Genomic DNA, 144179 nt, shown 5'->3' with positions numbered 1-144179 from the left:
CAGATGCTTCACTTCAGGGTTAATGTATTACTTTGACCTTCTTATTGACGATGAAACACAGAAATTGCATCTTAATTAAATACAAAAGGCACAATGCCGACTTAACTACAAGAAGACTGGCTCTTCTTACTGTCTATGTTTTGAACCATTCCTGTGACACTAGTTATCGATTCCGATGCTTTACTTCAGGTTTACTGTATCCCTCTGACCTTATTGACGATGTAACACCGACATTGCATCGGAATTAAATACAAAAGGCACAATGCCGACTTATGTACAAGAAAACTGACCCTTCTTACTGTCTATGTTTTGAACCATTCATGTGACACTACTTACAGATTCCGATGCTTCACCTTAGGTTAACTGTATCCCTCAGACCTTCTTATTGACGATGAAACACAGAAATTGCATCGGAATTAAATACAAAAGGCACAATGCCGACTTAAGTACAAGAAAACTGACTCTTCTTACTGTCTATGTTTTGAACCATTCCTGTGACAATAGTTATAGATTCCGATGCTTCACTTCAGGTTTACTGTATCCCTCTGAGCTTCTTATTGACGATGATACACTGAAATAGCATCGGAATTATATACATATGGCACAATGCCCACTTAAGTACAAGAAAACTGACTCTTCTTACTGTCTATATTTTGAACCATTCCTGTGACACTAGTTATAGATTCCGATGCTTAACTTCAGGTTTACTGTATCCCTTTGACCGTCGTACTGACGATGAAACACAGAAATAGCATCGGAATTAAATACTAAAGGCACAGTGCCGACTCAAGTACAAGAAGACTGGCTCTTCTTACTGTCTATGTTTTGAACCTTCTCTGTGTGACCGGTTTTAGATTCCGATGGATCACTTCAGGTTTACTGTATCCCATGGACCTTCTTATTGACGACGAAACACAGAAATTGCATCGGAATTAAATAGAAAAGGCACAATGCCTACTTAAGTACAAGAAAACAGACTCTTCTTAATATCTATGTTTTGAACCACTCCTGTGACACTAGTTATAGATTCCGATTCTTCACTTCAGGTTTGCTGTTTCCCTCTGACCTTCTTATTGACGATGAAACACATAAATTGCATCGGAATTAAATACAAAAGGCACAATGCCGAACTAAGTACAAGAAAACTGACTCTTCTTAGTGTTTATGTTTTGAACCATTCCTGTGTCACTAGTTATAGATTCCGATGCTTCACTTCTGGTGAACTGTATCCATGTGACCTTCTTATTGACGACGAAACACAGAAATTGCATCGGAATTAAATAGAAAAGGCACTATGCCGACTTAAGTACAAGAAAACAGACTCTTCTTAGTATCTATGTTTTGAACCATTCCTGTGACACTAGTTATAGATTCCGATGCTTCACTTCAGGTTTACTGTATCCCTCTGACCTTCTTATTGACGATGATACACTGAAATAGCATCGGAATTATATATAAAAGGCACAATGCTCACTTAAGTACAAGAAGACTGACTCCTCTTACTGTCTATGTTTTGAACCATTCCTGTGACACTAGTTATAGATTCCGATGCTTCACTTCAGGTTTACTGTATCCCTCTGACCGTCGTACTGACGATGAAACACAGAAATTGCATCGGAATTAAATACAAAAGGCACAATGCCAGCTTAAGAACAAGAAACCTGACCCTTCTTACTGTCTATGTTTTGAACCATTCCTGTGACAATAGTTATAGTTTCCGATGCTTCACTTCAGGTTTACTGTATCCCTCTGAGCTTCTTATTGACGATGATACACTGACATAGCATCGGAATTATATACATATGGCACAATGCCCACTTAAGTACAAGAAAACTGACTCTTCTTACTGTCTAAATTTTGAACCATTCCTGTGACACTAGTTATAGATTCCGATGCTTAACTTCAGGTTTACTGTATCCCTTTGACCGTCGTACTGACGATGAAACACAGAAATAGCATCGGAATTAAATACTAAAGGCACAGTGCCGACTCAAGTACAAGAAGACTGGCTCTTCTTACTGTCTATGTTTTGAACCTTCCCTGTGTGACCGGTTTTAGATTCCGATGCTTCACTTCAGGTTTACTGTATCCCATGGACCTTCTTATTGACGACGAAACACAGAAATTGCATCGGAATTAAATAGAAAAGGCACAATGCCTACTTAAGTACAAGAAAACAGACTCTTCTTAATATCTATGTTTTGAACCACTCCTGTGACACTAGTTATAGATTCCGATTCTTCACTTCAGGTTTGCTGTTTCCCTCTGACCTTCTTATTGAAGATGAAACACATAAATTGCATCGGAATTAAATGCAAAAGGCACAATCCCGTCCTAAGTACAAGAAAACAGACTCTTCTTACTGTTTATGTTTTGAACCATTCCTGTGTCACTAGTTATAGATTCCGATGCTTCACTTCTGGTTAACTGTATCCATGTGACCTTCTTATTGACGACGAAACACAGAAATTGCATCGGAATTAAATAGAAAAGGCACTATGCCGACTTAAGTACAAGAAAACAGACTCTTCTTAATATCTATGTTTTGAACCATTCCTGTGACACTAGTTATAGATTCCGATGCTTCACTTCATGTTTACTGTATCCCTCTGACCTTCTTATTGACGATGATACACTGAAATAGCATCGGAATTATATATAAAAGGCACAATGCCCACTTAAGTACAAGAAGACTGACTCCTCTTACTGTCTATGTTTTGAACCATTCCTGTGACACTAGTTATAGATTCTGATGCTTCACTTCAGGTTTTCTGAATCCCTCTGACGTTCTTATTGTCGATGAAACACAGAAATAGCATCGGAATTAAATACAAAAGGCACAATGCTGCCTTAAGTACAAGAAGACTGGCTCTTCTTACTGTCTATGTTTTGAACCATTTCTGTGACACTCGTTATAGTTTCCGATGCTTCACTTCAGGTTTACTGTATCCCTCTGACCTTCTTATAGACGAAGAAACACAGAAATTGCATCGGAATTATATACAAAAGGCACAATGCCGACTTAAGTACAAGAAGACTGACTCTTCTTACTGTCTATGCTTTGAACCATTCCTGTGACACTAGTTATAGATCCCGATGCTTCACTTTAGGTTTACTGTATCCCTCTGATCTTCTTATTGACGATGAAACACAGAAATGGCTTCTTAATTATTTACAAAAGGCACAATGCCGACTTAAGTACAAGAAGACTGACTCTTCTTACTGTCTATGTTTGAACCATTCCTGTGACACTAGTAATAGATTCCGATGCTTCACTTCAGGGTTAATGTATTACTTTGACCTTCTTATTGACGATGAAACACAGAAATTGCATCTTAATTAAATACAAAAGGCACAATGCCGACTTAACTACAAGAAGACTGGCTCTTCTTACTGTCTATGTTTGAACCATTCCTGTGACACTAGTTATCGATTCCGATGCTTTACTTCAGGTTTACTGTATCCCTCTGACCTTATTGACGATGTAACACCGACATTGCATCGGAATTAAATACAAAAGGCACAATGCCGACTTATGTACAAGAAAACTGACCCTTCTTACTGTCTATGTTTTGAACCATTCATGTGACACTACTTACAGATTCCGATGCTTCACCTTAGGTTAACTGTATCCCTCAGACCTTCTTATTGACGATGAAACACAGAAATTGCATTGGAATTAAATACAAAAGGCACAATGCCGACTTAAGTACAAGAAAACTGACTCTTCTTACTGTCTATGTTTTGAACTATTCCTGTGACACTAGTTATAGATTCCGATGCTTCACTTCAGGGTTAATGTATTACTTTGACCTTCTTATTGGCTATGAAACACAGAAATTGCATCTTAATTAAATACAAAAGGCACAATGCCGACTTATCTACAAGAAGACTGGCTCTTCTTACTGTCTATGATTTGAACCATTCCTGTGACACTATTTATCGATTCCGATGCTTCACTTCAGGTTTACTGTGTCCCTCTGACCTTATTGACGATGAAACACCGACATTGCATCGGAATTAAATACAAAAGGCACAATGCCAGCTTAAGAACAAGAAACCTGACCCTTCTTACTGTCTATGTTTTGAACCATTCCTGTGACAATAGTTATAGATTCCGATGCTTCACTTCAGGTTTACTGTATCCCTCTCAGCTTCTTATTGACGATGATACACTGACATAGCATCGGAATTATATACATATGGCACAATGCCCACTTAAGTACAAGAAAACTGACTCTTCTTACTGTCTATATTTTGAACCATTCCTGTGACACTAGTTATAGATTCCGATGCTTAACTTCAGGTTTACTGTATCCCTTTGACCGTCGTACTGACGATGAAACACAGAAATAGCATCGGAATTAAATACTAAAGGCACAGTGCCGACTCAAGTACAAGAAGACTGGCTCTTCTTACTGTCTATGTTTTGAACCTTCCCTGTGTGACCGGTTTTAGATTCCGATGCTTCACTTCAGGTTTACTGTATCCCATGGACCTTCTTATTGACGACGAAACACAGAAATTGCATCGGAATTAAATAGAAAAGGCAGAATGCCTACTTAAGTACAAGAAAACAGACTCTTCTTAATATCTATGTTTTGAACCACTCCTGTGACACTAGTTATAGATTCCGATTCTTCACTTCAGGTTTGCTGTTTCCCTCTGACCTTCTTATTGACGATGAAACACATAAATTGCATCGGAATTAAATGCAAAAGGCACAATCCCGTCCTAAGTACAAGAAAACAGACTCTTCTTAATGTTTATGTTTTGAACCATTCTTGTGTCACTAGTTATAGATTCCGATGCTTCACTTCTGGTTAACTGTATCCATGTGACCTTCTTATTGACGACGAAACACAGAAATTGCATCGGAATTAAATAGAAAAGGCACTATGCCGACTTAAGTACAAGAAAACAGACTCTTCTTAATATCTATGTTTTGAACCATTCCCGTGACACTAGTTATAGATTCCGATGCTTCACTTCATGTTTACTGTATCCCTCTGACCTTCTTATTGACGATGATACACTGAAATAGCATCGGAATTATATATAAAAGGCACAATGCCCACTTAAGTACAAGAAGACTGACTCCTCTTACTGTCTATGTTTTGAACCATTCCTGTGACACTAGTTATAGATTCTGATGCTTCACTTCAGGTTTTCTGAATCCCTCTGACGTTCTTATTGTCGATGAAACACAGAAATAGCATCGGAATTAAATACAAAAGGCACAATGCTGCCTTAAGTACAAGAAGACTGGCTCTTCTTACTGTCTATGTTTTGAACCATTTCTGTGACACTCGTTATAGTTTCCGATGCTTCACTACAGGTTTACTGTATCCCTCTGACCTTCTTATAGACGAAGAAACACAGAAATTGCATCGGAATTATATACAAAAGGCACAATGCCGACTTAAGTACAAGAAGACTGACTCTTCTTACTGTCTATGTTTTGAACCATTCCTGTGACACTAGTTATAGATTCCGATGCTTCACTTTAGGTTTACTGTATCCCTCTGAGCTTCTTATTGACGATGAAACACAGAAATGGCTTCGGAATTATTTACAAAAGGCACAATGCCGACTTAAGTACAAGAAGACTGACTCTTCTTACTGTCTATGTTTGAACCATTCCTGTGACACTAGTAATAGATTCAGATGCTTCACTTCAGGGTTAATGTATTACTTTGACCTTCTTATTGACGATGAAACACAGAAATTGCATCTTAATTAAATACAAAAGGCACAATGCCGACTTAACTACAAGAAGACTGGCTCTTCTTACTGTCTATGTTTTGAACCATTCCTGTGACACTAGTTATCGATTCCGATGCTTTACTTCAGGTTTACTGTATCCCTCTGACCTTATTGACGATGTAACACCGACATTGCATCGGAATTAAATACAAAAGGCACAATGCCGACTTATGTACAAGAAAACTGACCCTTCTTACTGTCTATGTTTTGAACCATTCATGTGACACTACTTACAGATTCCGATGCTTCACCTTAGGTTAACTGTATCCCTCAGACCTTCTTATTGACGATGAAACACAGAAATTGCATCGGAATTAAATACAAAAGGCACAATGCCGACTTAAGTACAAGAAAACTGACTCTTCTTACTGTCTATGTTTTGAACCATTCCTGTGACAATAGTTATAGATTCCGATGCTTCACTTCAGGTTTACTGTATCCCTCTGAGCTTCTTATTGACGATGATACACTGAAATAGCATCGGAATTATATACATATGGCACAATGCCCACTTAAGTACAAGAAAACTGACTCTTCTTACTGTCTATATTTTGAACCATTCCTGTGACACTAGTTATAGATTCCGATGCTTAACTTCAGGTTTACTGTATCCCTTTGACCGTCGTACTGACGATGAAACACAGAAATAGCATCGGAATTAAATACTAAAGGCACAGTGCCGACTCAAGTACAAGAAGACTGGCTCTTCTTACTGTCTATGTTTTGAACCTTCTCTGTGTGACCGGTTTTAGATTCCGATGGATCACTTCAGGTTTACTGTATCCCATGGACCTTCTTATTGACGACGAAACACAGAAATTGCATCGGAATTAAGTAGAAAAGGCACAATGCCTATTTAAGTACAAGAAAACAGACTCTTCTTAATATCTATGTTTTGAACCACTCCTGTGACACTAGTTATAGATTCCGATTCTTCACTTCAGGTTTGCTGTTTCCCTCTGACCTTCTTATTGACGATGAAACACATAAATTGCATCGGAATTAAATACAAAAGGCACAATGCCGAACTAAGTACAAGAAAACTGACTCTTCTTAGTGTTTATGTTTTGAACCATTCCTGTGTCACTAGTTATAGATTCCGATGCTTCACTTCTGGTGAACTGTATCCATGTGACCTTCTTATTGACGACGAAACACAGAAATTGCATCGGAATTAAATAGAAAAGGCACTATGCCGACTTAAGTACAAGAAAACAGACTCTTCTTAGTATCTATGTTTTGAACCATTCCTGTGACACTAGTTATAGATTCCGATGCTTCACTTCAGGTTTACTGTATCCCTCTGACCTTCTTATTGACGATGATACACTGAAATAGCATCGGAATTATATATAAAAGGCACAATGCTCACTTAAGTACAAGAAGACTGACTCCTCTTACTGTCTATGTTTTGAACCATTCCTGTGACACTAGTTATAGATTCCGATGCTTCACTTCAGGTTTACTGTATCCCTCTGACCGTCGTACTGACGATGAAACACAGAAATTGCATCGGAATTAAATACAAAAGGCACAATGCCAGCTTAAGAACAAGAAACCTGACCCTTCTTACTGTCTATGTTTTGAACCATTCCTGTGACAATAGTTATAGATTCCGATGCTTCACTTCAGGTTTACTGTATCCCTCTGAGCTTCTTATTGACGATGATACACTGACATAGCATCGGAATTATATACATATGGCACAATGCCCACTTAAGTACAAGAAAACTGACTCTTCTTACTGTCTAAATTTTGAACCATTCCTGTGACACTAGTTATAGATTCCGATGCTTAACTTCAGGTTTACTGTATCCCTTTGACCGTCGTACTGACGATGAAACACAGAAATAGCATCGGAATTAAATACTAAAGGCACAGTGCCGACTCAAGTACAAGAAGACTGGCTCTTCTTACTGTCTATGTTTTGAACCTTCCCTGTGTGACCGGTTTTAGATTCCGATGCTTCACTTCAGGTTTACTGTATCCCATGGACCTTCTTATTGACGACGAAACACAGAAATTGCATCGGAATTAAATAGAAAAGGCACAATGCCTACTTAAGTACAAGAAAACAGACTCTTCTTAATATCTATGTTTTGAACCACTCCTGTGACACTAGTTATAGATTCCGATTCTTCACTTCAGGTTTGCTGTTTCCCTCTGACCTTCTTATTGAAGATGAAACACATAAATTGCATCGGAATTAAATGCAAAAGGCACAATCCCGTCCTAAGTACAAGAAAACAGACTCTTCTTACTGTTTATGTTTTGAACCATTCCTGTGTCACTAGTTATAGATTCCGATGCTTCACTTCTGGTTAACTGTATCCATGTGACCTTCTTATTGACGACGAAACACAGAAATTGCATCGGAATTAAATAGAAAAGGCACTATGCCGACTTAAGTACAAGAAAACAGACTCTTCTTAATATCTATGTTTTGAACCATTCCTGTGACACTAGTTATAGATTCCGATGCTTCACTTCATGTTTACTGTATCCCTCTGACCTTCTTATTGACGATGATACACTGAAATAGCATCGGAATTATATATAAAAGGCACAATGCCCACTTAAGTACAAGAAGACTGACTCCTCTTACTGTCTATGTTTTGAACCATTCCTGTGACACTAGTTATAGATTCTGATGCTTCACTTCAGGTTTTCTGAATCCCTCTGACGTTCTTATTGTCGATGGAACACAGAAATAGCATCGGAATTAAATACAAAAGGCACAATGCTGCCTTAAGTACAAGAAGACTGGCTCTTCTTACTGTCTATGTTTTGAACCATTTCTGTGACACTCGTTATAGTTTCCGATGCTTCACTTCAGGTTTACTGTATCCCTCTGACCTTCTTATAGACGAAGAAACACAGAAATTGCATCGGAATTATATACAAAAGGCACAATGCCGACTTAAGTACAAGAAGACTGACTCTTCTTACTGTCTATGCTTTGAACCATTCCTGTGACACTAGTTATAGATCCCGATGCTTCACTTTAGGTTTACTGTATCCCTCTGAGCTTCTTATTGACGATGAAACACAGAAATGGCTTCTTAATTATTTACAAAAGGCATAATGCCGACTTAAGTACAAGAAGACTGACTCTTCTTACTGTCTATGTTTGAACCATTCCTGTGACACTAGTAATAGATTCCGATGCTTCACTTCAGGGTTAATGTATTACTTTGACCTTCTTATTGACGATGAAACACAGAAATTGCATCTTAATTAAATACAAAAGGCACAATGCCGACTTAACTACAAGAAGACTGGCTCTTCTTACTGTCTATGTTTGAACCATTCCTGTGACACTAGTTATCGATTCCGATGCTTTACTTCAGGTTTACTGTATCCCTCTGACCTTATTGACGATGTAACACCGACATTGCATCGGAATTAAATACAAAAGGCACAATGCCGACTTATGTACAAGAAAACTGACCCTTCTTACTGTCTATGTTTTGAACCATTCATGTGACACTACTTACAGATTCCGATGCTTCACCTTAGGTTAACTGTATCCCTCAGACCTTCTTATTGACGATGAAACACAGAAATTGCATTGGAATTAAATACAAAAGTCACAATGCCGACTTAAGTACAAGAAAACTGACTCTTCTTACTGTCTATGTTTTGAACTATTCCTGTGACACTAGTTATAGATTCCGATGCTTCACTTCAGGGTTAATGTATTACTTTGACCTTCTTATTGGCTATGAAACACAGAAATTGCATCTTAATTAAATACAAAAGGCACAATGCCGACTTATCTACAAGAAGACTGGCTCTTCTTACTGTCTATGATTTGAACCATTCCTGTGACACTATTTATCGATTCCGATGCTTCACTTCAGGTTTACTGTGTCCCTCTGACCTTATTGACGATGAAACACCGACATTGCATCGGAATTAAATACAAAAGGCACAATGCCAGCTTAAGTACAAGAAACCTGACCCTTCTTACTGTCTATGTTTTGAACCATTCCTGTGACAATAGTTATAGATTCCGATGCTTCACTTCAGGTTTACTGTATCCCTCTGAGCTTCTTATTGACGATGATACACTGAAATAGCATCGGAATTTTATACATATGGCACAATGCCCACTTAAGTACAAGAAAACTGACTCTTCTTACTGTCTATATTTTGAACCATTCCTGTGACACTAGTTATAGATTCCGATGCTTAACTTCAGGTTTACTGTATCCCTTTGACCGTCGTACTGACGATGAAACACAGAAATAGCATCGGAATTAAATACTAAAGGCACAGTGCCGACTCAAGTACAAGAAGACTGGCTCTTCTTACTGTCTATGTTTTGAACCTTCCCTGTGTGACCGGTTTTAGATTCCGAAGGATCACTTCAGGTTTACTGTATCCCATGGACCTTCTTATTGACGACGAAACTCAGAAATTGCATCGGAATTAAATAGAAAAGGCACAATGCCTACTTAAGTACAAGAAAACAGACTCTTCTTAATATCTATGTTTTAAACCACTCCTGTGACACTAGTTATAGATTCCGATTCTTCACTTCAGGTTTGCTGTTTCCCTCTGACCTTCTTATTGACGATGAAACACATAAATTGCATCGGAATTAAATACAAAAGGCACAATGCCGAACTAAGTACAAGAAAACTGACTCTTCTTACTGTTTATGTTTTGAACCATTCCTGTGTCACTAGTTATAGATTCCGATGCTTCACTTCTGGTTAACTGTATCCATGTGACCTTCTTATTGACGACGAAACACAGAAATTGCATCGGAATTAAATAGAAAAGGCACTATGCCGACTTAAGTACAAGAAAACAGACTCTTCTTAATATCTATGTTTTGAACCATTCCTGTGACACTAGTTATAGATTCCGATGCTTCACTTCATGTTTACTGTATCCCTCTGACCTTCTTATTGACGATGATACACTGAAATAGCATCGGAATTATATATAAAAGGCACAATGCCCACTTAAGTACAAGAAGACTGACTCCTCTTACTGTCTATGTTTTGAACCATTCCTGTGACACTAGTTATAGATTCTGATGCTTCACTTCAGGTTTTCTGAATCCCTCTGACGTTCTTATTGTCGATGGAACACAGAAATAGCATCGGAATTAAATACAAAAGGCACAATGCTGCCTTAAGTACAAGAAGACTGGCTCTTCTTACTGTCTATGTTTTGAACCATTTCTGTGACACTCGTTATAGTTTCCGATGCTTCACTTCAGGTTTACTGTATCCCTCTGACCTTCTTATAGACGAAGAAACACAGAAATTGCATCGGAATTATATACAAAAGGCACAATGCCGACTTAAGTACAAGAAGACTGACTCTTCTTACTGTCTATGCTTTGAACCATTCCTGTGACACTAGTTATAGATCCCGATGCTTCACTTTAGGTTTACTGTATCCCTCTGAGCTTCTTATTGACGATGAAACACAGAAATGGCTTCTTAATTATTTACAAAAGGCATAATGCCGACTTAAGTACAAGAAGACTGACTCTTCTTACTGTCTATGTTTGAACCATTCCTGTGACACTAGTAATAGATTCCGATGCTTCACTTCAGGGTTAATGTATTACTTTGACCTTCTTATTGACGATGAAACACAGAAATTGCATCTTAATTAAATACAAAAGGCACAATGCCGACTTAACTACAAGAAGACTGGCTCTTCTTACTGTCTATGTTTGAACCATTCCTGTGACACTAGTTATCGATTCCGATGCTTTACTTCAGGTTTACTGTATCCCTCTGACCTTATTGACGATGTAACACCGACATTGCATCGGAATTAAATACAAAAGGCACAATGCCGACTTATGTACAAGAAAACTGACCCTTCTTACTGTCTATGTTTTGAACCATTCATGTGACACTACTTACAGATTCCGATGCTTCACCTTAGGTTAACTGTATCCCTCAGACCTTCTTATTGACGATGAAACACAGAAATTGCATTGGAATTAAATACAAAAGTCACAATGCCGACTTAAGTACAAGAAAACTGACTCTTCTTACTGTCTATGTTTTGAACTATTCCTGTGACACTAGTTATAGATTCCGATGCTTCACTTCAGGGTTAATGTATTACTTTGACCTTCTTATTGGCTATGAAACACAGAAATTGCATCTTAATTAAATACAAAAGGCACAATGCCGACTTATCTACAAGAAGACTGGCTCTTCTTACTGTCTATGATTTGAACCATTCCTGTGACACTATTTATCGATTCCGATGCTTCACTTCAGGTTTACTGTGTCCCTCTGACCTTATTGACGATGAAACACCGACATTGCATCGGAATTAAATACAAAAGGCACAATGCCAGCTTAAGTACAAGAAACCTGACCCTTCTTACTGTCTATGTTTTGAACCATTCCTGTGACAATAGTTATAGATTCCGATGCTTCACTTCAGGTTTACTGTATCCCTCTGAGCTTCTTATTGACGATGATACACTGAAATAGCATCGGAATTTTATACATATGGCACAATGCCCACTTAAGTACAAGAAAACTGACTCTTCTTACTGTCTATATTTTGAACCATTCCTGTGACACTAGTTATAGATTCCGATGCTTAACTTCAGGTTTACTGTATCCCTTTGACCGTCGTACTGACGATGAAACACAGAAATAGCATCGGAATTAAATACTAAAGGCACAGTGCCGACTCAAGTACAAGAAGACTGGCTCTTCTTACTGTCTATGTTTTGAACCTTCCCTGTGTGACCGGTTTTAGATTCCGAAGGATCACTTCAGGTTTACTGTATCCCATGGACCTTCTTATTGACGACGAAACTCAGAAATTGCATCGGAATTAAATAGAAAAGGCACAATGCCTACTTAAGTACAAGAAAACAGACTCTTCTTAATATCTATGTTTTAAACCACTCCTGTGACACTAGTTATAGATTCCGATTCTTCACTTCAGGTTTGCTGTTTCCCTCTGACCTTCTTATTGACGATGAAACACATAAATTGCATCGGAATTAAATACAAAAGGCACAATGCCGAACTAAGTACAAGAAAACTGACTCTTCTTACTGTTTATGTTTTGAACCATTCCTGTGTCACTAGTTATAGATTCCGATGCTTCACTTCTGGTGAACTGTATCCATGTGACCTTCTTATTGACGACGAAACACAGAAATTGCATCGGAATTAAATAGAAAAGGCACTATGCCGACTTAAGTACAAGAAAACAGACTCTTCTTAGTATCTATGTTTTGAACCATTCCTGTGACACTAGTTATAGATTCCGATGCTTCACTTCAGGTTTACTGTATCCCTCTGACCTTCTTATTGACGATGATACACTGAAATAGCATCGGAATTATATATAAAAGGCACAATGCTCACTTAAGTACAAGAAGACTGACTCCTCTTACTGTCTATGTTTTGAACCATTCCTGTGACACTAGTTATAGATTCCGATGCTTCACTTCAGGTTTACTGTATCCCTCTGACCGTCGTACTGACGATGAAACACAGAAATTGCATCGGAATTAAATACAAAAGGCACAATGCCGACTTAAGTAATAGAAAAACTGTTTCTTCTTACTGTCTATGATTTGAACCATTCCTGTGACACTAGTTATAGATTCCGATGCTTCACTTCAGGTTTACTGTATCGCTCTGACCTTCTTATTGACGATGAAACACGTAAATTGCATCGGAATTAGATACAAAAGGCACAATGCCGACTTAAGTACAAGAAGACCGACTCTTCTTACTGTCTATGTTTTCAACCATTCCTGTGACACTAGTTATAGATTCTGATGCTTCACTTCAGGTTTTCTGAATCCCTCTGACGTTCTTATTGTCGATGAAACACAGAAATAGCATCGGAATTAAATACAAAATGCACAATGCTGCCTTAAGTACAAGAAGACTGGCTCTTCTTACTGTCTATGTTTTGAACCATTCCTGTGACACTAGTTATCGATTCCGATGCTTTACTTCAGGTTTACTGTATCCCTCTGACCTTATTGACGATGTAACACCGACATTGCATCGGAATTAAATACAAAAGGCACAATGCCGACTTATGTACAAGAAAACTGACCCTTCTTACTGTCTATGTTTTGAACCATTCATGTGACACTACTTACAGATTCCGATGCTTCACCTTAGGTTAACTGTATCCCTCAGACCCTCTTATTGACGATGAAACACAGAAATTGCATCGGAATTAAATACAAAAGGCACAATGCCGACTTAAGTACAAGAAAACTGACTCTTCTTACTGTCTTTGTTTTGAACTATTCCTGTGACACTAGTTATAGATTCCGATGGTTCACTTCAGGGTTAATGTATTACTTTGACCTTCTTATTGACTATGAAACACAGAAATTGCATCTTAATTAAATACAAAAGGCACAATGCCGACTTATCTACAAGAAGACTGGCTCTTCTTACTGTCTATGATTTGAACCATTCCTGTGACACTATTTATCGATTCCGATGCTTCACTTCAGGTTTACTGTGTCCCTCTGACCTTATTGACGTTGAAACACCGACATTGCATCGGAATTAAATACAAAAGGCACAATGCCAGCTTAAGTACAAGAAACCTGACCCTTCTTACTGTCTATGTTTTGAACCATTCCTGTGACAATAGTTATAGATTCCGATGCTTCACTTCAGGTTTACTGTATCCCTCTGAGCTTCTTATTGACGATGATACACTGAAATAGCATCGGAATTATATACATATGGCACAATGCCCACTTAAGTACAAGAAAACTGACTCTTCTTACTGTCTATATTTTGAACCATTCCTGTGACACTAGTTATAGATTCCGATGCTTAACTTCAGGTTTACTGTATCCCTTTGACCGTCGTACTGACGATGAAACACAGAAATAGCATCGGAATTAAATACTAAAGGCACAGTGCCGACTCAAGTACAAGAAGACTGGCTCTTCTTACTGTCTATGTTTTGAACCTTCCCTGTGTGACCGGTTTTAGATTCCGATGGATCACTTCAGGTTTACTGTATCCCATGGACCTTCTTATTGACGACGAAACACAGAAATTGCATCGGAATAAAATAGAAAAGGCACAATGCCTACTTAAGTACAAGAAAACAGACTCTTCTTAATATCTATGTTTTGAACCACTCCTGTGACACTAGTTATAGATTCCGATTCTTCACTTCAGGTTTGCTGTTTCCCTCTGACCTTCTTATTGACGATGAAACACATAAATTGCATCGGAATTAAATACAAAAGGCACAATGCCGAACTAAGTACAAGAAAACTGACTCTTCTTACTGTTTATGTTTTGAACCATTCCTGTGTCACTAGTTATAGATTCCGATGCTTCACTTCTGGTGAACTGTATCCATGTGACCTTCTTATTGACGACGAAAACAGAAATTGCATCGGAATTAAATAGAAAAGGCACTATGCCGACTTAAGTACAAGAAAACAGACTCTTCTTAGTATCTATGTTTTGAACCATTCCTGTGACACTAGTTATAGATTCCGATGCTTCACTTCAGGTTTACTGTATCCCTCTGACTTTCTTATTGACGATGATACACTGAAATAGCATCGGAATTATATATAAAAGGCACAATGCTCACTTAAGTACAAGAAGACTGACTCCTCTTACTGTCTATGTTTTGAACCATTCCTGTGACACTAGTTATAGATTCCGATGCTTCACTTCAGGTTTACTGTATCCCTCTGACCGTCGTACTGACGATGAAACACAGAAATTGCATCGGAATTAAATACAAAAGGCACAGTGCCGACTCAAGTACAAGAAGACTGGCTTTCCTTACTGTCTATGTTTTGAATCTTTCCTGTGGGACCGGTTTTAGATTCCGATGCTTCACTTCAGGTTTACTGTATCCCTTGGACATTCTTATTGACGACGAAACACAGTAATTGGATCGGAATTAAATAGAAAAGGCACAATGCCTACTTAAGTACAAGAAAACAGACTCTTCTTAATATCTATGTTTTGAACCACTCCTGTGACACTAGTTATAGATTCCGATTCTTCACTTCAGGTTTGCTGTATCCCTCTGTCCTTCTTATTGACGATGAAACACATAAATTGCATCGGAATTAAATGCAAAAGGCACAATGCCGACCTAAGTACAAGAAAACTGACCCTTCTTACTGTTTATATTTTGAACCATTCCTGTGTCACTAGTTATAGATTCCGATGCTTCACTTCTGGTTAACTGTATCCATGTGACCTTCTTATTGACGATGAAACACAGAAATTGCATCGGAATTAAATACAAAAGGCACAATGCGACTTAAGTACAAGAAAAACTGTTTCTTCTTACTGTCTATGATTTGAACCATTCCTGTGACACTAGTTATAGATTCCGATGCTTCACTTCAGGTTTACTGTATCCCTCTGACCTCCTTATTGACGATAAAACACGTAAATTGCATCGGAATTAAATACAAAAGGCAGAATGCCGACTTAAGTACAAGAAGACCGACTCTTCTTACTGTCTATGTTTTTAACCATTCCTGTGACACTAGTCATAGATTCTGATGCTTCACTTCAGGTTTTCTGAATCCCTCTGACGTTCGTATTGTCGATAAAACACAGAAATAGCATCGGAATTAAATACAAAAGGCACAATGCTGCCTTAAGTACAAGAAGACTGGCTCTTCTTACTGTCTATGTTTTGAACCATTTCTGTGACACTCGTTATAGTTTCCGATGCTTCACTACAGTTTTACTGTATCCCTCTGACCTTCTTATAGAAGAAGAAACACAGAAATTGCATCGGAATTATATACAAAAGGCACAATGCCGACTTAAGTACAAGAAGACTGACTCTTCTTACTGTCTATGTTTTGAACCATTCCTGTGACACTATTTATAGATTCCGATGCTTCACTTTAGGTTTACTGTATCCCTCTGAGATTCTTATTGACGATGAAACACAGAAATGGCTTCGGAATTATTTACAAAAGGCACAATGCCGACTTAAGTACAAGAAGACTGACTCTTCTTACTGTCTATGTTTGAACCATTCCTGTGACACTAGTAATAGATTCCGATGCTTCACTTCAGGGTTAATGTATTACTTTGACCTTCTTATTGACGATGAAACACAGAAATTGCATCTTAATTAAATACAAAAGGCACAATGCCGACTTAACTACAAGAAGACTGGCTCTTCTTACTGTCTATGTTTTGAACCGTTCCTGTGACACTAGTTATCGATTCCGATGCTTTACTTCAGGTTTACTGTATCCCTCTGACCTTATTGGCGATGTAACACCGACATTGCATCGGAATTAAATACAAAAGGCACAATGCCGACTTAAGTACAAGAAAACTGACCCTTCTTACTGTCTATGTTTTGAACCATTCATGTGACACTACTTACAGATTCCGATGCTTCACCTTAGGTTAACTGTATCCCTCAGACCTTCTTATTGACTATGAAACACAGAAATTGCATCGGAATTAAATACAAAAGGCACAATGCCGACTTAAGTACAAGAAAACTGACTCTTCTTACTGTCTGTTTTGAACTATTCCTGTGACACTAGTTATAGATTCCAATGATTCACTTCAGAGTTAATGTATAACTTTGACCTTCTTATTGTCGATGAAACACAGAAATTGCATCTTAATTAAATACAAAAGGCACAATGCCGACATAACTACAAGAAGACTGGCTCTTCTTACTGTCTATGTTTTGAACCATTCCTGTGACACTAGTTATCGATTCCGATGCTTCACTTCAGGTTTACTGTATCCCTCTGACCTTATTGACGATGAAACACCGACATTGCATCGGAATTAAATACAAAAGGCACAATGCCGACTTAAGTACAAGAAAACTGTCCCTTCTTACTGTCTATGTTTGAACCATTCCTGTAACACTAGTTATAGATTCCGATGCTTCACTACAGGTTTACTGTATCACTCTGAGCTTCTTATTGACGATGAAACACAGATATTGCATCGGAATTATATACAAAAGGCACAATGCCGACTTAAGTACAAGAAGACTGACTCTTCTTACTGTCTATGATTTGAACCATTCCTGTGACACTAGTTATAGATTCCGAGGCTTAACTTCAGGTTTACTGTATCCCTCTGACCGTCGCACTGACGATGAAACACAGAAATAGCATCGGAATTAAATACAAAAGGCACAGTGCCGACTCAAGTACAAGAAGACTGGCTCTTCTTACTGTCTATGTTTTGAACCTTCCCTGTGTAACCGGTTTTAGATTCCGATGCTTCACTTCAGGTTTACTGTATCCCTTGGACCTTCTTATTGACGACGAAACACAGAAATTGCCTCGGAATTAAATAGAAAAAGCACAATGCCGACTTAAGTACAAGAAAACAGACTCTTCTTAATATCTATGTTTTGAACCATTCCTGTGACACTAGTTATAGATTCCGATGCTTCACTTCAGGTTTACTGTATCTCTCTGACCTACTTATTGACGATGATACACTGAAATAGCATCGGAATTATATACAAAAGGCACAATGCCGACTTAAGTACAAGATGACTGACTCTTCTTACTGTCTATGTTTTGAACCATTTCTGTGACACTAGTTATAGATTCCGATGCTTCACTTCAGGTTTACTGTATCCCTCTCACCGTCGTACTGACGATGAAACACAGAAATTGCATCGGAATTAAATACAAAAGGCACAGTGCCGACTCAAGTACAAGAAGACTTTCTCTCCTTACTGTCTATGTTTTGAATCTTTCCTGTGGGACCGGTTTTAGATTCCGATGCTTCACTTCAGGTTTACTGTATCCCTTGGACCTTCTTATTGACGACGAAACACAGAAATTGCATCGGAATTAAATAGAAAAAGCACAATGCCGACTTAAGTACAAGAAAACTGTCTCTTCTTAATATCTATGTTTTGAACCACTCCTGTGACACTAGTTATAGATTCCGATTCTTCACTTCAGGTTTGCTGTATCCCTCTGACCTGCTTAATGACGATGAAACACATAAATTGCATCGGAATTAAATGCAAAAGGCACAACGCCGACCTAAGTACAAGAAAACTGACTCTTCTTACTGTTTATGTTTTGAACCATTCCTGTGTCACTAGTTATAGATTCCGATGCTTCACTTCTGGTTAACTGCATCCATGTGACCTTCTTATTGACGATGAAACACAGAAATTGCATCGGAATTAAATACAAAAGGCACAATGCCGACTTAAGTACAAGAAAAATTGTTTCTTCTTACTGTCTATGATTTGAACCATTCCTGTGACACTAGTTATAGATTCCGATGCTTCACTTCAGGTTTACTGTATCCCTCTGACCTTCGTATTGACGATGAAACACGTAAATTGCATCGGAATTAAATACAAAAGGCACAATGCCGACTTAAGTACAAGAAGAATGACTCTTCTTACTGTCTATGTTTTGAACCATTCCTGTGACACTAGTTATAGAGTCCGCTGCTTCACTTCAGGTTTTCTGAATCCCTCTGACGTTCTTATTGTCGATGAAACACAGAAATAGCATCGGAATTAAATACAAAAGGCACAATGCTGACTTAAGTACATGAAGACTGGCTCTTCTTGCTGTCTATGTTTTGAACCATTTCTGTGACACTCGTTATAGTTTCCGATGCTTCACTACAGGTTTACTGTATCCCTCTGACCTTCTTATAGACGAAGAAACACAGAAATTGCATCGGAATTATATACAAAAGTCACAATGCCGACTTAAGTACAAGAAGACTGACTCTTCTTACTGTCTATGTTTTGAACCATTCCTGTGACACTAGTTATAGATTCCGATGCTTCACTTCAGGTTTACTGTATCCATCTGACCTTCATATTGACGATGATACCCAGAAATTGCATCGGAATTAAATACAAAATGTACAATGCCGACTTAAGTACAAGAAGACTGACGCTTCCTACTCTCTATGCTTTGAACCATTCCTGTGTCACTAGTTATAGATTCCGATGCTTCACTTCAGGTTTACTGTATCCCTCTGACCTTCTTATTGACGATGAAACACAGAAATAGAATCCGAATTAAATACAAAAGGCGCAATGCCGACTCAGGTACGAGAAGACTGGCTCTTCTTATGTCTATGATTTGAACCATTCCTGCGACACTAGTTATAGATTCCGATGCTTCACTTCAGGTTTACTATATCCCTCTGACCTTCGTATTGACGATGAAACACAGAAATTGCATCGGAAATTAAATACAAAAGGCACAATGCCGACTTAAGTTCAAAGAGACTGGCTCTTCTTATGTCTATGATTTGAACCATTCCTGCGACACTAGTTATAGATTCCGATGCTTCACTTCAGGTTTACTATATCCCTCTGACCTTCGTATTGACGATGAAACACAGAAATTGCATCGGAATTAAATACAAAAGGCACAATGCGACTTAAGTACAAGAAAAACTGTTTCTTCTTACTGTCTATGATTTGAACCATTCCTGTGACACTAGTTATAGATTCCGATGCTTCACTTCAGGTTTACTGTATCCCTCTGACCTCCTTATTGACGATAAAACACGTAAATTGCATCGGAATTAAATACAAAAGGCAGAATGCCGACTTAAGTACAAGAAGACCGACTCTTCTTACTGTCTATGTTTTTAACCATTCCTGTGACACTAGTCATAGATTCTGATGCTTCACTTCAGGTTTTCTGAATCCCTCTGACGTTCGTATTGTCGATAAAACACAGAAATAGCATCGGAATTAAATACAAAAGGCACAATGCTGCCTTAAGTACAAGAAGACTGGCTCTTCTTACTGTCTATGTTTTGAACCATTTCTGTGACACTCGTTATAGTTTCCGATGCTTCACTACAGTTTTACTGTATCCCTCTGACCTTCTTATAGAAGAAGAAACACAGAAATTGCATCGGAATTATATACAAAAGGCACAATGCCGACTTAAGTACAAGAAGACTGACTCTTCTTACTGTCTATGTTTTGAACCATTCCTGTGACACTATTTATAGATTCCGATGCTTCACTTTAGGTTTACTGTATCCCTCTGAGATTCTTATTGACGATGAAACACAGAAATGGCTTCGGAATTATTTACAAAAGGCACAATGCCGACTTAAGTACAAGAAGACTGACTCTTCTTACTGTCTATGTTTGAACCATTCCTGTGACACTAGTAATAGATTCCGATGCTTCACTTCAGGGTTAATGTATTACTTTGACCTTCTTATTGACGATGAAACACAGAAATTGCATCTTAATTAAATACAAAAGGCACAATGCCGACTTAACTACAAGAAGACTGGCTCTTCTTACTGTCTATGTTTTGAACCGTTCCTGTGACACTAGTTATCGATTCCGATGCTTTACTTCAGGTTTACTGTATCCCTCTGACCTTATTGGCGATGTAACACCGACATTGCATCGGAATTAAATACAAAAGGCACAATGCCGACTTAAGTACAAGAAAACTGACCCTTCTTACTGTCTATGTTTTGAACCATTCATGTGACACTACTTACAGATTCCGATGCTTCACCTTAGGTTAACTGTATCCCTCAGACCTTCTTATTGACTATGAAACACAGAAATTGCATCGGAATTAAATACAAAAGGCACAATGCCGACTTAAGTACAAGAAAACTGACTCTTCTTACTGTCTGTTTTGAACTATTCCTGTGACACTAGTTATAGATTCCAATGATTCACTTCAGAGTTAATGTATAACTTTGACCTTCTTATTGTCGATGAAACACAGAAATTGCATCTTAATTAAATACAAAAGGCACAATGCCGACATAACTACAAGAAGACTGGCTCTTCTTACTGTCTATGTTTTGAACCATTCCTGTGACACTAGTTATCGATTCCGATGCTTCACTTCAGGTTTACTGTATCCCTCTGACCTTATTGACGATGAAACACCGACATTGCATCGGAATTAAATACAAAAGGCACAATGCCGACTTAAGTACAAGAAAACTGTCCCTTCTTACTGTCTATGTTTGAACCATTCCTGTAACACTAGTTATAGATTCCGATGCTTCACTACAGGTTTACTGTATCACTCTGAGCTTCTTATTGACGATGAAACACAGATATTGCATCGGAATTATATACAAAAGGCACAATGCCGACTTAAGTACAAGAAGACTGACTCTTCTTACTGTCTATGATTTGAACCATTCCTGTGACACTAGTTATAGATTCCGAGGCTTAACTTCAGGTTTACTGTATCCCTCTGACCGTCGCACTGACGATGAAACACAGAAATAGCATCGGAATTAAATACAAAAGGCACAGTGCCGACTCAAGTACAAGAAGACTGGCTCTTCTTACTGTCTATGTTTTGAACCTTCCCTGTGTAACCGGTTTTAGATTCCGATGCTTCACTTCAGGTTTACTGTATCCCTTGGACCTTCTTATTGACGACGAAACACAGAAATTGCCTCGGAATTAAATAGAAAAAGCACAATGCCGACTTAAGTACAAGAAAACAGACTCTTCTTAATATCTATGTTTTGAACCATTCCTGTGACACTAGTTATAGATTCCGATGCTTCACTTCAGGTTTACTGTATCTCTCTGACCTACTTATTGACGATGATACACTGAAATAGCATCGGAATTATATACAAAAGGCACAATGCCGACTTAAGTACAAGATGACTGACTCTTCTTACTGTCTATGTTTTGAACCATTTCTGTGACACTAGTTATAGATTCCGATGCTTCACTTCAGGTTTACTGTATCCCTCTCACCGTCGTACTGACGATGAAACACAGAAATTGCATCGGAATTAAATACAAAAGGCACAGTGCCGACTCAAGTACAAGAAGACTTTCTCTCCTTACTGTCTATGTTTTGAATCTTTCCTGTGGGACCGGTTTTAGATTCCGATGCTTCACTTCAGGTTTACTGTATCCCTTGGACCTTCTTATTGACGACGAAACACAGAAATTGCATCGGAATTAAATAGAAAAAGCACAATGCCGACTTAAGTACAAGAAAACTGTCTCTTCTTAATATCTATGTTTTGAACCACTCCTGTGACACTAGTTATAGATTCCGATTCTTCACTTCAGGTTTGCTGTATCCCTCTGACCTGCTTAATGACGATGAAACACATAAATTGCATCGGAATTAAATGCAAAAGGCACAACGCCGACCTAAGTACAAGAAAACTGACTCTTCTTACTGTTTATGTTTTGAACCATTCCTGTGTCACTAGTTATAGATTCCGATGCTTCACTTCTGGTTAACTGCATCCATGTGACCTTCTTATTGACGATGAAACACAGAAATTGCATCGGAATTAAATACAAAAGGCACAATGCCGACTTAAGTACAAGAAAAATTGTTTCTTCTTACTGTCTATGATTTGAACCATTCCTGTGACACTAGTTATAGATTCCGATGCTTCACTTCAGGTTTACTGTATCCCTCTGACCTTCGTATTGACGATGAAACACGTAAATTGCATCGGAATTAAATACAAAAGGCACAATGCCGACTTAAGTACAAGAAGAATGACTCTTCTTACTGTCTATGTTTTGAACCATTCCTGTGACACTAGTTATAGAGTCCGCTGCTTCACTTCAGGTTTTCTGAATCCCTCTGACGTTCTTATTGTCGATGAAACACAGAAATAGCATCGGAATTAAATACAAAAGGCACAATGCTGACTTAAGTACATGAAGACTGGCTCTTCTTGCTGTCTATGTTTTGAACCATTTCTGTGACACTCGTTATAGTTTCCGATGCTTCACTACAGGTTTACTGTATCCCTCTGACCTTCTTATAGACGAAGAAACACAGAAATTGCATCGGAATTATATACAAAAGTCACAATGCCGACTTAAGTACAAGAAGACTGACTCTTCTTACTGTCTATGTTTTGAACCATTCCTGTGACACTAGTTATAGATTCCGATGCTTCACTTCAGGTTTACTGTATCCATCTGACCTTCATATTGACGATGATACCCAGAAATTGCATCGGAATTAAATACAAAATGTACAATGCCGACTTAAGTACAAGAAGACTGACGCTTCCTACTCTCTATGCTTTGAACCATTCCTGTGTCACTAGTTATAGATTCCGATGCTTCACTTCAGGTTTACTGTATCCCTCTGACCTTCTTATTGACGATGAAACACAGAAATAGAATCCGAATTAAATACAAAAGGCGCAATGCCGACTCAGGTACGAGAAGACTGGCTCTTCTTATGTCTATGATTTGAACCATTCCTGCGACACTAGTTATAGATTCCGATGCTTCACTTCAGGTTTACTATATCCCTCTGACCTTCGTATTGACGATGAAACACAGAAATTGCATCGGAAATTAAATACAAAAGGCACAATGCCGACTTAAGTTCAAAGAGACTGACTCCTCTTACTGTCTATGTTTTGAACCATTCCTGTGACACTAGTTATAGATTCCGATGCTTCACTTCAGGTTTACTGTATCCCTCTGGCCTTCTTATTGATGATGAAGCACAGAAATTGCATCGGAATTAAATACAAAAGGCACAATACCGACTTAAGTACAAGAAAACTGACTCTTCTTACTGTCTATGCTTTGAACCATTCCTGTGGCACTAGTTATAGATTCCGATGCTTCACTTCGGGTTTACTGTATCCCTGTGAGCTTCTTATTGACGATAAAACACAGAAATTGCATCGGAATTATATACAAAAGGCACAATGCCGACTTAAGTCCTAGAGGACTTACTCTTCTTACTGTCTATGTTTTGAACCATTCCTGTGACACTAGTTATAGATTCCAATACTTCACTTTAGGTTTACAGTATCCGGCTGACCTTCTTATTGACGATGAAACACAGAAATTGCATCGGAATTATATACAAAAGGCACAATGCCGACTTAAGTACAAGAAGTCTGACTCTTCTTACTGACTATGTTTTGAACCATTCCTATGACACTAGTTATAGATTCCGATGCTTCACTTAAGGTTTACTGTACCCCTCCGACCTTCTTATTGACGATGAAACACAGAAATTGCATCATAATTAAATACAAAAGGCACAATGCCGACATCAGTACAAGAACACTGATTCTTCATACCGTCGATGGTTTGACCATTCCTGTGACACTAGTTATAGATTCCGATGCTTCACTTCAGGTTTTCTGTATCCCTCTGACCTTCTTATTGACGATCAAACACAGAAAATTCATCGGAATTGAAAACAAAAGGCACAATGCCGACTCAAGTACAAGATGACTGGCTCTTCTTACTGTCAATATTTGGAACCATTCCTGTGACACTAGTTATAGATTCCGATGCTTCACTTCAGGTTTACTGTACCCAGCTGACTTTCTTATTGACGATGAAGCACATAAATTGCATCGGAATTAAATACAAGAGGCACATTGCCGACTTAAGTACAAGAAGACTGACTCTACTTACTGTTTATGTTTTGAACCATTCCTGTGACACTAGTTATAGATTCCGATGCTTCACTTCAGGTTTACTGTATCCAGCTGACCTTCTTATTGACGATGAAACACAGAAATTGCATCAGAATTAAATACAAAAGGCAAATGCCGACTCAAGTACAAGAAGACTGGCTCTTCCTACTGTCTATGTTTTGAACCATTTCTGTGACACTAGTTATAGATTCCGATGCTTCACTTCAGGCTTACTGTATCCCTCTGACCTTCTTATTGACGATGAAACACAGAAATTGCATCGGAATTAATACAAAAGGCACAATGCCGACATAAGTACTAGAAGCCTGACTCTTCCAACTGTCTATGTTTTGAACCCTTCCTGTGACACTAGTTATAGATTCCGATGCTTCACTTCAGGTTTACTGTATCCCGCTGACCTTCTTATTGACGATGAAACACAGAAATTGCATCGGAATTACATACAAATGGCACAATGCCGAATTAAGTGCAAGAAGACTGACTCTTCCTACTGTCTATGATTTGAACCATTCCTGTGACACTAGTGATAGATTCTGATGCTTCACTTCAGGTTTCCTGTATCCCTCTGACCTTCTTATTGACGATGAAACACAATAATTGCATCCGAATTAAATACAAACGGCTCAATGCCGACTCAAGTACAAGAAGACTGGCTCTTCTTACTGTCTATGTTTTGAATCATTCCTGCGACACTAGTTATAGATTCCAATGCTTCACTTCAGGTTTACTGTATCCCTCTGACCTTCTTATTGACGAAGAAACACAGAAATTGCAACGGAATTAAATACAAAAGGCACAATACCGACTTAAGTACAAGAAAACTGACTCTTCTTACTGTCTATGCTTTGAACCATTCCTGTGACACTAGTTATAGATTCCGATGCTTCACTTCGGGTTTACTGTATCCCTGTGAGCTTCGTATTGACGATAAAACTTAGAAATTGCATCGGAATTATATACAAAAGGCACAATGCCGACTTAAGTCCAAGAGGACTTACTCTTCTTACTGTCCATGTTTTGAACCATTCCTGTGACACTAGTTATAGATTCCGATGCTTCACTTCAGGTTTTCTGTATCCCTCTGACCTTCTTATTGACGATCAAACACAGAAAATTCATCGGAATTAAATACAAAAGGCACAATGCCGACTCAAGTACAAGATGACTGGCTCTTCTTACTGTCTTTATTTGGAACCATTCCTGTGACACTAGTTATAGATTCCGATGCTTCACTTCAGGTTTACTGTATCCAGCTGACTTTCTTATTGACGATGAAGCACATAAATTGCATCGGAATTAAATACAAGAGGCACATTGCCGACTTAAGTACAAGAAGACTGACTCTACTTACTGTTTATGTTTTGAACCATTCCTGTGACACTAGTTATAGATTCCGATGCTTCACTTAAGGTTTACTGTATCCAGCTGACCTTCTTATTGTAGATGAAACACAGAAATTGCATCAGAATTAAATACAAAAGGCAAATGCCGACTCAAGTACAAGAAGACTGGCTCTTCTTACTTTCTATGATTTGAACCATTCCTGCGACACTAGTTATACATTCCGATGCTTCACTTCAGGTTTACTGTATCCCTCTGACCTTCTTATTGACGAAGAAACACAGAAATTGCATCGGAATTAAATACAAAAGGCAAATGCCGACTCAAGTACAAGAAGACTGGCTCTTCTTACTGTCTATGTTTTGAACCATTTCTGTGACACTAGTTATAGATTCCGATGCTTCACTTCAGGCTTACTGTATCCCTCTGACCTTCTTATTGACGATGAAACACAGAAATTGCATCGGAATTAATACAAAAGGCACAATGCCGACATAAGTACTAGAAGACTGACTCTTCCTACTGTCTATGTTTTGAACCATTCCTGTGACACTAGTTATAGATTCCGATGCTTCACTTCAGGTTTACTGTATCCCGCTGACCTTCTTATTGACGATGAAACACAGAAATTGCATCGGAATTACATACAAATGGCACAATGCCGAATTAAGTGAAGAGAAGACTGACTCTTCCTACTGTCTATGATTTGAACCATTCCTGTGACACTAGTTATAGATTCTGATGCTTCACTTCAGGTTTCCTGTATCCCTCTGTCCTACTTATTGACGATGAAACACAATAATTGCATCCGAATTAAATACAAACGGCTCAATGCCGACTCAAGTACAAGAAGGCTGCCTCTTCTTACTGTCTATGTTTCGAATCATTCCTGCGACACTAGTTATAGATTCCAATGCTTCACTTCAGGTTTACTGTATCCCTCTGACCTTCTTATTGACGAAGAAACACAGAAATTGCATCGGAATTAAATACAAAAGGCACAATGCCGACTCAAGTACAAGAAGTCTGGCTCTTCTTACTGTCTATATTTTGAACCATTCCTGCGACACTACTTATAGATTCCGATGCTTCACTTCGGGTTTCTGTATCCCTCTGGCCTTCTTATTGACGATGAAACACAGAAATTGCAACGGAATTAAATACAAAAGGCACAATACCGACTTAAGTACAAGAAAACTGACTCGTCTTACTGTCTATGCTTTGAACCATTCCTGTGACACTAGTTATAGATTCCGATACTTCACTTAAGGTTTACTGTACCCCTCCGACCTTCTTATTGACGATGAAACACAGAAATAGAATCCGAATTAAATACAAAAGGCGCAATGCCGACTCGGGTACAAGAAGACTGGCTCTTCTTACTGTCTATGTTTTGAACCACTCCTGCGACACTAGTTATACATTCCGATGCTTCACTTCAGGTTTACTGTATCCCTCTGACCTTCTTATTGACGATGAAACACTGAAATTGCAACTGAATTAAATACCAAAGGGACAATGCCGACTTAAGTACAAGAAGACTGACTCTTCCTACTCTCTATGTTTTGAACCATTCCTGCGACACTAGTTATAGATTAAGATGCTTCACATCAGGTATACTGTATCCCTCTGACCTTCTTATTGACGACGAAACACAGAAACTGCATCGGAATTAAATACAAAAGGCAAATGCCGACTCAAGTACAAGAAGACTGGCTCTTCTTACTGTCTATGTTTTGAACCATTCCTGCGACACTAGTTATACATTCCGATGCTTCACTTCAGGTTTACTGCATCCCTCTGACCTTCTTATTGACGAAGAAACACAGAAATTGCATCGGAATTAAATACAAAAGGCAAATGCCGACTCAAGTACAAGAAGACTGGCTCTTCTTACTGTCTATGTTTTGAACCATTTCTGTGACACTAGTTATAGATTCCGATGCTTCACTTCAGGCTTACTGTATCCCTCTGACCTTCTTATTGACGATGAAACACAGAAATTGCATCGGAATTAATACAAAAGGCACAATGCCGACATAAGTACAAGAAGACTGACTCTTCTTACTGTCTATGTTTTGAACCATTCCTTTGACACTAGTTATAGATTCCGATGCTACACTTCAGTCTTACTGAATCCCTCTGACCTTCTCATTGACGATGAAACACAGGAATAAAATCGGAATCAAATACAATAGGCACAATGCCGACTCAAGTACAAGGAGACTGCCTCTTCTTACTGTCTATGTTTTGAACCATTCCTGTGACACTAGTTATAGATTCCGATGCTTGACTTCAGGTTTATTGTATCACTCTGACCTTCTTATTGACGGCGAAACACAGAAATTGCATCGGAAATTAAATACAAAAGGCACAATGCCGACTTAAGTACAAAGAGACTGACTCCTCTTACTGTCTATGTTTTGAACCATTCCTGTGACACTAGTTATAGATTCCGATGCTTCACTTCAGGTTTACTGTATCCAGCTGACCTTCTTATTGACGATGAAACACAGAAATTGCATCAGAATTAAATACATAAGGCACAATGCCGACTTAAGCAAAAGAAAACTGACTGTTCTTACTGTCTATGTTTTGAACCATTCATGTGACACTAGTTATAGATTCCGATGCTTCACTTCAGGTTTACTGTATCCATCTGACCTCCATATTGACGGTGAAACAATGAAATTGCATCGGAATTAAATACAAAAGGCACAATGCCGACTTAAGTACAAGCAAACTGACTCTTCCTACTCTCTATGTTTTGAACCATTCCTGTGACACTAGTTATAGATTCCGATGCTTCACTTTAGGTATACTGTATCCCTCTGACCTTCTTATTGACGATGAAACACAGAAGTAGAATCCGAATTAAATACAAAAGGCGCAATGCCGATTCAGGTACAAGAAGACTGGCTCTTCTTACTGTCTATGTTTTGAACCATTCCTGCGACACTAGTTATACATTCCGATCCTTCACTTCAGGCTTACTGTATCCCTCTGACCTTCTTACTGACGATGAAACACTGAAATTGCAACGGAATTAAATACAAAAGGCACAATGCCGGCTTAAGTACAAGGGGACTGACTCTTCCTACTCTCAATGTTTTGAACCATTCCTGCGACACTAGTTATAGATTAAGATGCTTCACATCAGGTATACTGTATCCCTCTGACCTTCTTATTGACGAAGAAACACAGAAACTGCATCGGAATTAAATACAAAAGGCAAATGCCGACTCAAGTACAAGAAGACTGGCTCTTCTTACTGTCTATGTTTTGAACCATTCCTGCGACACTAGTTATACATTCCAATGCTTCACTTCAGGTTTACTGTATCCCTCTGACCTTCTTATTGACGATGAAACACAGAAATTGCATCGGAATTAAATACAAAAGGCAAATGCCGACTCAAGTACAAGATGACTGGCTCTTCTTACTGTCTATGATTTGAACCATTTCTGTGACACTAGTTATAGATTCCGATGCTTCACTTCAGGCTTACTGTATCCCTCTGACCTTCTTATTGACGATGAAACACAGAAATTGCCTCGGAATTATTACAAAAGGCACAATGCCGACATAAGTACAAGAAGACTGACTCTTCTTACTGTCTATGTTTTGAACCATTCCTGTGACACTAGTTATAGATTCCGATGCTTCACTTCAGGTTTACTGTATCCCGCTGACCTTCTTATTGACGATGAAACACAGAAATTGCATCGGAATTACATACAAATGGCACAATGCCGAATTAAGTGCACGAAGACTGATTCTTCCTACTGTCTATGATTTGAACCATTCCTGTGACACTAGTTATAGATTCTGATGCTTCACTTCAGGTTTCCTGTATCCCTCTGTCCTTCTTATTGACGATGAAACACAATAATTGCATCCGAATTAAATACAAACGGCTCAATGCCGACTCATGTACAAGAAGACTGGCTCTTCTTACTGTCTATGTTTTGAATCATTCCTGCGACACTAGTTATGGATTCCAATGCTTCACTTCAGGTTTACTGTATCCCTCTGACCCTCTTATTGACGAAGAAACACAGAAATTGCATCGGAATTAAATACAAAAGGCACAATGCCGACTCAAGTACAAGAAGACTGGCTGTTCTTACTGTCTATGTTTTGAACCATTCCTGCGACACTAGTTATAGATTCCGATGCTTCACTTCAGGTTTGCTGTATCCCTCTGACCTCCTTACTGACGAAGAAACACAGAAATTGCATCAGAAGTAAATACAAAAGGCAAATGCCGACTCAAGTTCAAGAAGACTGGCTCTTCTTACTGTCTATGTTTTGAACCATTTCTGTGACACTATTTATAGATTCCGATGCTTCACTTCAGGTTTACTGTATCCCGCTGACCTTCTAATTGACGATGAAACACAGAAATTGCATCGGAATTAATACAAAAGGCGCAATGCCGACATAAGTACAAGAAGACTGACTCTTCTTACTGTCTATGTTTTGAACCATTCCTGTGACACTAGTTATAGATTCCGATGCTTCACTTCAGTTTTACTGAATTCCTCTGACCCTCTTATTGACGATGAAACACAGGAATAACATCGGAATTAAATACAAAAGGCACAATGCCGACTCAAGTACAAGGAGACTGGCTCTTCTTACTGTCTGTGTTTTGAACCATTCCTGTGACACTAGTTATAGATTCCGATGCTTGACTTCAGGTATACTGTATCCCTCTGACCTTCTTATTGACGAAGAAACACAGAAATTGCATCGGAAATTAAATACAAAAGGCACAATGCCGACTTAAGTACAAAGAGACTGACTCCTCTTACTGTCTATGTTTTGAACCATTCCTGTGACACTAGTTATAGATTCAGATGCTGCACTTCAGGTTTACTGTATCCCTCTGACCTTCTTAATGACGATGAAACACAGAAATGGCATCGGAATTAAATACAAAAGGCACAATGGCAACTTAAGTACAAGACAACTGACTCTTCTTACTGTTTATGTTATGAACCATTCCTGTGACACTAGTTATAAATTCCGATGCTTCACTTCGGGATTACTGTATCCCCATGAGCTTCTGATTGACGATAAAACACAGAAATTGCATCGGAATTATATACAAAAGGCACAATGCCGATTTAAGTACAAGAAGTCTGACTCTTCTTACTGACTATGTTTTGTACCATTCCTGTGACACTAGTTATAGATTCCGATACTTCACTTAAGGTTTACTGTATCCCTCTGACTTTCTTATTGACGATGAAAAACAGAAATTATATCTTAATTAAATACAAATGGCACAATGCCGACTTAAGTACAAGACCACTGACTCTTCTTACTGTCGATGGTTTGACCATTCCTGTGACACTAGTTATAGATTCCGATGCTTCACTTCAGGTTTACTGTATCCCTCTGACCTTTTTATTGACGATCAAACACAGAAAATTCATCGGAATTAAATACAAATGGCACAATGCCGGCTCAAGTACAAGATGACTGGCTCTTCTTACTGTCTATATTTTGAACCATTCCTGTGACACTAGTTATAGATTCCGGTGCTTCACTTCAGGTTTACTGTATCCAGCTGACTTTCTTATCGACGATGAAGCACATAAATTGCATCGGAATTAATACAAACGGCACAATGCCGACATAAGTACAAGAAGATTGACTCTTCTTACTGTCTATGTATTGAACCATTCCTGTGACTGTGGTTCCGATGCTTCACTTCAGGTTTACTGAATCCCTCTGATCTTCTTATTGACGATGAAACACAGAAATAACTTTGGACTTAAATACAAAGGGCACAATGCCGACTCAAGTACAAGAAGACTGGCTCTTCTTACTGTCTATGTTTTGAACCATTCCTGTGACACTAGTTATAGATTCCGATGCTTTACTTCAGGTTTACTGTATCCAGCAGACCTTCTTATTGACGATCAAACACAGAAATTGCATCAGAATTAAATACATAAGGCACAATGCCGACTTAAGTAAAAGAAAACTGACTTTTCTTACTGTCTATGTTATGAACCATTCCTGTGACACTAGTTATAGATTCCGATGCTTCACTTCAATTTTACTGTATCCAGCTGACTTTCTTATTGACGATGAAGCACATAAATTGCAACGGAATTAAATACAAAAGGCACAATGGCGATTTAAGTACAAGACAACTGACTCTTCTTACTGTCTATGTTATGAACCATTCCTGTGACACTAGTTATAGATTCCGTTGCTTCACTTCGGGTTTACTGTATCCCTATGAGCTTCTGATAGACGATAAAACACAGAAATTGCATCGGAATTATATACAAAAGGCACAATGCCGATTTGAGTACAAGAAGTCTGACTCTTCTTACTGACTATGTTTTGTACCATTCCTGTGAACCTAGTTATAGATTCCGATGCTTCACTTCAGGTTTACTGTATCCAGCTGACTTTCTTATTGACGATGAAGCACATAAATTGCATCGGAATTAAATATAAAAGGCACAATGCCGACTTAAGTACAAGAAGACTGACTCTACTTACTGTTTATGTTTTGAATCATTCCTGTGACACTAGTTATAGATTCCGATGCTTTACTTCAGGTTTACTGTATCCAGCAGACCTTCTTATTGACGATCAAACACAGAAATTGCATCAGAATTAAATACATAAGGCACAATGCCGACTTAAGTAAAAGAAAACTGACTTTTCTTACTGTCTATGATTTGATCCATTCCTGTGACACTAGTTATAGATTCCGATGCTTCACTTCAGGTTTACTGTATCCCTCTGACCTTCTTATTGACAATGAAACACAGAAATTGCATCGGAATTAAATACAAAAGGCACAATGCCGACATAAGTACAAGAAAACTGACTCTTCTTACTGTCTATGTTATGAACCATTCCTGTGACACTAGTTATGGATTCCGATGGTTCACTTCAGGTTTACTGTATCCCTCTGAGCTTCTTATTGACGATAAAACACAGAAATTGCATCGGAATTATATACCAAAGGCACTATGCCGACTCAAGTACAAGAAGACTGGCTCTTCTTACTGTCTATATTTTGATCCATTCCTGTGACCCTAGTTATAGATTCCGATGCTTCACTTCAGGTTTACTGTATCCAGCTGACTTTCTTATTGACGATGAAGCACATAAATTGCATCGGAATTAAATATAAAAGGCACAATGCCGACATAAGTACAAGAGGACTTACTCTTCTTACTGTCTATGTTTTGAACCATTCCTGTGACACTAGTTATAGATTCCGATGCTTCACTTCAGGTCTACTGTATCCCTTTGACCTTCTTATTGACGATGAAACACAGAAATTGCATCTTAACTAAATACAAAAGGCACAATGCCGACTCAAGTACAAGAAGACTGGCTCTTCTTACTGTCTATATTTTGAACCATTCCTGTGACACTAGTTATAGATTCCGATGCTTCACTTCAGGTTTACTGTGTCCAGCTGACCTTCTTATTGACGATGAAACACAGAAATTGCATCATATTTAAATTCAATAGGCACAATGCCGACTTTAGTACAAGATGACTGACTCTTCTTACTGTCTATGTATTGAACCATTCCTGGGACACTAGTTATAGATTCCTATGATTAACGTCAGGTTTACTGTATCCCTCTGACCTTCTTATTGCCGATGAAACACTTAAATTGCATCGGAATTAAGACAAAAGGCACAATGCCGACATAAGTACAAGAAGATTGACTCTTCTTACTGTCTATGTATTGAAACATTCCTGTGACACTAGTTATAGGTTCCGATGCTTCACTTGAGGTTTAGTGAATCCCTCTGATCTTCTTATTGACGATGAAACACAGAAATAACATCGGACTTAAATATAAAGGGCACAATGCCGACTCAAGTACAAGAAGACTGGCTCTTCTTACTGTCTATGATTTGAACCATTCCTGTGACCCTAGTTATAGATTCCGATTCTTCACTTCAGGTTTGCTGTATCCCTCTGACCTTCTTATTGACGAAGAAACACAGATATTGCATCGGAATTAAATACAAAAGGCAATATGCCGACTTAAGTACAAGAAGACTGACCCTTCTTACTGTCTATATTTTGAACCATTCCTGTGACACTAGTTATAGATTCCGATGCTTCACTTCAGGTTTACTGTATCCCTTTGACCTTCTTATTGACGATGAAGCACAGAAATTGCATCTTAATTAAATACAAAAGGCACAATGCCGTCACCAGTACAACAATAGTGACTCTTCTTACTGTCTATGATTTGAACCATTCCTGTGACACTAGTTATAGATTCGAATGCTTCACTTCGTGTTTACTGTATCCGGCTGACCTTCTTATTGACGATGAAACACAGAAATTGCATCGGAAGTATATATAAAATGCAGAATGCCGACTTAAGTAGTTGAAGACTGACTCTACTTACTGACTAAGATTTGAACCATTCCTATGACACTAGTTATAGATTCCGATACTTTACTCCTGGTTTACTGTATCCCTCTGACCTTCTTATTGGCGTGAAACACAGAAATTGCATCTTAATTAAATACAAAAGGCACAATGCCGACTTAAGTACAAGAAGACTGACTCTTCTTACTGTCTATGTATTGAACCACTCCTGTGACACTAGTTATAGATTCCGATGCTTCACTTCAGGTTTACTGTATCCCTCTGACCTTCTTATTGACGATGAAACACAGAAATAGAATCCGAATTAAATACAAAAGGCGCAATGCCGACTCAGGTACAAGAAGACTGGCTCTTCTTATGTCTATGATTTGAACCATTCCTGCGACACTAGTTATAGATTCCGATGCTTCACTTCAGGTTTACTATATCCCTCTGACCTTCGTATTGACGATGAAACACAGAAATTGCATCGGAAATTAAATACAAAAGGCACAATGCCGACTTAAGTACAAAGAGACTGACTCCTCTTACTGTCTATGTTTTGAACCATTCCTGTGACACTAGTTATAGATTCCGATGCTTCACTTCAGGTTTACTGTATCCCTCTGGCCTTCTTATTGATGATGAAGCACAGAAATTGCATCGGAATTAAATACAAAAGGCACAATACCGACTTAAGTACAAGAAAACTGACTCTTCTTACTGTCTATGCTTTGAACCATTCCTGTGGCACTAGTTATAGATTCCGATGCTTCACTTCGGGTTTACTGTATCCCTGTGAGCTTCTTATTGACGATAAAACACAGAAATTGCATCGGAATTATATACAAAAGGCACAATGCCGACTTAAGTCCTAGAGGACTTACTCTTCTTACTGTCTATGTTTTGAACCATTCCTGTGACACTAGTTATAGATTCCAATACTTCACTTTAGGTTTACAGTATCCGGCTGACCTTGTTATTGACGATGAAACACAGAAATTGCATCGGAATTATATACAAAAGGCACAATGCCGACTTAAGTACAAGAAGTCTGACTCTTCTTACTGACTATGTTTTGAACCATTCCTATGACACTAGTTATAGATTCCGATGCTTCACTTAAGGTTTACTGTACCCCTCCGACCTTCTTATTGACGATGAAACACAGAAATTGCATCATAATTAAATACAAAAGGCACAATGCCGACATCAGTACAAGAACACTGATTCTTCATACCGTCGATGGTTTGACCATTCCTGTGACACTAGTTATAGATTCCGATGCTTCACTTCAGGTTTTCTGTATCCCTCTGACCTTCTTATTGACGATCAAACACAGAAAATTCATCGGAATTAAAAACAAAAGGCACAATGCCGACTCAAGTACAAGATGACTGGCTCTTCTTACTGTCAATATTTGGAACCATTCCTGTGACACTAGTTATAGATTCCGATGCTTCACTTCAGGTTTACTGTACCCAGCTGACTTTCTTATTGACGATGAAGCACATAAATTGCATCGGAATTAAATACAAGAGGCACATTGCCGACTTAAGTACAAGAAGACTGACTCTACTTACTGTTTATGTTTTGAACCATTCCTGTGACACTAGTTATAGATTCCGATGCTTCACTTCAGGTTTACTGTATCCAGCTGACCTTCTTATTGACGATGAAACACAGAAATTGCATCAGAATTAAATACAAAAGGCAAATGCCGACTCAAGTACAAGAAGACTGGCTCTTCCTACTGTCTATGTTTTGAACCATTTCTGTGACACTAGTTATAGATTCCGATGCTTCACTTCAGGCTTACTGTATCCCTCTGACCTTCTTATTGACGATGAAACACAGAAATTGCATCGGAATTAATACAAAAGGCACAATGCCGACATAAGTACTAGAAGCCTGACTCTTCCAACTGTCTATGTTTTGAACCCTTCCTGTGACACTAGTTATAGATTCCGATGCTTCACTTCAGGTTTACTGTATCCCGCTGACCTTCTTATTGACGATGAAACACAGAAATTGCATCGGAATTACATACAAATGGCACAATGCCGAATTAAGTGCAAGAAGACTGACTCTTCCTACTGTCTATGATTTGAACCATTCCTGTGACACTAGTTATAGATTCTGATGCTTCACTTCAGGTTTCCTGTATCCCTCTGTCCTTCTTATTGACGATGAAACACAATAATTGCATCCGAATTAAATACAAACGGCTCAATGCCGACTCAAGTACAAGAAGACTGGCTCTTCTTACTGTCTATGTTTTGAATCATTCCTGCGACACTAGTTATAGATTCCAATGCTTCACTTCAGGTTTACTGTATCCCTCTGACCTTCTTATTGACGAAGAAACACAGAAATTGCATCGGAATTAAATACAAAAGGCACAATGCCGACTCAAGTACAAGAAGTCTGGCTCTTCTTACTGTCTATGTTTTGAACCATTCCTGCGACACTACTTATAGATTCCGATGCTTCACTTCGGGTTTACTGTATCCCTGTGAGCTTCGTATTGACGATAAAACTTAGAAATTGCATCGGAATTATATACAAAAGGCACAATGCCGACTTAAGTCCAAGAGGACTTACTCTTCTTACTGTCCATGTTTTGAACCATTCCTGTGACACTAGTTATAGATTCCAATGCTTCACTTCAGGTTTACTGTATCCCTCTGACCTTCTTATTGACGAAGAAACACAGAAATTGCATCGGAATTATATACAAAAGGCACAATGCCGACTTAAGTACAAGAAGTCTGACTCTTCTTACTGACTATGATTTGAACCATTCCTATGACACTAGTTATAGATTCCGATACTTCACTTAAGGTTTACTGTACCCCTCCGACCTTCTTATTGACGATGAAACACAGAAATTGCATCTTAATTAAATACAAAATTCACAATGCCGACATCAGTACAAGACCACTGACTCTTCTTACTGTCGATGGTTTGACCATTCCTGTGACACTAGTTATAGATTCCGATGCTTCACTTCAGGTTTTCTGTATCCCTCTGACCTTCTTATTGACGATCAAACACAGAAAATTCATCGGAATTAAATACAAAAGGCACAATGCCGACTCAAGTACAAGATGACTGGCTCTTCTTACTGTCTTTATTTGGAACCATTCCTGTGACACTAGTTATAGATTCCGATGCTTCACTTCAGGTTTACTGTATCCAGCTGACTTTCTTATTGACGATGAAGCACATAAATTGCATCGGAATTAAATACAAGAGGCACATTGCCGACTTAAGTACAAGAAGACTGACTCTACTTACTGTTTATGTTTTGAACCATTCCTGTGACACTAGTTATAGATTCCGATGCTTCACTTAAGGTTTACTGTATCCAGCTGACCTTCTTATTGTAGATGAAACACAGAAATTGCATCAGAATTAAATACAAAAGGCAAATGCCGACTCAAGTACAAGAAGACTGGCTCTTCTTACTTTCTATGATTTGAACCATTCCTGCGACACTAGTTATACATTCCGATGCTTCACTTCAGGTTTACTGTATCCCTCTGACCTTCTTATTGACGAAGAAACACAGAAATTGCATCGGAATTAAATACAAAAGGCAAATGCCGACTCAAGTACAAGAAGACTGGCTCTTCTTACTGTCTATGTTTTGAACCATTTCTGTGACACTAGTTATAGATTCCGATGCTTCACTTCAGGCTTACTGTATCCCTCTGACCTTCTTATTGACGATGAAACACAGAAATTGCATCGGAATTAATACAAAAGGCACAATGCCGACATAAGTACTAGAAGACTGACTCTTCCTACTGTCTATGTTTTGAACCATTCCTGTGACACTAGTTATAGATTCGGATGCTTCACTTCAGGTTTACTGTATCCCGCTGACCTTCTTATTGACGATGAAACACAGAAATTGCATCGGAATTACATACAAATGGCACAATGCCGAATTAAGTGAAGAGAAGACTGACTCTTCCTACTGTCTATGATTTGAACCATTCCTGTGACACTAGTTATAGATTCTGATGCTTCACTTCAGGTTTCCTGTATCCCTCTGTCCTACTTATTGACGATGAAACACAATAATTGCATCCGAATTAAATACAAACGGCTCAATGCCGACTCAAGTACAAGAAGGCTGCCTCTTCTTACTGTCTATGTTTTGAATCATTCCTGCGACACTAGTTATAGATTCCAATGCTTCACTTCAGGTTTACTGTATCCCTCTGACCTTCTTATTGACGAAGAAACACAGAAATTGCATCGGAATTAAATACAAAAGGCACAATGCCGACTCAAGTACAAGAAGTCTGGCTCTTCTTACTGTCTATATTTTGAACCATTCCTGCGACACTACTTATAGATTCCGATGCTTCACTTCGGGTTTCTGTATCCCTCTGGCCTTCTTATTGACGATGAAACACAGAAATTGCAACGGAATTAAATACAAAAGGCACAATACCGACTTAAGTACAAGAAAACTGACTCTTCTTACTGTCTATGCTTTGAACCATTCCTGTGACACTAGTTATAGATTCCGATACTTCACTTAAGGTTTACTGTACCCCTCCGACCTTCTTATTGACGATGAAACACAGAAATAGAATCCGAATTAAATACAAAAGGCGCAATGCCGACTCAGGTACAAGAAGACTGGCTCTTCTTACTGTCTATGTTTTGAACCACTCCTGCGACACTAGTTATACATTCCGATGCTTCACTTCAGGTTTACTGTATCCCTCTGACCTTCTTATTGACGATGAAACACTGAAATTGCAACTGAATTAAATACCAAAGGGACAATGCCGACTTAAGTACAAGAAGACTGACTCTTCCTACTCTCTATGTTTTGAACCATTCCTGCGACACTAGTTATAGATTAAGATGCTTCACATCAGGTATACTGTATCCCTCTGACCTTCTTATTGACGACGAAACACAGAAACTGCATCGGAATTAAATACAAAAGGCAAATGCCGACTCAAGTACAAGAAGACTGGCTCTTCTTACTGTCTATGTTTTGAACCATTCTTGCGACACTAGTTATACATTCCGATGCTTCACTTCAGGTTTACTGCATCCCTCTGACCTTCTTATTGACGAAGAAACACAGAAATTGCATCGGAATTAAATACAAAAGGCAAATGCCGACTCAAGTACAAGAAGACTGGCTCTTCTTACTGTCTATGTTTTGAACCATTCCTTTGACACTAGTTATAGATTCCGATGCTACACTTCAGTCTTACTGAATCCCTCTGACCTTCTTATTGACGATGAAACACAGGAATAACATCGGAATCAAATACAATAGGCACAATGCCGACTCAAGTACAAGGAGACTGCCTCTTCTTACTGTCTATGTTTTGAACCATTCCTGTGACACTAGTTATAGATTCCGATGCTTGACTTCAGGTTTATTGTATCCCTCTGACCTTCTTATTGACGGCGAAACACAGAAATTGCATCGGAAATTAAATACAAAAGGCACAATGCCGACTTAAGTACAAAGAGACTGACTCCTCTTACTGTCTATGTTTTGAACCATTCCTGTGACACTAGTTATAGATTCCGATGCTTCACTTCAGGTTTACTGTATCCAGCTGACCTTCTTATTGACGATGAAACACAGAAATTGCATCAGAATTAAATACATAAGGCACAATGCCGACTTAAGCAAAAGAAAACTGACTGTTCTTACTGTCTATGTTTTGAACCATTCATGTGACACTAGTTATAGATTCCGATGCTTCACTTCAGGTTTACTGTATCCATCTGACCTCCATATTGACGGTGAAACACTGAAATTGCATCGGAATTAAATACAAAAGGCACAATGCCGACTTAAGTACAAGCAAACTGACTCTTCCTACTCTCTATGTTTTGAACCATTCCTGTGACACTAGTTATAGATTCCGATGCTTCACTTTAGGTATACTGTATCCCTCTGACCTTCTTATTGACGATGAAACACAGAAGTAGAATCCGAATTAAATACAAAAGGCGCAATGCCGATTCAGGTACAAGAAGACTGGCTCTTCTTACTGTCTATGTTTTGAACCATTCCTGCGACACTAGTTATACATTCCGATCCTTCACTTCAGGATTACTGTATCCCTCTGACCTTCTTAATGACGATGAAACACAGAAATGGCATCGGAATTAAATACAAAAGGCACAATGGCGACTTAAGTACAAGACAACTGACTCTTCTTACTGTTTATGTTATGAACCATTCCTGTGACACTAGTTATAAATTCCGATGCTTCACTTCGGGATTACTGTATCCCCATGAGCTTCTGATTGACGATAAAACACAGAAATTGCATCGGAATTATATACAAAAGGCACAATGCCGATTTAAGTACAAGAAGTCTGACTCTTCTTACTGACTATGTTTTGTACCATTCCTGTGACACTAGTTATAGATTCCGATACTTCACTTAAGGTTTACTGTATCCCTCTGACTTTCTTATTGACGATGAAAAACAGAAATTATATCTTAATTAAATACAAATGGCACAATGCCGACTTAAGTACAAGACCACTGACTCTTCTTACTGTCGATGGTTTGACCATTCCTGTGACACTAGTTATAGATTCCGATGCTTCACTTCAGATTTACTGTATCCCTCTGACCTTTTTATTGACGATCAAACACAGAAAATTCATCGGAATTAAATACAAATGGCACAATGCCGGCTCAAGTACAAGATGACTGGCTCTTCTTACTGTCTATATTTTGAACCATTCCTGTGACACTAGTTATAGATTCCGGTGCTTCACTTCAGGTTTACTGTATCCAGCTGACTTTCTTATCGACGATGAAGCACATAAATTGCATCGGAATTAATACAAACGGCACAATGCCGACATAAGTACAAGAAGATTGACTCTTCTTACTGTCTATGTATTGAACCATTCCTGTGACTGTGGTTCCGATGCTTCACTTCAGGTTTACTGAATCCCTCTGATCTTCTTATTGACGATGAAACACAGAAATAACTTTGGACTTAAATACAAAGGGCACAATGCCGACTCAAGTACAAGAAGACTGGCTCTTCTTACTGTCTATGTTTTGAACCATTCCTATGACACTAGTTATAGATTCCGATGCTTTACTTCAGGTTTACTGTATCCAGCAGACCTTCTTATTGACGATCAAACACAGAAATTGCATCAGAATTAAATACATAAGGCACAATGCCGACTTAAGTAAAAGAAAACTGACTTTTCTTACTGTCTATGTTATGAACCATTCCTGTGACACTAGTTATAGATTCCGATGCTTCACTTCAATTTTACTGTATCCAGCTGACTTTCTTATTGACGATGAAGCACATAAATTGCAACGGAATTAAATACAAAAGGCACAATGGCGATTTAAGTACAAGACAACTGACTCTTCTTACTGTCTATGTTATGAACCATTCCTGTGACACTAGTTATAGATTCCGTTGCTTCACTTCGGGTTTACTGTATCCCTATGAGCTTCTGATAGACGATAAAACACAGAAATTGCATCGGAATTATATACAAAAGGCACAATGCCGATTTGAGTACAAGAAGTCTGACTCTTCTTACTGACTATGTTTTGTACCATTCCTGTGAACCTAGTTATAGATTCCGATGCTTCACTTCAGGTTTACTGTATCCAGCTGACTTTCTTATTGACGATGAAGCACATAAATTGCATCGGAATTAAATATAAAAGGCACAATGCCGACTTAAGTACAAGAAGACTGACTGTACTTACTGTTTATGTTTTGAATCATTCCTGTGACACTAGTTATAGATTCCGATGCTTTACTTCAGGTTTACTGTATCCAGCAGACCTTCTTATTGACGATCAAACACAGAAATTGCATCAGAATTAAATACATAAGGCACAATGCCGACTTAAGTAAAAGAAAACTGACTTTTCTTACTGTCTATGATTTGATCCATTCCTGTGACACTAGTTATAGATTCCGATGCTTCACTTCAGGTTTACTGTATCCCTCTGACCTTCTTATTGACAATGAAACACAGAAATTGCATCGGAATTAAATACAAAAGGCACAATGCCGACATAAGTACAAGAAAACTGACTCTTCTTACTGTCTATGTTATGAACCATTCCTGTGACACTAGTTATGGATTCCGATGGTTCACTTCAGGTTTACTGTATCCCTCTGAGCTTCTTATTGACGATAAAACACAGAAATTGCATCGGAATTATATACCAAAGGCACTATGCCGACTCAAGTACAAGAAGACTGGCTCTTCTTACTGTCTATATTTTGATCCATTCCTGTGACCCTAGTTATAGATTCCGATGCTTCACTTCAGGTTTACTGTATCCAGCTGACTTTCTTATTGACGATGAAGCACATAAATTGCATCGGAATTAAATATAAAAGGCACAATGCCGACATAAGTACAAGAGGACTTACTCTTCTTACTGTCTATGTTTTGAACCATTCCTGTGACACTAGTTATAGATTCCGATGCTTCACTTCAGGTCTACTGTATCCCTTTGACCTTCTTATTGACGATGAAACACAGAAATTGCATCTTAACTAAATACAAAAGGCACAATGCCGACTCAAGTACAAGAAGACTGGCTCTTCTTACTGTCTATATTTTGAACCATTCCTGTGACACTAGTTATAGATTCCGATGCTTCACTTCAGGTTTACTGTGTCCAGCTGACCTTCTTATTGACGATGAAACACAGAAATTGCATCATATTTAAATTCAATAGGCACAATGCCGACTTTAGTACAAGATGACTGACTCTTCTTACTGTCTATGTATTGAACCATTCCTGGGACACTAGTTATAGATTCCTATGATTAACGTCAGGTTTACTGTATCCCTCTGACCTTCTTATTGACGATGAAACACTTAAATTGCATCGGAATTAAGACAAAAGGCACAATGCCGACATAAGTACAAGAAGATTGACTCTTCTTACTGTCTATGTATTGAAACATTCCTGTGACACTAGTTATAGGTTCCGATGCTTCACTTGAGGTTTAGTGAATCCCTCTGATCTTCTTATTGACGATGAAACACAGAAATAACATCGGACTTAAATATAAAGGGCACAATGCCGACTCAAGTACAAGAAGACTGGCTCTTCTTACTGTCTATGATTTGAACCATTCCTGTGACCCTAGTTATAGATTCCGATTCTTCACTTCAGGTTTGCTGTATCCCTCTGACCTTCTTATTGACGAAGAAACACAGATATTGCATCGGAATTAAATACAAAAGGCAATATGCCGACTTAAGTACAAGAAGACTGACCCTTCTTACTGTCTATATTTTGAACCATTCCTGTGACACTAGTTATAGATTCCGATGCTTCACTTCAGGTTTACTGTATCCCTTTGACCTTCTTATTGACGATGAAGCACAGAAATTGCATCTTAATTAAATACAAAAGGCACAATGCCGTCACCAGTACAACAATAGTGACTCTTCTTACTGTCTATGATTTGAACCATTCCTGTGACACTAGTTATAGATTCGAATGGTTCACTTCGTGTTTACTGTATCCGGCTGACCTTCTTATTGACGATGAAACACAGAAATTGCATCGGAAGTATATATAAAATGCAGAATGCCGACTTAAGTAGTTGAAGACTGACTCTACTTACTGACTAAGATTTGAACCATTCCTATGACACTAGTTATAGATTCCGATACTTTACTCCTGGTTTACTGTATCCCTCTGACCTTCTTATTGGCGTGAAACACAGAAATTGCATCTTAATTAAATACAAAAGGCACAATGCCGACTTAAGTACAAGAAGACTGACTCTTCTTACTGTCTATGTATTGAACCACTCCTGTGACACTAGTTATAGATTCCGATGCTTCACTTCAGGTTTACTGTATCCCTCTGACCTCTTATTGTCGATGAACCACAGAAATTGCATCGGAATTAAATACAAAAGGCACAATACCGACTTAAGTTCAAGAAAACTGACTCTTCTTACTGTCTATGTTTTGAACCATTCCTGTGACGCTAGTTAAAGATTACGATGCTTCAGTTCCGGTACAAGAAGACTGGCTCTTCTTACTGTCTATGTTTTGAACCATTCCTGTGACACTAGTTATAGATTCCGATGCTTCACATCAGGTTTACTGTATCCCTTTGACCTTCTTATTGACGATGAAGCACAGAAATTGCATCTTAATTAAATACAAAAGGCCCAATGTCGACTTAAGTACGAGAAGATTGACTCTTCTTACTGTCTATGTATTGAACCATTCCTGTGACTGTGGTTCCGATGCTTCACTTCAGGTTTACTGAATCCCTCTGATCTTCTTATTGACGATGAAACACAGAAATAACTTTGGACTTAAATACAAAGGGCACAATGCCGACTCAAGTACAAGAAGACTGGCTCTTCTTACTGTCTATGTTTTTAACCATTCCTGTGACCCTAGTTATAGATTCCGATGCTTCACTTCAGGTTTACTGTATCCGGCTGACCTTCGTATTGACGATGAAACACAGAAATTGCATCGGAAGTATATACAAAATGCACAATGCCGACTTAAGTACAAGAAGACTGACTCTACTTACTGACTATGATTTGAACCATTCCTATGACACTAGTTATAGATTCCGATACTTCACTCCTGGTTTACTGTATCCCTCTGACCTTCTTATTGGCAATGAAACACAGAAATTGCATCAGAATTAAATACAAAAGGCTCAATGCCGACTTAAGTACAAGAGGACTTACTCTTCGTACTTTCTATGTTTTGAACCATTCCTGTCACAACTAGTTATAGATTCCGATGGTTTACTTCGGGTTTACTGTATCCCTCTGAGCTTCTTATTGACGATGAAACACAGAAATTGCATCGGAATTATATACAAAAGGCACAATGCCGACTTAAGTACAAGAAGAGTGACTCTTCTTACGGTCTATGTTTTGAACCATTCCTGTGACACTGGTTATAGATTCCGATGCTTCACTTCAGGTTTACTGTATTACTTTCTTATTCTTATTGACGATGAAACACAGATATTGCATCTTAATTAAATACAAAAGGCACAATGCCGACTTAAGTACAAGAAGACTGACTCTTCTTACTGTCTGTGTTTTGAACCATTCCTGTGACACTAGTTATAGATTCCGATGCTTCACTTTAGGTTTACTGTATCCCTCTGACCTTCTTATTGACGATGAAACACAGAACTTGCATCGGAATTAAGTTCAAAATTCACAATGCCGACTTAAGTTCAAGAAAACTGACTCTTCTTACTATCTATGCTTTGAACCATTCCTGTGACACTAGTTATAGATTCCGATGCTTCACTTCAGGTTTACTGTATCCCTCTGACCTTCTTATTGACGATGAAACACAGAAATTGCTTCGGAATTAAATACAAAACGCACAATGTCCCTTAAGTACAAGAAAACTGACCCTTCTTACTCTCTACGTATTGAACCATTCCTGTGACACTAGTTACAGATTCCGATGCTTCACTTCAGGTTTACTGAATCCCTCTGACCTTCTTATTGACGATGAAACACAGAAATTGCATCGGAATTAAATACAAAAGGCACAATGCCGACTCAAGTAAAAGAAGACTGGCTCTTCTTACTCTCTATGTTTTGAACCATTCCTGTGACACTAGTTATAGATTCCGATGCTTCACTTAAGGTTTACTGTATCCCTCTGACCTTCTTATTGACGAAGAAACACAGATGTTGCATCGGAATTAAATACAAAAGGCACAATGCCGACTTAAGTACAAGAAGACTGACCCTTCTTACTGTCTATGTTATGAACCATTCCTGTGACACTAGTTATAGATTCCGATGCTTCACTTCAGGTTTACTGTATCCCTCTGACCTTCTTATTGACGATGAAACACAGAAATTGCATCGGAATTAAATACAAAAAGCACAATGCCGACTTAAGAACAACAAAACTGACTCTTCTTACTGTCTATGTTTTGAACCATTCCTGTGACACTAGTTATAGATTCCGATGCTTCACTTTAGGTTTACAGTATCCGGCTGACCTTTTTATTGACGATGAAACAGAGAAATTGCATCGGAATTTTATACAAAAGGCACAATGCCGACTTAAGTACAAGAAGACTGACTCTTTATACTGACTATGTTTTGAACCATTCCTATGACACTAGTTATAGATTCTGATTCTTCACTTCAGGTTTACTGTATCCCTCTGACCTTTTTATTGTCGATGAAACACAGAAATTGCATTTTAATTAAATACAAAAGGCACAATGCCAACTTCAGTACAAGAACACTTACACTTCTTACTGTCGGTGGTTTGAACCATTCCTGTGACACTAGTTATAGATTCCGATGCTTCACTTCAGGTTTACTGTATCCCTCTGACCTTGTTACTCACGATCAAAGACAGAAAATTCATCGGAATTAAATACGAAAGGCACAATGCCGACTCAAGTACAAGATGACTGGCTCTTCTTACTGTCTATATTTTGAACCATTCCTGTGACACTAGTTATAGATTCCGATGCTTCACTTCAATTTTACTGTATCCAGCTGACTTTCTTATTGACGATGAAGCACATAAATTGCAACGGAATTAAATACAAAAGGCACAATGCCGACTTAAGTACAAGAAAACTGACTCTTCTTACTGTCTACGTTTTGAACCATTCCTGTGACACTAGTTATAGATTCCGATGCTTCACTTCAGGTTTACTGTATCCCTCTGAGCTTCTTATTGACGATGAAACACAGAAATTGCATCGGAATTATATACAAAAGGCACAATGCCGACTTAAGTACAAGAGGACTTACTCTTCTTACTGTCTATGATTTGAACCATTCCTGTGACACTAGTTATAGATTCCGGTGCTTCACTTCAGGTTTACTGTATCCCTTTGACCTTCTTATTGACGATGAAACACAGAAATTGCATCTTAAATAAATACAAAAGGCACAATGCCGACTTAAGTAAAAGAAAACTGACCCCTCTTACTGTCTATGTTTTGAACCATTCATGTGACACTAGTTATAGATTCCGATGGTTCACTTCAGGTTTACTGTATCCCTCTGACATTCTTATTGACGATAAAACACAGATATTGCTTCGGAATTAAATACAAAAGGCACAATGCCGACTTAAGTACAAGAAGACTGACTCTACCTACTCTCTATGTTTTGATCCATTACTGTGACACTAGTTATAGATTCCGATGCTTCCCTTCAGGTTTACTGTATCTCTCTGACCTTCTTATTGACGATGAAACACAGAAATTGAATCCGAATTAAATACAAAAGGCACAATGCCGACTCAGGTACAAGAAGACTGGCTCTTCTTACTGTCTATGTTTTGAACCATTCCTGCGACACTAGTTATAGATTCCGATGCTTCACATCAGGTATACTGTATTCCTCTGACCTTCGTATTGACGAAGAAACACAGAAATTGCATCGGAATTGAATACAAACGGCAAATGCCGACTCAAGTACAAGAGGAGTGACTCTTCTTACTGTCTATGTTTTGAATCATTCCTGTGACACTAGTTATAGATTCCGATGCTTCACTTCAGGTTTACTGTATTACTTTGACCTTCTTATTGACAATGAAACACAGAAATTGCATCTTAATTAAATACAAAAGGCACAATGCCGCCTTAAGTACAATAAAACTGACTCTTCTTACTGTCTATGTTTTGAACCATTCCTGTGACACTAGTTATAGATTCCGATGCTTCACTTCAGGTTTACTGTATCCCTCTGACCTTCTTATTGACGATGAAGCACAGAAATTGCATCGGAATTAAATACAAAAAGCCCAATGCCGACTTAAGTACAAGAAAACTGACTCTTCTTACTGTCTATGATTTGAACCATTCCTGTGACACTAGTTATAGATTCCGATGCTTCACTTCAGGTTTACTGTATCCCTCTGAGCTTCTTATTGACGATAAAACACAGAAATTGCATCGGAATTATATACAAAAGGCACAATGCCGACTTAAGTACAAGACGACTTACTCTTCTTACTGTCTACGATTTGAACCATTCCTGTGACACTAGTTATAGATTCCGATGCTTCACTTCAGGTTTTCTGTATCCCTTTGACCTTCTTATTGACGATGAAACACAGAAATTGCATCTTAATTAAATACAAAAGGCACAATGCCGACTCAAGTACAAGAAGACTGGCTCTTCTTACTGTCTATATTTTGAACCATTCCTGTGACACTAGTTACAGATTCCGATGCTTCACTTCAGGTTTACTGTGTCCAGCTGACCTTCTCATTGAAGGTGAAACACAGTAATTGCATCTTAATTAAATACAAAAGGCACAATGCCGACTCAGGTACAAGAAGACTGGCTCTTCTTACTGTCTATGTTTTGAACCATTCCTGCGACACTAGTTATAGATTCCGATGCTTCACATCAGGTATACTGTATTCCTCTGACCTTCTTATTGACGAAGAAACACAGAAATTGCATCGGAATTAAATACAAAAAGCCCAATGCCGACTTAAGTACAAGAAACTTGACTCTTCTTACTGTCTATTTTGTGAACCATTCCTGTCACACTAGTTATAGATTCCGATGCTTCACTTCAGGTTTACTGTATCCCTCTGAGCTTCTTATTGAGGATAAAACACAGAAATTGCATCGGAATTATATACAAAAGGCACAATGCCGACTTAAGTACAAGAGGACTTACTCTTCCTACTGTCTATGATTTGAACCATTCCTGTGACACTAGTTATAGATTCCGATGCTTCACTTCAGGTTTTCTGTATCCCTTTGACCTTCTTATTGACGATGAAACACAGAAATTGCATCTTAATTAAATACAAAAGGCACAATGCCGACTCGAGTACAAGAAGGCTGGCTCTTCTTACTGGCTATATTTTGAACCATTCCTGTGACACTAGTTATAGATTCCGATGCTTCACTTCAGGTTTACTGTATCCCTCTGACCTTCTTATTGACGATGAAGCACAGAAATTGCATCGGAATTAAATACAAAATGCCCAATGCCGACTTAAGAACAAGAAAACTGACTCTTCTTACTGTCTATGTTTTGAACCATTCCTGTGACACTAGTTATAGATTCCGATGCTTCACTTCAGGTTTACTGTATCCCTCTGAGCTTCTTATTGACGATAAAACACAGATATTGCATCGGAATTATATACAAAAGGCACAGTGCTGACTGAAGTACAAGAGGACTTACTCTTCTTACTGTCTATGATTTGAACCATTCCTGTGACACTAGTTATAGATTCCGATGCTTCACTTCAGGTTTACTGTATCGCTTTGACCTTCTTATTGACGATGAAACACAGAAATTGCATCTTAATTAAATACAAAAGGCACAATGCCGACTCAAGTACAAGAAGACTGGCTCTTCTTACTGTCTATATTTTGAACCATTCCTGTGACACTAGTTATAGATTCCGATGCTTCACTTCAGGTTTACTGTGTCCAGCTGACCTTCTTATTGAAGATGAAACACAGAAATTGCATCTTAATTAAATACAAAAGGCACAATGCCGACTTAAGTACAAGAAGACTGACTCTTCTTACTGTCTATGTTTTGAACCATTCCTGGGACACTAGTTATAGATTCCGATGCTTCACTTCAGGTGTACTGTATCCCTCTGACCTCCTTATTGACGAAGAAACACAGATATTGCATCGGAATTAAATACAAAAGGCACAATGCCGACTTCAGTACAAGAACACTGAGTCGTCTTACTGTCTATGGTTTGAACCATTCCTGTGACACTAGTTATAGATTCCGATGCTTCACTTCAGGTTTACTGTATCCAGCTTACTTATTATAGACGATGAAGCACATAAATTTCATCGGAATTAAATACAAAAGGCACAATGCCGACTTAAGTACAAGAAGACTGACTCTACTTCCTTTTTATGTTTTGAACCATTCCTCTGACACTAGTTATAGATTCCGATGCTTCACTTCAGGTTTACTGTATCCAGCTGACCTTCTTATTGACGATGAAACATAGAAATTGTAGCGGAATTAAATACATAAGCGCAATGCCGACTTAAGTAAAAGAAAACTGACTCTTCTTACTGTCTATGTTTTGAACAATTCCTGTGACACTAGTTATAGATTCCGATGCTTCACTTCAGGTTTACTGTATCCCTCTGATCTTCTTATTGACGATGAATCACAGAAATTGCATCGGAATTAAATATAAAAGGCACAATGCCGACTTAAGTACAAGAAGACTGACTCTTGCTACTGTCTATGTTTTGAACCATTCCTGTGACACTAGTTATAGATTCCGATGATTCACTTCAGGTTTACTGTATGCCTCTGACCTTCTTATTGACGATGAAACACAGAAATTGAATCCAAATTAAATACAAAAGGCACAATGCCGACTTAGGTACAAGAAGACTGGCTCTTCTTACTGTCTATGTTTTGAACGATTCCTGCGACACTAGTTATAGATTCCGATGCTTCACATCAGGTATACTGTATCCCTCTGACCTTCTTATTGACGAAGAAACACAGAAATTGCATCGGAATTAAATACAAAAGGCAAATGCCGACTCAAGTACAAGAAGACTGGTTCTTCTTACTGTCTATGTTTTGAACCGTTTCTGTGACACTAGTTATAGATTCCGATGCTTCACTTCAGGTTTACTGTATCCCTCTTACCTTCCTGTTGACGATGAATGACAGAAATTGAATCGGAATTAAATAAAAATGCAAAATGCCGACTTAAGTACAAGAAGACTGACTTTTCTTACTGTCTGTGTTTTGAACCATTCGTCTGACGCTAGTTATAGATTCCGGTGCTTCAATCCAGGTTTACTGTATCCCGCTGACCTTCGTATTGACGATGAAACACAGAAATTGCATCGGAAATTAAATACAAAAGGCACAATGCCGACTTAAGTACAAAAAGACTGACTCTTCTTACTGTCTATGTTTTGAACCATTCCTGTGACACTAGTTATAGATTCCGATGCTTTACTTCAGGTTTACTGTATCACTCTGACCTTCTTATTGACGATGAAACACAGAAATTGCATCGGAATTATATACAAAGGGCTCAATGCCCACTTAAGTACAAGAGGACTTACTCTTCTTACTGCCTATGTTTTGAACTATTCCTGTGACACTAGTTATAGATTTCGATGCTTCACTTCAGGTTTAGTGTATCCCTTTTATCTTCGTATTGACGATGAAACACAGAAATTGTATCTTAATTAAATACAAAAGGCACAATGCCGACTCCAGTACAAGAAGAGTGACTCTTCTTACTGTCTATGATTTGAACCATTCCTGTGACACTAGTTATAGATTCCGATGCTTCACTTCAGGTTTACTGTATTCCTCTGACTTTCTTATTGACGATCAAACACAGAAATTTCATCAGAATTAAATACAAAAGGCACAATGGCGACTCAAATACAAGAAGACGGGCTCTTCTTACTGCCTATGTTTTGAACCATTCCTGTGACACTAGTTATAGATTCCAATGCTTCACTTCAGGTTTACTGTATCCGGCTGACCTTCTTATTGACGATGAAACACAGAAATTGCATCGGAAGTATATACAAAATGCACAATTCCGACTTAAGTACAAGAACACTGACTCTTCCTACTGACTATGTTTTGAACCATTCCTATGACACTAGTTATAGATTCCGATACTTCACTTCAGGTTTACTGTATCCCTCTGACCTTATTTTTGACGATGAAACACAGAAATTGAATCTTAATTAAATACGAAAGGCACAATGCCAACTTCAGTACAAGAACACTGAGTCGTCTTACTGTCTATGGTTTGAACCATTCCTGTGACACTAGTTATAGATTCCGATGCTTCACTTCAGGTTTACTGTATCCCTCTGACCTTCATATTGACGATCAATCACAGAAAATTCATCGGAATTAAATACAAAAGGCACAAGGCCGACTCAAGTAGAAGAAGACTGACTCTTCTTACTGTCTATATTTTGAACCATTCCTGTGACAATAGTTATAGATTCCGATGCTTCACTTCAGGTTAACTGTATCCAGCTGACTTTATTATTGACAATGAAGCACATAAATTGCATCGGAATTAAATACAAAAGGCACAATGCCGACTTAAGTACAAGAAGGCTGACTCTACTTACTGTTTATGTTTTGAACCATTCCTGTGACACTAGTTATAGATTCCGATGCTTCACTCCAGGTTTACTGTACCCAGCTGACCTTCTTGTTGACGATGAAACACAGAAAGTGCATCGGAATTAAACTCAAATGGCACAATGCCGACTTAATTACAAGAAAACGGACTCTTCTTACTGTCTATGTTTTGAACCATTCCTGTGACACTAGTTATAGATTCCGATGCTTCACTTCAGGTTTACTGTATCCCTCTGACCTTCTTATTGACGATGAAACACAGAAATTACATCGGAATTAAGTACAAAATGCACAATGCCGACTTAAGTTCAAGAACACTGACTCTTCTTACTGTCTATGTATTGAACCATTCCTGTGACACTAGTTATAGATTCCAATGCATCACTTCAGGTTTACTGAATCCCACTGACCTTCTTATTGACGATGAAACACAGATATAACATCGGAATGAAATACAAAAGGCACAATGCCGACTCAAGTACAAGAAGACTGGCTCTTCTTACTGTCTATGTTTTGAACCATTTCTGTGACACTAGTTATAGATTCCGATGCTTCACTTTAGGTTTACTGTATCCCTCTGTCCTTCTTATTGACGAAGAAACACAGATATTGCATCGGAATTAAATGCAAAAGGCAATATGCCGACTTAAGTACAAGAAGTCTGACCCTTCTTACTGTCTATGTTTTGATCCATTCCTGTGACACCTGTTATAGATTCCGATGCTTCACTTCAGGTTTACTGTATCCCTCTGACCTTCTTATTGACCATGAAACACAGAAATTGCATCGGAATGAAATACAAAGGGCACAATGCCGACTCAAGTACAAGAAGACTGGCTCTTCTTACTGTCCATGTTTTGAACCATTCCTGTGACACTAGTTATAGATTCCAATGCTTCACTTCAGGTTTACTGAATCCCTCTGACCTACTTATTGACGATGAAACACAGAAGTAACATCGGAATTAAATACAAAGGGCACAATGCCGACTCAAGTACAAGAAGACTGGCTCTTCTTAATGTCTATGTCTTGAACCATTCCTGTGACACTAGTTATAGATTCTGATTCTTCACATCAAGTTTACTGTATCCCTCTGACCTTCTTATTGACGAAGAAACACAGATATTGCATCGGAATTAAATACAAAAGGCAATATGCCGACTTAAGTACAAGAAGACTGACCCTTATTACTGTCTATGTTTTGAACCATTCCTGTGACACTAGTTATAGATTCCTATGATTCACTTCAGGTTTACTGTATCCCTCTGACCTTCTTATTGACGACGAAACACAGAAATTGCATCGGAATTATATACAAAAGGCTCAATGCCCACTTAAGTACAAGAAGACTGACTCTTCTTACTGTCTAAGTTTTGAACCATTCCTGTGACACTAGTTATTAATTCCGATGCTTCACTTCAGGTTTAGTGTATCCCTTTGACCTTCGTATTGACGATGAAACACAGAAATTGCATCTTAATTAAATACAAAAGGCACAATGCCGACTCCAGTACAAGAAGAGTGACTCTTCTTACTGTCTATGATTTGAATCATTCCTGTGACACTAGTTATAGATTCCGATGCTTCACTTCAGGTTTTCTGTATCCCTCCGACCTTCTTATTGACGACCAAAAACAGAAATTTCATCAGAATTAAATACAAAAGGCACAATGGCGACTCAAGTACAAGAAGACGGGCTCTTCTTACAGCCTATGTTTAGAACCATTCCTGTGACACTAGTTATAGATTTCAATGCTTCACTTCAGGTTTACTGTATCCGGCTGACCTTCTTATTGACGATGAAACAAAGAAATTGCATCGGAAGTATACACAAAATGCACAATTCCGACCTAAGTACAAGAAGACTGATTCTTCTTACTGACTATGTTTTGAACCATTCCTAAGACACTAGTTATAGATTCCGACACTTCACTTCAGGTTTACTGTATCCCTCTGACCTTATTATTGACGATGGAACACAGAAATTGTATCTTAATTAAATACGAAAGGCACAATGCCAACTTCAGTACAAGAACACTGAGTCGTCTTACTGTCTATGGTTTGAACCATTCCTGTGACACTAGTTATAGATTCCGATGCTTCACTTCAGGTTTACTGTATCCCTCTGACCTTCTTATTGACGATCAATCACAGAAAATTCATCGGAATTAAATACAAAAGGCACAAGGCCGACTCAAGTACAAAAAGACTGACTCTTCTTACTGTCTATATTTTGAACCATTCCTGTGACACTAGTTATAGATTGCGATGCTTCACTTCAGGTTTACTGTATCCAGCTGACTTTCTTATTGGCAATGAAGCACATAAATTGCATCGGAATTAAATACAAAAGGCACAATGCCGACTTAAGTACAAGAAGACTGACTCTACTTACTGTTTATGTTTTGAACCATTCCTGTGACACTAGTTATAGATTCCGATGCTTCACTCCAGGTTTACTGTATCCAGCTGACCTTCTTATTGACAATGAAACACAGAAATTGTATCGGAATTAAATACATAAGGCACAATGCCGACTTAAGTAAAAAAAACTGACCCTTCTTACTATCTAAGTTTTGAACCATTCCTGTGACACTAGTTATAGATTCCGATGCTTCACTTCAGGTTTACTGTATCCCTCTGAACTTCTTATTGACGATGAATCACAGAAATTGCATCGGAATTAAATATAAAAGGAACAATGCCGACTTAAGTACAGGAAGACTGACTCTTCCTACTGTCTATGCCTTGAACCATTCCTGTGACACTAGTTATAGATTCCGATGCTTCACTTCAGGTTTACTGTATCCCTCTGACCTTCTTATTGACGATGAAACTCAGAAATTGCATCGGAAGTAAATACAAAAGACAAATGCCGACTCAAGTACAAGAAGACTGGCTCTTCTTACTGTCTATGTTTTGAACCATTTCTGTGACACTAGTTACAGATTCCGATGCTTCACTTCAGGTTTACTGTATCCCTCTGGCTTCCTATTTACGATGAAACACCGAAATTGCATCGGAATTAAATACAAAATGTAAAATGCCGACTTAAGTACAAGATGGCTGACCCTTCTTACTGTCTATGTTTTGAACCATTCCTGTGACACTAGTTATAGATTCCGATGCTTCACTTCGGGTTTACTGTATCCCTCTGACCTTCTTATTGACCATGAAACACAGAAATTGCATCGGAATTATATACAAAAGGCACAATGCCGACTTAAGTACAAGAAGAGTGACTCTTCTTACTGTCTATGTTTTGTACCATTCCTGTGACACTAGTTGTAGATTCCGATGCTTCCCTTCAGGTTTACTGCATCCCTCTGTCCTTCTTGTTGACGATGAAACACAGAAAGTGCATCGGAATTAAACTCAAATGGCACAATGCCGACTTAATTACAAGAAAACGGACTCTTCTTACTGTCTATGTTTTGAACCATTCCTGTGACACTAGTTATAGATTCCGATGCTTCACTTCAGGTTTACTGTATCCCTCTGACCTTTTTATTGACGATGAAACACAGAAATTACATCGGAATTAAATACAAAATGCACAATGCCGACTTAAGTTCAAGAAAACTGACTCTTCTTACTGTCTATGTATTGAACCATTCCTGTGACACTAGTTATAGATTCCAATGCTTCACTTCAGGTTTACTGAATCCTACTGACCTTCTTATTGACGATGAAACACAGATATAACATCGGAATGAAATACAAAAGGCACAATGCCGACTCAAGTACAAGAAGACTGGCTCTTCTTACTGTCTATGTTTTGAACCATTTCTGTGACACTAGTTATAGATTCCGATGCTTCACTGTAGGTTTACTGTATCCCTCTGACCTTCTTATTGACGAAGAAACACAGATATTGCATCGGAATTAAATACAAAAGGCAATATGCCGACTTAAGTACAAGAAGACTGACCCTTCTTAAGGTCTATGTTTTGATCCATTCCTGTGACACCTGTTATAGATTCCGATGCTTCACTTCAGGTTTACTGTATCCCTCTGACCTTCTTATTGACGATGAAACACAGAAATTGCATCGGAATTAAATACAAAGGGCACAATGCCGACTCAAGTACAAGAAGACAGGCTCTTCTTACTGTCTATGTTTCGAACCATTCCTGTGACACTAGTTATAGATTCCGATGCTTCACTTCAGGTTTACTGAATCCCTCTGACCTACTTATTGATGATGAAACACAGAAGTAACATCGGAATTAAATACAAAGGGCACAATGCCGACTCAAGTACAAGAAGACTTGCTCTTCTTAATGTCTATGTCTTGAACCATTCCTGTGACACTAGTTATAGATTCCGATTCTTCACTTCAAGTTTACTGTATCCCTCTGACCTTCTTATTGACGAAGAAACACAGATATTGCATCGGAATTAAATACAAAAGGCAATATGCCGACTTAAGTACAAGAAGACTGATCCTTCTTACTGTCTATGTTTTGAACCATTCCTGTGACACTAGTTATAGATTCCTATGATTCACTTCAGGTTTACTGTATCCCTCTGACCTTCTTATTGACGACGAAACACAGAAATTTCATCAGAATTAAAGACAAAAGGCACAATGGCGACTCAAGTACAAGAAGACGGGCTCTTCTTACAGCCTATGTTTTGAACCATTCCTGTGACACTAGTTATAGATTCCGATACTTCACTTCAGGTTTACTGTATCCCTCTGACCTTATTATAGACGATGAAACACAGAAATTGCATCTTAATTAAATACGAAAGGCACAATGCCGACTTCAGTACAAGAACACTGAGTCGTCTTACTGTCAATGGTTTGAACCATTCCTGTGACACTAGTTATAGATTTCGATGCTTCACTTCAGGTTTACTGTATCCCTCTGACCTTCTTATTGACGATGAAACACAGTAATTGCATCTTAATTAAATACGAAAGGCACAATGCCGACTTCAGTACAAGAACACTGAGTCGTCTTACTGTCAATGGTTTGAACCATTCCTGTGACACTAGTTATAGATTCCAATGCTTCACTTCAGGTTTACTGTATCCGGCTGACCTTCTTATTGACGATGAAACAAAGAAATTGCATCGGAAGTATACACAAAATGCACAATTCCGACTTAAGTACAAGAAGACTGACTCTTCTTACTGACTATGTTTTGAACCATTCCTAAGACACTAGTTATAGATTCCGATACTTCACTTCAGGTTTACTGTATCCCTCTGACCTTATTATTGACGATGAAACACAGAAATTGCATCTTAATTAAATACGAAAGGCACAATGCCGACTTCAGTACAAGAACACTGAGTCGTCTTACTGTCAATGGTTTGAACCATTCCTGTGACACTAGTTATAGATTTCGATGCTTCACTTCAGGTTTACTGTATCCCTCTGACCTTCTTATCGACGATCAAACACAGAAAATTCATCGGAATTAAATAGAAAAGGCACAATGCCGACTCAAGTACAAGAAGACTGACTCTTCTTACTGTCTATATTTTGAACCATTCCTGTGACACTAGTTATAGATTCCGATGCTTCACTTCAGGTTTACTGTATCCCTCTGACCTTCTCATTGACGATGAAACACAGAAATTACATCGGAATTAAATACAAAATGCACAATGCCGACTTAAGTTCAAGTAAACTGACTCTTCTTACTGTCTATGTATTGAACCAATACTGTGACACTAGTTATACATTCCAATGCTGCACTTCAATTTTACTGAATCCCACTGACCTTCTTATTGACGATGAAACACAGATATAACATCGGAACGAAATACAACAGGCACAATGCCAACTCAAGTACAAGAAGACTGGCTCTTCTTACTGTCTATGTTTTGAAACATTCCTGTGACACTAGTTATAGATTCCGATGCTTCACTTCAGGTTTACTGTATCCCTCTGACTTTCTTATTGACGATCAAACACAGAAATTTCATCAGAATTAAATACAAAGGGCACAATGCCGACTCAAGTACAAGAAGAGTGGCTCTTCATACTGTCTATGTTTTGAACCATTCCTGTGACACTAGTTACAGATTCTGATGCTTCACTTCAGGTTTAGTGTATCCCTTTGACCTTCGTATTGACGATGAAACACAGAAATTGTATCTTAATTAAATACAAAATACACAATGCCGACTCCAGTACAAGAAGAGCGACTCTTCTTACTGTCTATGATTTGAACCATTCCTGTGACACTAGTTATAGATTCCGATGCTTCACTTCAGGTTTACTGTATCCCTCTGACTTTCTTATTGACGATCAAACACAGAAATTTCATCAGAATTAAATACAAAAGGCACAATGGCGACTCAAGTACAAGAAGACGGGCTCTTCTTACTGCCTATGTTTTGAACCATTCATGTGACACTAGTTATAGATTCCAATGCTTCACTTCAGGTTTACTGTATCCGGCTGACCTTCTTATTGACGATGAAACACAGAAATTACATCGGAAGTATATACAAAATGCACAATTCCGACTTAAGTACAAGAAGACTGACTCTTCTTACTGACTATGTTTTGAACCATTCCTATGACATTAGTTATAGATTCCGATAATTCACTTCAGGTTTACTGTATCCCTCTGACCTTATTATTGACGATGAAACACAGAAATTGCATCTTAAATAAATACGAAAGGCACAATGCCGACTTCAGTACAAGAACACTGAGTCGTCTTACTGTCTATGGTTTGAACCATTCCTGTGACACTAGTTATAGATTTCGATGCTTCACTTCAGGTATACTGTATCCCTCTGACCTTCTTATTGACGATCAAACACAGAAAATTCATCGGAATTAAATAGAAAAGGCACAATGCCGACTCAAGTACAAGAAGACTGACTCTTCTTACTGTCTATATTTTGAACCATTCCTGTGACACTAGTTATAGATTCCGATGCTTCACTTCAGGTTTACTGTGTCCCTCTGACCTTCTTATTGACGATGAAACACAGAAATTACATCGGAATTAAATACAAAATGCACAATGCCGACTTAAGTTCAAGTAAACTGACTCTTCTTACTGTCTATGTATTGAACCAATACTGTGACACTAGTTATACATTCCAATGCTACACTTCAGGTTTACTGAATCCCACTGACCTTCTTATTGACGATCAAACACAGATATAACATCGGAATGAAATACAAAACGCACAATGCCAACTCAAGTACAAGAAGACTGGCTCTTCTTACTGTCTATGTTTTGAACCATTCCTGTGACACTAGCTATAGATTCCGATGCTTCACTTTAGGTTTACTGTATCCCTCTGACCTTCTTATTGACGAAGAAACACAGAAATTGCATCGGAATTAAATACAAAGGGCACAATGCCGACTCAAGTACAAGAAGACTGGCTCTTCTTACTGTCTATGTTTTGAACCATTCCTGTGACACTAGTTATAGATTCCGATGCTTCACTTCAGGTTTACTGAATCCCTCTGACCTACTTATTGACGATGAAACACAGAAGTAACATCGGAATTAAATACAAAGGGCACAATGCCGAGTCAAGTACAAGAAGACTGGCTCATCTTACTGTCTATGTTTTGAACCGTTCCTGTGAAACTAGTTATAGATTCCGATTCTTCACTTCAAGTTTACTGTATCCCTCTGACCTTCTTATTGACGAAGAAACACAGATATTGCATCGGAATTAAATACAAAAGGCAATATGCCGACTTAAGTACAAGAAGACTGACCCTTCTTACTGTCAATGTTTTGAACCATTCCTGTGACACTAGTTATAGATTCCTATGATTCACTTCAGGTTTACTGTATCCCTCTGACCTTCTTATTGACGATGAAACACAGAAATTGCATCGGAATTAATACAAAAGGCACAATGCCGACGTAAGTACAAGAAGACTGACTCTTCTTACTGTCTAAGTTTGAACCATTCCTGTGACACTAGTTATAAATTCCGATGCTTCACTTCAGGTTTACTGAATCCCTCTGACCTACTTATTGACGATGAAACACAGAAATAACATCGGAATTAAATACAAAAGGCAGAATGCCGACTCCAGTACAAGAAGAGTGACTCTTCTTACTGTCTATGATTTGAACCATTCCTGTGACACTAGTTATAGATTCCAATGCTTCACTTCAGGCTTACTGTATCCGGCTGACCTTCTTATTGACGATGAAACACAGAAATTGCATCGGAAGTATATACAAAATGCACAATTCCAACTTAAGTACAAGAAGACTGACTCTTCTTACTGACTATGTTTTGAACCATTCCTATGACACTAGTTATAGATTCCGATACTTCACTTCAGGTTTACTGTATCCCTCTGACCTTATTATTGACGATGAAACACAGAAATTGTATCTTAATTAAATACGAAAGGCACAATGCCAACTTCAGTACAAGAACACTGAGTCGTGTTACTGTCTATGGTTTGAACCATTCCTGTGACACTAGTTATAGATTCCGATGCTTCACTTCAGGTTTACTGTATTCCTCTGACCTTCTTATTGACGATCAATCACAGAAAATTCATCGGAATTAAATACAAAAGGCACAAGGCCGACTCAATTACAAGAAGACTGACTCTTCTTACTGTCTATATTTTGAACCATCCCTGTGACACTAGTTATAGATTCCGATGCTTCACTTCAGGTTTACTGTATCCAGCTGACTTTCTTATTGACAATGAAGCACATAAATTGCATTGGAATTAAATACAAAAGGCACAATGCCGACATAAGTACAAGAAGTCTGACTCTACTTACTGTTTATGTTTTGAACCAGTCCTGTGACACTAGTTATAGATTCCGATGCTTCACTCCAGGTTTACTGTATCCAGCTGACCTTCTTATTGACGATGAAACACAGAAATTGTATCGGAATTAAATACATAAATCACAATGCCGACTTAAGTAAAAAAAACTGACTCTTCTTACTATCTAAGGTTTGAACCATTCCTGTGACACTAGTTATAGATTCCGATGCTTCACTTCATGTTTACTGTATCCCTCTGAACTTCTTATTGACGATGAATCACAGAAATTGCATCGGAATTAAATATAATAGGCACAATGCCGACTTAAGTACAGGAAGACTGACTCTTCCTACTGTCTATACTTTGAACCATTCCTGTGACACTAGTTATAGATTCCGATGCTTCACTTCAGGTTTACTGTATCCCTCTGACCTTCTTATTGACGATGAAACTCAGAAATTGCATCGGAATTAAACTCAAATGGCACAATGCCGACTTAATTACAAGAAAACGGACTCTTCTTACTGTCTATGTTTTGAACCATTCCTGTGACACTAGTTATAGATTCCGATGCTTCACTTCAGGTTTACTGTATCCCTCTGACCTTCTTATTGACGATGAAACACAGAAATTACATCGGAATTAAATACAAAATGCACAATGCCGACTTAAGTTCAAGAAAACTGACTCTTCTTACTGTCTATGTATTGAACCATTCCTGTGACACTAGTTTTAGATTCCAATGCGTCACTTCAGGTTCACTGAATCCCCCTGACCTTCTTATTGACGATGAAACACAGATATAACATCGGAATGAAATACAAAAGGCACAATGCCGACTCATGTACAAGAAGACTGGCTCTTCTTACTGTCCATGTTTTGAACCATTTCTGTGACACTAGTTATAAATTCCGATGCTTCACTTTAGGTTTACTGTATCCCTCTGACCTTCTTATTGACGAAGAAACACAGATATTGCATCGGAATTAAATACAAAAGGCAATATGCCGACTTAAGTACAAGAAGACTGACCCTTCTTACTGTCTATGTTTTGAACCATTCCTGTGACACTAGTTATAGATTCCTATGATTCACTACAGGTTTACTGTATCCTTCTGACCTTATTATTGACGATGAAGTACAGAAATTGCATCTTAATTAAATACGAAAGGCACAATGCCGACTTCAGTACGAGAACACTGAGTCGTCTTACTGTCTATGGTTTGAACCATTCCTGTGACACTAGTTATAGATTTCGATGCTTCACTTCAGGTTTACTGTATCCCTCTGACCTTCTTATTGACGATCAAACACAGAAAATTCATCGGAATTAAACTGAAAAGGCACAATGCCGACTCAAGTACCAGAAGACTGACTCTTCTTACTGTCTATATTTTGAACCATTCCTGTGACACTAGTCATAGATTCCGATGCTTCACTTCAGGTTTACTGTATCCCTCTGACCTTCTTATTGACGATGAAACACAGAAATTACATCGGAATTAAATACAAAATGCACAATGCCGACTTAAGTACAAGTAAACTGACTCTTCTTACTGTCTATGTATTGAACCAATACTGTGACACTAGTTATACATTCCAATGCTACACTTCAGGTTTACTGAATCCCACTGACCTTCTTATTGACGATGAAACACAGATATAACATCGGAATGAAATACAATAGGCACAATGCCAACTCAAGTACAAGAAGACTGGCTCTTCTTACTGTCTATGTTTTGAACCATTCCTGTGACACTAGTTATAGATTCCGATGCTTCACTTTAGGTTTACTGTATCCCTCTGACCATCTTATTGACGAAGAAACACAGATATTGCATCGCAATTAAATGCAAAAGGCAAAATGCCGACTTAAGTACAAGAAGAATGACCCTTCTTACTGTCTATGTTTTGATCAATTCCTGTGACACCTGTTATAGATTCCGATGCTTCACTTCAGGTTTACCGTATCCCTCTGACCTTCTTATTGACCATGAAACACAGAAATTGCATCGGAATTAAATACAAAGGGCACAATGCCGACTCAAGTACAAGAAGACTGGCTCTTCTTACTGTCTATGTTTTGAACCATTCCTGTGACAATAGTTTTAGATTCCGATGCTTCACTTCAGGTTTACTGAATCCCTCTGACCTACTTATTGACGATGAAACACAGAAGTAACATCGGAATTAAATACAAAGGGCACAATGCCGAGTCAAGTACAAGAAGACTGGCTCTTCTTACTGTCTATGTTCTGAACCGTTCCTGTGAAACTAGTTATAGATTCCGATTCTTCACTTCAAGTTTACTGTATCCCTCTGACCTTCTTATTGACGAAGAAACACAGATATTGCATCGGAATTAGATACAAAAGGCAATATGCCGACTTAAGTACAAGAAGCCTGACCCTTCTTACTGTCTATGATTTGAACCATTCCTGTGACACTAGTTATAGATTCCTATGATTCACTTCAGGTTTACTGTATCCCTCTGACCTTCTTATTGACGATGAAACACAGAAATTGCATGGGAATTAATACAAAAGGCACAATGCCGACATAAGTACAAGAAGAGTGGCTCTTCATACTGTCTATGATTTGAACCATTCCTGTGACACTAGTTACAGATTCTGATGCTTCACTTCAGGTTTACTGCATCACTCTGACTTCTTATTGACGTAAAAACACAGAAATTGCATCGGAATTATATACAAAAGGCTCAATGCCCACTTAAGTACAAGAGGACTTACTCTTCTTACTGTCTAAGTTTGAACCATTCCTGTGACACTAGTTATAAATTCCGATGCTTCACTTCAGGTTTACTGAATCCCTCTGACCTACTTATTGACGATGAAACACAGAAATAACATCGGAATTAAATACAAAGGGCACAATGCCGACTCAAGTACAAGAAGAGTGGCTCTTCATACTGTCTATGTTTTGAACCATTCCTGTGACACTAGTTACAGATTCTGATGCTTCACTTCAGGTTTACTGCATCACTCTGACTTCTTATTGACGATAAAACACAGAAATTGCATCGGAATTATATACAAAAGGCTCAATGCCCACTTAAGTACAAGAGGACTTACTCTTCTTACTGTCTATGTTTTGAACCATTCCTGTGACACTAGTTATAGATTCCGATGCTTCACTTCAGGTTTAGTGTATCCCTTTGACCTTCGTATTGACGATGAAACACAGAAATTGCATCGGAATTAATACAAAAGGCACAATGCCGACGTAAGTACAAGAAGACTGACTCTTCTTACTGTCTAAGTTTGAACCATTCCTGTGACACTAGTTATAAATTCCGATGCTTCACTTCAGGTTTACTGAATCCCTCTGACCTACTTATTGACGATGAAACACAGAAATAACATCGGAATTAAATACAAAAGGCACAATGGCGACTCAAGTACAAGAAGACGGGCTCTTCTTACTGCCTATGTTTTGAACCATTCCTGTGACACTAGTTATAGATTCCAATGCTTCACTTCAGGTTTACTGTATCCGGCTGACCTTCTTATTGTCGATGAAACACAGAAATTGCATCGGAAGTATACACAAAATGCACAATTCCGACTTAAGTACAAGAAGACTGACTCTTCTTACTGACTATGTTTTGAACCATTCCTTTGACACTAGTTATAGATTCCGATACTTCACTTCAGGTTTACTGTAGCCCTCTGACCTAATTATTGACGATGAATCACAGAAATTGCATCTCAATTAAATACGAAAGTCACAATGCCGACTACAGTACAAGAACACTGAGTCGTCTTACTGTCTATGGTTTGAACCATTCCTGTGACAGTAGTTATAGATTCCGATGCTTCACTTCAGGTTTACTGTATCCCTCTGACCTTCTTATTGACGATCAAACACAGAAAATTCATCGGAATTAAATAGAAAAGGCACAATGCCGACTCAAGTACAAGAAGACTGACTCTACTTACTGTTTAGGTTTTGAACCATTCCTGTGACACTAGTTATAGATTCCGATGCTTCACTTCAGGTTTACTGTATCCAGCTGCCTTCTTATTGACGATGAAACACAGAAATTGTATCGGATTTAAATACATAAGGCACAATGCCGACTTAAGTAAAAGGAAACAGACTCTTCTTACTGTCTATGTTTTGAACCATTCCTGTGACACTAGTTATAGATTCCGATGCTTCACTTCAGGTTTACTGTATCCATCTGACCTTCTTAATGACGATGAATCACAGAAATTGCATCGGAATTAAATATAAAAGGCACAATGCCGACTTAAGTACAGGAAGACTGACTCTTCCTACTGTCTATGATTTGAACCATTCCTGTGACACTAGTTATAGATTCCGATGCTTCACTTCAGGTTTACTGTATCACTCTGACCTTCTTATTGACGATGAAACACAGAAATTGCATCGGAATTAAATACAAAAGGCAAATGCCGACGCAAGTACAAGAAGACTGGCTCTTCTTACTGTCTATCTTTTGAACCATTTCTGTGACACTAGTTATAGATTCCGATGCTTCACTTCAGGTTTACTGCATCCCTCTGACCTTCTTATTGACGATGAAACACAGAAAGTGCGTCGGAATTAAACTCAAAAGGCACAATGCCGACTTAATTACAAGAAAACGGACTATTCTGACTGTCTATGTTTTGAACCATTCCTGTGACACTAGTTATAGATTCCGATGCTTCACTTCAGGTTTACTGTATCCCTCTGACCTTCTTATTTACGATGAAACACAGAAATTGCAACGGAATTAAATACAAAATGCACAATGCCGACTTAAGTTCAAGAAAACTGACTCTTCTTACTGTCTATGTATTGAACCATTCCTGTGACACTAGTTATAGATTCCGATGCTTCACTTCAGGTTTACTGAATCCCTCTGACCTTCTTATTGACGATGAAGCACAGATATAATATCGGAATGAAATACAAAAGGCACAATGCCGACTCAAGTACAAGAAGACTGGCTCTTCTTACTGTCTATGTTTTGAACCATTCCTGTGACACTAGTTATAGATTCCGATGCTTCACTTCAGGTTTACTGAATTCCTCTGACCTACGTATGGACGATGAAACACAGAAATAACATCGGAATTAAATACAAAGGGCACAATGCCGACTCAAGTACAAGAAGACTGGCTCTTCTTACTCTCTATGTTTTGAACCATTCCTGTGACACTAGTTATAGTTTACGATGCTTCGCTTCAGGTTTACTGTATGTTTCTGACCTTCTTATTGACGTAGAAACACAGATATTGCATTGGAATTAAATACAAAAGGCAATATGCCGACTTAAGTACAAGAAGACTGACCTTTCTTACTGTCTATGTTTTGAACCATTCCTGTGACACTAGTTATGGATTCCGATGCTTCACTTCAGGTTTACTGTATCCCTCTGACCTTCTTATTGACGATGAAACACAGAAATAACATCGGAATTAAATACAAAAGGCACAATGCCGACTTAAGTACAAGAAAACTGACTGTTCTTACTCTCTATGTTATGAACCATTCCTGCGACACTAGTTATAGATTCCGATGCTTCACTTCAGGTTTACTGTATCCCTCTGACTTCTTATTTGACGATAAAACACAGAAATTGCATCGGAATTATATACAAAAGGCTCAATGCCCACTTAAGTACAAGAGGACTTACTCTTCTTACTTTCTATGTTTTGAACCATTCTTGTGAAACTAGTTATAAATTCCGATTCTTCACTTCAGGTTTACTGTATCCCTTTGACCTTCTTATTGACGATGAAACACAGAAATTGCATCTTAATTAAATACAAAAGGCACAATGCCGACTCCAGTACAAGACGAGTGACTCTTCATACTGTCTATGATTTGAACCATTCCGGTGACACTAGTTATAGATTCCGATGCTTCACTTCAGGTTTACTGTATCCCTCTGACCTTCGTATTGACGACGAAACACAGAAATTGCATCGGAAATCAAATACAAAAGGCACAATGCCGACTTAAGTACTAAAAGAATGACTCTTCTTACTGTCTATGTTTTGAACCATTCCTGTGACACTAGTTAGAGATTCCGATGCTTTACTTCAGGTTTACGTATCCTTTTGAGCTTCTTATTGACGATTAAACACAGAAATTGCATTGGAATTAAATACAAAAGGCACAATGCCGACTTAAGTACAAGAAAACTGATTCTTCTTACTGTCAATGTTTTGAACCTTTCCTGTGACACTAGTTATAGATTCATATGATTCACTTCAGGTTTACTGTATCACTCTGACCTTCTTATTGACGTCGAAACACGTAAATTGCATCGAAATTAATACAAAAGGCACAATGCCGACATAAGTACAAGAAGACTGACTCTTCTTACTGTCTACGGTTTTGAACCATTCCTGTGACGCTAGTTACAGATTCCGATGCTTCACTTCAGGTTTACTGAATCCCTCTGACCTACTTATTGACGATGAAACACAGAAATAACATCGGAATTAAATACAAAGGGCACAATGCCGACTCAAGTACAAGAAGACTGGCTCTTCTTACTGTCTATGTTTTGAACCATTCCTGTGACACTAGTTATAGTTTCCGATGCTTCGCTTCAGGTTTACTGTATGTTTCTGACCTTCTTATTGACGTAGAAACACAGATATTGCATTGGAATTAAATACAAAAGGCAATATGCCGACTTAAGTACAAGAAGACTGACCCTTCTTACTGTCTATGTTTTGAACCATTCCTGTGACACTAGTTATGGATTCCGATGCTTCACTTCAGGTTTACTGTATCCCTCTGACCTTCTTATTGACGATGAAACACAGAAATACCATCGGAATTAAATACAAAAGGCAGAATGCCGACTTAAGTACAAGAAAACTGACTGTTCTTACTCTCTATGTTATGAACCATTCCTGCGACACCAGTTATAGATTCCGATGCTTCACTTCAGGTTTACTGTATCCTTCTGACTTCTTATTTGACGATAAAACACAGAAATTGCATCGGAATTATATACAAAAGGCTCAATGCCCACTTAAGTACAAGTGGACTTACTCTTCTTACTTTCTATATTTTGAACCATTCCTGTGACACTAGTTATAGATTCCGATGCTTCACTTCAGGTTTACTGTATCCAGCTGACTTTCTTATTGACGATGAAGCACATAAATTGCATCGGAATTTAATACAAAAGGCACAATGTCGACTTAAGTACAGGAAGACCGACTCTGCTTGCTGTTTATGTTTGAACCATTCCTGTGACACTAGTTATAGATTCCGATGCTTCACTTCAGGTTTACTGTATCCAGCTGACCTTCTTATTGACGATGAAACACAGAAATTGTATCGGAATTAAATACATAAGGCACAATGCCGACATAAGTAAAAGAAAACTGACTCTTCTTACTGTCTATGTTTTGAACCATTCCTGTGACACTAGTTATAGATTCCGATGCTTCACCTCGGGTTTACTGTAACCCTCTGAGTTTCTTATTGACGATGAAACACAGAAATTGCATCGGAATTATATACAAAAGGCACAGTGCCGACTTAAGTACAAGAAGAGTGACTCTTCTTACTGTCTATGTTTTGAACCATTCCTGTGACACTAGTTATAGATTCCGATGCTTCACTTCAGTTTTGCTGCATCCCTGTGACCTTCTTATTGACGATGAAATACAGAAAGTGCATCGGAATTAAACTCAAAAGGCACAATGCCGAATTAATTACAAGAAAACTGTCTCTTCTTACTGTCTATGTTTTGAACCATTCCTGTGACACTAATTATAGATTCCGATGCTTCACTTCAGGTTTACTGAATCCCTCTGACCTTCTTATTGACGATGAAACACAGATATAACATCGGAATGAAATACAAAAGGCACAATGCCGACTCAAGTACAAGAAGACTGGCTCGTCTTATTGTCTATATTTTGAACCATTTCTGTGACACTAGTTATAGATTCCGATGCTTCACTTCAGGTTTACTGTATCACTCTGACCTTCTTATTGACGAAGAAACACAGATATTGGATCGGAATTAAATACAAAAGGCAATAAGCCGACTTAAGTACAAGAAAACTGACCCTTCTTACTGTCTATGTTTTGAACCATTCCTGTGACACTAGTTATAGATTCCGATGCTTCACCTCGGGTTTACTGTAACCCTCTGAGTTTCTTATTGACGATGAAACACAGAAATTGTATCGGAATTAAATACATAAGGCACAATGCCGACATAAGTAAAAGAAAACTGACTCTTCTTACTGTCTATGTTTTGAACCATTCCTGTGACACTAGTTATAGATTCCGATGCTTCACCTCGGGTTTACTGTAACCCTCTGAGTTTCTTATTGACGATGAAACACAGAAATTGCATCGGAATTATATACAAAAGGCACAGTGCCGACTTAAGTACAAGAAGACTGACCCTTCTTACTGTCTATCTTTTGATCCATTCCTGTGACACATGTTATAGATTCCGATGCTTCACTTCAGGTTTACTGTATCCCTCTGACCTTCTTATTGACGATGAAACACAGAAATTGCATCGTAATTAAATACAATAGTCACAATGCCGTCTTAAGTACAAGAGATCTCATTCTTCTTACTGTCTATGGTTTGAACCATTCCTGTGACACTAGTTATAAATTGCTATGCATCACTACAGGTTTACTGTATCCCTCTGACCTTCTTATTGACGATGAAACACGTAAATTGCATCGGAATTAAATACAAAAGGCACAATGCCGACCCAAGTACAAGAAGACTGGCTCTTCTTACTGTCTATGTTTTGAACCATTTCTGTGACACTAGTTATAGATTCCGATGCTTCACTTCAGGTTTACTGTATTCCTCTGACCTACTTATTGTTGATGAAACACAGAAATTGCATCGGAATTAAATACAAAAGGCACAATGCCGACTTAAGTACAAGAAAACTGACTCTTCTTAATGTCTATGTTTTGAACCAATCCTCTGACACTAGTTATAGATTCCTATACTTCACTTCAGGTTTACTGTATCCCTCCGAGCTTCTTATTGACGATGAAACACAGTAATTACATCGGAAGTATATACAAAAGGCACATTGCCGACTTAAGTGCAAGAAGACTGACTCTTCTTACTGTCTATATTTTGAACAATTGATGTGACACTAGTTATAGATTCCGATGCTTCACCTCAGGTTTACTGTATCCCTCTGACATTTTTATTGACGATGAAGCACAGAAATTGCAACGGAATTAAATACAAAAGGCACAATGCCGACTTATGTACAAGAAAACGGACTCTTCTTACTGTATATGTTTGAACCGTTCATTTGACACTAGTTATAGATTCCGATGCTTCACTTCAGTTTTACTGTATCCCTCTGACCTTCTTATTGACGATGAAACACAGAAATTGCATCGGAATTATATACAAAAGGCACAATGCCACTTAAGTACAAGAAAACTGACTCTTCTTACTGTCTATGTTTGAACCATTCATGTGACACTAGTTATAGATTCCGATGCTTCACTTCAGGTTTACTGTATGCCTCTGACCTTCTTATTGACGATGAATCACAGAAATTGCATCGGAATTAAATACAAAAGGCACAATGCCGACTTAAGTACAAGATAACTGACTCTTCTTACTGTCAATGTTTTGAACTATTCTTGTGACACTAGTTATAGATTCCGAAGTTTCACTTCAGGTTTACTGTATCCCTCTGACCTTCTTATTGACGATAAAACACTGAAATTGCATCGGAATTATATACAAAAGGCTCAATGCCCACTTAAGTACAAGAGGACTTACTCTTCTTACTGTCTATGCTTTGAACCATTCCTGTGACACTAGTTATAGATTCCGATGCTTCACTTCAGGTTTACTGTATCCCTCTGACCTTCTTATTGACGATGAAACACAGAAATTGCATCTTAATTAAATACAAAAGGCACAATGCCGACTCCAGTACAAGAAGAGTGCCTCTTCTTACTGTCTATGATTTGAACCATTCCTGTGACACTAGTTATAGATTCCGATGCTTCACTTCAGGTTTACTGTATGCCTCTGACCTTCTTATTGACGATGAATCACAGAAATTGCAACGGAATTAAATACAAAAGGCACAATGTCGACTCAAGTACAAGAAGACGGGCTCTTCTTACTGCCTATGTTTTGAACCATTCCTGTGACACTAGTTATAGATTCCTACGCATCACTTCAGGTTTACTATATCCCTCTGACCTTCTTATTGACGGTGAAACACGTAAATTGCATCGGAATTAAAGACAAAAGGCACAATGCCGACTCAAGTACAAGAAGACTGGCTCTTCTTACTGTCTATGTTTTGAACCATTTCAGTGACACTAGTTATAGATTCCGATGCTTCACTTCAGGTTTACTGTATCACTCTGACCTTCTTATTGACGAAGAAACACAGATATTGGATCGGAATTAAATACAAAAGGCAATAAGCCGACTTAAGTACAAGAAGACTGACCCTTCTTACTGTCTATGTTTTGATCCATTCCTGTGACACATGTTATAGATTCCGATGCTTCACTTCACGTTTACTGTATTCCTCTGACCTTCTTATTGACGATGAAACACAGAAATTGCAGCGGAATTAAATACAAAAGTCACAATGCCGACTTAAGTACAAGAGATCTCATTCTTCTTACTGTCTATGTTTTGAACCATTCCTGTGACACTAGTTACTAATTCCTATGCATCACTTCAGGTTTACTGTATCCCTCTGACATTCTTATTGACCATGAAACACGTAAATTGCATCGGAATTAAATACAAAAGGCACAATGCCGACTCAAGTACAAGAAATCTGACTCTTCTTACTGCCTATGATTTGAACCATTCCTGTGACACTAGTTATAGATTCCTATACTTCACTTCGGGGTTACTATATCCCTCCGAGCTTCTTATTGACGATGAAACACAGTAATTACATCGGAAGTATATACAAAAGGCACATTGCCGACTTAAGTGCAAGAAGACTGACTCTTCTTACTGTATATATTTTGAACAATTGATGTGACACTAGTTACAGATTCCGATGCTTAACCTCAGGTTTACTGTATCCCTCTGACATTTTTATTGACGATGAAACACAGAAATTGCATCGGAATTAAATACAAAAGGCACAATGCAGACTTAAGTACCAGAAAACTCACTCTTCTTACTGTCTATGTTTTGAACCATTCCTGTGACACTAGTTATAGATTACGATGCTTCACTTCAGGTTTACTGTATCCCTCTGACCTTCTTATTGACGATGAAACACAGAAATTGCATCAGAATTAAATACAAAACGCACAATGTCGACTTAAGTACAAGAAAACTGACTCTTCTTACTCTCTATGTTTTGAACCATTCATGTGACACTAATTATAGATTCCGATGCTTCACTTCAGGATTACTGTATCCCTCTGACCTTATATTTGACGATGAAACACAGAAATTGCAGCGGAATTAAATACAAAAGGCACAATGCCGACTTATGTACAAGAAAACTGACTCATCTTACTGTCTATGTTTGAACCATTCATGTGACACTAGTTATAGATTCCGATGCTTCACTTCAGTTTTACTGTATCCCTCTGACCTTCTTATTGACGATGAAACACAGAAATTGCATCGGAATTATATACAAAAGGCACAATGCCGACTTAAGTACAAGAAAACTGACTCTTCTTACTGTCTATGTTTGAACCATTCCTGTGACACTAGTTATAGATTCCGATGCTTCACTTCAGGTTTACTGTATCCCTCTGACCTTCTTATTGACGATGAAACACGTAAATGGCATCGGAATTAAATACAAAAGGCACAATGCCGACTCAAGTACAAGAAGACTGGCTCCTCTTACTGTCTATGTTTTGAATCATTTCAGTGACACTAGTTATAGATTCCGATGCTTCACTTCAGGTTTACTGTATCACTCTGACCTTCTTATTGACGAAGAAACACAGATATTGGATCGGAATTAAATACAAAAGGCAATATGCCGACTTAAGTACAAGAAGACTGACCCTTCTTACTGTCTATGTTTTGATCCATTCCTGTGACACATGTTATAGATTCCGATGCTTCATTTTCAGGTTTACTGTATTCTTATGAAATTCTTATTGACGATGAAACACAGAAATTGCATTGGAATTAAATACAAAAGTCACAATGCCGACTTAAGTACAAGAGATCTCATTCTACTTACTGTCTATGTTTTGAACCATTCCTGTGACACTAGTTATAAATTCCTATGCATCACTTCAGGTTTACTGTATCCCTCTGACCTTCTTATTGACGATGAAACACGTAAATTGCATCGGAATTAAATACAAAAGGCACATCGCCGACTCAAGTACAAGAAATCTGACTCTTCTCACTGTCTATGTTTTGAACCATTCCTGTGACACTAGTTATAGATTCCTATACTTCACTTCAGGTTTACTATATCCCTCCGAGCTTCTTATTGACGATGAAACACAGTAATTACATCGGAAGTATATACAAAATGCACATTGCCGACTTAACTGCAAGAAAACTGACTCATCTTACTGTCTATGTTTGAACCATTCATGTGACACTAGTTATAGATTCCGATGCTTCACTTCAGTTTTACTGTATCCCTCTGACCTTCTTATTGACGATGAAACACAGAAATTGCATCGGAATTATATACAAAAGGCACAATGCCGACTTAAGTACAAGAAAACTGACTCTTCTTACTGTCTATGTTTGAACCATTCCTGTGACACTAGTTATAGATTCCGATGCTTCACTTCAGGTTTACTGTATCCCTCTGACCTTCTTATTGACGATGAAACACGTAAATGGCATCGGAATTAAATACAAAAGGCACAATGCCGACTCAAGTACAAGAAGACTGGCTCCTCTTACTGTCTATGTTTTGAATCATTTCAGTGACACTAGTTACAGATTCCGATGCTTCACCTCAGGTTTACTCTATCCCTCTGACCATCTTATTGACGATGAAACACAGAAATTCCATCGGAGTTAAATCCAAAAGGCACAATGCCGACTGAAGTATAAGAAAGCTGACTCTTCTTACTGTCTATGCTTTGATCCGCTCCTGTGCCACTAGTTATAGATTCTGATGCTTCACTTCAGGTTTCCTGTATCCCTCCGACGTTCTTATTGACGATGAAACATAGAAATTGCATCGGAATTAAATAGAAAAGTAACAATGCCGACTTAAGTAAAAGAAAACTGACTCTTCTTACTGTCTATGTTTTGAACTATTCGTGTGACACTAGTTATAGATTCCGATGCTTCACTTCAGGGTTACTGTATCCCACTGACCTTCTTATTGACGATGAAACACAGAAATTGCATCGGAACTAAATACAAAAGGCACAATGCCGACTTAAGTACAAGAAAACTGACTCTTCTTACTGTCTATGTTTGAACCATTCAGGTGACACTAGTTATAGATTCCGATGCTTCACTTCAGGTTTACGGTATCCCTCTGACCTTCTTATTGACGATGAAACACAGAAATTGCATCGGAGTTAAATCCAAAAGGCACAATGCCGACTTAAGTAAATGAAAACTGACTCTTCTTACATTCTATGCTTTGATCCGCTCCTGTAACACTAGTTATAGATTCCGATGCTTCACTTCAGGTTTACTGTATGCTTCTGACCTTCTTATTGACGATGAATCACAGAAATTGCATCGGAATTAAATACAAAAGGCACAATGCCGACTTACGTACAAGATAACTGACTCTTCTTACTGTCTATGTTTTGAACTATTCCTGTGACACTAGTTATAGATTCCGAAGTTTCACTTCAGGTTTACTGTATCCCTCTGGCCTTCTTATTGACGATAAAACACAGAAATTGCATCGGAATTATATACAAAAGGCTCAATGCCCACTTAAGTACAAGAGGACTTACTCTTCTTACTGTCTATGCTTTGAACCATTCCTGTGACACTAGTTATAGATTCCGATGCTTCACTTCAGGTTTACTGTATCCCTTTGACCTTCTTATTGACGATGAAACACAGAAATTGCATCTTAATTAAATACAAAAGGCACAATGCCGACTCCAGTACAAGAAGAGTGACTCTTCTTACTGTCTATGATTTGAACCATTCCTGTGACACTAGTTATAGATTCCGATGCTTCACTTCAGGGTTACTGTATCCCTCTTACCTTCTTATTGACGATCAAACACAGAAATTTCATCAGAATTAAATACAAAAGGCACAATTGCGACTCAAGTACAAGAAGACGGGTTCTTCTTACTGCCTATGTTTTGAACCATTCCTGTGACACTAGTTATAGATTCCAATGCTTCACTTCAGGTTTACTGTATCCGGCTTACCTTCTTATTGACGATGAAACACAGAAATTACATCGGAAGTATATACAAAATGCACAATGCGGACTTAAGTACAAGAAGACTGACTCTTCTTACTGACTATGTTTTGAACCATTCCTATGACACTAGATATAGATTCCGATACTTCACTTCAGGTTTACTGTATCCCTCTGACCTTATTATTGACGATGAAACACAGAAATTGCATCTTAATTAAATACAATGGGCACAATGCCGACTTAAGTACAAGAGTACTGAGTCGTCTTACTGTCTATGGTTTGAACCATTCCTGTGACACTAGTTATAGATTCCGATGCTTCACTTCAGGTTAACTGTATCCCTCTGACCTTCTTATTGACGATCAAACACAGAAAATTCATCGGAATTAAATACAAAAGGCACAATGCCGACTCAAGTACAAGAAGACTGACTCTTCTTACTGTCTATATTTTGAACCATTTCTGTGACACTAGTTATAGATTCCGATGCTTCACTACGGGTTTACTGTATCCAGCTGACTTTCTTATTGACGATGAAGCACATAAATTGCATCGGAATTAAATACAAAAGGCACAATGCCGACTTAAGTACAAGAAGACTGACTCTACTTACAGTTTATGTTTGAACCATTCCTGTGACACTAGTTATAGATTCCTATGCATCACTTCAGGTTTACTGTATCCCTCTGACCTTCTTATTGACGGTGAAACACGTAAATTGCATCGGAATTAAATACAAAAGGCACAATGCCGACTCAAGTACAAGAAGACTGGCTCTTCTTACTGTCTATGTTTTGAACCATTTCAGTGACACTAGTTATAGATTCCGATGCTTCACTTCAGGTTTACTGTATCACTCTGACCTTCTTATTGACGAAGAAACACAGATATTGGATCGGAATTAAATACAAAAGGCAATATGCCGACTTAAGTACAAGAAGACTGACCCTTCTTACTGTCTATGTTTTGATCCATTCCTGTGACACATGTTATAGATTCCGATGCTTCACTTCAGCTTTACTGTATTCCTCTGACCTTCTTATTGACGATGAAACACAGAAATTGCATCGGAATTAAATACAAATGGCACAATGCCGACTCAAGTACAAGAAATCTGACTCTTCTTACTGTCTATGATTTGATCCGCTCCTGTGCCACTAGTTATAGATTCTGATGCTTCACTTCAGGTTTACTGTATCCCTCTGACGTTCGTATTGACGATGAAACATAGAAATTGCATCGGAATTAAATAGAAAAGTAACAATGCCGACTTAAGTACAAGAAAACTGACTCTTCTTACTGTCTATGTTTTGAACTCTTCCTGTGACACTAGTTATAGATTCCGATGCTTCACTTCAGGTTTAGTGTATCCCTCTGACCTTCTTATTGACGATGAAACACAGAAATTGCAACGGAACTAAATACAAAAGGCACAATGCCGACTTAAGTACAAGAAAACTGACTCTTCTTACTGTCTATGTTTGAACCATTCATGTGACACTTGTTATAGATTCCGATGCTTCACTTCCGGTTTACGGTATCCCTCTGACCTTCTTATTGACGATGAAACACAGAAATTGCATCGGAGTTAAATCCAAAAGGCACAATGTCGACTTAAGTACAAGAAAACTGACTCTTCTTACTGTCTATTCTTTGATCCGCTCCTGTGACACTAGTTATAGATTCCGATGCTTCACTTCAGGTTTACTGTATCCCTCTGACCTTCTTATTGACGATGACACATAGAAATTGCATCGGAATTAAATAGAAAAGGAACAATGCCGACTTAAGTACAAGAAAACTGACTCTTCTAACTGTCTATGTTTTCAACTATTCCTGTGACACTAGTTATAGATTCCGATGCTTCACTTCAGGTTTACTGTATGCCTCTGACCTTCTTATTGACGATGAATCACAGAAATTGCATCGGAATTAAATACAAGAGGCACAATGCCGACTTAAGTACAAGATAATTGACTCTTCTTACTGTCTATGTTTTGAACTATTCCTGTGACACTAGTTAAGGATTCCGAAGTTTCTCTTCAGGTTTACTATATCCCTCTGACCTTCTTATTGACGATAAAACACAGAAATTGCATCGGAATTATATACAAAAGGGTCAATGCCCACTTAAGTACAAGAGGACTTTCTCTTCTTACTTTCTATGCTTTGAACCATTCCTGTGACACTAGTTATAGATTCCGATGCTTCACTTCAGGTTTACTGTATCCCTTTGACCTTCTTATTGACGATGAAACACAGAAATTGCATCTTAATTAAATACAAAAGGCAGAATGCCGACTCCAGTACAAGAAGAGTGACTCTTCTTACTGTCTATGTTTTGAACCATTCCTGTGACACTAGTTATAGATTCCGATGCTTCACTCCAGGGTTACTGTATCCCTCTTACCTTCTTATTGACGATCAAACACAGAAATTTCATCAGAATTAAGTACAAAAGGCACAATGGTGACTCAAGTACAAGAAGACGGGCTCTTCTTACTGCCCATGTTTGAACCATTCCTGTGACACTAGTTATAGATTCCAATGCTTCACTTCAGGTTTACTGTATCCGGCTGACCTTCTTATTGACGATGAAACACAGAAATTACATCGGAAGCATATACAAAATGCACAATGCGGACTTAAGTACAAGAAGACTGACTCTTCTTACTGACTATGTTTTGAACCATTCCTATGACACTAGATATAGATTCCGATACTTCACTTCAGGTTTACTGTATCCCTCTGACCTTATTATTGACGATGAAACACAGAAATTGCATCTTAATTAAATACAAAAGGCACACTGCCGACTTAAGTACAAGAGCACTGAGTCGTCTTATTGTCTATGGTTTGAACCATTCCTGTGACACTAGTTACAGATTCCGATGCTTCACTTCAGGTTAACTGTATCCCTCTGACCTTCTTATTGACGATCAAACACAGAAAATTCATCGGAATTAAATACAAAAGGCACAATGCCGACTCAAGTACAAGAAGACTGACTCTTCTTACTGTCCATATTTTGAACCATTTCTGTGACACTAGTTATAGATTCAGATTCTTCACTACAGGTTTACTGTATCCAGCTGACTTTCTTATTGACGATGAAGCACATAAATTGCATCGGAATTAAATACAAAAGGCACAATGCCGACTTAAGTACAAGAAGACTGACTCTACTTACTGTTTATGTTTGAACCATTCCTGTGACACTAGTTATATATTCCTATGCATCACTTCAGGTTTACTGTATCCCTCTGACCTTCTTATTGACGGTGAAACACGTAAATTGCATCGGAATTAAATACAAAAGGCACAATGCCGACTCAAGTACAAGAAGACTGGCTCTTCTTACTGTCTATGTTTTGAACCATTTCAGTGACACTAGTTATAGATTCCGATGCTTCACCTCAGGTTTACTGTATCACTCTGACCTTCTTATTGACGAAGAAACACAGATATTGGATCGGAATTAAATACAAAAGGCAATATGCCGACTTAAGTACAAGAAGACTGACCCTTCATACTGTCTATGTTTTGATCCATTCCTGTGACACATGTTATAGATTCCGATGCTTCACTTCAGGTTTACTGTATTCCTCTGACCTTCTTATTGACGATGAAACACAGAAATTGCATCGGAATTAAATACAAATGGCACAATGCCGACTCAAGTACAAGAAATCTGACTCTTCTTACTGTCCATATTTTGAACCATTCCTGTGACACTAGTTATAGATTCCTATACTTCACTTCAGGTTTACTATATCCCTCCGAGCTTCTTGTTGACGATGAAACACAGTAATGACAGCGGAAGTATATACAAAAGGCACATTGCCGACTTAAGTGCAAGAAGACTGACTCTTCTTACAGTCTATATTTTGAACAATTGATGTGACACTAGTTACTGATTCCGATGCTTCACCTCAGGTTTACTGTATCCCTCTGACATTTTTATTGACGTTGAAACACAGAAATTGCATCGGAATTAAATACAAAAGGCACAATGCAGACTTAAGTACAAGAAAACTGACTCTTCTTACTGTCTATGCTTTGATCCGCTCCTGTGCCACTAGTTATAGATTCTGATGCTTCACTTCAGGTTTACTGTATCGCTCTGACGTTCTTATTGACGATGAAACATAGAAATTGCATCGGAATTAAATAGAAAAGTAACAATGCCAACTTAAGTACAAGAAACTGACTCTTCTTACTGTCTAAGTTTTGAACTACTCCTGTGACACTAGTTATAGATTCCGGTGCTTCACTTCAGGTTTAGTGTATCCCTCTGACCTTCTTATTGACGATGAAACACAGAAATTGCAACGGAACTAAATACAAAAGGCACAATGCCGACTTAAGTACAAGAAAACTGACTCTTCTTACTGTCTATGTTTGAACCATTCATGTGACACTAGTTATAGATTCCGATGCTTCACTTCCGGTTTACGGTATCCCTCTGACCTTCTTATTGACGATGAAACACAGAAATTGCATCGGAGTTAAATCCAAAAGGCACAATGTCGACTTAAGTACAAGAAAACTGACTCTTCTTACTGTCTATGCTTTGATCCGCTCCTGTGACACTAGTTATAGATTCCGATGCTTCACTTCAGGTTTACTGTATCCCTCTGACCTTCTTATTGACGATGAAACATAGAAATTGCATCGGAATTAAATAGAAAAGGAACAATGCCGACTTAAGTACAAGAAAACTGACTCTTCTAACTGTCTATTTTTCAACTATTCCTGTGACACTAGTTATAGATTCCGATGCTTCACTTCAGGTTTACTGTATGCCTCTGACCTTCTTATTGACGATGAATCACAGAAATTGCATCGGAATTAAATACAAAAGGCACAATGCCGACTTAAGTACAAGATAACTGACTCTTCTTACTGTCTATGTTTTGAACTATTCCAATGACACTAGTTAAGGATTCCGAAGTTTCACTTCAGGTTTACTGTATCCCTCTGACCTTCTTATTGACGATAAAACACAGAAACTGCACCGGAATTATATACAAAAGGCTCAATGCCCACTTAAGTACAAGAGGACTTTCTCTTCTTACTTTCTATGCTTTGAACCATTCCTGTGACACTAGTTATAGATTCCGATGCTTCACTTCAGGTTTACTGTATCCCTTTGACCTTCTTATTGACGATGAAACACAGCAATTGCATCTTAATTAAATACAAAAGGCACAATGGCGACTCAAGTACAAGAAGACGGGCTCTTCTTACTGCCCATGCTTTGAACCATTCCTGTGACACTAGTTGTAGATTCCAATGCTTTACTTCAGGTTTACCGTATCCGGCTGACATTCTTATTGACAATGAAACACAGAAATTACATCGGAAGTATATACAAAATGCACAATGCGGACTTAAGTACAAGAAGACTGTCTCTTCTTACAGACTATGCTTTGAACCATTCCTATGACACTAGATATAGATTCAGATACTTCACTTTAGGTTTACTGTATCCCTCTGACCTTATTATTGACGATGAAACACAGAAATGTCATCTTAATTATATACAAAAGGCTCAATGCCCACTTAAGTACAAGAGGACTTTCTCTTCTTACTTTCTATGCTTTGAACCATTCCTGTGACACTAGTTATAGATTCCGATGCTTCACTTCAGGTTTACTGTATCCCTTTGACCTTCTTATTGACGATGAAACACAGAAATTGCATCTTAATTAAATACAAAAGGCACAATGGCGACTCAAGTACAAGAAGACGGGCTCTTCTTACTGCCCATGTTTTGAACCATTCCTGTGACACTAGTTATGGATTCCAATGCTTTACTTCAGGTTTACCGTATCCGGCTGACATTCTTATTGACGATGAAACACAGAAATTACATCGGAAGTATATACAAAATGCACAATGCGGACTTAAGTACAAGAAGACTGACTCTTCTTACAGACTATGCTTTGAACCATTCCTATGACACTAGATATAGATTCAGATACTTCACTTTAGGTTTACTGTATCCCTCTGACCTTATTATTGACGATGAAACACAGAAATTGCATCTTAATTAAATACAAAAGGCACAATGCCGACTTAAGTACAAGAACACTGAGTCGTCTTACTGTCTATGGTTTGAACCATTCCTCTGACACTAGTTATAGATTCCGATGCTTCACTTCAGGTTTACTGTATCCCTCTGACCTTCTTATTGACGATCAAACACTGAAAATTCATCGGAATTAAATACAAAAGGCACAATGCCGACTCAAGTACAAGAAGACTGACACTTCTTACTGTCTATATTTTGAACCATTTCTGTGACACTAGTTATAGATTCCGATGCTTCACTACAGGTTTACTGTATCCAGCTGACTTTCTTATTGACGATGAAGCACATAAATTGCATCGGAATTAAATACAAAAGGCACAATGCCGACTTAAGTACAAGAAGACTGACTCTACTTACTGTTTATGATTGAACCATTCCTGTGACACTAGTTATAGATTCCTATGCATCACTTCAGGTTTACTGTATCCCTCTGACCTTCTTCTTGACGGTGAAACACGTAAATTGCATCGGAATCAAATACAAAAGGCACAATGCCTACTCAAGTACAAGAAGACTGGCTCTTCTTACTGTCTATGTTTTGAACCATTTCAGTGACACTAGTTATAGATTCCGATGCTTCACTTCAGGTTTACTGTATCACTCTGACCTTCTTATTGACGAAGAAACACAGATATTGGATCGGAATTAAATACAAAAGGCAATATGCCGACTTAAGTACAAGAAGACTGACCCTTCTTACTGTCTATGCTTTGATCCATTCCTGTGACACATGTTATAGATTCCGATGCTTCACTTCAGGTTTATTGTATTCCTCTGACCTTCTTATTGACGATGAAACACAGAAATTGCATCGGAATTAAATACAAAAGTCACAATGCCGACTTAAGTACAAGAGATCTCATTCTACTTACTGTCTATGTTTTGAACCATTCCTGTGACACTAGTTATAGATTCCGATGCTTCACTTCAGGTTTACTGTATCCCTCTAACCTTCTTATTGACGATGAAACACAGACATTGCAGCGGAATTGAATACGAAAGGCACAATGCCGACTTAAGTAGAAGAAAACTGACTCTTCTTACTGTCTATGTTTGAACCATTCATGTGACACTAGTTATAGATTCCGATGCTTCACTTCAGGTTTACTGTACCCAGCTGACCTTCTTATTGACGATGAAACACAGAAATTGTATCGGAATTAAATACATAAGGCACAATGCCGACTAAAGTAAAAGAAAACTGACTCTTCTTACTATCTATGTTTGAACCATTCATGTGACACTAGTTATAGATTCCGATGCTTCACTTCAGGTTTACTGTATCCCTCTGACCTTCTTATTGACGATGAAACATAGAAATTGCATCGGAATTAAATAGAAAAGGAACAATGCCGACATAAGTACAAGAAAACTGACTCTTCTTACTGTCTATGTTTTGAACTATTCCTGTGACACTAGTTATAGATTCCGATGCTTCACTTCAGGTTTACTGTATGCATCTGACCTTCTTATTGACGATGAATCACGGAAATTGCATCGGAATTAAATACAAAAGGCACAATGCCGACTTAAGTACAAGATAACTGACTCTTCTTACTGTCTGAGTTTTGAACTATTCCTGTGACACTAGTTATAGATTCCGATGTTTCACTTCAGGTTTACTGTATCCCTCTGACCTTCTTATTGACGATAAAACACAGAAATTGCATCGGAATTATATACAAAAGGCTCAATGCCCACTTAAGTACAAGAGGACTTACTCTTCATACTGTCTATGCTTTGAACAATTCCTGTGACACTAGTTATAGATTCCGATGCTTCACTTCAGGTTTACTGTATCCGGCTGACCTTCTTATTGACGATGAAACACAGAAATTACATCGGAAGTATATACAAAATGCACAATGCGGACTTAAGTACAAGAAGACTGACTCTACTTACTGTTTACGTTTTAACCATTCCTGTCACACTAGTTATAGATTCCGATGCTTCACTTCAGGTTTACTGTATCCAGCTGACCTTCTTATTGACGATGAAACACAGAAATTGTATCGGAATTAAATACATAAGGCACAATGCCGACTTAAGTAAGAGAAAACTGACTCTTCTTACTGTCTATGTTTTGAACAATTCCTGTGACACTAGTTATAGATTCCGATGCTTCACTTCAGGTTTACTGTATCCCTCTGACCTTCTAATTGACGATGAAACACAGAAATTGCATCGGAATTAAATATAAAAGGCACAATGCCGACTTAAGTACAAGATGACTGACTCTTCCTACTGTCTATGTTTTGAACCATTCCTGTGACACTAGTTATAGATTCCGATGCTTCACTTCAGGTTTACTGTATCCCTCTGACCTTCTTATTGACGATGAAACATAGAAATTGAATCCGAATTAAATACAAAAGGCACAATGCCGACTCAGGTACAAGAAGACTGGCTCATCTTACTGTCTATGTTTTGAACCATTACTGCGACACTAGTTATAGATTCCGATGCTTCACATCAGGTATACTGTATCCCTGTGACCTTCTTATTGACGAAGAAACACAGAAATTGCATCGGAATTAAATACAAAAGGCAAATGCCGACTCAAGTACAAGAAGACTGGCTCTTCTTACTGTCTATGTTTTGAACCATCTCTGTGACACTAGTTATAGATTCCGATGCTTCACTTCAGGTTTACTGTATCCCTCTGACCATCCTATTGACGAAGAAACACAGAAATTGCATCGGAATTAAATACAAATTGCAAAATGCCGACTTAAGTACAAGAAGACTGACCCTTCTTACTGTCTATGTTTTGAACCATTCCTGTGACACTAGCTATAGATTCCGATGCTTCACTTCGGGTTTACTGTATCCCTCTGAGTTTCTTATTGACGATGAAACACAGAAATTGCATCGGAATTATATACAAAAGGCACAATGCCGACTTAAGTACAAGAAGAGTGACTCTTCTTACTGTCTATGATTTGAACTATTCCTGTGACACTAGTTATAGATTCCGATGCTTCACTTCAGGTTTACTGCATCCCTCTGACCTTCGTATTGACGATGAAACACAGAAATTGCATCGGAATTAAATACAAAATGCACAATGCCGACTTAAGTAAAAGAAAACCCATTCTTCTTACTGTCTATGTTTAGAACCATTCCTGTGACACTAGTTATAAATTCCTATGCATCACCTCAGGTTTACTGTATCCCTCTGACCTTCTTATTGACGATGAAACACGAAAATTGCATCGGAATTAAATACAAAAGGCACAATGCCGACTTAAGTACAGGAAGACTGACTCTTCTTACTGTCTATGTTTTGAACCATTCCTGTGACACTAGTTATAGATTCAGATGCTTCCCTTCAGGTTTACTGAATCCCTCTGACCTTCTTATTGACGATGAAACACAGATATAACATCGGAATTAAATACAAAAGGCACAATGCCGACTCAAGTACAAGAAGACTGGCTCTTCTTACTGTCTATGTTTTGAACCATTTCTGTGACACTAGTTATAGATTCCGATGCTTCACTTCAGGTTTAGTGTATCACTCTGACCTTCTTATTGACGAAGAAGCAGAGATATTGCATCGGAATTAAATACAAAAGGCACAATGCCGACTTAAGTACAAGATAACTGACTCTTCTTACTGTCTATGTTTTGAACCATTCCTGAGACACTAGTTATAGATTCCTATACTTCACTTCAGGTTTGCTGTATCCCTCCGAGCTTCTTATTGACGATTGAACACAGTAATTACATCGGAAGTATATACAAAAGGCACATTGCTGACTTAAGTGCAAGAAGACTGACTCTACTTACTGTCTATATTTTGAACAATTGATGTGACACTAGTTATAGATTCCGATGCTTCACCTCAGGTTTACTGTATCCCTCTGACATTTTTATTGACGATGAAACACAGAAATTGCATCGGAATTAAATACAAATGGCACAATACCGACTTAAGTAAAAGAAAACCCATTCATCTTACTGTCTATGTTTTGAACCATTCCTGTGACACTAGTTATAAATTCCTATGCATCACCTCAGGTTTACTGTATCCCTCTGACCTTCTTATTGACGATGAAACACGTAAATTGCATCGGAATTAAATACAAAAGGCACAATGCCGACTTAAGTACAATAAGACTGGCTCTTCGTACTGTCTATGTATTGAACCATTTCTGTGACACTAGTTATAGATTCCGATGCTTCACTTCAGGTTTAGTGTATCACTCTGACCTTTTTATTGACGAAGAAGTACAGATATTGCATCGGAATTAAATACAAAAGGCACAATGCCGACCTAAGTACAAGATAACTGACACTTCTTACTGTCTATGTTTTGAACCATTCCTGTGACACTAGTTATAGATTCCTATACTTCACTTCAGGTTTACTTTATCCCTCCGAGCTTCTTATTGACGATGAAACACAGTAATTACATCGGAAGTATATACAAAAGGCAAATTGCCGACTTAAGTGCAAGAAGACTGACTCTTCTTACTGTCTATATTTTGAACAATTGATGTGACACTAGTTCCGATGCTTCACCTCAGGTTTACTGTATCCCTCTGACATTTTTATTGACGATGAAACACAGAAATTGCATCGGAATTAAAAACAAAAGGCGCAATGCAGACTTAAGTACAAGAAAACAAACTCTTCTTACTGTCATTGTTTTGAACCATTCCTGTGACACTAGTTATAGATTCCGATGCTTCACTTCAGGTTTACTGTATCCCTCTGACCTTCTTATTGACGATGAAACACAGAAATTGCATCGGAATTAAATACAAAAGTCACAATGCCGTCTTAAGTACAAGAGATCTCATTCTTCTCACTGTCTATGTTTTGAACCATTCCTGTGACACTAGTTATAAATTCCTATGCATCACTTCAGGTTTACTGTATCCCTCTGACCTTCTTATTGACGATGAAGCACGTAAATTGAATCGGAATTAAATACAAAAGGCACAATGCCGACTCAAGTACAAGAAATCTGACTCTTCTTAATGTCTATGTTTTGAACCATTCCTGTGACACTCGTTATAGATTCCTATACTTAACTTCAGGTTTACTATATCCCTCCGAGATTCTTATTGACGATGAAACACAGTAATTACATCGGAAGTATATACAAAAGGCACATTGCCGACTTAAGTGCAAGAAGAATGACTCTTCTTACTGTCTATGTTTTGAACCATTCCTGTGACATTAGTTATAGATTCCGATGCTTCACTTCAGGTTTACTGTATCCCTCTGACCTTCTTATTGACGATGAAACACAGAAATTGCATCGGAATTAAATACAAAACGCACAATGTCGACTTTAGTACAAGAAAACTGACTCTTCTTACTCTCTATGTTTTGAACCATTCATGTGACACTAATTATAGATTCCGATGCTTCACTTCAGGATTACTGTATCCCTCTGACCTTCTTATTGACGAAGAAACACAGAAATTGCATCGGAATTAAATACAAAAGGCAAATGCCGACTCAAGTACGAGAAGACTGGCTCTTCTTACTGTCTATGTTTTGAACCATTTCTGTGACACTAGTTATAGAATCCGATGCTTCACTTCAGGTTTACTGTATCCCTCTGAACTTCGTATTAACGATGAAAAACAGAAACTGCATCGGAATTAAATACAAAATGCAAAATGCCGACTTAAGTACAAGAAGACTGACGCTTCTTACTGTCTATGTTTTGAACCATTCCTGTAACACTAGTTATAGATTCCGATGCTTCACCTCGGGTTTACTGTATCCCTCTGAGCTTCTTATTGACGATGAAACACAGAAATTGCATCGGAATTATATACAAAAGGCACAATGCCGACTTAAGTACAAGAAAAGTGACTCTTCTTACTGTCTATGTTTTGAACCATTCCTGTGACACTAGTTATAGATTCCGATGCTTCACTTCAGGTTTACTGTATTACTTTGACCTTCTTATTGACGATGAAACACAGAAATTGCATCTTAATTAAATACAAAAGGCACAATGCCGACTTAAGTACAAGAAGACTGACTCTTCTTACTGACTAAGTTTTGAACCATTCCTATGACACTAGTTATAGATTCCGATACTTCACTTCAGGTTTACTGTATCCCTCTGACCTTATTATTGACGATGAAACACAGAAATTGAATCCGAATTAAATACAAAAGGCACAATGCCGACTCAGGTACAAGAAGACTGGCTCTTCTTACTGTCTATGTTTTGAACCATTCCTGCGACACTAGTTATAGATTCCGATGCTTCACATCAGGTATACTGTATCCCTCTGACCTTCGTATTGACGATGAAACACAGAAATTGCATCGGAATTAAATGCAAAACGCAAAATGTCGACTTAAGTACAAGAAAACTGACTCTTCTTACTCTGTATGTTTTGAACCATTCATGTGACACTAATTACAGATTCCGATGCTTCACTTCAGGTTTACTGTATCCCTCTGACCTTCTTATTGACGATGAAACACAGAAATGGCAACGGAATTAAATTCTAAAGGCACAATGCCGACTTATGTACAAGAAAACAGACTCTTCTTACTGTCTATGTTTGAACCATTCCTGTGACACTACTTATAGATTCCAATGCTTCACTTCAGGTTTACTGTATCCGGCTGACCTTCTTATTGACGAAGAAACACAGAAATTGCATCGAAATTAAATACAAAAGGCAAATGCCGACTCAAGTAAAAGAAGACAGGCTCTTCTTACTGTCTATGTTTTGAACCATTTCTGTGACACTAGTTATAGATTCCGATGCTTCACTTCAGGTTTACTGTATTCCTCTGAACTTCATATTGACGATGAAAAACAGAAACTGCATCGGAATTAAATACAACATGCAAAATGATGACTTAAGTACAAGAAGACTGACATTTCTTACTGTCTATGTTTTGAACCATTCCTGTAACACTAGTTATAGATTCCGATGCTTCACTTCGGGTTTACTGTATCCCTCTGAGCTTCTTATTGACGATGAAACACAGAAATTGCATCGGAATTATATACAAAAGGCACAATGCCGACTTAAGTACAAGAAGAGTGACTCTTCTTACTGTCTATGTTTTGAACCATTCCTGTGACACTAGTTATAGATTCCGATGCTTCACTTCAGGTATACTGTATTACTTTGACCTTCTTATTGTCGATGAAACACAGAAATTGCATCTTAATTAAATACAAAAGGCACAATGCCGACATAAGTACAAGAAGACTCACTCTTCTTACTGTCTATGTTTTGAACCATTCCTGTGACACTAGTTACAGATTCCGATGCATCACTTCAGGTTTTCTGTATCCCTCTGACCTTCTTATTGACGATGAAACACAGAAATTGCATCGGAATTAAATTCAAAATGAACAATGCCGACTTAAGTTCAAGAAAACTGACTCTTCTTACTGTCTATGTATTGAACCACTCCTGTGACACTAGTAATAGATTCCGATGCTTCACTTCAGGTTTACTGAATCCCTCTCACCTTCTTATTGACGATGAAACACAGATATAACATCGGAATTAAATACAAAAGGCACAATGCCGACTCAAGTACAAGAAGACTGGCTCTTCTTACTGTCTATGTTTTGAACCATTTCTGTGACACTAGTTATAGATTCCGATGCTTCACTTCAGATTTACTGTATCCCTTTGACCTTCTTATTGACGATGAAACACAGAAATTGCATCGGATTTAAATACAAAACGCACAATGTCGACTTAAGTACAAGAAAACTAAGTCTTCTTACTCTCTATGTTTTGAACCATTCATGTGACACTAATTATAGATTCCGATGCTTCACTTCAGGTTTACTGTATCCCTCTGACCTTCTTATTGACGATGAAACACAGAAATTGCAACGGAATTAAATTCAAAAGGCACAATGCCGACTCATGTACAAGAAAACAGACTCTTCTTACTGTCTATGTTTGAACCATTCCTGTGACACTACATATATATTCCAATGCTTCACTTCAGGTTTACAGTATCCGGCTGACCTTCTTATTGACGATGAAACACAGAAATTGCATCGGAAGTATATACAAAATGCACAATGCCGACTTAAGTACAAGAAGACTGACTCTTCTTACTGGCTAAGTTTTGAACCATTCCTATGACACTAGTTATAGATTCCGATACTTCACTTCAGGTTTACTGTATCCCTCTGACCTTATTATTGACGATGAAACACAGAAAATGCATCTTAATTAAATACAAAGTCACAATGCCAACTTCAGTACAAGAACACTGAGTCTTCTTACTGTCTATGGGTTCAACCATTCCTGTGACACTAGTTATAGATTCCGATGCTTCACATTAGGTATACTGTATCCCTCTGACCTACTTATTGACGAAGAAACACAGAAATTGCATCGGAATTAAATACAAAAGGCAAATGCCGACTCAAGTACAAGAACACTGGCGCTTCTTACTGTCTATGTTTTGAACCATTTCTGTGACACTAGTTATAGATTCCGATGCTTCACTTCAGGTTTACTGTATCCCTCTGAATCTCGTATTGACGATGAAACACAGAAATTGCATCGGAATTAAACACAAAATGCAAAATGCCGACTTAAGTACAAGAAGACTGACCCTTCTTACTGTCTATATTTTGAACCATTCCTGTGACACTAGTTATAGATTCCGATGCATCACTTCGGGTTTACTGTATACCTCTGAGCTTCTTATTGACGATGAAACACAGAAATTGCATCGGAATTATATACAAAAGGCACAATGCCGACTTATGTACAAGAAAACTGACTGTTCTTACTGTCTATGTTTTTAACCATTCCTGTGACACTAGTAATAGATTGCGATGCTTCACTTCAGGTTTACTGTATTACTTTGACCTTCTTATTGACGATGAAACACAGAAATTGCACCTGAATTAAATACAAAAGGCACAATGCCGACTTGAGTACAAGAAGACTGACTCTTCTTACTCTCTATGTTTGAACCATTCCTGAGACACTAGTTATAGATTCCGATGCTTCACTTCAGGTTTACTGTATACCTCTGACCTTCTTATTGACGATGAAACACAGAAATTGCATCGGAGTTAAATCCAAAAGGCACAATGCCGACTTAAGTACAAGAAAACTGACTCTTCTTACTGTCTATGCTTTGATCCGCTTCTGTGACACTAGTTATAGATTCCGATGCTTCTCCTCAGGTTTACTGTATCCCTCTGACCTTCTTATTGAAGATGAAACACAGAAATTGCATCGGAATTAAATACAAAAGGCACAATGCCGACTTAAGTACAAGATAACTGACTCTTCTTAATGTCTATGTTTTGAACCATTCATGTGACACTAGTTATAGATTCCGATGCTTCACTTCAGGTTTACTGTATCCCTCTGACCTTCGTATTGACGATGATACACAGAAATTGCATAGGAATTTAATACAAAAGGCACAATGCCGACTTAACTAAAAGAAAACTGTCTCTTCTTACTGTCTATGATTTGAACCATTCATGTGACACTAGTTATGGATTCCGATGCTGCACTTCAGGTTTACTGTATCCCTCTGACCTTCGTATTGACGATGAAACACAGAAATTGCATCGCAATTAAATACAAAAGGCACAATGCCGACTTGAGTACAAGAAGACTGACTCTTCTTACTGTCTATGTTTGAACCATTCCTGTGACACTACTTATATATTCCAATGCTTCACTTCAGGTTTACAGTATTCGGCTGACCTTCTTATTGACGATGAAACACAGAAATTGCATCGGAAGTATATACAAAATGCACCATTGCCGACTTAAGTGCAAGAAGACTGACTCTTCCTACTGACTAAGTTTTGAACCATTCCTCTGACACTAGTTATAGATTCCGATACTTCACTTCAGGTTTACTGTATCCCTCCGGCCTTATTATTGACGATGAAACACAGAAAATGCATCTTAATTAAATACAAAATCACAATGCCGACTTCAGTACAAGAACACTGAGTCTTCTTACTGTCTATGGTGTCAACCATTCCTGTGACACTAGTTATAGATTCCGATGCTTCACTTCAGGTTTACTGTATCCCTCTGACCTTCGTATTGACGATGAAACACAGAAATTGAATCCGAATTAAATAGAAAAGGCACAATGCCGACTCAGGTACAAGAAGACTGGCTCTTCTTACTGTCTATGTTTTGAACCATTCCTGCGACACTAGTTATAGATTCCGATGCTTCACATCAGGTATACTGTATCCCTCTGACCTTCTTATTGACGAAGAAACACAGAAATTGCATCGGAATTAAATACAAAAGGCAAATGCCGACTCAAGTACAAGAAGACTGGCGCTTCTTACTGTCTATGTTTTGGACCATTTCTGTGACACTAGTTATAGATTCCGATGCTTCACTTCAGGTTTACTGTATCCCTCTGAACTTCGTATTGACGATGAAACACAGAAATTGCATCGGAATTAGATACAAAATGCAAAATGCCGACTTAATTACAAGAAGACTGACCCTTCTTACTGTCTATGTTTTGAACCATTCCTGTGTCACTAGTTATAGATTCCGATGCTTCAATCCGGGTTTACTGTATCCCTCTGAGCTTCTTATTGACGATGAAACACAGAAATTGCATCGGAATTATATACAAAAGGCACAATGCCGACTTAAGTACAAGAAAACTGACTCTTCTTACTGTCTATGTTTTGAACTATTCCTGTGACACTAGTTATAGATTCGGATGCTTCACTTCAGGTTTACTGTATTCCTTCGACCTTCATATTAACGATGAAACACAGAAATTGCATCTGAATTAAATACAAAAGGCACAATGCCGACTTAAGTACAAGAAGACTGACTCTTCTTACTCTCTATGTTTGATCCATTCCTGAGACACTAGTTATAGATTCCGATGCTTCACTTCAGGTTTACTGTATCCCTCTGACCGTCTTATTGACGATGAAACACAGAAATTGCATCGGAATTAAATACAAAATGAACAATGCCGACTTAAGTTCAAGAAAACTGACTCTTCTTACTGTCTATGTATTGAACCATTCCTGTGACACTAGTTATAGATTCCGATGCTTCACTTCAGGTTTACTGAATCCCTCTGACCTTCTTATTGACGATGAAACACAGATATAACATCGGAATTAAATACAAAAGGCACAATGCCGACTCAAGTACAAGAAGACTGGCTCTTCTTACTGTCTATGTTTTGAACCATTTCTGTGACACTACTTATAGATTCCGATGCTTTACTTCAGGTTTACTGTATCCCTCTGACCTTCGTATTGACGATTATACACAGAAATTGCATAGGAATTTAATACAAAAGGCACAATGCCGACTTAAGTACAAGAAAATTGTCTCTTCTTAATGTCTATGATTTGAACCATTCCTGTGACACTACTTATATATTCCAATGCTTCACTTCAGGTTTACAGTATCCGGCTGACCTTCTTATTGACGATGAAACACAGAAATTGCATCTTAAGTATATACAAAATGCACAATGCCGACTTAAGTACAAGAAGACTGACTCTTCTTACTGACTAAGTTTTGAAATATTCCTATGACACTAGTTATAGATTCCGATACTTCACTTCAGGTTTACTGTATCCCTCTGACCTTATTATTGACGATGAAACACTGAAAATGCATCTTATTTAAATACCAAAGGCACAATGCCAACTTCAGTACAAGAACACTGAGTGTACTTACTGTCTATGGGCTCAACCATTCCTGTGACACTAGTTATAGATTCTGATGCTTCACATCATGTATACTGTATCCCTCTGACCTTCTTATTGACGAAGAAACACAGAAATTGCATCGGAATTAAATACAAAAGGCAAATGCCGACTCAAGTACAAGAACACTGGGGCTTCTTACTGTCTATGTTTTGAACCATTTCTGTGACACTAGTTATAGATTCCGATGCTTCACTTCAGGTTTACTGTATTACTTTGACCTTCTTATTGACGATGAAACACAGAAATTGCACCTGAATTAAATACAAAAGGCACAATGCCGACTTGAGAACAAGAAGACTGACTCTTCTTACTCTCTATGTTTGAACCATTCCTGAGACACTAGTTATAGATTCCGATGCTTCACTTCAGGTTTACAGTATTCCTCTGACCTTCTTATTGACGATGAAACACAGAAATTGCATCGGAGTTAAATCCAAAAGGCACAATGCCGACTTAAGTACAAGAAAACTGACTCTTCTTACTGTCTATGCTTTGATCCGCTCCTGTGACAGTAGTTATAGATTCCGATGCTTCTCCTCAGGTTTCCTGTATCCCTCTGACCTTCTTATTGACGATGAAACACAGAAATTGCATCGGAAATTAATACAAAAGGCACAATGCCGACCTAAGTACAAGATAACTGACTCTTCTTACTGTCTATGTTTTGAACCATTCATGTGACACTAGTTATAGATTCCGATGCTTCACGTCAGGTTTACTGTATCCCTCTGACCTTCGTATTGACGATGATACACAGAAATTGCATAGGAATTTAATACAAAAGGTACAATGCCGACTTAATTACAAGAAAACTGTCTTTTCCTGCTGTCTATGATTTGAACCATTCATGTGACACTAGTTATAGTTTCCGATGCTTCACTTCAGATTTACTGTATCCCTCTGACCTTCGTATTGACGATGAAACACAGAAATTGCATCGGAATTAAATACAAAAGGCACAATGCCGACTTAAGTACAAGAAAACTCATTCTTCTTACTGTCTATGTTTGAATCTTTCCTGTGACACTAGTTATAAATTCCTATGCATCACTTCAGGTTTATTGTATCCCTCTGACCTTCTTATTGACGATGAAACACGTAAATTGCATCGGAATTAAATACAAAAGGCACAATGCCGACTTAAGTACAGGAAGACTGACTCTTCTTACTATCTATGTTTTGCACCATTCCTGTGACACTACTTATAGATTCAGATGCTTCACTTCACGTTTACTGAATCCCTCTGACCTTCTTATTGACGATGAAACACAGATATAACATCGGAATTAAATACAAAAGGCACAATGCCGACTGAGGAACAAGAAGACTGGCTCTTCTTACTGTCTATGTTTTGAACCATTCCTGCGGCACTAGTTTTAGATTCCGATGCTTCACTTCAGGTTTACTGTATTCCTCTGAACTTCGTATTGACGATGAAAAACAGAAACTGCATCGGAATTAAATACAAAATGCAAAATTCCGACTTAAGTACAAGAAGACTGACCCTTCTTACTGTCATTGTTTTGAACCATTCCTGTAACACTAGTTATAGATTCCGATGCTTCACCTCCGGTTTACTGTATCCCTCTGACCTTCTTATTGACGATGAAACACAGAAATTGCATCGGAAGTATATTCAAAATGCACAATGCCGACTTAAGTACCAGAAGACTGACTCTTCTTACTAAGTTTTGAACCATTCCTGTGACACTAGTTATAGATTCCGATACTTCACTTCAGGTTTACTGTATCCCTCTGACCTTATTATTGACGATGAAACACAGAAAATGCATCTTAATTAAATACAAAAGGCACAATGCCGACTTCAGTACAAGAACACTGAGTCTTCTTACTGTCTATGGTTTCAACCATTCCTGTGACACTAGTTATAGATTCCGATGCTTCACTTCAGGTTTACTGTATCCCCCTGACCTTCGTATTGACGATGAAGCACAGAAATTGAATACGAATTAAATAGAAAAGGCACAATGCCGACTGAGGTACAAGAAGACTGGCTCTCCTTACTGTCTATGTTTTGAACCATTCCTGCGACACTAGTTATAGATTCCGATGCTTCACATCAGGTATACTGTATCCCTCTGACCTTCTTATTGACGAAGAAACACAGAAATTGCATCGGAATTAAATACAAAAGGCAAATGCCGACTCAAGTACAAGAAGACTGGCGCTTCTTACTGTCTATGTTTTGAACCATTTCTGTGACACTAGTTATAGATTCCGATGCTTCACTTCAGGTTTACTGTATCCCTCTGAACTTCGTATTGACGATGAAACACAGAAATTGCATCGGAATTAAATACAAAATGCAAAATGCCGACTTAATTACAAGAAGACTGATCCTTCTTACTGTCTATGTTTTGAACCATTCCTGTGTCACTAGTTATAGATTCCGATGCTTCACTTCGGGTTTACTGTATCCCTCTGAGCTTCGTATTGACGATGAAACACAGAAATTGCATCGGAATTATATACAAAAGGCACAATGCCGACTTAAGTACAAGAAAACTGACTCTTCTTACTGTCTATGTTTTGAACCATTCCTGTGACACTAGTTATAGATTCCGATGCTTCACTTCAGGTTTACTGTATTACTTTGACCTTCATATTGACGATGAAACACAGAAATTGCATCTGAATTAAATACAAAAGGCACAATGCCGACTTAAGTACAAGAAGACTGACTCTTCTTACTCTCTATGTTTGAACCATTCCTGAGACACTAGTTATAGATTCCGATGCTTCACTTCAGGTTTACTGTATCCCTCTGACCGCCTTATTGACGATGAAACACAGAAATTGCATCGGAACTAAATACAAAATGAACAATGCCGACTCATGTTCAAGAAAACTGACTCTTCTTACTGTCTATGTATTGAACCATTCCTGTGACACTAGTTATAGATTCCGATGCTTCACTTCAGGTTTACTGAATCCCTCTGACCTTCTTATTGACGATGAAACACAGATATAACATCGGAATTAAATACAAAAGGCACAATGCTGACTCAAGTACAAGGAGACTGGCTCTTCTTACTGTCTATGTTTTGAACCATTTCTGTGTCACTAGTTATAGATTCCGATGCTTCACTTCATTTTTACTGTATCCCAGTGACCTTCGTATTGACGATTATACACAGAAATTGCATAGGAATTTAATACAAAAGGCACAATGCCGACTTAAGTACAAGAAAACTGTCTCTTCTTAATGTCTATGATTTGAACCATTCCTGTGACACTACTTATATATTCCAATGCTTCACTTCAAGTTTACAGAATCCGGCTGACCTTCTTATTGACAATGAAACACAGAAATTGCATCGGAAGTATATACAAAATGCACAATGCCGACTTAAGTACAAGAAGACGGACTCTTCTTACTGACTAAGTTTTGAACCATTCCTATGACACTAGTTATAGATTCCGATACTTCACGTCAGGTTTACTGTATCCCTCTGACCTTATTATTGACGATGAAACACAGAAAATTCATCTTAATTAAATACAAAAGGCACAATGCCAACTTCAGTACAAGAACACTGAGTCATCTTACTGTCCTCGGGTTCAACCAATCCTGTGACACTAGTTATAGATTCCGATGCTTCACATCAGGTATACTGTATCCCTCTGACCTTCTTATTGACGAAGAAACACAGAAATTGCATCGGAATTAAATACAAAAGGCAAATGCCGACTCAAGTAAATGAACACTGGCGCTTCTTACTGTCTATGTTTTGAACCATTTCTGTGACACTAGTTATAGATTCCGATGCTTCACTTCGGGTTTACTGTATCACTCTGAGCTTCTTATTGACTATGAAACACAGAAATTGCATCGGAATTATATACAAAAGGCACAATGCCGACTTATGTACAAGAAATCTGACTCTTCTTACTGTCTATGTTTTGAAAAATTCCTGTGACACTAGTTATAGATTCCGATGCTTCACTTCAGGTTTACTGTATTACTTTGACCTTCTTATTGACGATGAAACACAGAAATTGCACCTGAATTAAATACAAAAGGCACAATGCCGTCTTGAGTACAAGAAGACTGACTCTTCTTACTCTCTATGTTTGAACCATTCCTGAGACACTAGTTATAGATTATGATGCTTCACTTCAGGTTTACTGTATCCCTGTGACCCTCGTATTGACGTTTATACACAGATATTGCATAGGAATTTAATACAAAAGGCACAATGCCGACTTAAGTACAAGAAAACTGTCTCTTCTTAATGTCTATGATTTGAACCATTCCTGTGACACTACTTATATATTCCAATAATTCACTTCAAGTTTACAGTATCCGGCTGACCTTCTTATTGACGATGAAACACAGAAATTGCATCGGAATTAAATACAAAATGCAAAATGCCGACTTAAGTACAAGAAGACTGACCCTTCTTACTGTCTGTGCTTTGAACCATTCCTGTGACACTAGTTATAGATTCCGATGCTTCACTTCGGGTTTACTGTATCCCTCTGAGCTTCTTATTGACGATGAAACACAGAAATTGCATCGGAATTATATACAAAAGGCACAATGCCGACTTATGTACAAGAAAACTGACTCTGCTTACTGTCTATGTTTTGAACCATTCCTGTGACACTAGTTATAGATTCCGATGCTTCACTTCAGGTTTACTGTATTACTTTGACCTTCTTATTGACGATGAAACACAGAAATTGCACCTGAATTAAATACAAAAGGCACAATGCCGACTTGAGAACAAGAAGACTGACTCTTCTTACTCTCTATGTTTGAACCATTCCTGAGACACTAGTTATAGATTCCGATGCTTCACTTCAGGTTTACTGTATTCCTCTGACCTTCTTATTGACGATGAAACACAGAAATTGCATCGGAGTTAAATCCAAAAGGCACAATGCCGACTTAAGTACAAGAAAACTGACTCTTCTTACTGTCTATGCTTTGATCCGCTCCTGTGACAGTAGTTATAGATTCCGATGCTTCTCCTCAGGTTTCCTGTATCCCTCTGACCTTCTTATTGACGATGAAACACAGAAATTGCATCGGAATTAAATACAAAAGGCACAATGCCGACTTAAGTACAAGATAACTGACTCTTCTTACTGTCTATGTTTTGAACCATTCATGTGACACTAGTTATAGATTCCGATGCTTCACTTCAGGTTTACTGTATCCCTCTGACCTTCGTATTGACGATGATACACAGAAATTGCATAGGAATTTGATACAAAAGGCACAATGCCGACTTAAGTACAAGAGAACTGTCTCTTCTTACTGTCTATGATTTGAACCATTCATGTGACACTAGTTATAGATTCCGATGCTTCACTTCAGATTTACTGTATCCCTCTGACCTTCCTATTGACGATGAAACACAGAAATTGCATCGGAATTAAATACAAAAGGCACAATGCCGACTTAAGTACAAGAAAACTCATTCTTCTTACTGTCTATGTTTTGAATCTTTCCTGTGACACTAGTTATAAATTCCTATGCATCACTTCAGGTTTACTGTATCCCTCTGACCTTCTTATTGACGATGAAACACGTAAATTGCATCGGAATTAAATACAAAAGGCACAATGCCGACTTAAGTACAGGAAGACTGACTCTTCTTACTGTCTATGTTTTGCACCATTCCTGTGACACTACTTATAGATTCAGATGCTTCACTTCACGTTTACTGAATCCCTCTGACCTTCTTATTGACGATTAAACACAGATATAACATCGGAATTAAATACAAAAGGCACAATGCCGACTGAGGTACAAGAAGACTGGCTCTTCTTACTGTCTATGTTTTGAACCATTCCTGCGGCACTAGTTTTAGATTCCGATGCTTCACATCAGGTATACTGTATCCCTCTGACCTTCTTATTGACGAAGAAACACAGAAATTGCATCGGAATTAAATACAAAATGCAAATGCCGACTCAAGTACAAGAAGACTGGCTCTTCTTACTGTCTATGTTTTGAACCATTTCTGTGACACTAGTTATAGATTCCGATGCTTTACTTCAGGTTTACTGTATTCCTCTGAACTTCGTATTGACGATGAAAAACAGAAACTGCATCGGAATTAAATACAAAATGCAAAATTCCGACTTAAGTACAAGAAGACTGACCCTTCTTACTGTCTATGTGTTTAACCATTCCTGTAACACTAGTTATAGATTCCGATGCTTCACCTCCGGTTTACTGTATCCCTCTGAGCTTCTTATTGACGATGAAACACAGAAATTGCATCGGAATTATATACAAAAATCACAATGCCGACTTAAGTACAAGAAAAGTGACTCTTTTTACTGTCTATGTTTTGAACCATTTCTGTGACACTAGTTATAGATTCCGATGCTTCACTTCAGGTTTACTGTATCCCTCTGACCTTCATATTGACGATGAAACACAGAAATTGCATCGGAATTAAATACAAAACGCACAATGTCGACTTAAGTACAAGAAAACTAAGTCTTCTTACTCTGTATGTTTTGAACCATTCATGTGACACTAATTATAGATTCCGATGCTTCACTTCAGGTTTACTGTATCCCTCTGACCTTCTTATTGACGATGAAACACAGAAATTGCAACGGAATTAAATTCAAAAGGCACAATGCCGACTTATGTACAAGAAAACAGACTCTTCTTACTGTCTATGTTTGAACCATTCCTGTGACACTACTTATATATTCCAATGCTTCACTTCAGGTTTACTGTATTCGGCTGACCTTCTTATTGACGATGAAACACAGAAATTGCATCGGAAGTATATTCAAAATGCACAATGCCGACTTAAGTACAAGAAGACTGACTCTTCTTACTGACTAAGTTTTGAACCATTCCTGTGACACTAGTTATAGATTCCGATACTTCACTTCAGGTTTACTGTATCCCTCTGACCTTATTATTGACGATGAAACACAGTAAATGCATCTTAATTAAATACAAACGGCACAATGCCGACTTCAGTACAAGAACACTGAGTCTTCTTACTGTCTATGGTTTCAACCATTCCTGTGACTCTAGTTATAGATTCCGATGCTTCACTTCAGGTTTACTGTATCCCTCTGACCTTCGTATTGACGATGAAGCACAGAAATTGAATCCGAATTAAATAGAAAAGGCACAATGCCGACTGAGGTACAAGAAGACTGGCTCTTCTTACTGTCTATGTTTTGAACCATTCCTGCGACACTAGTTATAGATTCCGATGCTTCACTTCAGGTATACTGTATCCCTCTGACCTTCTTATTGACGAAGAAACACAGAAATTGCATCGGAATTAAATACAAAAGGCAAATGCCGACTCAAGTACAAGAAGACTGGCGCTTCTTACTGTCTATGTTTTGAACCATTTCTGTGACACTAGTTATAGATTCCGATGCTTCACTTCAGGTTTACTGTATCCCTCTGAACTTCGTATTGACGATGAAACACAGAAATTGCATCGGAATTAAATACAAAATGCAAAATGCCGACTTAATTACAAGAAGACTGACCCTTCTTACTGTCTATGTTTTGAACCATTCCTGTGTCACTAGTTATAGATTCCGATGCTTCACTTCGGGTTTACTGTATCCCTCTGAGCTTCGTATTGACGATGAAACACAGAAATTGCATCGGAATTATATACAAAAGGCACAATGCCGACTTAAGTACAAGAAAACTGACTCTTCTTACTGTCTATGTTTTGAACCATTCCTGTGACACTAGTTATAGATTCCGATGCTTCACTTCAGGTTTACTGTATTACTTTGACCTTCATATTGACGATGAAACACAGAAATTGCATCTGAATTAAATACAAAAGGCACAATGCCGACTTAAGTACAAGAAGACTGACTCTTCTTACTCTCTATGTTTGAACCATTTCTGAGACACTAGTTATAGATTCAGATGCTTCACTTCAGGTTTACTGTATCCCTCTGACCGTCTTATTGACGATGAAACACAGAAATTGCATCGGAATTAAATACAAAATGAACAATGCCGACTTAACTTCGAGAAAACTGACTCTTCTTACTGTCTATGTATTGAACCATTCCTGTGACACTAGTTATAGATTCCGATGCTTCACTTCAGGGTTACTGAATCCCTCTGACCTTCTTATTGACGATGAAACACAGATATAACATCGGAATTAAATACAAAAGGCACAATGCCGACTCAAGTACAAGGAGACTGGCTCTTCTTACTGTCTATGTATTGAACCATTTCTGTGACACTAGTTTTAGATTCCGATGCTTCACTTCAGGTTTACTGTATCCCTGTGACCTTCGTTTTGACGATTATACATAGAAATTGCATAGGAATTTAATACAAAAGGCACAATGCCGACTTAAGTACAAGAAAACTGTCTCTTCTTAATGTCTATGATTTGAACCATTCCTGTGACACTACTTATATATTCCAATGCTTCACTTCAAGTTTACAGTATCCGGCTGACCTTCTTATTGACGATGAAACACAGAAATTGCATCGGAAGTATATACAAAATGCACAATGCCGACTTAAGTACAAGAAGACTGACTCTTCTTACTGACTAAGTTTTGAACCATTCCTATGACACTAGTTATAGATTCCGATACTTCACTTCAGGTTTACTGTATCCCTCTGACCTTATTATTGACGATGAAACACAGAAAATTCATCTTAATTAAATACAAAAGGCACAATGCCAACTTCAGTACAAGAACACTGAGTCTTCTTACTGTCTATGGGTTCAACCATTCCTGTGACACTAGTTATAGATTCCGATGCTTCACATCAGGTATACTGTATCCCTCTGACCTTCTTATTGACGAAGAAACACAGAAATTGCATCGGAATTAAATACAAAAGGCAAATGCCGACTCAAGTACATGAACACTGGCGCTTCTTACTGTCTATGTTTTGAACCATTTCTGTGACACTAGTTATAGATTCCGATGCTTCACTTCAGGTTTACTGTATCCCTCTGAACTTCGTATTGACGATGAAACACAGAAATTGCATCGGAATTAAATACAAAATGCAAAATGCCGACTTAAGTACAAGAAGACTGACCCTACTTACTGTCTATGTTTTGAACCATTCCTGTGACACTAGTTATAGATTCCGATGCTTCACTTCGGATTTACTGTATCCCTCTGAGCTTCTTATTGACTATTAAACACAGAAATTGCATCGGAATTATATACAAAAGGCACAATGCCGACTTATGTACAAGAAAACTGACTCTTCTTACTGTCTATGTTTTGAAAAATTCCTGTGACACTAGTTATAGAATCCGATGCTTCACTTCAGGTTTACTGTATTACTTTGACCCTCTTATTGACGATGAAACACAGAAATTGCACCTGAATTAAATACAAAAGGCACAATGCCGACTTGAGTACAAGAAGACTGACTCTTCTTACCCTCTATGTTTGAACCATTCCTGAGACACTAGTTATAAATTCCGATGCTTCATTTCAGGTTTACTGTATACCTCTGACCTTCTTGTTGACGATGAAACACAGAAATTGCATCGGAATTAAATACAAAAGGCACAATGCCGACTTAAGTACAAGATAACTGACTCTTCTTACTGTCTATGTTTTGAACCATTCATGTGACACTAGTTATAGATTCCGATGCTTCACTTCAGGTTTACTGTATCCCTCTGACCTTCGTATTGACGATGATACACAGAAATTGCATAGGAATTTAATACAAAAGGCACAATGCCGACTTAAGTACAAGAAAACTGTCTCTTCTTACTGTCTATGATTTGAGCCATTCATGTGACACTAGTTATAGATTCCGATGCTTCACTTCAGGTTTACTGTATCCCTCTGACCTTCGTATTGACGATGAAACACAGAAATTGCATCGGAATTAATTACAAAAGGCACAATGCCGACTTAAGTACAAAAAAACTCATTCTTCTTACTGTCTATGTTTTGAACCATTCCTGTGACACTAGTTATAAATTCCTATGCATCACTTCAGGTTTACTGTATCCCACTGACCTTCTTATTGACGATGAAACACGTAAATTGCATCGGAATTAAATACAAAAGGCACAATGCCGACTTAAGTACAGGAAGACTGACTCTTCTTACTGTCTATGTTTTGCACCATTCCTGTGACATTACTTATAAATTCAGATGCTTCACTTCAGGTTAACTGAATCCCTCTGACCTTCTTATTGACGATGAAACACAGATATAACATCGGAATTAAATACAAAAGGCACAATGCCGACTGAGGTACAAGAAGACTGGCTCTTCTTACTGTCTATGTTTTGAACCATTCCTGCGGCACTAGTTTTAGATTCCCATGCTTCACATCAGGTATACTGTATCCCTCTGACCTTCTTATTGACGAAGAAACACAGAAATTGCGTCGGAATTTAATACAAAAGGCAAACGCTGACTCAAGTACAAGAAGACTGGCTCTTCTTACTGTCTATGTTTTGAACCATTCCTGTAACACTAGTTATAGATTCCGATGCTTCACCTCGGGTTTACTGTATCCCTCTGGGCTTCTTATTGACGATGAAACACAGGAATTGAATCTTAATTAAATACAAAAGGCACAATGCCGACTTAAGTACAAGAAGACTGACTCTTCTTACTGTCTATGTTTTGTAGCATTCCTGTGACACTAGTTATAGATTCCGATGCTTCACTTCAGGTTTACTGTATCCCTCTGACCTTCTTATTGACGATGAAAAACAGAAATTGCATCGGAATTAAATACAAAATGAACAATGCCGACTTAAGTTCAAGAAAACTGACTTTTCTTACTGTCTATGTAATGAACAATTCCTGTGACACTAGTAATAGATTCCGATGCTTCACTTCAGGTTTACTGAATCCCTCTCACCTTCTTATTGACGATGAAACACAGATATAACATCGGAATTAAATACAAAAGGCACAATGCCAACTCAAGTACAAGAAGACTGGCTCTTCTTACTGTCTATGTTTTGAACCATTTCTGTGACACTGGTTATAGATTCCGATGCTTCACTTCAGGTTTACTGTATCCCTCTGACCTTCTTATTGACGATGAAACACAGAAATTGCAACGGAATTAAATACAAAACGCACAATGTCGACTTAAGTACAAGAAAACTAAGTCTTCTTACTCTCTATGTTTTGAACCATTCATGTGACACTAATTATAGATTCCGATGCTTCACTTCAGGTTTACTGTATCCCTCTGACCTTCTTATTGACGATGAAACACAGAAATTGCAACGGAATTAAATTCAAAAGGCACAATGCCGACTTATGTACAAGAAAACAGACTCTTCTTACTGTCTATGTTTGAACCATTCCTGTGACACTACTTATATATTCCAATGCTTCACTTCAGGTTTACAGTATTCGGCTGACCTTCTTATTGACGATGAAACACAGAAATTGCATCGGAAGTATATACAAAATGCACAATGCCGACTTAAGTACAAGAAGACTGACTCTTCTTACTGCCTAAGTTTTGAACCATTCCTGTGACACTAGTTATAGATTCCGATACTTCACTTCAGGTTTACTGTATCCCTCTGACCTTATTATTGACGATGAAACACAGAAAATGCATCTTAATTAAATACAAAAGGCACAATGCCGACTTCAGTACAAGAACACTGAGTCTTCTACTGTCTATGGTTTCAACCATTCCTGTGACACTAGTTATAGATTCCGATGCTTCACTTCAGGTTTACTGTTTCCCTCTGACCTTCGTATTGACGATGAAACACAGAAATTGAATCCGAATTAAATAGAAAAGGCACAATGCCGACTCAGGTACAAGAAGACTGGCTCTTCTTACTGTCTATGTTTTGAACCATTCCTGCGACACTAGTTATAGATTCCGATGCTTCACATCAGGTATACTGTATCCCTCTGACCTTCTTATTGACGAAGAACCACAGAAATTGCATCGGAATTAAATACAAAAGGCAAATGCCGACTTAAGTACAAGAAGACTGGCGCTTCTTACTGTCTATGTTTTGGACCATTTATGTGACACTAGTTATAGATTCCGATGCTTCACTTCAGGTTTACTGTATCCCTCTGAACTTCGTACTGACGATGAAACACAGAAATTGCATCGGAATTAAATACAAAATGAAAAATGCCGACTTAATTACAAGAAGACTGACCCTTCTTACTGTCTATGTTTTGAACCATTCCTGTGTCACTAGTTATAGATTCCGATGCTTCACTTCGGGTTAACTGTATCCCTCTGAGCTTCTTATTGACGATGAAACACAGAAATTGCATCGGAATTATATACAAAAGGCACAATGCCGACTTAAGTACAAGAAAACTGACTCTTCTTACTGTCTATGTTTTGAACCATTCCTGTGACACTAGTTATAGATTCCGATGCTTCACTTCAGGTTTACTGTATTACTTTGACCTTCATATTGACGATGAAACACAGAAATTGCATCTGAATTAAATACAAAAGGCACAATGCCCACTTAAGTACAAGAAGACTGACTCTTCTTACTCTCTATGTTTGAACCATTCCTGAGACACTAGTTATAGATTCCGATGCTTCACTTCAGGTTTACTGTATCCCTCTGACCGTCTTATTGACGATGAAAAACAGAAATTGCATCGGAATTAAATACAAAATGAACAATGCCGACTTAAGTTCAAGAAAACTGACTCTTCTTACTGTCTATGTATTGAACCATTCCTGTGACACTAGTTATAGATTCCGATGCTTCACTTCAGGTTTACTGAATCCCTCTGACCTTCTTATTGACGATGAAACACAGATATAACATCGGAATTAAATACAAAAGGCACAATGCCGACTCAAGTACAAGGAGATTGGCTGTTCTTTCTGTCTATGTTTTGAACCATTTCTGTGACACTAGATATAGATTCCGATGCTTCACTTCAGGTTTACTGTATCCCTCTGACCTTCGTATTGACGATTATACACAGAAATTGCATAGGAATTTAATACAAAAGGCACAATGCCGACTTAAGTACAAGAAAACTGTCTCTTCTTAATGTCTATGATTTGAACCATTCATGTGACACTAGTTATAGATTCCGATGCTTCACTTCAGGTTTACTGTATCCCTCTGACCTTCTTATTGACGATGGAACACAGAAATTGCATCGGAATTAAATGCAAAACGCACAATGTCGACTTAAGAACAAGAAAACTGACTCTTCTTACTCTCTATGTTTTGAACCATTCATGTGACACTAATTACAGATTCCGATGCTTCACTTCAGGTTTACTGTATCCCTCTGACCTTCTTATTGACGATGAAACACAGAAATTGCAACGGAATTACATTCAAAAGGCACAATGCCGACTTATGTACAAGAAAACAGCCTCTTCTTACTGTCAATGTTTGAACCATTCCTGTGACACTACTTATAGATACCAATGCTTCACTTCAGGTTTACTGTATCCGGCTGACCTTCTTATTGACGAAGAAATACAGAAATTGCATCGAAATTAAATACAAAAGGCAAATGCCGACTCAAGTAAAAGAAGACTGGCTCTTCTTACTGTCTATGTTTTGAACCATTTCTGTGACACTAGTTATAGATTCCGATGCTTCACTTCAGGTGTACTGTATTCCTCTGAACTTCGTATTGACGATGAAAAACAGAAACTGCATCGGAATTAAATACAAAATGCAAAATGCCGACTTAAGTACAAGAAGACTGACATTTCTTGTTGTCTATGTTTTGAACCATTCCTGTAACACTAGTTATAGATTCCGATGCTTCACTTCGGGTTTACTGTATCCCTCTGAGCTTCTTATTGACGACGAAACACAGAAATTGCATCGGAATAATATACAGAACGCACAATGCCGACTTAAGTACAAGAAGAGTGACTCTTCTTACTGTCTATGTTTTGAACCATTCCTGTGACACTAGTTATAGATTCCGATGCTTCACTTCAGGTTTACTGTATTACTTTGACCTTCCTATTGTCGATGAAACACAGAAATTGCATCTTAATTAAATACAAAAGGCACAATGCCGACTTAAGTACAAGAAGACTGACTCTTCTTACTGTCTATGTATTGAATCATTCCTGTGACACTAGTAATAGATTCCGATGCTTCACTTCAGGTTTACTGTATCCCTCTGACCTTCTTATTGACGATGAAACACAGAAATTGCAACGGAATTAAATTCAAAAGGCACAATGCCGACTTATGTACAAGAAAACAGCCTCTTCTTACTGTCAATGTTTGAACCATTCCTGTGACACTACTTATAGATACCAATGCTTCACTTCAGGTTTACTGTATCCGGCTGACCTTCTTATTGACGAAGAAATACAGAAATTGCATCGAAATTAAATACAAAAGGCAAATGCCGACTCAAGTAAAAGAAGACTGGCTCTTCTTACTGTCTATGTTTTGAACCATTTCTGTGACACTAGTTATAGCTCCGATGCTTCACTTCAGGTGTACTGTATTTATCTGAACTTCGTATTGACGATGAAAAACAGAAACTGCATCGGAATTAAATACAAAATGCAAAATGCCGACTTAAGTACAAGAAGACTGACATTTCTTGTTGTCTATGTTTTGAACCATTCCTGTAACACTAGTTATAGATTCCGATGCTTCACTTCGGGTTTACTGTATCCCTCTGAGCTTCTTATTGACGATGAAACACAGAAATTGCATCGGAATTATATACAGAACGCACAATGCCGACTTAAGTACAAGAAGAGTGACTCTTCTTACTGTCTATGTTTTGAACCATTCCTGTGACACTAGTTATAGATTCCGATGCTTCACTTCAGATTTACTGTATCCCTCTGACCGTCTTATTGACGATGAAACACAGAAATTGCATCGGAATTAAATACAAAATGAACAATGCCGACTTAAGTTCAAGAAAACTGACTCTTCTTACTGTCTATGTATTGAACCATTCCTGTGACACTAGTTATAGATTCCGATGCTTCACTTCAGGTTTACTGAATCCCTCTGACCTTCTTATTGACGATGAAACACAGATATAACATCGGAATTAAATACAAAAGGCACAATGCCGACTCAAGTACAAGGAGACTGGCTGTTCTTTCTGTCTAAGTTTTGAACCATTTCTGTGACACTAGTTATAGATTCCGATGCTTCACTTCAGGTTTACTGTATCCCTCTGACCTTCGTATTGACGATTATACACAGAAATTGCATAGGAATTTAATACAAAAGGCACAATGCCGACTTAAGTACAAGAAAACTGTCTCTTCTTAATGTCTATGATTTGAACCATTCATGTGACACTAGTTATAGATTCCGATGCTTCACTTCAGGTTTACTGTATCCCTCTGACCTTCTTATTGACGATGGAACACAGAAATTGCATCGGAATTAAATGCAAAACGCACAATGTCGACTTAAGAACAAGAAAACTGACTCTTCTTACTCTCTATGTTTTGAACCATTCATGTGACACTAATTACAGATTCCGATGCTTCACTTCAGGTTTACTGTATCCCTCTGACCTTCTTATTGACGATGAAACACAGAAATTGCAACGGAATTACATTCAAAAGCACAATGCCGACTTATGTACAAGAAAACAGCCTCTTCTTACTGTCAATGTTTGAACCATTCCTGTGACACTACTTATAGATACCAATGCTTCACTTCAGGTTTACTGTATCCGGCTGACCTTCTTATTGACGAAGAAATACAGAAATTGCATCGAAATTAAATACAAAAGGCAAATGCCGACTCAAGTAAAAGAAGACTGGCTCTTCTTACTGTCTATGTTTTGAACCATTTCTGTGACACTAGTTATAGATTCCGATGCTTCACTTCAGGTGTACTGTATTCCTCTGAACTTCGTATTGACGATGAAAAACAGAAACTGCATCGGAATTAAATACAAAATGCAAAATGCCGACTTAAGTACAAGAAGACTGACATTTCTTGTTGTCTATGTTTTGAACCATTCCTGTAACACTAGTTATAGATTCCGATGCTTCACTTCGGGTTTACTGTATCCCTCTGAGCTTCTTATTGACGATGAAACACAGAAATTGCATCGGAATTATATACAGTACGCACAATGCCGACTTAAGTACAAGAAGAGTGACTCTTCTTACTGTCTATGTTTTGAACCATTCCTGTGACACTAGTTATAGATTCCGATGCTTCACTTCAGGTTTACTGTATTACTTTGACCTTCTTATTGTCGCTGAAACACAGGAATTGCATCTTAATCAAATACAAAAGGCACAATGCCGACTTAAGTACAAGAAGACTGACTCTTCTTACTGTCTATGTATTGAATCATTCCTGTGACACTAGTAATAGATTCCGATGCTTCACTTCAGGTTTACTGTATCCCTCTGACCTTCTTATTGACGATGAAACACAGAAATTGCAACGGAATTAAATTCAAAAGGCACAATGCCGACTTATGTACAAGAAAACAGACTCTTCTTACTGTCTATGTTTGAACCATTCCTGTGACACTACTTATATATTCCAATGCTTCACTTCAGGTTTACAGTATTCGGCTGACCTTCTTATTGACGATGAAACACAGAAATTGCATCGGAAGTATATACAAAATGCACAATGCCGACTTAAGTACAAGAAGACTGACTCTTCTTACTGACTAAGCTTTGAACCATTCCTGTGACACTAGTTATAGATTCCGATACTTCACTTCAGGTTTACTGTATTCCTCCGACCTTATTATTGACGATGAAAAACAGAAAATGCATCTTAATTAAATACAAAAGGCACACTGCCGACTTCAGTACAAGAACACTGAGACTTCTTACTGTCTATGTTTCAACCATTCCTGTGACACTAGTTATAGATTCCGATGCTTCACTTCAGGTTTACTGTTTCCCTCTGACCTTCGTATTGACGATGAAACACAGAAATTGAATCCGAATTAAATAGAAAAGGCACAATGCCGACTCAGGTACAAGAAGACTGGCTCTTCTTACTGTCTATGTTTTGAACCATTCCTGCGACACTAGTTATAGATTCCGATGCTTCACATCAGGTATACTGTATCCCTCTGACCTTCTTATTGACGAAGAAACACAGAAATTGCATCGGAATTAAATACAAAAGGCAAATGCCGACTCAAGTACAAGAAGATGGCGCTTCTTACTGTCTATGTTTTGAACCATTTATGTGACACTAGTTATAGATTCCGATGCTTCACTTCAGGTTTACTGTATCCCTCTGAACTTCGTATTGACGATGAAACACAGAAATTGCATCGGAATTAAATACAAAATGAAAAATGCCGACTTAATTACAAGAAGACTGACCCTTCTTACTGTCTATGTTTTGAACCATTCCTGTGTCACTAGTTATAGACTCCGATGCTTCACTTCGGGTTAACTGTATCCGTCTGAGCTTCTTGTTGACGATGAAACACAGAAATTGCATCGGAATTATATACAAAAGGCACAATGCCGACTTAAGTACAAGAAAACTGACTCTTCTTACTGTCTATGTTTTGAACCTTTCCTGTGACACTAGTTATAGATTCCGATGCTTCACTTCAGGTTTACTGCATTACTTTGACCTTCATATTGACGATGAAACACAGAAATTGCATCTGAATTAAATACAAAAGGCACAATGCCGACTTAAGTACAAGAAGACTGACTCTTCTTACTCTCTATGTTTTAACCATTCCTGAGACACTAGTTATAGATTCCGATGCTTCACTTCAGGTTTACTGTATCCCTCTGACCGTCTTATTGACGATGAAACACAGAAATTGCATCGGAATTAAATACAAAATGAACAATGCCAACTTAAGTTCAAGAAAACTGACTCTTCTTACTGTCTATGTATTGAACCATTCCTGTGACACTAGTTATAGATTCCGATGCTTCACTTCAGGTTTACTGAATCCCTCTGACCTTCTTATTGACGATGAAACACAGATATAACATCGGAATTAAATACAAAAGGCACAATGCCGACTCAAGTACAAGGAGACTGGCTCTTCTTACTGTCTATGTTTTGAACCATTTCTGTGACACTAGTTATAGATTCCGATGCTTCACTTCAGGTTTACTGTATCCCTCTGACCTTCGTATTGACGATTATACACAGAGATTGCATAGGAATTTAATACAAAAGGCACAATGCCGACTTATGTACAAGAAAACAGACTCTTCTTACTGTCTATGTTTGAACCATTCCTGTGACACTACTTATAGATACCAATGCTTCACTTCAGGTTTACTGTATCCGGCTGACCTTCTTATTGACGAAGAAATACAGAAATTGCATCGAAATTAAATACAAAAGGCAAATGCCGACTCAAGTACAAGAAGACTGGCTCTTCTTGCTGTCTATGTTTTGAACCATTTCTGTAACACTAGTTATAGATTCCGATGCTTAACTTCAGGTTTACTGTATTCCTCTGAACTTCGTATTGACGATGAAAAACAGAAACTGCATCGGAATTAAATACAAAATGCAAAATGCCGACTTAAGTACAAGAAGACTGACATTTCTTGTTGTCTATGATTTGAACCATTCCTGTAACACTAGTTATAGATTCCGATGCTTCACTTCGGGTTTACTGTATCCCTCTGAGCTTCTTATTGACGATGAAACACAGAAATTGCATCGGAATTATATACAGAAGGCACAATGACGACTTAAGTACAAGGAGAGTGACTCTTCTTACTGTCTATGTTTTGAACCATTCCTGCGACACTAGTTATAGATTCCGATGCTTCACTTCAGGTTTACTGTATTACTTTGACCTTCTTATTGTCGATGAAACACAGAAATTGCATCTTAATTAAATACAAAAGGCACAATGCCGACTTAAGTACAAGAAGACTGACTCTTCTTACTGTCTATGTTTTGAACCATTCCTGTGACACTAGTTACAAATTCCGATGCTTCACTTCAGGTTTTCTGTATCCCTCTGACCTTCTTATTGACGATGAAACACAGAAATTGCATCGGAATTAAATACGAAATGAACAATGCCGACTCAAGTTCAAGAAAACTGACTCTTCTTACTGTCTATGTATTGAATCATTCCTGTGACACTAGTAATAGATTCCGATGCTTCACTTCAGGTTTACTGATTCCCTCTCACCTTCTTATTGACGATGAAACACAGATATAAAATCGGAATTAAATACAAAAGGCACAATGCCAACTCAAGTACAAGAAGACTGGCTCTTCTTACTGTCTATGTTTTGAACCATTTCTGTGACACTAGTTATAGATTCCGATGCTTCACTTCAGGTTTACTGTATCCCTCTGACCTTCTTATTGACGATGAAACACAGAAATGGCATCGGAATTAAATACAAAACGCACAATGTCGACTTAAGTACAAAAAAACTAAGTCTACTTATTCTCTATGATTTGAACCATTCATGTGACACTAATTATAGATTCCGATGCTTCACTTCAGGTTTACTGTATCCCTCTGACCTTCTTATTGACGATGAAACACAGAAATTGCATCGGAATTAAATACAAAATGCAAAATGACGACTTAAGTACAAGATGAGTGACCCTTCTTACTGTCAATGTTTGAACCATTTCTGTGACACTAGTTATAGATTCCGATGCTTCACTTCGGGTTTACTGTACCCCTCTGAGCTTCGTATTGACGATGAAAAACAGAAACTGCATCGGAATTAAATACAAAATGCAAAATGCCGACTTAAGTACAAGAAGACTGACATTTCTTGTTGTCTATGATTTGAACCATTCCTGTAACACTAGTTATAGATTACGATGCTTCACTTCGGGTTTACTGTATCCCTCTGAGCTTGTTATTGACGATGAAACACAGAAATTGCATCGGAATTATATACAGAAGGCACAATGCCGACTTAAGTACAAGAAGAGTGACTCTTCTTACTGTCTATGTTTTGAACCATTCCTGTGACACTAGTTATAGATTCCGATGCTTCACTTCAGGTTTACTGTATTACTTTGACCTTCTTATTGTCGATGAAACACAGAAATTGCATCTTAATTAAATACAAAAGGCACAATGCCAACTTCAGTACAAGAACACTGAGTCATCTTACTGTCTATGGTTTCAACCATTCCTGTGACACTAGTTATAGATTCCGGTGCTTCACATCAGGTATACTGTATCCCTCTGACATTCTTATTGACGAAGAAACACAGAAATTGCATCGGAATTAAATACAAATTGCAAATGCCGACTCAAGTACAAGAACACTGGCGCTTCTTACTGTCTATGTTTTGAACCATTTCTGTGACACTAGTTATAGATTCCGATGCTTCACTTCAGGTTTACTGTATCCCTCAGAACTTCCTATTGACGATGAAACACAGAAATTGCATCGGAATTAAATACAAAATGCAAAATGCCGACTTAAGTACAAGATGAGTGACCCTTCTTACTGTCAATGTTTGAACCATTTCTGTGACACTAGTTATAGATTCCGATGCTTCACTTCGGGTTTACTGTATCCCTCTGAGCTTCTTATTGACGATGAAACACAGAAATTGCATCGGAATTATATACAAATTCACAATGCCGACTTATGTACAAGAAAACTGACTCTTCTTACCGTCTATGCTTTGAACCATTCCTGTGACACTAGTTACAGATTCCGATGCTTCACTTCAGGTTTACTGTATCCCTCTGACCTTCTTATTGACGATGAAACACAGAAATTGCATCGGAATTAAATACAAAAGGCACAATGCCGACTTGAGTACAAGAAGACTGATTCTTCTTACTGTCTATATTTTGAACAATTGATGTGACACTAGTTATAGAGTCCGATGCTTCACCTCAGGTTTACTGTATCCCTCTGACCTTTGTATTGACGATGAAACACAGAAATTGCATCGGAATTAAATACAAAAGGCACAATGCAGACTTAAGTAAAAGAAAACTGACTCTTCTTACTGTCTATGATTTGAACCATTCCTGTGACACTAGTTATAGATTCCGATGCTTCACTTCAGGTTTACTGTATCCCTCTGACCTTCTTATTGACGATGAAACACAGAAATTGCATCGGAATTAAATACAAAACGCACAATGTCGACTTAAGTACAAGAAAACTGACTCTTCTTACTCTCTATGTTTTGAACCATTCATGTGACACTAATTATAGATACCAATGCTTCACTTCAGGTTTACTGTATCCGGCTGACCTTCTTATTGACGACGAAATACAGAAATTGCATCGAAATTAAATACAAAAGGCAAATGCCGACTCAAGTACAAGAAGACTGGCTCTTCTTACTGTCTATGTTTTGAACCATTTCTGTAACACTAGTTATAGATTCCGATGCTTCACTTCAGGTTTACTGTATTCCTCTGAACTTCGTATTGACGATGACAAACAGAAACTGCATCGGAATTAAATACAAAATGCAAAATGCCGACTTAAGTACAAGAAGACTGACATTTCTTGTTGTCTATGATTTGAACCATTCCTGTAACACTAGTTATAGATTCCGATGCTTCACTTCGGGTTTACTGTATCCCTCTGAGCTTCTTATTGACGATGAAACACAGAAATTGCATCGGAATTATATACAGAAGGCACAATGCCGACTTAAGTACAAGAAGAGTGACTCTTCTTACTGTCTATGTTTTGAACCATTCCTGTGACACTAGTTATAGATTCCGATGCTTCACTTCAGGTTTACTGTATTACTTTGACCTTCTTATTGTCGATGAAACACAGAAATTGCATCTTAATTAAATACAAAAGGCACAATGCCAACTTCAGTACAAGAACACTGAGTCATCTTACTGTCTATGGTTTCAACCATTCCTGTGACACTAGTTATAGATTCCGGTGCTTCACATCAGGTATACTGTATCCCTCTGACATTCTTATTGACGAAGAAACACAGAAATTGCATCGGAATTAAATACAAATTGCAAATGCCGACTCAAGTACAAGAACACTGGCGCTTCTTACTGTCTATGTTTTGAACCATTTCTGTGACACTAGTTATAGATTCCGATGCTTCACTTCAGGTTTACTGTATCCCTCTGAACTTCCTATTGACGATGAAACACAGAAATTGCATCGGAATTAAATACAAAATGCAAAATGCCGACTTAAGTACAAGATGAGTGACCCTTCTTACTGTCAATGTTTGAACCATTTCTGTGACACTAGTTATAGATTCCGATGCTTCACTTCGGGTTTACTGTATCCCTCTGAGCTTCTTATTGACGATGAAACACAGAAATTGCATCGGAATTATATACAAAAGGCACAATGCCGACTTATGTACAAGAAAACTGACTCTTCTTACCGTCTATGCTTTGAACCATTCCTGTGACACTAGTTACAGATTCCGATGCTTCACTTCAGGTTTACTGTATCCCTCTGACCTTCTTATTGACGATGAAACACAGAAATTGCATCGGAATTAAATACAAAAGGCACAATGCCGACTTGAGTACAAGAAGACTGATTCTTCTTACTGTCTATATTTTGAACAATTGATGTGACACTAGTTATAGAGTCCGATGCTTCACCTCAGGTTTACTGTATCCCTCTGACTTTTGTATTGACGATGAAACACAGAAATTGCATCGGAATTAAATACAAAAGGCACAATGCAGACTTAAGTAAAAGAAAACTGACTCTTCTTACTGTCTATGATTTGAACCATTCCTGTGACACTAGTTATAGATTCCGATGCTTCACTTCAGGTTTACTGTATCCCTCTGACCTTCTTATTGACGATGAAACACAGAAATTGCATCGGAATTAAATACAAAACGCACAATGTCGACTTAAGTACAAGAAAACTAACTCTTCTTACTCTCTATGTTTTGAACCATTCATGTGACACTAATTATAGATACCAATGCTTCACTTCAGGTTTACTGTATCCGGCTGACCTTCTTATTGACGAAGAAATACAGAAATTGCATCGAAATTAAATACAAAAGGCAAATGCCGACTCAAGTACAAGAAGACTGGCTCTTCTTACTGTCTATGTTTTGAACCATTTCTGTAACACTAGTTATAGATTCCGATGCTTCACTTAAGGTTTACTGTATTCCTCTGAACTTCGTATTGACGATGACAAACAGAAACTGCATCGGAATTAAATACAAAATGCAAAATGCCGACTTAAGTACAAGAAGACTGACATTTCTTGTTGTCTATGATTTGAACCATTCCTGTAACACTAGTTATAGATTCCGATGCTTCACTTCGGGTTTACTGTATCCCTCTGAGCTTCTTATTGACGATGAAACACAGAAATTGCATCGGAATTATATACAGAAGGCACAATGCCGACTTAAGTACAAGAAGAGTGACTCTTCTTACTGTCTATGTTTTGAACCATTCCTGTGACACTAGTTATAGATTCCGATGCTTCACTTCAGGTTTACTGTATTACTTTGACCTTCTTATTGTCGATGAAACACAGAAATTGCATCTTAATTAAATACAAAAGGCACAATGCCGACTTAAGTACAAGAAGACTGACTCTTCTTACTGTCTATGTTTTGAACCATTCCTGTGACACTAGTTACAGATTCCGATGCTTCACTTCAGGTTTTCTGTATCCCTCTGACCTTCTTATTGACGATGAAACACAGAAATTGCATCGGAATTAAGTACGAAATGAACAATGCCAACTTAAGTTCAAGAAAACTGACTCTTCTTACTGTCTATGTATTGAATCATTCCTGTGACACTAGTAATAGATTCCGATGCTTCACTTCAGGTTTACTGATTCCCTCTCACCTTCTTATTGACGATGAAACACAGATATAACATCGGAATTAAATACAAAAGGCACAATGCCGACTCAAGTACAAGAAGACTGGCTCTTCTTACTGTCTATGTTTTGAACATTCCTGTGACACTAGTTACAGATTCCGATGCTTCACTTCAGGTTTTCTGTATCCCTCTGACCTTCTTATTGACGATGAAACAAAGAAATTGCATCGAAGTTAAATCCAAAAGGCACAATGCCGACTTAAGTACAAGAAAACTGACTCTTCTTACTGTCTATGATTTAAACCATTCAAGTGACACTAGTTATAGATTCCGATGCTTCACCTCAGGTTTACTGTATCCCTCTGACCTTTGTATTGACGATGAATCACAGAAATTGGTTCGGAATTAAATACAAAAGCCACAATGCCGACTTATGTACAAGAAAACTGACTCTTCATACTGTCTATGCTTTGATCCGCTCCTGTGACACTAGTTATAGATTCCGATGATTCACTTCAGGTTTACTGTATCCCTCTGACCTTCTTATTGACGATGAAACATAGAAATTGCATTGGAATTAAATAGTAAAGGAACAATGGCGAATTAAGTACAAGAAAACTGACTCTTCTTACTGTCTATGTTTTGAACTATTCCTGTGACACTAGTTATAGATTGCGATGCTTCACTTCAGGTGTATCCCTCTGACCTTCTTATTGACGTGAAACACAGAAATTGCATCGGAATTATATACAAAAGGCAAAATACCGACTTAAGTACAAGATAACTGACTCTTCTTACTGGCATTGTTTTGAACCATTCTTGTGACACTAGTTATAGATTCCGATGCTTCACTTCAGGTTTACTGTATCCCTCTGACCTTTTTATTGACGATGAAACACAGAAATTGCATCGGAATTAAATACAAAAGGCACAATGCCGACTTAAGTACAAGAAATCTGACTCTTCTTACTGTCTACAATTTGAACCTATTATGTGACACTAGTTATAGATTCCGATGCTTCACTTCAGGTTTACTGTATCCCTCTGACCTTCTTATTGACGATGAAACACAGAAATTGCATCGGAATTAAATACAAAATGCACAACGCCGACTTAAGTACAAGAAAACAGACTCTTCTTACTGTCTATGTTTTGAACCATTCCTGTGACACTAGTTATAGATTCCGATTCTTCACTTCAAGTTTACTGTATCCCTCTGACCTTCTTATTGACGATGAAATACAGAAATTGCATCGGTATTATATACAAAATGCACAATGCCGACTTAAGTACAAGAATACTGACTCTTCTTACTGTCTTTGTTTTAAACCATTCATGTGACACTAGTTATAGATTCCGATGCTTTACTCCAGGTGTACTGTATCCCTCTGACCTTCTTATTGACGATGAATCACAGAAATTGCTTCGGAGCTAAATACAAAAGGCACAATGCCGACTTAAGTACAAGATAACTCACTCTTCTTTCAGTCTATGCTTTGATCCATTCCTGTGACACTAGTTATAGATTCCGATGCTTCACTTCAGGTTTACTGTATCCCTCTGACCTTCTTATTGACGATGAAACACAGAAATTGCATCGTAATTAAATACAAAGGCACAATGCCGACTTAAGTACAAGATAACTGACTCTTCTTACGGTCTATGCTTTGAACCATTCCTGTGACACTAGTTATAGATTCCGCTGCTTCACTTCAGGCTTACTGTATGCCTCTGACCTTCTTATTGACGATGAAACAGAAATTGCATCGGAATTAAATACAAAGGGCACAATGCCGACTTAAGTACAAGAATACTGACTCTTCTTACTGTCTATGTTTTGAACCATTCCTGTGACACTAGTTATAGATTTCGATGCTTCACTTCAGGTTTACTGTATCTCTCTGACCTTCATATTGACGTTGAAACACAGAAATTGCATCTTAATTAAATACAAAAGGCACAATGCCGACTTAAGTACAAGTAGACTGACTCTTCTTACTGTCTATGTTTTGAACCATTCCTGTGACACTAGTTATAGATTCCGATGCTTCACTTCAGGTTTACTGTATCCCTCTGACCTTCTTATTGACGATGAAACACAGAAAATGCATCGGAATTAAATACAAAATGAACAATGCCGACTAAGTTCAAGAAAACTGACTCTTCTTACTGTCTATGTATTGAACCATTCCTGTGACACTAGTTATAGATTCCGATGCTTCACTTCAGGTTTACTGAATCTCTCTGACCTTCTTATTGACGATGAAACACAGATATAAAATGGGAATTAAATATAAAAGGCACAATGCCGACTCAAGTACAAGAGGACTGGCTTTTCTTACTGTCTATGTTTTGAACCATTTCTGCGACACTAGTTATAGATTCCGATGCTTCACTTCCGGTTTACTGTATCACTCTGACCTTCGTATTGACGAAGAAACACAGATATTGCATCGGAATTAAATATAAAAGGCACAATGCCGACTTAAGTTCAAGAAGACTGCCCCTTCTTACTGTCTATGTTTTGATCCATTCCTGTGACACCTGTTATAGATTCCGATGCTTCACTTCAGGTTTACTGTATCCCTCTGACCTTCTTATTGACGATGAAACACAGAAATTGCATCGGAAGTAAATAGAAAAGGCACAATGCCTACTTAAGTACAAGAAAACTGATTCTTCTTACTGTCTATGTTTTGAACCATTCCTGTGACACTAGTTATAAATTCCTATGCATCACTTCAGGTTTACTGTATCCCTCTGACCTTCTTATTGACGAAGAAACACAGATATTGCATCGGAATTAAATACAAATGGCACAATGCCGACTTAAGTACAAGAAAAATGACTCTTCTTACTGTCTATGTTTTGAACAAATCCTGTGACACTAGTTATAGATTCCTATACTTCACTTCAGGTTTACTGTATCCCTCTGAGCTTCTTATTGACGATGAAACACAGTAATTACATCGGAAGTATATACAAAAGGCACATTGCCGACTTAAGTACAAGAAGACTGATTCTTCTTGGTGTCTATATTTTGAACAATTGATGTGACACTAGGTATAGATTCCGATGCTTCACCTCAGGTTTACTGTATCCCTCTGACCTTTGTATTGACGACGAAACACAGAAATTGCATCGGAATTAATTACAAAAGGCACAATGCAGACTAAAGTAAAAGAAAACTAACTCTTCTTACTGTCTATGATTTGAACCATTCCTGTGACACTAGTTATAGTTTCCGATGCTTCACTTCAGGTTTACTGTATCCCTTTGACCTTCTTATTGACGATGAAACACAGAAATTGCATCGGAATTAAGTACAAAACGCACAATGTCGTCTTAAGTACAAGAAAACTGACTCTTCTTACTCTCTATGTTTTGAACCATTCATGTGACACTAATTATAGATTCCGATGCTTCACTTCAGGTTAACTGTATCCCTCTGACCTTCTTATTGACGATGAAGCAAAGAAATTGCATCGGAGTTAAATCCAAAAGGCACAATGCCGACTTAAGTACAAGAAAACTGACTCTTCTTACTGTCTATGATTTAAACCATTCATGTGACACTAGTTATAGATTCCGATGCTTCACCTCAGGTTTATTGTATCACTCTGACCATTGTATTGACGATGAATCACAGAAATTGCTTCGGAATTAAATACAAAAGGCACAATGCCGACTTAAGTACAAGAAAACTGACTCTTCTTACTGTCAATGCTTTGATCCGCTCCTGTGACACTAGTTATTGATTCCGATGATTCACTTCAGGTTTACAGTATCCCACTGACCTTCTTATTGACGATGAAACATAGAAATTGCATCGGAATTAAATAGTAAAGGAACAATGCCGACTTAAGTACAAGAAAACTGACTCTTCTTACTGTCTATGCTTTGAACTATTCCTGTGACACTAGTTATAGATTCCAATGCTTCACTTCAGGTTTACTGTATCCCTCTGACCTTCTTATTGACGATGAAACACAGAAATTGCATCGGAATTATATACAAAAGGCAAAATACCGACTTAAGTACAAGATAACTGACTCTTCTTACTGTCTATGTTTTGAACCATTCATGTGACACTAGTTATAGATTCCGATGCTTCACTTCAGGTTTACTGTATCCCTCTGACCTTCTTATTGACGATGAAACACAGGAATTGAATCGGAATTAAATACAAAAGGCACAATGCCGACTTAAGTACAAGAAATCTGACTCTTCTTACTGTCTATAATTTGAACCATTCATGTGACACTAGTTATAGATCCCGATGCTTCACTTCAGGTTTACTGTATCCCTCTGACCTTCATATTGATATGAAACACAGAAATTGCATCTTAATTAAATAGAAAAGGCACAATGCCGTCTTAAGTACAAGTAGACTGACTCTTCTTACTGTCTATGTTTTGAACCATTCCTGTGACACTAGTCACAGATTCCGATGCTTCACTTCAGGTTTACTGTATCCCTCTGACCTTCTTATTGACGATGAAACACAGAAATTGCATCGGAATTAAATACAAAATGAACAATGCCGACTTAATTTCAAGAAAACTGACTCTTCTTACTGTCTATGTATTGAACCATTCCTGTGACACTAGTTATAGATTCCGATGCTTCACTTCAGGTTTACTGAATCCCTCTGACCTTGTTATTGACAATGTAACACAGATATAACATCGGAATTAAATACAAAAGGCACAATGCCGACTCAAGTACAAGAGGACTGGCTCTTCTTACTGTCTATGTTTTGAACCATTTCTGTGACACTAGTTAGAGATTCCGATGCTTCACTTCAGGTTTACTGTATCACTCTGACCTTCGTATTGACGAAGAAACACAGATATTGCATCGGAATTAAATATAAAAGGCACAATGCTGACTTAAGTTCAAGAAGACTGACCCTTCTTACTGTCTATGTTTTGAACCATTCCTGTGACACCTGTTATAGATTCCGAATCTTCACTTCAGGTTTACTGTATCCCTCTGACCTTCTTATTGACGGTGAAACACAGAAATTGCATCGGAAGTTAATACAAAAGGCACAATGTCTACTTAAGTACAAGAAAACTGATTCTTCTTACTGTCAATGTTTTGAACCATTCCTGTGACACTAGTTATAAATTCCTATGCTTCACTTCAGGTTTACTGTATCCCTCTGACGTTCTTATTGACGATGAAACACAGAAATTGCATCGGAATTAAATACAAAAGGCACAATGCCGACTTAAGTACAAGAAAACTGACTCTTCTTACTGTCTATGTTTTTGAACCATTCCTGTGACACTAATTATAGAGTCCTATACTTCACTTCAGGTTTACTGTATCCCTCTGAGCTTCTTATTGACGATGAAACACAGAAATTGCATCGGAAGTTAATACAAAAGGCACAATGCCTACTTAAGTACAAGAAAACTGATTCTTCTTACTGTCAATGTTTTGAACCATTCCTGTGACACTAGTTATAAATTCCTATGCTTCACTTCAGGTTTACTGTATCCCTCTGACCTTCTTATTGACGATGAAACACAGAAATTGCATCGGAAGTATATAGAAAAGGCACAATGCCTACTTAAGTACAATAAAACTGATTCTTCTTACTGTCTATGTTTTGAACCATTCCTGTGACACTAGTTATATATTCCTATGCATCACTTCAGGTTTACTGTATCCCTCTGACCTTCTTATTGACGAAGAAACACAGATATTGCATCGGAATTAAATACAAATGCACAATGCCGACTTAAGTACAAGAAGACTGACCCTTCTTACTGTCTATGCTTTGAACTATTCCTGTGACACCAGTTATAGATTCCGATGCTTCACTTCAGGTTTACTGTATCCCTCTGACCTTCGTATTGATGATGAAACACAGATATTGCATCGGAATTAAATACAAAAGGCACAATGCCGACTTAAGTACAAAAAGAATGAATCTTCTTACTGTCTATGTTTTGAACCATTCCTGTGACAGTAGTTATAGATTCCGATGCTTCACTTCAGGTTTACTGTATCCCTCTGACCTTCTTATTGACGATGAAACACAGAAATTGCATCGGAATTAAATACAAATGGCACAATGCCGACTTAAGTACAAGAAAACTGACTCTTCTTACTGTCTATGTTTTGAACAATTCCTGTGACACTACTTATAGATTCCTATACTTCACTTCAGGTTTACTGTATCCCTCTGAGCTTCTTATTGACGATGAAACACAGTAATTACATCGGAAGTATATACGAAAGGCACATTGCCGACTTAAGTACAAGAAGACTGATTCTTCTTACTGTCTATATTTTGAACAAATGATGTGACACTAGGTATAGATTCCGATGCTTCACCTCAGGTTTACTGTATCCCTCTGACCTTTGTATTGACGATGAAACACAGAAATTGCATCGGAATTAAATACAAAAGGCACAATGCAGACTAAAGTAAAAGAAAACTGACTCTTCTTATTGTCTATGATTTGAACCATTCCTGTGACACTAGTTATAGTTTCCGATGCTTCACTTCAGGTTTACTGTATCCCTCTGACCTTCTTATTGACGATGAAACACAGAAATTGCATCGGAATTAAATACAAAACGCACAATGTCGACTTAAGTACAAGAAAACTGACTCTTCTTACTCTCTATGTTTTGAACCATTCATGTGACACTAATTATAGATTCCGATGCTTCACTTCAGGTTTGCTGTATCCCTCTGACCTTCTTATTGACGATGAAGCAAAGAAATTGCATCGGAGTTAAATCCAAAAGGCACAATGCCGACTTAAGTACAAGAAAACTGACTCTTTGTACTGTCTATGATTTAAACCATTCATGTGACACTAGTTATAGATTCCGATGCTTCACCTCAGGTTTACTGTATCCCTCTGACCTTTGTATTGACGATGAATCACAGAAATTGCTTCGGAATTAAATACAAAAGGCACAATGCCGACTTAAGTACAAGAAAACTGACTCTTCTCACTGTCAATGCTTTGATCCGCTCCTGTGACACTAGTTATTGATTCCGATGATTCACTTCAGGTTTACAGTATCCCTCTGACCTTCTTATTGACGATGAAACATAGAAATTGCATCGGAATTAAATAGTAAAGGAACAATGCCGACTTAAGTACAAGAAAACTGACTCTTCTTACTGTCTATGTTTTGAACTATTCCTGTGACACTAGTTATAGATTCCAATGCTTCACTTCAGGTTTACTGTATCCCTCTGACCTTCTTATTGACGATGAAACACAGAAATTGCATCGGAATTATATACAAAATGCACAATACCGACTTAAGTACAAGATAACTGACTCTTCTTACTGTCTATGTTTTGAACCATTCATGTGACACTAGTTATAGATTCCGATGCTTCACTTCAGGTTTACTGTATCCCTCTGACCTTCTTATTGATGATGAAACACAGAAATTGAATCGGAATTAAATACAAAAGGCACAATGCCGACTTAAGTACAAGAAATCTGACTCTTCTTACTGTCTATAATTTGAACCATTCATGTGACACTAGTTATAGATCCCGATGCTTCACTTCAGGTTTAGTGTATCCCTCTGACCTTCTTATTGACGATGAAATACAGAAATTGCATCGGAATTAAATACAAAAGGCACAACGCCGACTTAAGTACAAGAAAACTGACTCTTCCTACTGTCTATGTTTTGAACCATTCCTGTGACACTAGTTATAGAATCCGATGCTTCACTTCAGGTTTACTGTATCCCTCTGACGCTCTTATTGACGATGAAACACACATATAACATCGGAATTAAATACAAAAGGCACAATGCCGACTCAAGTACAAGAGGACTGGCTCTTCTTACTGTCTATGTTTTGAACCATTTCTGTGACACTAGTTATAGATTCCGATGCTTCACTTCAGGTTTACTGTATCACTCTGACCTTCGTATTGACTAAGAAACACAGATATTGCATCGGAATTAAATATAAAAGGCACAATGCCGACTTAAGTTCAAGAAGACTGACCCTTCTTACTGTCTATGTTTTGAACCATTCCTGTGACACCTGTTATAGATTCCGATGTTTCACTTCAGGTTTACTGTATCCTTCTGACCTTCTTATTTACGATGAAACACAGAAATTGCATCGGAATTAAATACAAAACGCACAATGTCGACTTAAGTACAAGAAAACTGACTCTTCTTACTCTCTATGTTTTGAACCATTCATGTGACACTAATTATAGATTCCGATGCTTCACTTCAGGTTTGCTGTATCCCTCTGACCTTCTTATTGACGATGAAGCAAAGAAATTGCATCGGAGTTAAATCCAAAAGGCACAATGCCGACTTAAGTACAAGAAAACTGACTCTTCTAACTGTCTTTGTTTTAAACCATTCATGTGACACTAGTTATAGATTCCGATGCTTTACTCCATGTGTACTGTATCCCTCTGACCTTCTTATTGACGATGAATCACAGAAATTGCTTCGGAACTAAATACAAAAGGCACAATGCCGACTTAAGTACAAGATAACTTACTCTTCTTTCAGTCTATGCTTTGATCCATTCCTGTGACACTAGTTATAGATTCCGATGCTTCACTTCAGGTTTACTGTATCCCTCTGACCTTCTTGTTGACGGTGAAACACAGAAATTGCATCGTAATTAAATACAAAGGCACAAAGCCGACTTAAGTACAAGATAACTGACTCTTCTTACTGTCTATGCTTTGAACCATTCCTGTGACACTAGTTATAGATTTCGATGCTTCACTTCAGGTTTACTGTATCCCTCTGACCTTCATATTGACGATGAAACACAGAAATTGCATCTTAATTAAATACAAAAGGCACAATGCCGTCTTAAGTACAAGTAGACTGACTCTTCTTACTGTCTATGTTTTGAACCATTCCTGTGACACTAGTTGTAGATTCCGATGCTTCACTTCAGGTTTACTGTATCCCTCTGACCTTCTTATTCACGATGAAACACAGAAATTGCATCGGAATTAAATACAAAATGAACAATGCCGACTTAATTTCAAGAAAACTGACTCTTCTTACTGTCTATGTATTGAACCATTCCTGTGACACTAGTTATAGATTCTGATGCTTCACTTCAGGTTTACTGAATCCCTCTGACCTTGTTATTGACAATGTAACACAGATATAACATCGGAATTAAATACAAAAGGCACAATGCCGACTCAAGTACAAGAGGACTGGCTCTTCTTAATGTCTAAGTTTTGAACCATTTCTGTGACACTAGTTAGAGATTCCGATGCTTCACTTCAGGTTTACTGTATCACTCTGACCTTCGTATTGACGAAGAAACACAGATATTGCATCGGAATTAAATATAAAAGGCACAATGCCGACTTAAGTTCAAGAAGACTGACCCTTCTTACTGTCTATGTTTTGAACCATTCCTGTGACACCTGTTATAGATTCCGATGCTTCACTTCAGGTTTACTGTATCCCTCTGACCTTCTTATTGACGATGAAACACAGAAATTGCATCGGAAGTTAATACAAAAGGCACAATGCCTACTTAAGTACAAGAAAACTGATTCTTCTTACTGTCAATGTTTTGAACCATTCCTGTGACACTAGTTATAAATTCCTATGCTTCACTTCAGGTTTACTGTATCCCTCTGACGTTCTTATTGACGATGAAACACAGAAATTGCAACGGAATTAAATACAAAAGGCACAATGCCGACTTAAGTACAAGAAAACTGACGCTTCTTACTGTCTATGTTTTTGAACCATTCCTGTGACACTAATTATAGCGTCCAATACTTCACTTCAATTTTACTGTATCCCTCTGAGCTTCTTATTGACGATGAAACACAGAAATTGCATCGGAGTTATATCCAAAAGGCACAATGCCGACTTAAGTACAAGAAAACTGACTCTTCTTACGGGCTATGATTTGAACCATTCCTGTGACACTAGTTATAGATTCCGATGCTTCACTTCAGGCTTACTGTAACCCTCTGACCTTCTTATTGACGATGTAACACAGAAATTGCATCGGAGTTATATCCAAAAGGCACAATGCCGACTTAAGTACAAGAAAACTGACTCTTCTTACTGTCTATGATTTAAACCATTCATCTGACACTAGTTATAGATTCCGATGCTTTACTTCAGGTTTACTGTATCCCTCTGACCTTCTTATTGACGATGAATCTCAGAAATTGCTTCGGAATTAAATACAAAAGGCACAATGCCGACTTAAGTACAAGAAAACTGACTCTTCTTACTGTCTATGCTTTGATCCGCTCCTGTGACACTAGTTATAGATTCCGATGCTTCACTTCAGTTTACTGTATCCCTCTGTCCTTCTTATTGACGATGAAACACAGAAATTTCATCGGTATTATATACAAAAGGCATAATGCCGACTTAAGTACAAGAAAACTGACTCTTCTTACTGTCTATGTTTTAGACCATTCATGTGACACTAGTTATAGATTCCGATGCTTTACTCCATGTGTACTGTATCCCTCTGACCTTCTCATTGACGATGAATCACAGAAATTGCTTCGGAATTAAATACAAAAGGCACAATGCCGACTTAAGTACAAGAAAACTGACTCTTCTTACTGTCTATGATTTGAACCATTCATGTGACACAAGTTATAGATTCCGATGTTTCACCTCAGGTTTACTGTATCCCTCAGACTTTCTTATTCACGTTGAAGCACAGAAATTGCATGGGAATTAAATACAAAAGGCACAATGCCGACTTAAGTACAAGATAACTCACTCTTCTTTCAGTCTGAGCTTTGATCCATTCCTGTGACACTAGTTATAGATTCCGATGCTTCACTTCAGGTTTACTGTATCCCTCTGACTTCCTTATTGACGATGAAACACAGAAATTGCATCGTAATTAAATACAAAGGCACAATGCCGACTTAAGTACAAGAAGAGTGACTCTTCTCACTGTCTATGCTTTGAACCATTCATGTGACACTAGTTATAGATTCCGATGCTTCACTTCAGGTTTACTGTATCCCTCTGACCTTCTTATTGACGATGAAACACAGAAATTGCATCGGAATTAAATACAAAAGGCACAATGCCGACTTAAGTACAAGAAAACTGACTCTTCTTACTGTCTATGATTTGAACCATTCATGTGACACTAGTTATAGATTCCGATGTTTCACCTCAGGTTTACTGTATCCCTCAGACTTTCTTATTCACGATGAAGCACAGAAATTGCATGGGAATTAAATACAAAAGGCACAATGGCGACTTAAGTACAAGTAAACTGACTCTTCTTTCTGTCTATGCTTTGAACCATTCCTGTGACACTAGTTATAGATTCCGATGCTTTATTCCTGGTGTACTGTATCCCTCTGACCTTCTCATTGACGATGAATCACAGAAATTGCTTCGGAACTAAATACAAAAGTCACAATGCCGACTTAAGTACAAGATAACTCACTCTTCTTTCAGTCTATGCTTTGATCCATTCCTGTGACACTAGTTATAGATTCCGATGCTTCACTTCAGGTTTGCTGTATCCCTCTGACCTTCTTGTTGACGGTGAAACACAGAAATTGCATCGTAATTAAATACAAAGGCACAATGCCGACTTAAGTACAAGATAACTGACTCTTCTTACTGTCTATGCTTTGAACCATTCCTGTGACACTAGTTATAGATTTCGATGCTTCACTTCAGGTTTACTGTATCCCTCGGACCTTCATATTGACGATGAAACACAGATATTGCATCTTAATTAAATACAAAAGGCACAATGCCGTCTTAAGTACAAGTAGACTGACTCTTCTTACTGTCTATGTTTTGAACCATTCCTGTGACACTAGTTGTAGATTCCGATGCTTCACTTCAGGTTTACTGTATCCCTCTGACCTTCTTATTCACGATGAAACACAGAAATTGCATCGGAATTAAATACAAAATGAACAATGACGACTTAATTTCAAGAAAACTGACTCTTCTTACTGTCTATGTATTGAACCATTCCTGTGACACTAGTTATAGATTCTGATGCTTCACTTCAGGTTTACTGAATCCCTCTGACCTTGTTATTGACAATGTAACACAGATATAACATCGGAATTAAATACAAAAGGCACAATGCCGACTCAAGTACAAGAGGACTGGCTCTTCTTAATGTCTAAGTTTTGAACCATTTCTGTGACACTAGTTAGAGATTCCGATGCTTCACTTCAGGTTTACTGTATCACTCTGACCTTCGTATTGACGAAGAAACACAGATATTGCATCGGAATTAAATATAAAAGGCCAATGCCGACTTAAGTTCAAGAAGACTGACCCTTCTTACTGTCTATGTTTTGAACCATTCCTGTGACACCAGTTATAGATTCCGATGCTTCACTTCAGGTTTACTGTATCCCTCTGACCTTCTTATTGACGATGAAACACAGAAATTGCATCGGAAGTTAATACAAAAGGCACAATGCCTACTTAAGTACAAGAAAACTGATTCTTCTTACTGTCAATGTTTTGAACCATTCCTGTGACACTAGTTATAAATTCCTATGCTTCACTTCAGGTTTACTGTGACCCTCTGACGTTCTTATTGACGATGAAACACAGAAATTGCAACGGAATTAAATACAAAAGGCACAATGCCGACTTAAGTACAAGAAAACTGACGCTTCTTACTGTCTATGCTTTTAAACCATTCCTGTGACACTAATTATAGCGTCCAATACTTCACTTCAATTTTACTGTATCCCTCTGAGCTTCTTATTGACGATGAAACACAGAAATTGCATCGGAGTTATATCCAAAAGGCACAATGCCGACTTAAGTACAAGAAAACTGACTCTTCTTACGGGCTATGATTTGAACCATTCCTGTGACACTAGTTATAGATTCCGATGCTTCACTTCAGGCTTACTGTAACCCTCTGACCTTCTTATTGACGATGAAACACAGAAATTGCATCGGAGTTATATCCAAAAGGCACAATGCCGACTTAAGTACAAGAAAACTGACTCTTCTTACTGTCTATGATTTAAACCATTCATCTGACACTAGTTATAGATTCCGATGCTTTACTTCAGGTTTACTGTATCCCTCTGACCTTCTTATTGACGATGAATCACAGAAATTGCTTCGGAATTAAATACAAAAGGCACAATGCCGACTTAAGTACAAGAAAACTGACTCTTCTTACTGTCTATGCTTTGATCCGCTCCTGTGACACTAGTTATAGATTCCGATGCTTCACTTCAGTTTACTGTATCCCTCTGACCTTCTTATTGACGATGAAACACAGAAATTTCATCGGTATTATATACAAAAGGCATAATGCCGACTTAAGTACAAGAAAACTGACTCTTCTTACTGTCTATGTTTTAGACCATTCATGTGACACTAGTTATAGATTCCGATGCTTTACTCCATGTGTACTGTATCCCTCTGACCTTCTCATTGACGATGAATCACAGAAATTGCTTCGGAATTAAATACAAAAGGCACAATGCCGACTTAAGTACAAGAAAACTGACTCTTCTTACTGTCTATGATTTGAACCATTCATGTGACACAAGTTATAGATTCCGATGTTTCACCTCAGGTTTACTGTATCCCTCAGACTTTCTTATTCACGTTGAAGCACAGAAATTGCATGGGAATTAAATACAAAAGGCACAATGCCGACTTAAGTACAAGATAACTCACTCTTCTTTCAGTCTATGCTTTGATCCATTCCTGTGACACTAGTTATAGATTCCGATGCTTCACTTCAGGTTTACTGTATCCCTCTGACTTGCTTATTGACGATGAAACACAGAAATTGCATCGTAATTAAATACAAAGGCACAATGCCGACTTAAGTACAAGAAGAGTGACTCTTCTCACTGTCTATGCTTTGAACCATTCATGTGACACTAGTTATAGATTCCGATGCTTCACTTCAGGTTTACTGTATCCCTCTGACCTTCTTATTGACGATGAAACACAGAAATTGCATCGGAATTAAATACAAAAGGCACAATGCCGACTTAAGTACGAGAAAACTGACTCTTCTTACTGTCTATGATTTGAACCATTCATGTGACACTAGTTATAGATTCCGATGCTTCACCTCAGGTTTACTGTATCCCTCAGACTTTCTTATTCACGATGAAGCACAGAAATTGCATGGGAATTAAATACAAAAGGCACAATGGCGACTTAAGTACAAGTAAACTGACTCTTCTTTCTGTCTATGCTTTGAACCATTCCTGTGACACTAGTTATAGATTCCGATGCTTTATTCCTGGTGTACTGTATCCCTCTGACCTTCTCATTGACGATGAATCACAGAAATTGCTTCGGAACTAAATACAAAAGTCACAATGCCGACTTAAGTACAAGATAACTCACTCTTCTTTCAGTCTATGCTTTGATCCATTCCTGTGACACTAGTTATAGATTCCGATAGTTCACTTCAGGTTTACGGTATCCCTCTGACCCTCTTATTGACGATGAAACACAGAAATTGCATCGTAATTAAATACAAAGGCACAATGCCAACTTAAGTACAAGATAACTGACTCATCTTACTGGCTATGCTTTGAACCATTCATGTGACACTAGTTATAGATTCCGATGTTTCACCTCAGGTTTACTGTATCCCTCAGACTTTCTTATTCACGTTGAAGCACAGAAATTGCATGGGAATTAAATACAAAAGGCACAATGCCGACTTAAGTACAAGATAACTCACTCTTCTTTCAGTCTATGCTTTGATCCATTCCTGTGACACTAGTTATAGATTCCGATGCTTCACTTCAGGTTTACTGTATCCCTCTGACTTGCTTATTGACGATGAAACACAGAAATTGCATCGTAATTAAATACAAAGGCACAATGCCGACTTAAGTACAAGAAGAGTGACTCTTCTCACTGTCTATGCTTTGAACCATTCATGTGACACTAGTTATAGATTCCGATGCTTCACTTCAGGTTTACTGTATCCCTCTGACCTTCTTATTGACGATGAAACACAGAAATTGCATCGGAATTAAATACAAAAGGCACAATGCCGACTTAAGTACGAGAAAACTGACTCTTCTTACTGTCTATGATTTGAACCATTCATGTGACACTAGTTATAGATTCCGATGCTTCACCTCAGGTTTACTGTATCCCTCAGACTTTCTTATTCACGATGAAGCACAGAAATTGCATGGGAATTAAATACAAAAGGCACAATGGCGACTTAAGTACAAGTAAACTGACTCTTCTTTCTGTCTATGCTTTGAACCATTCCTGTGACACTAGTTATAGATTCCGATGCTTTATTCCTGGTGTACTGTATCCCTCTGACCTTCTCATTGACGATGAATCACAGAAATTGCTTCGGAACTAAATACAAAAGTCACAATGCCGACTTAAGTACAAGATAACTCACTCTTCTTTCAGTCTATGCTTTGATCCATTCCTGTGACACTAGTTATAGATTCCGATAGTTCACTTCAGGTTTACGGTATCCCTCTGACCCTCTTATTGACGATGAAACACAGAAATTGCATCGTAATTAAATACAAAGGCACAATGCCAACTTAAGTACAAGATAACTGACTCATCTTACTGGCTATGCTTTGAACCATTCATGTGACACTAGTTATAGATTCCGATGCTTCACTTCAGGTTACTGTATCCCTCTGACCTTCTTATTGACGATGAAACACAGAAATTGCATCGGAATTAAATACAAAATGCACAATGCCGACTAAAGTTCAAGAAAACTGACTCTTCTTACTGTCTATGTATTGAAATATTCCTGTGTCACTAGTTATAGATTCCGATGCTTCACTTGAGGTTTACTGAATCCCTCTGACCTTCTTATTGACGATGAAACACAGATATAACATCAGAATTAAATACAAAAGGCACAATGCCGACTCAAGTACAAGAGGACTGGCTCTTCTTACTGTCTATGTTTTGAACCATTTCTGTGACACTAGTTATAGATTCCGAGGCTTCACTTCAGGTTTACTGTATCACTCTGACCTTCGTATTGACGAAGAAACAAAGATATTGCATCGGAATTAAATACAAAGGGCACAATGCAGACTTAAGTTCAAGAAGTCTGACCCTTCTTACTGTCAATGTTTTGAACCATTCCTGTGACTCCTGTTATAGATTCCGATGCTTCACTTCAGGTTTACTGTATCCCTCTGACCTTCTTATTGACGATGAAACACAGAAATTGCATCGGAAGTAAGTACAAAAGACACAATGCCTACTTAAGTACAAGAAAACTGATTCTTCTTACTGGCAATATTTTGAACCATTCCTGTGACACTAGTTATGAATTCCTATGCATCACTTGAGGTATACTGTATCCCTCTGACCTTCTTATTGACGAAGAAACACAGATATTGCATCGGAATTAAATGCAAAAGGCACAATGCCGACTTAAGTACAAGAAGACTGACCCTTCTTACTGTCTATGATTTGAACCATTCCTGTGACACCAGTTATAGATTCCGATGCTTCACTTCAGGTTACTGTATCCCTCTGACCTTCGTAAAGACGATGAAACACAGATATTGCATCGGAATTAAATACAAAAGACACAATGCCGTCTTAAGTACAATAAGACTGACTCTTCTTACTGTCTATGTTTTGACCCATTCCTGTGAACCAAGTTATAGATTCCGATGCTTCACTTCAGGTTTACTGTATCCCTCTGACCTTCTTATTGACGATGAAACACAGAAATTGCATCGGTATCATATACAAAAGGCACAATGCCGACTTAAGTACAAGAAAACTGACTCTTCTTACTGTCTTTGTTTTAAACCATTCATGTGACACTAGTATTAGATTCCGATGCTTTACTCCAGGTGTACTGTATCCCTCTGACCTTCTTATTGGCGATGAATCACAGAAATCGCTTCGGAACTAAATACAAAAGGCACAATGCCGACTTAAGTACAAGGTAACTCACTCTTCTTTCAGTCTATGCTTTGATCCATTCCTGTGACACTAGTTATAGATTCCGATGCTTCACTTCAAGTTTACTATGTCCCTCTGACCTTCTTATTGACGATGAAACACAGAAATTGCATCGTAATTAAATACAAAGGCACAATGCCGACTTAAGTACAAGATAACTGACTCTTCTTACCGTCTATGCTTTGAACCATTCCTGTGACACTAGTTATAGATTCCGATGCTTCACTTCAGGTTTACTGTATGCCTCTGACCTTCTTATTGACGATGAAACACAGAAATTGCATCGGAATTAAATACAAAAGGCACAATGCCGACTTAAGTACAAGAAAACTGACTCTTCTTACTGTCTATGTTTTGAACCATTCCTGTGACACTAGTTATAGATTTCGATGCTTCACTTCAGGTTTACTGTATCCCTCTGACCTTCATATTGACGATGAAACACAGAAATTGCATCTTAATTAAATACAAAAGACACAATGCCGACTTAAGTACAAGTAGACTGACTCTTCTTACTGTCTATGTTTTGAACCATTCCTGTGACACTAGTTATAGATTCCGATGCTTCACTTCAGGTTTACTGTATCCCTCTGACCTTCTTATTGACGATGAAACACAGGAATTGCATCGGAATTAAATACAAAATGATCAATGCCGACTTAAGTTCAAGAAAACTGACTCTTCTTACTGTCTATGTATTGAACCATTCCTGTGACACTAGTTATAGATTCCGATGCTTCACTTCAGGTTTACTGAATCCCTCTGACCTTCTTATTGACAATGAAACACAGATATAACATCGGAATTAAATACAAAAGGCACAAGAGGACTGGCTCTTCTTACTGTCTATGTTTTGAACCATTTCTGTGACACTAGTTATAGATTCCGATGCTTCACTTCAGGTTTACTGTATCACTCTGACATTCGTATTGACGAAGAAACACAAATCTTGCATCGGAATTAAATATAAAAGGCACAATGCCGACTTAGGTTCAAGAAGACTGACCCTTCTTACTGTCTATGTTTTGAACCATTCCTGTGACACCTGTTATAGATTCCGATGCTTCACTTCAGGTTTACTGTATCCCTCTGACCTTCTTATTGACGATGAAACACAGAAATTGCATCGGAAGTAAATACGAAAGGCACAATGCCTACTTAAGTACAAGAAACTGATTCTTTTTACTGTCAATGTTTTGAACCATTCCTGTGACACTGGTTATAAATTAATATGCATCACTTCAGGTTTACTGTATCCCTCTGACCTTGTTATTGACGAAGAAACACAGATATTGCATCGGAATTAAATACAAAAGGCACAATGCCGACTTAAGTACAAGAAGACTGACCCTTCTTACTGTCTATGTTTTGAACCATTCCTGTTTCACCAGTTATAGATTCCGATGCTACACTTCAGGTTACTGTATCCCTCTGACCTTCGTATTGACGATGAAACACAGAAATTGCATCGGAATTAAATACAAAAGGCACAATGCCGACTTAAGTATAATAAGACTAACTCTTCTTACTGTCTATGTTTTGAACCATTCCTGTGACACTAGTTATAGATTCCGATGCTTCACTTCAGGTTTTCTGTATCCCTCTGACGTTCTTTTTGACGATGAAACACAGAAAGTGCATCGGAATTAAATACAAAAGGCACAATGCCGACTTAAGTACAAGAAAACTGACTCTTCTTACTGTCTATGTTTTGAACCATTCCTGTGACACTAATTATAGAGTCCTATACCTCATTACAGGTTTACTGTATCCCTCTGAGCTTCTTATTGACGATGAAACACAGTAATTACATCGGAAGTATATACAAAAGGCACATTGCCGACTTAAGTACAAGAAGACTGACTCTTCTTACTGTCTATATTTTGAACAATTGATGTGACACTAGTTATAGATTCCGATGCTTCACCTCAGTTTTACTGTATCCCTCTGACATTTGTATTGACGATGAAAGACAGAAATTGCATCGGAATTAGATACAAAAGGCACAATGCAGACTTAAGTTCAAGAAAACTGACTCTTCCTACTGTCTATGTATTGAACCATTCCTGTGACACTAGTTATAGATTCCGATGCTTCACTTCAGGTTTACTGAATCGCTCTGACCTTCTTATTGACAATGAAACACAGATATAACATCGTAATTAAATACAAAAGGCACAATGCCGACTCAAGTACAAGAGGACTGGCTCTTCTTACTGTCTATGTTTTGAACCATTTCTGTGACACTAGTTATAGATTCCGATGCTTCACTTCAGGTTTACTGTATCACTCTGACCTTCGTATTGACGAAGAAACACAAATCTTGCATCGGAATTAAATATAAAAGGCACAATGCCGACTTAGGTTCAAGAAGACTGAACCTTCTTACTGTCTATGTTTTGAACCATTCCTGTGACACCTGTTATAGATTCCGATGCTTCACTTCAGGTTTACTGTATCCCTCTGACCTTCTTATTGACGATGAAACACAGAAATTGCATCGGAAGTAAATACAAAAGGCACAATGCCTACTTAAGTACAAGAAACTGATTCTTTTTACTGTCAATGTTTTGAACCATTCCTGTGACACTGGTTATAAATTAATATGCATCACTTCAGGTTTACTGTATCCCTCTGACCTTCTTATTGACGAAGAAACACAGATATTGCATCGGAATTAAATACAAAAGGCACAATGCCGACTTAAGTACAAGAAGACTGACCCTTCTTACTGTCTATGTTTTGAACCATTCCTATGACACCATTTACAGATTCCGATGCTACACTTCAGGTTACTGTATCCCTCTGACCTTCGTATTGACGATGAAACACAGAAATTGCATCGGAATTAAATACAAAAGGCACAATGCCGACTTAAGTACAATAAGACTAACTCTTCTTACTGTCTATGTTTTGAACCATTCCTGTGACACTAGTTATAGATTCCGATGCTTCACTTCAAGTTTACTATGTCCCTCTGACCTTCTTATTGACGATGAAACACAGAAATTGCATCGTAATTAAATACAAAGACACAATGCCGACTTAAGTACAAGATAACTGACTCTTCTTACTGTCTATGCTTTGAACCATTCCTGTGACACTAGTTATAGATTCCGATGCATCACTTCAGGTTTACTGTATGCCTCTGACCTTCTTATTGACGATGAAACACAGAAATTGCATCGGAATTAAATACAAAAGGCACAATGCCGACTTAAGTACAAGAAAACTGACTCTTCTTACTGTCTATGTTTTGAACCATTCCTGTGACACTAGTTATAGATTTCGATGCTTCACTTCAGGTTTACTGTATCCCTCTGACCTTCATATTGACGATGAAACACAGAAATTGCATCTTAATTAAATACAAAAGACACAATGCCGACTTAAGTACAAGTAGACTGACTCTTCTTACTGTCTATGTTTTGAACCATTCCTGTGACACTAGTTATAGATTCCGATGCTTCACTTCAGGTTTACTGTATCCCTCTGACCTTCTTCTTGACGATGACACACAGGAATTGCATCGGAATTAAATACAAAATGATCAATGCCGACTTAAGTTTAGGAAAACTGACTCTTCTTACTGTCTATGTATTGAACCTTTCCTGTGACACTGGTTATAGATTCCGATGCTTCACTTCAGGTTTACTGAATCCCTCTGACCTTCTTATTGACAATGAAACACAGATATAACATCGGAATTAAATACAAAAGGCACAAGAGGACTGGCTCTTCTTACTGTCTATGTTTTGAACCATTTCTGTGACACTAGTTATAGATTCCGATGCTTCACTTCAGGTTTACTGTATCACTCTGACATTCGTATTGACGAAGAAACACAAATCTGTCATCGGAATTAAATATAAAAGGCACAATGCCGACTTAGGTTCAAGAAGACTGACCCTTCTTACTGTCTATGTTTTGAACCATTCCTGTGACACCTGTTATAGATTCCGATGCTTCACTTCAGGTTTACTGTATCCCTCTGACCTTCTTATTGACGATGAAACACTGAAATTGCATCGGAAGTAAATACAAAAGGCACAATGCCTACTTAAGTACAAGAAACTGATTCTTTTTACTGTCAATGTTTTGAACCATTCCTGTGACACTGGTTATAAATTAATATGCATCACTTCAGGTTTACTGTATCCCTCTGACCTTGTTATTGACGAAGAAACACAGATATTGCATCGGAATTAAATACAAAAGGCACAATGCCGACTTAAGTACAAGAAGACTGACCCTTCTTACTGTCTATGTTTTGAACCATTCCTGTTTCACCAGTTATAGATTCCGATGCTACACTTCAGGTCACTGTATCCCTCTGACCTTCGTATTGACGATGAAACACTGAAATTGCATCGGAATCAAATACAAAAGGCACAATGCCGACTTAAGTATAATAAGACTAACTCTTCTTACTGTCTATGTTTTGAACCATTCCTGTGACACTAGTTATAGATTCCGATGCTTCACTTCAGGTTTTCTGTATCCCTCTGACGTTCTTTTTGACGATGAAACACACAAAGTGCATCGGAATTAAATACAAAAGGCACAATGCCGACTTAAGTACAAGAAAACTGACTCTTCTTACTGTCTATGTTTTGAACCATTCCTGTGACACTAATTATAGAGTCCTATACTTCAATTCAGGTTTACTGTATCCCTCTGAGCTTCTTATTGACGATGAAACACAGTAATTACATCGGAAGTATATACAAAAGGCCTATTGCCGACTTAAGTACAAGAAGACTGACTCTTCTTACTGTCTATATTTTGAACAATTGATGTGACACTAGTTATAGATTCCGATGCTTCACCTCAGGTTTACTGTATCCCTCTGACCTTTGTATTGACGATGAAAGACAGAAATTGCATCGGAATTAAATACAAAAGGCACAATGCAGACTTAAGTTCAAGAAAACTGACTCTTCTTACTGTCTATGTGTTGAACCATTCCTGTGACACTAGTTATAGATTCCGATGCTTCACTTCAGGTTTACTGAATCCCTCTGACCTTCTTATTGACAATGAAACACAGATATAACATCGTAATTAAATACAAAAGGCACAATGCCGACTCAAGTACAAGAGGACTGGCTCTTCTTACTGTCTATGTTTTGAACCATTTCTGTGACACTAGTTATAGATTCCGATGCTTCACTTCAGGTTTACTGTATCACTCTGACCTTCGTATTGACGAAGAAACACAAATCTTGCATCGGAATTAAATATAAAAGGCACAATGCCGACTTAGGTTCAAGAAGACTGAACCTTCTTACTGTCTATGTTTTGAACCATTCCTGTGACACCTGTTATAGATTCCGATGCTTCACTTCAGGTTTACTGTATCCCTCTGACCTTCTTATTGACGATGAAACACAGAAATTGCATCGGAAGTAAATACAAAAGGCACAATGCCTACTTAAGTACAAGAAACTGATTCTTTTTACTGTCAATGTTTTGAACCATTCCTGTGACACTGGTTATAAATTAATATGCATCACTTCAGGTTTACTGTATCCCTCTGACCATCTTATTGACGAAGAAACACAGATATTGCATCGGAATTAAATACAAAAGCCACAATGCCGACTTAAGTACAAGAAGACTGACCCTTCTTACTGTCTATGTTTTGAACCATTCCTATGACACCATTTACAGATTCCGATGCTACACTTCAGGTTACTGTATCCCTCTGACCTTCGTATTGACGATGAAACACAGAAATTGCATCGGAATTAAATACAAAAGGCACAATGCCGACTTAAGTACAATAAGACTAACTCTTCTTACTGTCTATGTTTTGAACCATTCCTGTGACACTAGTTATAGATTCCGATGCTTCACTTCAAGTTTACTATGTCCCTCTGACCTTCTTATTGACGATGAAACACAGAAATTGCATCGTAATTAAATACAAAGACACAATGCCGACTTAAGTACAAGATAACTGACTCTTCTTACTGTCTATGCTTTGAACCATTCCTGTGACACTAGTTATAGATTCCGATGCATCACTTCAGGTTTACTGTATGCCTCTGACCTTCTTATTGACGATGAAACATAGAAATTGCATCGGAATTAAATACAAAAGGCACAATGCCGACTTAAGTACAAGAAAACTGACTCTTCTTACTGTCTATGTTTTGAACCATTCCTGTGACACTAGTTATAGATTCTGATGCTTCACTTCAGGTTTACTGTATCCCTCTGACCTTCTTCTTGACGATGACACACAGGAATTGCATCGGAATTAAATACAAAATGATCAATGCCGACTTAAGTTTAAGAAAACTGACTCTTCTTACTGTCTTTGTATTGAACCTTTCCTGTGACACTAGTTATAGATTCCGATGCTTCACTTCAGGTTTACTGAATCCCTCTGACCTTCTTATTGACAATGAAACACAGATATAACATCGGAATTAAATACAAAAGACACAAGAGGACTGGCTCTTCTTACTGTCTATGTTTTGATCCATTTCTGTGACACTAGTTATAGATTCCGATGCTTCACTTCAGGTTTACTGTATCACTCTGACATTCGTATTGACGAAGAAACACAAATCTTGCATCGGAATTAAATATAAATGGCACAATGCCGACTTAGGTTCAAGAAGACTGACCCTTCTTACTGTCTATGTTTTGAACCATTCCTGTGACACCTGTTATAGATTCCGATGCTTCACTTCAGGTTTACTGTATCCCTCTGACCTTCTTATTGACGATGAAACACAGAAATTGCATCGGAAGTAAATACAAAAGGCACAATGCCTACTTAAGTACAAGAAACTGATTCTTTTTACTGTCAATGTTTTGAACCATCCCTGTGACACTGGTTATAAATTAATATGCATCACTTCAGGTTTACTGTATCCCTCTGACCTTGTTATTGACGAAGAAATACAGATATTGCAACTGAATTAAATACAAAAGGCACAATGCCGACTTAAGTACAAGAAGACTGACCCTTCTTACTGTCTATGTTTTGAACCATTCCTGTTTCACCAGTTATAGATTCCGATGCTACACTTCAGGTCACTGTATCCCTCTGACCTTCGTATTGACGATGAAACACAGAAATTGCATCGGAATTAAATACAAAAGGCACAACGCCGACTTAAGTATAATAAGACTAACTCTTCTTACTGTCTATGTTTTGAACCATTCCTGTGACACTAGTTATAGATTCCGATGCTTCACTTCAGGTTTTCTGTATCCCTCTGACGTTCTTTTTGACGGTGAAACACAGAAAGTGCATCGGAATTAAATACAAAAGGCATAATGCCGACTTAAGTACAAGAAAACTGACTCTTCTTACTGTCTATGTTTTGAACCATTCCTGTGACACTAATTATAGAGTCCTATACTTCACTTCAGGTTTACTGTATCCCTCTGAGCTTCTTATTGACGATGAAACACAGTAATTACATCGGAAGTATATACAAAAGGCACATTGCCGACTTAAGTACAAGAAGACTGACTCTTCTTACTGTCTATATTTTGAACAATTGATGTGACACTAGTTATAGATTCCGATGCTTCACCTCAGGTTTACTGTATCCCTCTGACCTTTGTATTGACGATGAAAGACAGAAATTGCATCGGAATTAAATACAAAAGGCACAATGCAGACTTAAGTTCAAGAAAACTGACTCTTCTTACTGTCTATGTATTGAACCATTCCTGTGACACTAGTTATAGATTCCGATGCTTCACTTCAGGTTTACTGAATCCCTCTGACCTTCTTATTGACGATGAAACACAGAAATTGCATCGGAAGTAAATACAAAAGGCACAATGCCTACTTAAGTACAAGAAATTGATTCTTTTTACTGTCAATGTTTTGAACCATTCCTGTGACACTGGTTATAAATTAATATGCATCACTTCAGGTTTACTGTATCCCTGTGACCTTCTTATTGACGAAGAAACACAGATATTGCATCGGAATTAAATACAAAAGGCACAATGCCGACTTAAGTACAAGAAGACTGACCCTTCTTACTGTCTATGTTTTGAACCATTCCTGTGACACCATTTATAGATTCCGATGCTACACTTCAGGTTACTGTATCCCTCTGACCTTCGTATTGACGATGAAACACAGAAATTGCATCGGAATTAAATACAAAAGGCACAAAGCCGACTTAAGTACAATAAGACTAACTCTTCTTACTGTCTATGTTTTGAACCATTCCTGTGACACTAGTGATAGATTCCGATGCTTCACTTCAAGTTTACTATGTCCCTCTGATCTTCTTATTGACGATGAAACACAGAAATTGCATCGTAATTAAATACAAAGGCACAATGCCGACTTAAGTACAAGATAACTGACTCTTCTTACTGTCTATGCTTTGAACCATTCCTGTGACACTAGTTATAGATTCCGATGCTTCACTTCAGGTTTACTGTATGCCTCTGACCTTCTTATTGACGATGAAACACAGAAATTGCATCGGAATTAAATACAAAAGGCACAATGCCGACTTAAGTACAAGAAAACTGATTCTTCTTACTGTCTATGTTTTGAACCATTCCTGTGACACTAGTTATAGATTTCGATGCTTCACTTCAGGTATACTGTATCCCTCTGACCTTCATATTGACGATGAAACACAGAAATTGCATCTTAATTAAATACAAAAGACACAATGCCGACTTAAGTACAATAAGACTAACTCATCTTACTGTCTATGTTTTGAACCATTCCTGTGACACTAGTTATAGATTCCGATGCTTCACTTCAAGTTTACTATGTCCCTCTGACCTTCTTATTGACGATGAAACACAGAAATTGCATCGTAATTAAATACAAAGACACAATGCCGACTTAAGTACAAGTAGATTGACTCTTCTTACTGTCTATGTTTTGAACCATTCCTGTGACACTAGTTATAGATTCCGATGCTTCACTTCAGGTTTACTGTATCCCTCTGACCTTCTTCTTGACGATGACACACAGGAATTGCATCGGAATTAAATACAAAATGATCAATGCCGACTTAAGTTCAAGAAAACTGACTCTTCTTACTGTCTATGTATTGAATCTTTCCTGTGACAGTAGTTATAGATTCCGATGCTTCACTTCAGGTTTACTGATTCCCTCTGACCTTCTTATTGACAATGAAACACAGATATAACATCGGAATTAAATACAAAAGGCACAATGCCGACTCAAGTACAAGAGGAATGGCTCTTCTTACTGTCTATGTTTTGAACCATTTCTGTGACACTAGTAATAGATTCCGATGCTTCACTTCAGGTTTACTGTATCACTCTGACCTTCGTATTGACGAAGAAACACAAATCTTGCATCGGAATTAAATATAAAAGGCACAATGCCGACTTAAGTACAAGAAAACTGACTCTTCTTACTGTCTATGTTTTGAACCATTCCTGTGACACTAGTTATAGATTTCGATGCTTCACTTCAGGTTTACTGTATCCCTCTGACCTTCATATTGACGATGAAACACAGAAATTGCATCTTAATTAAATACA

Source organism: Schistocerca americana, chromosome 10, assembly GCF_021461395.2.
Source record: "Schistocerca americana isolate TAMUIC-IGC-003095 chromosome 10, iqSchAmer2.1, whole genome shotgun sequence".
In the NCBI taxonomy this organism is placed as follows: Eukaryota; Metazoa; Arthropoda; class Insecta; order Orthoptera; family Acrididae; genus Schistocerca; species Schistocerca americana.
This window is presented reverse-complemented; position numbering follows the sequence as displayed.